The sequence below is a fragment of the Nannobrachium achirus genome (assembly GCF_963921795.1).
Source record: "Nannobrachium achirus genome assembly, chromosome: 17".
Classification (NCBI taxonomy): Eukaryota; Metazoa; Chordata; class Actinopteri; order Myctophiformes; family Myctophidae; genus Nannobrachium; species Nannobrachium achirus.
This window is the reverse complement of record NC_137824.1, coordinates 16,993,190-17,137,368: the sequence shown is the minus strand read 5'-3', so window position 1 is coordinate 17,137,368 and position 144,179 is coordinate 16,993,190. Positions and strand designations below refer to the sequence as shown.

Sequence of the window (144,179 nt, the reverse complement as noted above, 5' to 3'; positions counted from 1 at the left end):
GTGGTTTGGCAGCCAAGGAGTGTGTGTAAAAAGTTTGGCATGGATAGGGGCAACAGTGTGACTGACTGACAGTCTGACTGACAGACGATGGAGGTTTTGATAGTAACTGCAACCTTGACGGTCTCAATGATGTGACCCAGATATCTGACCTTGACCAGTTCTACACCTTTTAAGACTGACAGGGAGTTCATTCATATACAAATTAAAAAGCACAGGTGACAAAATTCCACCCTGTTTGACCCCATTAGTCACTTGAAATGGCCCTGATATAGTACCACCCCATCTTACTTGAATGGTTTGATGGGAGTACCAAAAATGTAAAACTCTTATTAACACCCACGGAGCCAAACTCGTTCAGTAACGGGATAAGGCCACTGGAGGTCGCTGTGCCAAAAATCAGTTATCCCATTGAGGAACGACATAAAGGGTTAACTGTGCAGCGTGCAGCTGCGCGCGTGCTATGTGCCCTGTGAAAGACCCTGGTCCATACCGTGGCTCGCACAGAAACAAAATGGAGGATCTAGGCTGCATACACTTCCATTCTATGCTGAAACATAAAAACAGCTTTATCTATGAATAAGGTGCAAAGAACGCCAGGGAAGCAGAGATCTGACTGTTTTCTAGGCGACACTTTACCGCGATGGTCGGCCCCGGTTTGTATTTTAGTTTCGCGAGCGTTTGTAAACAAATGGATTATCTTCCTCAATCGTCAGTGGACACTCACGTGCACACGCACGAAGCTTCCGAGGCTCTTCAAAATAAAGTGTAAGTGAACGACGGCAGCAGCAACAGCTAGAAATGTTAGAAACCTTGGCTTCCGTTGTGTTAAGTATGAAGGAACCCCTCGCTCAGCTTAGTTTTGCAAAAAGTTTATCAGGTTTAATACACACAGTGAAACGTAGGAGCGGTTTGCACCGCTCAAAAATAAATAAACTGGGTCTAATTATGGCGTGGCATCTACGTGGATCTCTTCCATCATTGTGGTGATGTCATATTGATGATGTCACTCTTGCCAAAATATAGAGGGGCGGCAGCCTGCGCACATCGGTGTTGTCAGGCATGCACGGCAACCGTTTGAGTTGTGAGTGAGGTCAGACCAGATGCATCGTATAAGATTTGAAAATATTTTTAAATTCCACTTCTTTCCACAGAGACCAGAAGATGAGCATGCATTGTTCTTACTCAGTGCCATGAGAGAAGAAGAGGACCAGCCTCGGACACATATTGTCCATAACCCAACGGAACCTAAAACTCTGTCCCTATCACATACCATGTATAGATGCAGATGTGAAGATGAACCACCACTCCAGGAAGGAGCGTGGTCGCAACCTTCCCAGACTAAGGTTTGCTATTCTGATTGTTCATACTCCAGATCTCAATCTAGCCATGACAACCTCTGCAGCCAAATGCCCATACATGGACAGATCCCCTCAGAATCCTTCCAGCAAATCACCAGAATTGTACCCAGCCAGGAACAAGGAGACACAGACAAACCAATATATTACAGTCATCAAACCTTTACCAAGACTTTAACTCAACCAGGAGAAGTAAAGACACATCGGCTGACTCACATCTGTAAACAGTGTGACAAGAGTTTCAGTCATTTAGGTCGCCTGATTAGTCACCAGCGTACACACACTGGAGAAAAACCTTATCACTGTAAAGAGTGTGACAAGAGTTTCAGTCAGTTAAGTGACCTGAAGATTCACCAGCGTACACACACTGGAGAAAAACCCTTTCACTGTAAAGAATGTGACAAGAGTTTCAGTAAGTCAAGTGACCTGAAGATTCACCAGCGTATCCACACTGGAGAAAAAACATTTCACTGTAAACAGTGTGACAAGAGCTTCAGTCAGTTAGGTAACCTGAGGAGTCACCAGCGTATACATACTGGAGAAAAACCTTTCATCTGTAAAGAGTGTGACAAGAGTTTTAGTCGGTTAGATGGACTGATGATTCATCAGCGTATCCACACAGGAGAAAAACCCTTTCACTGTAAAGAGTGTGACAAGAGTTTCAGTAAGTTAAGTAACCTGAACATACACCAGCGTATACACACTGGAGAAAAACCTTTTCACTGTAAAGAGTGTGACAAGAGTTTCAGTCAGTTAGGTAACCTGAAGAGTCACCAGCATATACACACTGGAGAAAAACCTTTCGTCTGTACAGAGTGAAAACAACCATCTGCACAATGGAGGAATAAACCCAACATGTTCACACCGAAATGTGTCTGTAGGCTTATACATTTTATGATTTAATTTCATTAAGCGTCCCGCAAAGCTTGGCCAATGGCAAGATTTGCGGCACATACATACGTACACAGACAAAGCCAGATGTAGGAGCGGTAGCACTGCTCGAACCAATTGAGACTTGTGCACTCGTAGCCAAATATGGCCTACTTGTGCGCCAGCAGAGCGCTCAAGTAGGTTGATGAGTGCTGTCTGCAAGTGCTAATTGGTGCCACATACATACAGGTTGAGTTCAAGGCCCTGCTCCCTCGTTGGCTAGATGTTGCCAAAGCTGCTCCCTCATTGGCTAATTAGTGCCACATAAAGACAGGTTGAGTTCAAAGGCCCTGCTCCCTCATTGACAAATTTTGCCAAAGTTGCTCCCTCATTGGCTAATTGGTGCTACATACACATCCCAAACACCCGACCTACATTCCTACTAAGGCTGCCAAATTAATATTCGAATATCGGATAGTCGTCGAATATGGCGAAAAAATGCATATTCGAACATAAAAATGTATATTTGAATTATTAAAAAAGAAAAAAAAATCCGGCCATGTACCGTTGTACTAAGGAATATAACTCTCGGCCACACATCGTTCTACTCTTGAAGTAATAGCTCTCAGTTATGCACCCTTGTACAGCACTCTCTCACCCTGCTCTCTCACACGCTGTTAGCATGAGAGCTTCACCCTCTGTCTCTGTGACTCTCTGTGAGGAACACACTGTTGCAGAAAAGATATATTTCTGCTAATTTGCCATCTTTCCCTTGCAATGAAGGAAGGAACTCACCATCATATCTTTGTCTCCACAGCATTTCCAGGCTAAGAAAATTTAAATCCATCTCAGGGAAAGTAAACATGCAGACTTTAGAGAATGTAGCGTTACATTGAAACAGGTGACCTATGGAATAGCGTTACCCCAGGAGGAGCTGTTGCCTAGTTCCTGTGTGATACAGTTGACATGCATCTTCTACTGCTCAATGAGTACACATTACACAATGCATGCTGCTTAGATGTAATAATATAAAATATGTATATGTATATATAAATATTGTATGTTTTTATAACTTTATAATATGTTTTGTATTGTTTTGTAAAATATATATAAAAAAATCACACCCAATGTGAAGTGAGCGGTGGTCGTGCTTGCATAACGTCTTCAATTGGTAATTGGTGATGTAATACAGGCTACACACACACACATTGCTATGGCAAAACGCTGAGGAAAAAGACTAGGATATAGGTCTAGGATGTAATTGGTGATGTAATATGCCTACACACACACATATTGCTATGGCAAAACGCTGAGGAAAACACATTGCTATGGCAAAATGCTGAGGAAAAGTGGCTACAGATAGGTCTAGGATGTAACTGGTGGCTACAGATAGGTCTAGGATGTAACTGGTGATGTAATGTGATGTAATATGGCTACACACACACACATATTGCTATGGCAAAGCGCTGAGGAAAACACATTGCTATGGCAAAACGCTGAGGAAAAGTGGCTACAGACACACGCACAGCCACTCTTAGGAGCGGTTTATCACCGCTCAAAAAAAGGAAAATAAATACTTAATATTAATCTATACTATAATTTTGCGAATGTCTGAGTGAGTGTCTGAGTGAGTGTCTGAGTGTCTGTCACAGCGTTTCTCCTCAGTGGCTGGAGCAATTGATCTGAAATCGCATCACCATAAGCATATGAACACACCTGACATAACTGTGAAGCCCGTTTGTCACTTTCACAAATCGTATGCTGTATATTAGCATTTTTATGGTGTATCTACTATCTATTCTGCATCTAGCATGAGGCACATCTATTCTGCATCTAGCTTGAGGCAAAATGTTTAACCAGCTCTGTGTGTGTGTGTGTGTGTGTGTGTGTGTGTGTGCAGGCAGGCGGGTGTGTGTGCAGGCGGGTGGGCGGGCGGGCTGGGGGGGGGGACAGTATCTCTGTAGCCATTAAACGAAACGGGTTTCTTACATTGATGCTCCTACATCATGCAAGCACCAGTTAAAGTTACTTTCCATCCCTCATATACTGTGTGCACAGTGCACATCCCATAACCCACACACTGCACATCATTTTGGAGCTCATATCTTTGAACGGGTAAGGGCTAGTATTAATAATAATACTATTCGAATATATTCGATATTCGGGCCAATTTCTAAGACCAATATTCAAATTTCATTTCTGAGGAATATTGGCAGCTCTAATTCCTACATGTTTTTAATTATTATTATATATATATTTCAAAAAACATAGATAGAAAAAAGAAAAAAGGAATCCCCAAAAAGCTAAGATTTTCATGAATAATAATAAAATAAAATAATAAAATAATATATATTTTTTAAACGTGTTCTGAAACTGACAAACCAAACCTAAGCCTCCATGGCCATAACGTCCATGGCGTTATGGTCAAATCGGCGTTCGATTGGTCTGTTCTGTTTGCCTAACACATGACATCATGATCAAAACAGCTTTTGATTGGTCTGTGCTAATGTTTTGGTTAACACGAAGTGAAACATAGGTTTGGGAACCACTGTGGTAGTCAATGCCTCCACAAGACATCCCAGTGAGAGATGTTGTGTGAACCCCCCAGCTCAAGGGTCTTCATCAGGGGGTCCCCCTACAGGGTCGTCAGAGTTACTACAGGGGGTCCTCCAAATCTTTGAGTGATTGAAACTGTTTTCTTCTTTTTTATATTAACCACTTGAACCCTAGTGTCCATATTCTGAGAACTCTAGCCAAAAATAGCAGATCTACAAGCTTTTGAGCTCGTAGATTGAATATTCTCGTCAAAAGGTTTTGGTGTAGAGGGGAAAAAGAGCAGACTAAGTACAGAGTGTAAGGTCAAGTTTATTAAGAATTGACGGTTCAAGTGGTTAAATATCTGAGTGAAAACACAAATTGGCATGAATCCAAAATACACTGATGATTGGAATCTATGATAAGGTTGTGGGGGTCCCTACGTCATCTCTCTCTCAACTAAGGGGTCCTTGGCCTGAAAACATTGAAGACCCCTTCCCCAGCTTATACAGTAGGCTCCTAGATTTCTGAAATGGGGTGGGCTGAGTGGTTAAACTCACCAGCGATGGCCTACATCAGGGGTCTTCAACGTTTTCAGGCATTCAATACTATGCTATTACCGAGTTTCCCGAGTTTGAAAAGGTACTACCGCTGTGCCAACCCCGAGTTTCCCGAGTTTGGGCCGTTTTTGAAAAAAAAAAATAATAATAATAAAAAATAAAAGAATTCTATTTTTTTTTTTGGACCTCCAGAAATGTATTAGGCATGATCGCGATCGCGAAATTGCATGTTTAACCCCCATACCAACCCATTCTTTCAAACATGGCAGCCATGTTTGTTTACATCTGAAGAAAACATAATGGCTGATAAATCATGAATGCCTGAACGGATTTCCAAGCGGATTTTTTTGTTTGAAAGCTGTGAATAGTCTGCACACACGTGGGGCATCATCTAGGCATGGGCGTGCACTTTTTACACAATTGCGCAATTACATGGAAGTCTATGGTAACCATAGCAACGTGGGACATTGAAGAGAACAAATCATAGCAACATAAGTGTTAAAATAATATATTAATATATTCATGCTATTATTTTAAACATGCATGTACAAGTGGCCGTTGTTTAATCTTTATAAATGATACGTAGCCTGCGAAGTTAGTTCAGGCAGGTATACTCGAGAGGGTACATTGCATTGCAGTTGTATAAGGACACTAATGCACACTATTCTGCCAGACCCTACGTCATTGGCCGAAGTGGCAGTCAGCTGATCATTTGCCAACTACTTAAGCCTGCCCAGTATGTCATTCTTCCTGCTGCTCTTGCCCGGACTGTTAGCTTGTGTTTGCTTGCCCCCACCGCCTCCCCAGCACCACCAGTAGGCTCTGCTAATTCTGTTCCCCATGGGGGGGTTGTTTATATATCTATATATCTCCCTGCTCATTATGGTTAATGATGTTCTTCTTCTGTGCTGCTTGCTGCTGAGCAGGGAGAAAATTTAGCAGAGCCAAACGCACAAATTTAGCAGAGCCAAACGCACAAACACAAAATTAAATGTGACATACACACTTGTATACTCATTAATAATAACATAAATAAACATAAACATTGTTCAATATATCGTGAGTTACCTGACTGAAATTTCGGGGACCCCCTAGTTGAAGACCCCTGGCCAACATCGACCCCTGGGAAATATGCAAACTGGAAGATGAACAACCGTACTCTGCATATTTACGCACTTCTTTTTCTTTTTTTTTGTCATAGCTTTTTTACACTCGACTGAAGTAGAGCCGTCCAAAACTAGCGTATCTAATAAAAGTAGGTTGGGAGTGGCTTATCGTCAGTGATGTTGACACACAGGGTAAGGCGGATTGTCTGTGCACTGAAACCTGAAATGGACCTAGAAGTGTTTTAGTTGTTGTTGTTTTCTGTCGATGACACCAATAACACCAAATTAGTGAAATGTTGAATACCAGACCTCGTCCAGTTTGGGCATTATGCATATACAATAAGGTAATAAATGTGTTATCGCGTACGAGTTTCGAGCTCCATCCCTACGTGAGTCATATGTCTATATATTCCAACCTACTGTATATGTTCGGTAGCAGATCGTAGATTGTAGATAGATTTTCAAATGCCCGAAATGTATAAAGGGCTGAAGTGGTTAACGCATGTTTTGTAATAATAATCAAAATCTACAAAGTACATGACTAGTAACAAGTAGGTCGGGAGTGGCTTATTGTCGGTATCAGCCGGTAACACGCGGGAGTCTGTCCCAGTTACAATGCGCTAGACCCCTGGGAGATGGACTGCTGAGGTGGAGCGCCACACCTACCATCAGCTCCCAGTACTTGCCGCACGACTTGCCAAGCCGTTCTACTCATACGCCGAGTTGGCGGTGCCCGGAATCGAACCCCGGAAATACTCAAGTAAAGTAAAAAAGAAAAACCTCAAATGTAATACAGCATTTGAGTAAATGCACGTTACACCACTGCTTCCATGACAAATGAATAAAACTCATTCTCGTTCCCCAAATCATCAAATATGTCCCGTTGCTCAAGTGCCCCGGGCGTTGTTCCTGGCTGACGCCACGAATGCGTGCGTTTACAGTAGATGTGCACTCACTGCAACAGCGTTGATAATTAGACAACAAAGACATTACAAATTAGTTTGATCCCTACATTAGCTGTTGACGCACTGGACTAGATTGTTGGTCGGGCATTCACATGACCGAGGGGAATGAAGTCAACGATGCCTTCTCTTAGATCTGCAACTATCGATAATTTTCATAGCAATCATTAATCGTTAAACAATCGAGAAGCGCATTTTTAAAATATGTTTTACATTTCTTATACATGTATAGAAATGAATCAATGATGAATAATCACAATATGTTGCGTTGCGTCACAAAAAGGTTTTTGAAATCTTTGGAAATGTTCACCCACATTGTTCACATGCCCAAAATAGTGCGCAATTATTAATTGATCATTTTATATAATTATAGATTTATTTGATATAATCGATTAATGAATCAAGTATCAGTGGCACCCCTAATGAAGTTGACATTACGCCCCACCTGTAACACTGACAGTATCACCCGTGCCATCGTGACGGAGGTAGTGACTATGGTGGGCATCCAGCTCACCCCTCCCATGATGTCCCATCCAGCCGTGGCCGATGAGTCACCTTCAGGAGGAAGCTTATAGCCTTATACCGACCTACGAGCACCGGCAGATGCGTCTTTGTTGCTCTAGAGCAGTGGTTCTCAACCTTTTCAGGCCGCGACCCACAAAATAATCATACTTTAACTGTGGACCCCGCCACCATGACAAGCACTAAGAGTTGAGTTGAGGCATTACATTTTGTATAACGTGAAAAATAGCAGATCTACAACTCACAACGCCTCGCGTTGCAAGGCGTTGTGAGCATGTGGATTGGCTCTTTTCAAAATGTCTGCCTCTAATATTTGACAATTTGGCCAATGTCATTTTAGAGGTATTAATGAAAAGTCCTTAAATGATCACTTTAGAAATGTGCAGATACCCTCTCTATACACTTAATCTTTATGTTGTTGTTTTTTTGTTTTTGAGTGAGAAAACAATGCTGCACATTAAGTTAATCATCTGGGGGTCCCCACACACAAGTTGAGAACCACTGCTCTAGAGCTGGATGAAGCATGTTTTGACTGTCTTCCTAATCCTAAGCCTCTTCATCTAAGAGATTTTATATACTATATATTTTTCCTGTCGTGATGTGCAAACACACACAGGGCTAAAGCCGCTGTTAGCACATAACATATCGTCACTGCCAGGCAGAAAACTCCTATCTCTAAATCTTTCTCTTATCTTTCAAATGTGTATGTTTTTTCATAAAGTAAAGCCCTGGCTTCATCATACAAGACTGTCGCACAAAACTAGTGAAAATAGCAAATCTAAAGTGTGCTTGTAGATCTATTTTCACTATTTTAAATAATTTTTAAATGATAAATACAAAACAAACGCTTTTGGACATAACAAGGTTTCCACCCGACGACTATGAAGTCCTCCCCGCATCTGGCCTGTGTTCCGACCCAAGGCATTTTACTGGCAGGTCATCCAACCACTCTCTCGTCTACCCTCCCCATCTCTGTGCAAGCAGAAAAATACCTTTTAAAATCTAAACTACTACATTATATAAGGCATATAATGTCCCACCAAAATGGTTCTCACGTCACTGAAACACTGACATCCATCATTCATGTGATAAATACAAGGTGTTAGAAACACTTTTGGATATACAGGTAAATAATACAAAAGGTTAAAATTGTGTGCAATTGTTATTATTTTCTTTTTTTTTGGGGGGGGGGGGGGGGATTAGACAACAAGATTACCAGTCACATGCCAACTGATGACATTTTTGAGGGGCGGCATAGCTCAGGGGTAGAGAAACTGGTATTAGAGCACGAAGGGTATAAATCCCGAAGGGTTCCCAGTTCGAATCCGGGCTCCCCCTGAGTTAATGTCGAAGGGTCCTTGGGCAAGACTCTGAACCCCTAATTGCCTCCGGTGAGTAGGTTGGTGCCTTGCATGGCTTCCTCCGCCACCGGTGTATGAATGTGTGTGTGAATGGGTGAATGTAATGCACAATCTATGTAAAGCGCTTTGGATTAAAAGCGCTATATAAATGCACCATTTACCATTTACCATTTTGAGTAGCCTAGATGACAACAAACTGTAATGCCATGTCTTGATAACACTTGTAATTCATACATCATAAGCCTACAGATGAAATGGAGTGAGAAACAATGAAAGAATTGCGTAAGGTTCAAAGGGGCAATCACCATTACAATCCACATTTGTAACATTTTATTTGACTGGACACTGTTTGTTGAGCTTCAGATTTCAACATGCTACTCTGGTACCCTTAACTCATTCTGTGCCAATGACTGCTTATGACGGTTTTTTTCCAATAGCCCTGTGTGCCAATGACGGCTTATGACGGTTTTTGTGTTTTTTACATAGAAAAAAAAAAAAAAAAAAAACTTTTTTTTTTTTTTTTTCTAAAGATGTCAAAATGACCTGAGATCAGAGAGATGCTTTTCTCTGTTTGTGTGTTCGCTCCCTCGTTTAGCTGATTGAGAAAATGTGTGTTCATGTGTGTCCATTCTAGTGGATGGACACTTTTTTTCATTCAAACAGCTCTATCTCTGGAACCATTTGTCCGATTGCCAAAATTCTTTTTGCCACTGAATCACAACAACTGTCTGTTTCTGTGGGGAAAAAAATTATAAAAAAAAAATCTTTTTTTTTTCATTGCATAGTAAAGAAAAACATACAAGCCATTTTGGCATCTGGCACAGAATGAGTTAATATGCTATTTTCTTATTCTGCTGTATGGACATACAGTACATAAGATACAGACAACCCCCAGACAGCTTGACCTTCGGCCATGGCGTAATTTAGTTTTTAACGTCGACTATAAATCATCGGTTTACGGTTACAAAAGGAGCCTGTGTACGTTTCTGAAAATCTGAAAAAGATGTGATGTCCATTGTGGATATTTATTAACCACTTACAGTAAACCCTATATGGTTGCCCGGAGTCCCTCAGGGATCTATACCAGTGTATTTTCAGTTTTTCTTTTCAGTTTTTCAGCGGAAAGCTTCAGCTGAAAAAACACGCCACAACACGATGCGTTGTGAACTTGTCGATCAAGCTATTTTCAGCAAAAGCTTTCCCCACAATACAGATGCAGGGGTTTAAGTGGATATCCTCAAAATGTTTTGCATCAACAACATTTCCAGATGTGGACCTCGGTCCTATATTTCCAAGTCAAGTGCACTTTTAAAGTAGATTATAAGTGAGAAGGGATTATTTGGCATTCTGTGCCTACTATATCGGTATGCAACTCCAACGGCACTGAGTCAGCATCGACGGGCTTCGCGCCGCTCAGCGCTTCCGCCTTGAAACATTGAGATGCAACGTATCTGTGGGTTGCAGGATGTTTTCCAACTGGTGATTGTATTGTCACAAAGTCAACTATGTCTTTAAATAATATTAATATATAAAATCGTTACATGTGTGGCGCAACCACCAAGTGCACACAGACAACATCCTCCTTGAGTGAGTCTTAAGGATCGTGCGTTTAAATCCAGCTCCAATCATTTCTACCCTCTTTCTGTCTTCAGTTTGCCATCTCTCTACACTCTCCTCTCTAAATAAAGCAGAAGCTGGCAAAAAATAATCTTTTTTTCCCCCCTCAGCCTATCAGGACACAAAGTTATCCAACAATGCTTTTTGTATAGTAGCAGCACTTAAAAATGTTGGACAAACAGACAGACTGACTGAACGTGTGACAAGAGTTGCTGCTAAAAAAAGACATGATGGAAGTCAGCCATTGTAAGCCAGCCTGGTGATGTCATTCTCCTATTGTCCCATTTATTTGTAACTTTTCACGCCGGATTGTGCCACTTCTCAATAATGGAGACACCCCCTAATGGGAAAAACTCGCTTGACCTATTGAGCTGACAATTGCGTGGGTAGAAAATCCATAACAGAGATAACCCTGCCCACTATTGAACAGGGACGACTTAGCATCCCAGTCCCGTCAACAACAGCACTAAATATATAACTGGTTGTTCACAATCTTCACATGCTCATAATAATCGCCGATGATTGCTGGTGCAAGGTTAACCCGACTCAATCTCCTCCCCGTCCAATTTTGTTCTAAACACCGGGAAATATTCAGGAGGAATGTGTGATCTTCTGGTCTGCTCATTAGGGACAACGAGTCTTCAGACTGTTGCTCTGGGGAAATAACAGTGGTGGAAGAAGTACACCAATTTTCTTTTTAAGTAAAAGTAGCAATACCACAATTTAGAAAATACTCATGCTCATAATAATGAGTCGCGATGCGACACTTTGTGAGCTAGCTTATAGAAGAGTTATTTTCGAATATCCAAAGTATAAAATGGGGCTTAAATTGGTAAATGTCTGTTTAATCATAATAATGTAAATCTACAAAGTAACTACTGTTGTAAGCTGTCAAATAATTTATTGAAGTGGAGTAAAAATAATAAAAAAAGACAATATTTGCCTCTGACTCTGAGCTGTAGTGGAGTATACTTGTATTGAAAAATTAAAGTAAAGTAAAAGCCTATCTCAAAATTGTACTTTAGATTGTAACCACTTTAACCATTATTTTATACTTTAGCTGTGCCGCGCTATGAGCTTGTAGATCTGCTATTTTTTTTAATATCAAGAAGATTAGTGCAAATCTTTGAACGTATCCTTTTTTTAAAGCGAACATTTGTAACTCAAATCTTTCTTTCTCGGGGTCCCTGGAACAACATACTTTGCGATGGGGGTCCGCTGCCAAATACATATAATACTACTTGAGTAAAGGTAAAGTTACTTTCCACCACTGATCATCAGACTGTTGCTTTGTGGAGGATAATAGCCTGTTTTGTAATAAGGTAGTGTAGCATCATTTGGTTGCCGCCGTGCCGATGCGTTCCCCAGGAGATCAGCGGCAGCAGCTGGACATCCGAGCTAGCAGACACGCATTGTTGCGAGCGATTAAAAAACTCAATGTGGCCTCAATCTCTTCCCACAGACGCGGCTTCTCTCGCTTTTCACGCCTTCTCCCTCTTTTCTTCACTCGCTCTTATGCTCCGTTGCTTTCTTCCCTCGCTCCCTATCTCGCCGTTTCACATTTGTACTACTTGTATAGTGCCGGAATGTGTACGGTGTAGTCATTCAATAATCATACCCTGCCACAACCCGCGTGCTGATAAACCGCACGCGCGCACACACGATTTTCCATCATCCTACGACATTCACAAGCTTTTTATAGTGGATTAATCATTCAAAATCGGCACGAGGAACGACACAGAAGTGCCCGGCTTTGCCGGGGTTCAAGCCGCTAGGCGCCTGCCTGTATATGCAGACGTCGCGTGTGAGAGCCCCAGTATAAGTAAGAGTCCCCGGTGTATTGTGAGGCCTCATCTGCAGGTAACAATCAAGGCTGACAACGGCAATGAAAAGCAGGACAAGCCATCAAGCTGACGCCTCATTGCTGTGACAGGCGCACATCACAAGGCATCAGCGACGCAGTGGCTATCGCTCAGAAATACTCAGACGCTGCCTCCTCCTCCTCCTCCTCCCGTCGGGCTTCGTCAGGAGCAGGGGGGAGGGGGTGGGGTGGAGGCTGAAGAGGCATCGCATGGCGTGATGCTTTGATCCGTGTCCTCAGACAGACACATCAGAGACCCTCCGGCTGAATGTTATTTAGATAGACATGGTCCACAAATGCGTTAGAGAGCGTGTTGTTTAGACCAGCGGCCTCTCTTTTTACTTTCAAGGACCACCTATTTGATATGAAGTAGATCAGTGGTTCTCAACCTTTTCAGACCGCGACCCCCAAAATAATAATATTTTAACTGGGGACCCCCCCACCCTGACGAGAACTTAAGAGTTTAGGCATTACATTTTGTATAACACAGTTCTATTGTGAAAATAGCAGATCTACGTTGTGAGCATGTAGATCGGCTATTTTCACAATTTCTGCCTCTAATAATTGACAATTTGGCCAACGTTTAATTTGTCATTTTAGAAGTCCTTAAATTGTCACTTTAGTAATGTACAGAACCCTTCTATACACTAAAACTGTATGTTGCTTTGTTTACTGTTGAGTGAGAAAACAATGTTGCACATTAAGTTAATTGTCTGGGGGTCCTGACCCACAGGTTGAGAACCACTGAATTAGACCACGGACGCCCCATTTGTTATGTTTATTTTTTTTATTCTGGGACCCTAATCTGCACTGTAAAATCCTCAATGTTAATGCAATTCTGAGGGTGTAAAAATCAAACCAAATGGACCCAGTAAGTAAACCTTACCCTTGGTTCCACTTGTACAGACCCGTAAGGGTCCATTTGCTTCTTATCTATCTAGCTATCAGTAATTTCAATCAATCAATCAAACTTTATTTATAAAGCACATTATACCCCTTATAACCTTAGCTGACCAAAGTGCTATACAGGTAAAAAAATAAAAAACTATTAAAATTTTACATCAAGAAAAAGATTAAAAAAAACAAGCAAAGACATCAAAAAGCAACAGAGAAAGATAAAAACTGACAATTTAGCTGGGACCATCTGAAACCACCTCAAGGTCTCCTGGGGGGTCCCAGGACCATACGTTGAGAAGCGGGGGGGATGTAAGACAGATGCTACGTTTGAGGTTTAGCCGCCGGTGTCCTAGTTACTTTTCTTTGTAGCACATAATTGTTTTTTTCTTTCTTCCTTTGCACTCCATTTACGTGTCCATTTTAGCGAGACGTCTGCTGACAAGGGTTCGTGCCATTTAACTCTGGATCTTGGCACTTTGTAAGTCTCTCTGGATGAGAGCGTCTCCTAAATGCCCAAAATGGTAGAACCTAAATTGTAAACTGCATCCATCCATGTGAGATGCGCAGAGCATTCTCCTGTCAACACAATCCCCCGCTCTGGGGGGAGAGTGTGTCTTAATTCATTTAGACCGGGAACATGTGTGTCTTTAGATTTTAAGCACTTCTTTAACCATTATTTTTATAATTTAGCTATTCAAAAATAGCAGATATACAAGCTCATAGCGCAGCACCGAGTGCCGCACTACGAGCTTGTAGATCTGCTATTTTTTGAAAAATCAAGAAGATTTGTGCAAATCTTTGAACATATATATATTTTTCAAACAAACATTTGTAACTAAATCTTTCTTTCTCAGGGTCCCTGGAACAACAAACTTTGCGATGGGCACAGAGTGCCACGCTATGAGCTTGTAGATCTGCAATTTTTTGAAAAATCAAGAAGATTTGTGCAAATCTTGGAACAAATCTTTGCCCCCTATGTCAACCCCCATCTCAAAATATTATGTATCAGGAACAAATGTTCGCTCCAAAAAATGAGCGCAGCGCGGCACTCGGTGCCGCGCTGCAAGCTTGTATATCTGCTATTTTTCAATAGCTTAAGTATAAAATGTAAATGTAAAGTGACACATGCAGGCATGCTCCCGTTCTTGATAGGTTAAGGAGAGAGGTGGAGGAGGATGACAGAGGAGGGAGAGGAGGAGGCAGAGAGAGAGAGAGAGAGAGGCACAGGAGTCCAGGTCATTGTGCAGATCTGACAGCGCAGGGCCACGCCGAGCCTCATTTAGAATTCTTCCTCCCTGAGAAGCAGCTGCTACATCTTTTATTGGTGGGGGAACAAAAGAAATGCCGTGTCATTTTCACATGAGAGCCGTTTTCTTTAACGCATTTAGAACGGGTACACTATATTGTGTATCATTATTTTATGCTGTTGAAAAATAGCAGATATACAAGCTCACAGCGCGGCACCGAGTGCCGCGCTGCGAGCTTGTAGATCTGCTATTTTTGGAAAAAGTCGTGAAAATGTGTGCAAATCTTTGAATGTATGTATTTTCAAAGCGAACGTTTGTAACTAAAATTTTGCTTCTGGGGGGTCCCTGGAACTAAATATTTTGAGATGGGGGTCCGTGGCCAAATACATATAATTTTGGGGGTCCTTCACATGAAAAGGTTTAGAACCACTCACATAGTAGTCTCTCAAGAACAGACTAACTGAGCTCCAGTTAAGTGAAAAGGACCTTTTCTTTGACGATGGCTAGCCAGATTGCTGACATAGAAACATAGGTTTTTCAAAAAAATCTTAGAAGGATTCAAAAGACACTTAAAGAATCGGGTCAAAATTCCAATTTTCAAGATTTTTCAAAAATAGCAGATCTACAAGCTCGCAGCGCGGCATTCGGTGCCGCGCTGTGAGCTTGTATATCTGCTATTTTTCAATAGTTAAAGCATAAAATAACGATACACAATAATGTCTACCCGTTCTGAATGGGTTTAAGGGCGTCGTCTAAAAAGAAAAACAACGAGAGGGATATGCGGCTTCTTCTTGTTGTTATCGGGGGGTGGAGAAAGAAAAAGAAGAAAAAAAAAAAAAAAACACAAAGTTCTTTTCACGGGCACAAAGACAGACAGCCAACGTGCTGGTTCATAATTCATGGGCCCCCCGTGTGAGCGCACATCGTTCCTGCTATGGTTCGCTTTCTCACCCTGTCATTGTTAGGGTGAAAAGCCACTTCAGACGGATGGTCAGGAGACTTCTGTTCAGCACTTCGCAGACATATCAATTGCTGACTCGAGTGCTCTTGCTAGACCAGACTTTTCTTATTTTCGCCAAAATAAAATATACAGAACCCTGATTCCCATTTATGATCAGGCTAGAGAGCAAACAACATTGCGGGGTAATATCAAATCGTATTACGTGTTTAGGAGTACTTGACAGGTCTGACTATTGTTTGGATGGAAAATTGGCAAATCAATGTGGCTAGAGGACAAGTACGCACACACAAGCACACGCAAGTCGCGCGCGCGCACACACGCACACACGCACACGCGCGCGCACACACACACACTCCACAAGTGAGCCTAAGGATAAGAGGTCTAAGTCATTTCTGTATCTAAAATCAACCATGTGACAGCGTAATGCCTCTTTCTCTCACTGCAACAGACCGCTCTCCCACAGAATTCGAGATCCACAAAAGCCTGGTGGGCATCCAGAGCCTGTTAACTCACTGCAAACATTCCTCACAGAAGCTGTCACGCAAGAGCTGCAAGTGAAACGCTTCCCTGTTGCCATCTCAGACACCCTATATATGTGAAATAAAGTTGGCTAGGATGTAATTTCTTGGTGTAGCGCTGTTTTCTTGTATTTTTGTTTTTTTGCAGTGAAATTACTAGAGCAGGTTCTGGCTATTATGCAGGCTAAGTCAATGCAGTTGCATAGGACCCCCGAAGCCAGCAGGGGGACTCCCAAACACCCTCATGTCATCAATACTCCATGAAGACCTGAGGCCGATTCTATAAATGCCTCCTAAATCATCTGCTATAAATAAATAGCAGATACACAAGCTCACAGCACGGCATGAAGTGACGCACTGTGAGCTTGTATATCTGAACAGCCAACACTAGAAGCTAAAATGACACAGATGCTTTCCCAGTTTTAATGGGTTAATTTAAACCAGCATGACTGAGCAGGTCATTTTGACTGATTTTGAGATTTAGAAATGGAATAAGTTTGCTCAGGAAACTCTCAGAAATATTTATTTCATATTTACAAAACGTTTCAGATGGTGAAAAAAAAACAAGACTTGGCTTGTATGTTTAGGAAAAGTCATGAAAGGGTAAATTTCTGAGAGTTTCCTGAGCAAACTTATAAATCTCAAAATGCAGGTTCAGTCATGCGAGTGTTAAACCCTCTATTCTTTGTAAACTGGAGGCAATCAAACGATATACGGAAATGAACAGGGAAGTGAAAATGGGTATGCCACCATCTGGAAACCCCGGGCACAGAGCCTATTGTCACCCGATGGCACCCGATTGTCAGGGCGCCAGAATCAACGTGTGGTCGGACGACAGTGGAATGCTTGTGACGTTATGGTTGCGTTTCATCGCCTTCATGCAATGATGATGCAGATGATGTACAGACTAGAATAAAGTACGTTAAGAATTTTGTGGAATATGTAGCATTTGGTCTCATCTATGCAGATGTGGAAGAAACCCGGCTTAGGGGCCCCAAACAGGGCCCCTAAAATGCTAGAAATGGCCCTATATGTATACTAAACACCAAAACATGTGGAAAGAGCGCATCTGTTTGGCTAGAGTAAAAATCTCCAACAAGGTGCTTTTTGGTACAACTAGGCAACAGAATTAATGCAAAAAAAAAAAGGTGAGACCAAAGTACTCTTGTGGAAAAACATTAAAGTGCCTTTAATTGTTTGGCTAATGCATGGTGGTAAGAATAAAAACAGCACCTACGCATTGCGGCAACACCGCCTTCATCGGGGTGACTAAACATGTGTTTGTTACCACAGGTTCAAAGACAAGTCAAGTTAGCCTTTCCCGCACAGCTCTCACTGTTGTGTTGGATGGACAAAATCAATCACACGCACTTTGAGAAATGTCAACCTTCCATTTGGCTTTGCCCCAGCAAAAGGCTAAACAGGGGAGAGGAATCATTACTGTTAATTATAAAGCCCATTCATTTTTTGATGGCTGTCAAAAGTCCTGTCAATAGAAAATGTGCCATTATCACCCCTAGCTTGTTTGCCAGGAACGAATTTGTGGGAATCTGTTGTCGGATGTCTCTGCACACCGTGAATAATGACAATTATTATTTCCTCTGTGCCGTGACTTTTAGAGTACTGGGCACATATGATGGACAAATAAGCCAATATCAGAAGCCATTCGGCAGAGAGTTTGGGTCATTATCATTGTTGATGGTGACTGGTAATAGAAATAGAAAAAGTCACTTGTCAGGTTGGATTGGTACAGTGGACTGTTGCAAGGAGTTATTCTAGATGGCATATTTCAGAGATGTATTTCATTTGCGCAGTAAATCATAGCGTAGCAGCACATGGCTGGGATTAGGCTGCTGCCTCACAATTTGCCTCGATTGCACAGAAGAAAGACGAATGTGCCAGAAAATAGAATGGAAGAGAAATTATTGAGAGAAAATGGAAATCAAGTGTTAATGTGGTGATATTTCGCTGCCCCTCACAACCAAAAGACACAACTATGCATCATCCACATCTATGCTGCACCTTGCGTCTGGGAAAATGGAGTGAATGCAGATTTTCCTTTGTTTGTATGGAACGGCGGGGAGATTCCACATTCATCACCCACCCAACATAACAACGTTAGGCTTTATGATTAGATTTCACTGAAGTGAGGGTAAAAGACTCAGTAATAATGATGAGTAGAGAGGGGATTAGTACGGTGGGAACGGAGAAAGGCAGTACACAGTTGTATTGTGAAAGTCAGAACTAAACAACCCCCAAAACAACCTGGATAAGAGTCACGTTTTGGCCTTACATACAATGTTCTTTTCTCCCCATGAAATAAACAGATTAGGGCTCAGCAGGTAGCGTTTATCTTGAACATAATTAACACAGGACAATGTTTGTGACCGACCGTCCATTGGACATATAAATTATATATATATACGTATATTATGCAGCAGATTAACAGGACAGGCTGCAGGCAACGAATATAATTGGAATTAATGATTCACATCCCAAAACAAAGTCAATAACTCACTCACATCTCTCGGCTGAATGAGGCTGTCATATTATTTTTGAAAACGCCCTCAGGGAAGGAGTACTGTTAATCAAAAACAAAAAGCGCCAAAAACAACAGCCGTGTCCTTAGCTGCTGTGTGCAACTGCAGCGTTTGGTTTTCTGTTAACTGTTCATGACACAAAACACAATGCACATCTACAGCAGGACAACCGGAAACACATGCTTTGTTTTTCTACTTGAGGCGAGAGTTTAGAGCGAGTGTCCTTGCTGTGTCAACTGCCAAGGTTAAAGGGATAGTTCACCCGCAAAATGACTTTTTTTCTATCGATAACATTATCAAGACATTGGAACCCTGAATTCACAGAGATCTATTAGTTTTCACATTCAATAATAATTTTATGAGCCCTATAGCATCCCTATTCTCAGTAGAACCAGATGTTTTTTTAACAGTGTCAGAGAGGAATGCCATGTCTGAAGCAACGAGAGTGCCAACGCACTGTAGATAAGATGTTTGTAACAATGCACTGTGGTAAAATATGAACTTCAACTGTGGTCGACAATGTGTTCTGTATACCTGCGTTCAGCCTAAGTTTCAAGGTGCATCAGTGGGTTTTGAAGGCTTGTTGGAGCCGGCGAAATATGCATTACATCATTTAAACACATGTGTATGAATCATTTAAACACATGTTTATGAATCATTTAAACAGATGTTTATGAATCATTTCCAGGTCATGACCTTTGCCTGCTCCCCTGCAACAGCAGGATACTCCGATGGTCAGCAGTTTTCAGCAACTGTTCTATTGACTATTTTTGCCAAATGTTCACCCATTATGACATGCCCAGCATAGGGACGTCAGGGTTCAAGCGAATAAACAAAGTTACAAAATTGAAAACACGTTTGTTTTTACGTTTGAATTGCATGAGTGAGTGAGTGTCCATTGTCGTGTCATCTGCCACGGTTAAATCATGCACAAATTAACTGAACTTGACACTTGTTTTTTGTATTATTTTTTAGTTCAGCTGCCCAGGAGAGCACACAGCGGGCAATGTATACGGCCACTGCACATCTAAAGCTACAAGGTTAGAACTCTGTAGGCGAGGCGCGTCTCACTCCGAGACGCTCTTACACTCCGGAGCACAGAACAACAACACATAACGACACACGGTCAAGCCCTCATTTCCATCCCCGGTATCCCGCTGTTCCATGATCCCTCACACCTGACTGCCCCGCCTCAGCCCAGACGAGCATGTGACAACATCTGCAGCCTTACACGGACAAGACTCTGAGGACTATGATAGGCAGAGCAAACACACACGTGTGCGTCTATGTGTGTGTGTGTGCGTGTGTGGAGAGAGAGAGAAACACCTGGGGTCGTGAAGAGGTAAGCCGCTCTTCCCCTGAGCGGCGGTACATCCATATTGCACACAAATAACCGTCGCTCTCTTTCTTCAAGAGGATTTTGTGTAAACAGAATCATTTTTCCCCCAGACGCACACTTCAACTCTGATGAGCGCTGTTCACAAACTACACACATGTGGCTGAAATCCTTTCCTACTTTTTTCCAACATGTGAATGTATTGACATTTTGATTTGGAGTTCTGCAAACTCACAATGCATCAGAACATTTTGTTAACTTGCAGATCTGCTATGTTGAGCAACAGCGCTATAAGTCCCGAGTATAAAACAGGGATTAAGTGGTTAAATAATCATAACCTCTTTCAAGGATTCTAAGATTGAATTTGTCATAAGCTCCTACCTATATATTATGTACAGTGAAATATTGGTGTGACAGACTATGTTCCAAATCAAACAAAATATGTATTATGTAATAAGTATGGAGAATGTAAATAAATTGGGTAGATGTGCAAAGAATTGCATCAATATACATACACAGATAACGGTGCAGTGGATGATAATCGCTGCCTGGCAGAAAGCTTGTATCTCCAATTCGAATAAAGTAGGCACATAATGTATGGAGAATATACTGCATTCATGCAACATAAGAATGAATAAGTTAGCAACTAAACTATATGAATAATGCAGTCAATATAATGATGTGAACTATGACAACTCTCAGCTAGAGACACAATCCAAATATAAAATGTATGCAAAGACAACGTCCAAAACAACGTCATCAGTCATCTATGACATAACTATGATGTCCAGAGGGCCACATTGCATATAATGTCGGGCAGAAACCTCTAATCTTCGTATTTTGCATTTAAAAATTAGTGCCCTACTTCGCCTTTCTATGTCACACAAAAGTAGCAAAAATAGCCGGTCTACAAGCTCAAAACGCGCCGCACTGCAACACGTTTTGAGCTTATAGATAATAGATATGCTATTTTTGCTATTTTTTTAATGGAATCCTAAAATCTACTTATATTAACGTTATGAACTCAAACACAAATACACCAGTAAGACACCCTAAGGGCAGGAAGCGGCCGTCACGCACATGGGCGTGTGCACGCATCCGTCTGGGTGACAGCAGACTGCTGGCATGGGATCAACTTTGACCAAAAACATGCACAGACCTGGTAAAACATAATCATGTTTAAGTTGGACAAAATGTGGCCAAAATGTTGCCATATTTTCCCAAATATGGAGATGACTGACGTCTGACATCGTAGATGTTTGACGTCATAGACCACATGAGATTGACACAATATGTCCATTCAGATATGAGATTACTATTGATGACATCAGGGATCTCCATATAAAGCATAAAAGGGACAAGGAGCGAATCATGCTTGCCTGTTTGGAATTGTAACAGCTGAAATCAATAATATATCAGTATAATAACCTGCAGGCCGCATTAAGTGAAGGTGGTTTTCGTGTAGAATGGGAAAAGGGGGAATGAGGGGAGGGGTACCAGAATCGTCCACCCTGACTTCAGCTCTTCAGGTTCTGGGGGCTTGGGAACGACAGATAATGTACACTGAATGACTACTCACCCAGCATTATGCAAACTCCCAGGTCTTCTTCAGAATCACTTTCCATTATTCTTTTGGTCTGAAGGGGGAAAAAAAAGAAAAAAAAGTTTAAGGAACTCTTGAAAAGCAAGAATGTTGTGCATGGTTCAAAGCACAGGCAAATATATACATGAAAAGAGAGCGAGAGATAGTACTTTTTTTTTACTTTTGTGTGTTTTTCACTGTTTGGAATGCAGGGCTTTGGAGTCTGAATGCAAACGTACCTCCTCATTGTGTTGCGTACAAAAGAGCAATGCATAACAATTTAAAGAACTGTCACTGTAGCTTCTCAAAGGCTCGTGTAAGGGAAAGACAGTACACTGAAAGGCTGTCCAACTGCCTAACCATCCATCCATCCATCCATCCAGTGTGAAAGACCACAATAAACCATTTTAAAAGCTGCAATCCAGAATTAATTTTAAAGCCGCAATGAATCCAGAAAGTATTTGAATGAATGAAATGTTATTTTATCCAGTCTGTGTGGTAGAGTATGTCAAATTGTCAATACAATATACCTAGTACATACAGACGGTATGGTAGAGTGTGTTATTACGACCAAAGGTCGCAGTTTACCATGAGAAACGTCACAGCTTGTCCATGTGTAGACGTCCATGTACAGGTTTTTACGGTCTATGGGTTTGCCCGTAAACATTTGTCATCATGATGTCATCATGCTCTGATGTCACTGTGATCTTAGGGGAACCACTCTACCAGAATGGAATTGCCGCTCTGACATCCCGCTCTGGCTTCACTGTGATGTCACACTAACAGAATCCATTTAATGCCCATATATGTAGTTCCCTGATGTCATCGATATTAACGATGCCCTGTTAGAGAGATCCCTTTTATGCCCATATATGGAGACATGGAGATCCCTGTGATGCCAGGGGAACGAATCCCTTTCATGCCCATATATGGAGTGCCCTGATGTCCACACCCTGATGTCCACATCACTGTGGCGCAACCTCGCCCTTGAGGGCTTGTCGCCCTTAGGCGTCTTACTAGTTACAATATAGTACATCTGTATGGTTATGGTAGAGTATGTTAATAGAATAACTATAACTTAAACTACTATGTACTGCTCACCTGTGGTCCTCTTGTAAGAAATCTAGTATGCAATGCATATAGGTTGCGAGTTGCATACAGTATAATGATGCTATGAGAATACTCCTTAAAAACCCATAGGGAGCAGTGCTAGTCAGATGTTTGTCACTGCTGGAGTGAGGACTTTTAAAGCACTTAAGAAACGTAATGTTCAAATGCATACAACGGCTGGATGTATCAACTAACAACATCATTGTGGCGCTTTAAAGCCCCATTATGAGCGGTTAAGCTATACATCCAGACTAAGGGTGCAGTGGCTAAAATGCCTGTGTGTTTTTCCTGTGTTGGTTAAGTTATGTGCTATCTATTTTACATTTTCTTAATGATTTGTATTGCCTGTCGTGTTTCTTTTATGTCTACTCCTCGTACCCTGTCTATGGAGTTGAGTCCGATAATAAAGATTGAATATGTGCAGAGGTTGGAGTGGTCTGCCTACGTACTCTTCCATTGAGATACTTAGATTTTGATTATTTAGTTTCTCCCGTGGCCTAGCGGGGATTCCGTCTTGGAAGAACAGTATAGGAGTTTGATCTCCCACGCAGGAGGAATGTGAAACGTATAGGTTTGCAGCTTTAATAGCCCCAACCCTTTTAACTGCAACCATTTTGCCAGGTGAACACAGCTGAAGGCAATAACATTAGTTGTGGGTGTGTTTCATTTGGGTGTTGTTGTGCGCTCGCATGGACAGCTCCTGTACAGTTCATGTGGGTTAAATGTATCATTATGATCAGGAAGTCCTCTGTGGGTGGGCTTAGAAATTACCGAGCGAACCAGATAGTCAATCACACACACATACACACTTTGATAAGTTGTTTATAATGGGCGTAATGTCCATTAGCTTTTATTATAGGCCGAGAGACCACATCAATGAAAATAGCCTATATTATGTCACACAGAGTGGCCAGTGTAACACAGCTTGGCATACACCATTAGCAACAAAAACATTAAAACATAATATGCTGTTATACAACCACGCACACATTATCTGCTTACATAACCTGGTGGCACCGGAAGCGTATCAAACAGATGATATTGGCAGTAAAAACTCACATCCCCACTAGACAAAGCAAAATAAAAGGCGATGCTTTAAGATTATCCTCTATGGACCCATTCGTGTACGCGTCTAATGTTACCTTTGGTGATTGGCGGCAGGGTTTGATGTTGAAGATTGTACATCATGTTCTGATGTTGCAGTTTATAATGGTTTTCTTCACAATGCCTCTTTTTAATAACCGACTCATTTCATTTTGTCCACACGAAGGACACCGTCTACATCAGTGGTTGCTTTTTAGCTCAAGACCCAAAAGAGAGGGAAATCAGATGTTTGCCCACGACCCAAACTAGTGAAAATATCAGATCTACAAGCTCACACCACCGATCGGATATTTTCACCACTTCTTTAAACATTTTATTTGTTATCCAATTTAGGGAAGTTCTTTGATTCTTTTTTTTTTTATTCATGAAATATTTTTCGAATTTCAAATCTTTAGAAACTCTAGTTAATTACAAACTTTTGGAAACAAAATTAAGGGACATTCACCCGCAACCCACGGGAATAGATCCACAAGCCACAAATGGGTCCTGACCCACTGTTTGGAAATCAGTGGGCTAAATACAGTAAGTAGCTGCATATCGTTGATGGATATACAGTATAAAGTAACCAGCTGGTATCTAATCTTGCTACAAACTGGAGGTCAGCAGTCAAAAGGGTTTGTACAAGGTTATTGGAAGGTTAATGTATGCAGTTGTGGTAGAAGTACTAATTTCTTTCATCTAATTAAAAGTAAAAATGTTGCAAAGAAATACTCTCTTACGAGTCCAGGTCCTACATTCCAAAAGGTGAGGATGGTTTAAATTATAGCATCATTTATCAGTTACTGTATTGTTGGTATTAATATAAATCTGGAAAATAACAACGGTATGTGTGTGTGTGTAGATACATTGCAGATTCGCTGCTATACTATTACTTAATCAAAATGTCTTTGCTGGACAGGAGTGCGGCTACGATTCACTGTTGGGAGGGAAAGACAGGGAAGTTACGCATCTCACTTACGCCATCGTTCTTGCTAGATCGCTGCTATACTTTATTAAAATGAACCTTGTGGACCTTTGCTGTGCACGGGTACGGCTCCAATCTACTGCTGTTGAATATAAAATACAGTTTATTGCACACCTTCCGGCTCTATCGGTTTGTGAGCCCTGTTCCATTTTCCTCAAGAGGACCTAGAGCATTGGCTCTCAAAGTGGGGTCCGGGGACCCCCTAGGGGTCCTTAGGGGGTTCCAGTGGGTCCCCAGTGAAATGTGTTAATATAGCATCCTCCACAGCATTCTCTGAGAAAGTCAGGATAGTCTCCCCAGAAGTGCCCACAGCCCAGATATTATTCTTTTCTCTGATGCAAGTTGTCCCTTGAGCCCTTACACCTTCTGCTGGCTGAAGCGAGCAGGACTTCTCTTCAGTGGTGGAAAAAGTACTTAAATGTTTTACTTATGTAAAAGTATCACTACTGCAATATATAAATCCTCTGTGAATGTACGGTCACACCAAAGTATGGCTGGCCGCTGATAAACTCTTTTTTGTGCTCAGCTGACAGTTTTTCGCAGCCAGCGTATTCTCCCAATAACCAATGACAACCACCGTCCACCTTCGACTCACCCGATTGGACAGAGGGGAAAAACAGTGCTTCAAGCATAAACGCGAGGTCTGCACGGCACGCTGAAAGCTGTGCAAGACCACAAATCCACGCCATTCCCATTGAAATGCATTGGTGGAATCCGCTTTCAGGGGCTGAAGTGGTTACTGTATGTTTTGTAATAATCAAAATCTACAAAGTAACTAAACTAAAGTTTTCAAATAATTGTAGTGGAGTAAAAGAATGATATTTGCCTCTGAGATGTAGTGGAGTAGAAGTAAAAGTACTGAGAATTGGAAATACTCAAGTAAAGTAAAATAAATACCTAAAGATTTTACTTAATTACAGTAAATGTGCTTACCGGTAGTTACATTACACCACTGCTTCTCTTATATGGGAGTACCTAGCACAAACTATGTTCAGGAGAAAGTCAGTGGTAAAATTCATGTATTTTACCACAGACATATTACATTGCCTTTTTACATTGCATGTTCTCCCTGTGTCTCCTGGGGTAGGTACCCTCACAAAAACATGCAGTAATCCTGGTCTCTATAATGCCTCCTCCTGGCCAGCCTGATGGAGGGGAAAGGAACTGGTTGGAATAACGCGTTCCTTCCACATGCTACGTCTAACCGGGGAAGCTTCCCCCTGTCAGGTTTGAGGATTCCTCATGCACTGAAGGAAGCATGAGCTCATTTCGGGGCTCTCCCCAGGTTTGCAGAGGGAGAGCAGAGCCCAGGATTACAGCTTAGGCATTTGGCACTGGGTTGCAAAATCGTGGGATAAACATTTTGAGGATAAATACATATTACATTGAATTTAATCTTCCCATTTACATAGCCTACCTTGTGACTACTTCCAAGATCTACAGCAGAAAGTATATAATAGTTGCGTGGGTTTACGTTTGGCATTTATTTATAGCTACTATAAGATGTACCATATCTATTTTTAAAACGGTCTTAAAGTGTAGGGATCATTTAGTCAATTAACATAGCCTTTAAGTATCCGGTGTTGATGAGAGGAAAGGGCCTGTCAACAGCATAGTAGCCTAGTCAGTGTGGCTGGCATGTCACCTGGGGAGGCTAATGACTCCAAATATACAGCGGAATATGTAGTCTTCATAATTAGCTACAACGAGGACACCGTTGAATAAATAAGGTCAAAATGAAAGACTCACACGTTCAGGTGTCGGGATACAAGTCTCAGATGTGTCTGGTGTTTGGCTGAGCTGCTTAAAGAGACGATGGGAAAAGAAAATGGGAAACATTTGACATGTGATAAAAATGCAAAAACATTGTACATTTTGTAAGTGCTTGTGTTCCCTGGTGAAGTAGGAGCTGTCTGAGGTGCTGATGTAGGATTTGTATTTGGCCCATATGTAGATCCCCATCTGAAAAGAATGTGTCTAAGCCAGGGACCACCATAATAAAACATGTGTTTTCAAAAATGCTCATAACACCTAGTTTGTAGTTTGTAGAATAGCAAAACTGTAAAATAGGGTTAAAGTGGTGACCAGTGGTGACCGTGACATAGATTTTGGTGCTATAGGCCTAATTCTGCCCATTCACATCAATTACTAATATGTAAGCCTATCTGTATTTCTGAATTCCTTTAAGAAATCCCTCTCTTTTAAGTCCCCAGATAAGTATTTAACTAATCACATTTTAGGAGGCAGGCTAGCCTGTTTCCAACCTAAACACCTGTCCTTCCTTGTCAATAGCCTACTGCTACAATAAAACTACAAACAATGCAAAACATAGTGCAGCTCTAAGCTTAGCAGGATAAATGTATCACATAAATTGACATAATGCCAAATATTTAGACTTCATGCCATTCAAGCAGCCTACCCTACAAAAAAGTGTAATGATTGAGCAGAAACACAACCAAAAGCAGTGGTCAAAGTAACTACTGTAAGTACATTTCCTGTACTTACTGTAGGCCTACTTACTACTTAAGTACAATTTGAGTATTTCTACTTTCCTTGAGTATTTTCAATTTCCAATACTTTTACTTCTACTCCACTACATCTCAGATCCAAATATTGTACTTTTACTCCACTACATTTATTTAGAAACTTTAGTTACTAGTTACTTTGCAGATATACATTATAATAGTATAAAACATACATAAACCACTTTATACATTGGCAATTTGAAAATTGTGAGCTTGTAGTCTATATCTGCTATTTTCGAACATTTTGTACTTTTAATTTTGGTAGGCTACTTTAAGTAGCCCTACATTTTGATACCAACACTTTCATACTTTTACTCAAATAGCATTTTGAATTCCGGACTTTTTTTTGATACTTTTACTTGAGTACAAAATTTGAGTAGGCCTACTTTTTTCCACCACACGACCAAAAGAAATAAATGTTACCAGTCGCCATAAACCTTTCGCCTCCTCCATGTTAACTTGTCTCGCGCTGCTTAACCTTGTCAAAAACAACAAGTAACTTTAGCATATTTGCTAAAGTTATTTGTCATGCTAGCTACATTATGACGTTTGGTGGAGAGTGGGCCTTATTTCCTGAATATTTATCGTGCAAAGGTGTGATTATGTACACTACAAACCTGTTTTTAAGAGCTGTAATGAAGAGAAGAGACAGCAATCAGTTGTTGACGTTCAAGTTCCATCAGCTGTTTGTCATTATTTTGAAGACAAAAGCTGCTGCGTCACGGTCACTCTCTCCAACGTCTTCTGCGCTATACTTCGACGTACGATGGTGCTGCGCAACAACATGATTGTGTAGTGTGCATGTGGTTCTCAAACCTTTCGCCAATGTATTTTGCAATGGACGTGGTCCATATGGGATGATACATAAATACACAACCCTAACCCTAACCCTATTAGTTAGTATTAATATTTAGTGTAGCTATTATGTGAAAAGGAGGCCCATTAAAATATTTGGAAATATTTGGATGGAAATACGCAATTAAAATAAAAGCATTTCAAATGACTATAGTCATACATATGCTGTGTATTTGTGTTGTTAACATCTGTAAAAAATAGCCTACCCAAAAATATTTCCAAGAATTTTCAAAAATAGCAGATCTTCATGCTCACAATGTGTAAAGTTTTAAACTGACTTTATTTGTGCTGGGGACCCCCAGGAACCCCCTCCCCTCAAGGACCCCTTGACTTTGAGAACCACTTCTGTAGCCTAGTGTACCACTAAATGTTTGCCTTTTGTGATTTGCTAAGTTATCAATCCATCATTTAATTTTTTATTTATGTGTTGTCTTTTTATATATTATTTTATATTGATATAATATGCACGTTTTAAAACCTGTAAAGCACTTTGTGACTGTCAAGTCTGTGGAAGCAGCTCCATAAATCAAATAGACTACTTACTTTACTGACTTACATAATGTTGCAATTATATGCCAATCTGCTGTACAATGGCCACACCAGGGGCAGGCCTCAGGTCTTGACCTGTCAGTCTTTGATTGAGGGCATTTCATTGACTGACTGGGAATATTATACCGCTCTAATTTAATATGTGATCATTCTTTCAAACATTTTGCAGCGAGAATTGTTTTGCTTCCAGCAGAATAAAAAAAGAAGTCATTCATCCATCGATCCCTGCAACTTCTGAAAGGCAGGTTGTAGCGAGAGAGGCTTTTCGTTTAACCCCAAACTGCCTCACTGCCTCTTTCCCTGTGTGTGGGTGTTATGCAGTCTGCTTCCGAAAATGTTTCAATTCACCAGTCAGAATGTTGTACATCTGTATCCAAGATTCAAGATCCTTTATTGTTACATCCCATTTTGCATAGTATTTAACAACTTAAACACTCTAGACTTTATAAACTAGACCTAAGTTCGCTCTGTAGCCTACTTTTTCTGTCTACTCCTCTCTCTTCGACAAGAATAGCTCACAACGAATCCCGTTTCGATATGTGTTGGTGGTTAACCTCTTGAAGTTTGGCATCCCTATTCTGGGACAAAAATAGCCGATCTACAAGCTCACAATTCCTCGCAATACTAGGCATTGTGAGCTTGTGTTTCTGCCAGTAGTGATCTAGCATTTGTGATCTACCAGTAGATCACAAATGCTGTGCAGGTAGACCACATGACATGCCCCTAAAAGGTATATAATTAAAATATCCTATATAAAATATATGTACTGTATATTTATAAACAAACATCACAAACCCCTTCTTTTTGGCATCTGTCACTTGAATTATTGTGACTTGATTGATTAACATCAAGAAGGGCCTGTCAACTCCCTTCACGGCTTCTAAAATTGGCAACCTCCCATTGCAATGCTTTGTTTTCAAGATTCAGTAGAATTAGGCCTACAAAGAACCCGAAAACCTATCGCTTCCATACAGAATGGGATAAAGACTTTCTTCCCACCATTTTCCATTCCATGTGTGTTTGTTTTAAATGTAACAGCAGTGCCGCTATTCCAAAGCTCCCTCATTCTTTTGGGGGGGTGGGTAGATCACATTGAGCTGGTCAGTTTAAAAGTAGCTCTCAAGTCAAATAAGTGTGGGTGTGTTATATCATTTTCTCACTCCCCTTCTTCATACTGGGAGTTCGGACTTTGAGTGAGAAAATGATACGACATGGGAACCTTAGGAACCCTAGGAACTCACCCGTTTCAAATGTTATCAAATGTTATCATGAGATAGAATGGCAGATTATCACTTCTTATCAGCCCATTGTATGGAGCCAGGTGCGTAACTAGGATAGAGCCCGGGGAGGACTCCGACCAACAAAGTATATCGTGTTAAATTGCTTAAACAGTGTACAATTATTGGGTTTAGACTCCTCGACAGTTGCGGCAACATGAACAGCAAATCCGGTTGCATTTCTAAATGAAGCCTCCGTACAGTACACATGAAGAGGTTTACGACGACTCTGTGACCTTCTCATTTCATATTCCACGACATACGTGTACATGAATTATGACCTGTCTGCCGTGACTTATTGTTGACTTTCCATCGGTGTAACTGTGCTCTGTCCCCAAGGTGGTCCATCTCTGTTTGATAGGAGACCCAGATAAAGAGCCAGTCAGTCACCGAATGCTGAACCAAGTGTTTACGGTCGCCTGTCACTTAAATGCCATGTTGACTTGTTTTATTTATAACTTGATTATTCTGTGTGTGTGTGTGTGTGTGTGTGTGTGTGTGTGTGTGTGTGTGTGTGTGTGTGTGTGTGTGAGAGAGAGAGAGAGAGAGAGAGAGAGACTGATAGAGCTTCCATTATGACAGCCAATTAATTCAGCTCTCGGGGACTGTGTGAGGAGAGACAGCGACTCGCGGGCTGCATTAGTCATGCCGCATGGCAGAGCAGCAGCATCACGAGACGCTCTCTCTCTCTCTCTCTCTCTCTCTCTCTCTCTCTCTCTCTCTCTCTCTCTCTCTCTCTCTCTCTCACACACATATACATACACTTTAAAGGTGACTCAGTGTGTCATCTCAGTCTGTGTGTGCGTGTGTGCGTGTGTGTGTGTGTGTGTGTGTGTGTGTGTGTGTGTGTGTGTGTGTGTGTGCAGTCATGGTTGTGTGTGTACTGTAGCTGTTCCCCTCCAAAGCAATGCTGCCTGGCTGTCAACCCCGCCCGCCCCAAGCCACAGGGGCTCAGAATGTATGCGTGGGCCCCACCTGGACTTAGGGATGCTGTCTGCACGCGGGTTCAGGACGGAGAATGCAGAAGGGCAGAACTTCACGCCGAAAACACTTAGCAAGCATTACACCGCTCCACTTAACCGCTTAAACCCCCTTTATGGTTGAGCGGAGTTCCTCAGGGCTCTATGCTAGTGTGTGTCTCTTCTGTTTTCTTTTAGCGAGGGGGAGATATTTTCTGTGAAAGCTTTCTCCACAATACGGTTGCTGGGGATGCTAAGTGGTTAAATCGTCCTGGACAACTAATTCATATTTAATTCTGTCAACGACCCCCAGTTTGATATGAATTAGGCCCAGGACTCCCATTTGATGCTTAATTTGTTTCTCTGCCCTTTAAAATCCTAAGTGTTCATTTAAATCTGAGAGTGTATGAATGGAGCCGTACCGTATGGCTTCGTACAGGTCCATCAGGGGCGGCTGTAGCTGAGTGGTTGTGAGCCTGCCTGGGGAGCCAGAGCCCCTAGTTGTCCCAGGTACGACTCACGGCCAGGCCAGCTATGTGTGGATGTGTCCCTGAGCAAGACTCTTAACCCCTAATTGCTCCCAGAGCGTCACATATGGCTGCTCACAGCTCCTATAGATGTTAGAGGATGGGTAAAATGCAGAGGACAAATTTCACGTAAGTGCAAATGTACTGTGATAAAAAACACCCCAAGGAGTGGGGCCTATATCATCATCATATCATTTCTACATGGACCCACAAGGATCCATTTGGACCCATGGTGGTCCCCGGACCCCACATTGGGAACCATGGATTTAGTCATCCGACCACCAACTAACTCTCTCTCACACTCACACACACGCACGCACGCGCGCGCGCACACACACACACACAAAGAGAGTAGGCAATACACTCGCTCAGTTTTATTATGTCCCGATATGGGATCCATGGAGATTGGAGATACTTAGCAGCAGTGGCTCAGGTGGTAGAGCGTCCGGTCTTGGATCCCGGTCTGATCCCGGTCGGTTCCTCCTGGCTTCATGTGGAAGTGTCCTTGAGCAGATGAACCCCTAACCACACTAGATGAGCAGCGTTGCCAAGTCGGCTCATTATAAGCAAACTTTGGCTTGTTTATTCTGTAAAGTTGCTTGTAAATATTGGTAGTTGCAGTTTTTTGGGCTTGTTTCTAAAGTGTGGTTGCTTATTTGGGCTGGCTTAATGTTTTTATTATTATTTAAACCGTGATTCTCAAATATTTTTGAGAATAGCCAATCTACATTTTTCAAAATAGCTGATGCAAAAATGTGGCCTAGTAGTTGCTTCTTTTGTGCTTGTTTTCCTAGACCCGGTTGCTTGTTTCTTACACAGAATCTGGCAACACTGCCGATGAGCAGGCAGGGGCCTTGCATGGCTGACTCCACTGTGTGTGTATGTGTGAATGGGTGCACGTGAAGTACAAATTGTCAAGAGCTTTGAATGGTCTACGGTAGTTGACTGGAACAGCTTGTGCGCACAAGCAATGTGCACACACACTCACATAACAAATAATCATCTCATTGTCTGTTTTGTTCAGCTATAAGGCCTCAGTGTTGGCAAAACAGAATGTAGCAACTTCTGAAGTTCTATTCCCGGGAAATATCTTCACACCTCGGCAGTCATACGTTCCTTAGTCTCGCGTGGCCAGACTGTTGCCTCCGCGATTTGGTCAAATGCTCCCAGCATACAGTCTGGCAGACGGAAATAGAAACGGTGAGTGCGAGATGAAGCGGAAGTGAAGCCCCCACGTCACTTCCATTTCATTCTCACATCACACATATTTATCATTATATAAATAAAAATCATATAAGCATGTTTAGCTTGCTGCTTAGCAGAAATGACATTTTAAAATATATATTTTTGAACGTTAATGCCCGTTTTCGATACTCGCCGTTAGGGAGCTGCTGTTCCAGACTCTATATAGCATTCAGAGATTGTGGAATAGTTGTCTGGCTACGCGAGACTATACGTTCCTTATTAGGCAGTGAATGGATTCTGATGAGGCTATCAGGTCAGGAGAAGAACAATATTGACTTGGTAGATTGAGCTTTATGTTCAGACAAAAGCAATAAACTTTCAAGAAATATGAAATGCAAACTAAATCTAAAATAAGACAGAATATAGAGAAAAGATAATCTAAGAAAGTGAGTGATATTATATAAGGGGGCTTTGCCTTGCTATAGGCAGGCATGGGGGAGTATTTACAGAATCAAAACAGTATATGAGCAGAATATTGCAGAGGCTATACTTGTCTCACAGTGACAGCAGACTTGCGCTGCTTGCTCATAAAGTTCTGTGTAACCTTTGCAGCCAAGGAACGAGTGAGGACGTACAGGATCTGTACTGATGCATACATATACCCTACCCTACCCTCACTGTCCCGCTGTTCAAAGATGAGTCTAGACGGAGACGCAGCTCCATTACCTCACAACCAGACAGTGACTCACACATTTTGACTTGCAAGTTTCTGTGCCTGTGTGCACAGAAACTGTGCGTGCGAGCGTGTGCATGTGGGAAGTATAGTGTATGCAAGCATACAGTATCGTCATTGTCGGGTGGAAACCATGTAAGCCTGCCATGTCCAAAACCGTTAGTTTTGTATTTATCATTTTAAAGATGATTTAAACTAGTAAAAATAGACGATCTACAAGCACACAACGCCTCGCACCGCGAGGCGTTGTGTGCTTGTAGATCTGCTATTTTCACCTGTTTTGTGCTACAGTCTTGTATGATGAAGCAGGGCTTTACTTTACGAAGAAAACGTACACATTTTGAAAACTTGACAGTGACGATACTGTATACTGTATATGCATGCGTATGTGTGCGAGTATGCTCGCTTGTTCGCGGACGTTGTCAGTCAAGCTGCTGTGTTCATGCACACGTTCTCCTCGAACCGGTGGCAGCGGGGGCGAGGATAAGGGTCGATCTCCGTGCGAGGAGTGAAACAGTGGGGTGTTGCTAGGAAAGGAAGCCCTTCGCAACGCTCTCTCCCCCCCCATCTTTACAAAGCACCATTAGCCAAGGTCTGCGGCTGACAGATGAAGGCTCCCTAATGGTGCAGAATCACGCTGTGATTTACAGTCTTCATATCTAACCAGAGAGAGATTAATTATTGCCGGCAAATTGACAGGGCCGAGGAGGGGCACGTCCGTCCCACTGACGGACGGCGCCATTCCTCACGCTGCTTCCCCTGCCAGAGGGCATCGCTCTTGACCTTGGAGCGTAACGTCCACCGCCGTGCCGGGCTTCCCCTGCCCTTCAGCCTGATCTTCACAGCATCAGCACTAATGCCGCCCCTCCCCCTCCCTCTCTCGCTCACTCACTGTGGGGCTCGATGCTCCTGCTCTTTACAGCACTGGTTCTCAGACATGTGCATGTCAAGAACCCCACCAAATTCATATGTATTTTAGTAGGGGTGTAACAATATAGTAACTGAATCGAAAAATCTTTTTGTAATGATCTACTATATCGATATGCAAAAGCAAACATCGCACCGTTTGGCTCTGTATAGCGTATCGTATAGTTTTACAATGCAAATAATCGGTATCGAATCGTTTAGCAATGCAAATAATCGATTGTATGGAAACTAAGTATCTGTGCCTTGTATTTAGCAATTTTAAGAGGGAAAATGAAAAAGAGGGTTCTAATTACTTTTCTATTCCATATAGGCACTCTTGGTCTATCGATAAATGTGTGTAATCTCTGTGTTCAAGTCAAGGTGCGGGTTTGTCCATTTTGTTGTAATATAATGTCCATTTGCTAAAGAATCACAGTTCAAAAGAATCGTTGTTCAAATGTATCGTTACACCCTTAGTATTTAGCTGCGTACCCCCATTTGAAAAGATTTATTGCCAGTAGGGACCCCGATAAGAGAGAACGTATCAACATTTGCAAGATCCCAACGCGTTGCCTCGTGACACGTTGTGATCTTGTAGATCGTCTATTTTCAAATAGCTTTACAATTTACAATTTAGCCATTACCGCTCCAATACCTTGCTATTTACAATACCAATGCATAAATACATAAACACTTCCGTGTCCAGGCTAGTCTGTGATGTCATCTCCAAATGTGGGCACTGTAGTGATGTCAGTTGCGCTTTGTTGATGTCAGTTGGGCATTGTTACCGTGGTGGCGACACTGTTTAGTATCAGTGATGTCAGCCGGCGGACAGACATTTGGTAAATTAATAGTTAGATGTTAATCCAAGTGTAATAGGTTCATTAAACTTCATTGGCCTTTCAAAAGTCAAGGCTAATTTTACTAGCTATTTAACTAGCTATAACTCGTGTTGACAAAAGAATCCATAACAGACTTCAAACGCATATATTCACAATATAACTGATTCAAATCTAAGCTAAATCTAAAGATGAAACGCGGAACAGGGTTTAAGTGCTTTAAACTGTTCCCGAGGGGACCCCCCGGAATCCCCTCGAGGACCCCTGGATGTCCCCGGGCCCCACTCTGAGGGCCGGTGCTTCACGGCATCTGCACTGCCCCTCCTCCTCCTCCTCCCTGACTGTCGCTCCGCTCACATTTCTCTTCATATGAAATCTCTGCATGTGATGTATTCCTCCCACCCGTGCCTGTGACCTATGACAAGGTGAGGAAAGCAATCGATGGCCAATTAAAGAGAGGGTTCTCTGTCAGGTGTCATCTACATGTTTAAATCATGCCTGTGTCTTTGGGCACGTTTTGCTATAGATCTGTGCTCGTCGTGTCTGCGTATCGAATGGAACAGAACGGAATAAATGGCACAGATTAGAGTAGAGACGTCGGCGTCCAAATGTTGAAATTTGCAGAGGAGAGACGTGATACAATCATCGCAAAATGAATTGATGGCAAGTCGAAAAGTCACAAGGGAATTGAAAATGTGAGCGTGTGTGCGTGTGCATGTGTTCGTGTGTGCGTGTGTGCGTGTGTGCGTGTGTGCGTGTGTGCGTGTGTGCGTGTGTGCGTGTGTGTGTGTGTGTGTGTGTGTGTGTGTGTGTGTGTGTGTGTGCGTGCGTGCATGAGTGTGTGCATGAGTGCGTGCGCGTGCGTGTGTGTGTGTGAGAGAGAGAGAGAGAGAGAGAGAGAGAGAGAGAGAGAGAGAAAGGTTGCCCAAAGAAAGGAAACACAAGTTTCAAGATTCTAGTTTGTTCTGTTCACCCTGTTTGCCCTGTGCAGTGTGTGGACATCCTACACTAGCTCTGATAACTTATGTAGCGTATCCTATGTGTGAGGTTTCTTCGGAACGCCATGTGGGTAACCTCGTTGCTATCTATTGAGTGTTCATCCTTTGTGTGCCACATTTCTATAGGAGGTAAAAAAATAAGCAATTTCTTTCTCTGAGGACAAACATGCATTCATAAAAGAAATGTTCTTGAATAGCCCTACATGCGTCTGCCTTGAACAATGCCGTTGGACCGTTGATAATGGAGAACCGATCGACGTTGTAGTGCTCGCATTGATATGACGAGTATATGCTGTAGGTGGTGGTATATAACATTCCCATTCAGGGCCTATTGTGAAATAAATCTTTATTCAAGGTTGCATGTTTTGTTTTCACGCGTTCGTGAGAGACAGGTGCTCCGGAGGAATGACTCACTCAGCTATCATAGAAAAACATAATACATATAGTATGGAAAGAAAAATAATCTTTCTTTTGCCTGCACCTTTAACACCTCTCTTTGCAGCACACCCCCCCCACACACACACACACACACACACACACACACAAACACACACACCTGCATACACACCTCCCCAGGGACGTGCAGAGAATGTTGGAGAGGCAGGGGCTGACATTTCTAAAAGGGCCTTTTGTTGAAAACATCGAAAATAGCAATTTTATTTTGGGCACCGATTCTTTCAGCATAAGATGCTGCCTTCAAGTTCAGGAGAGTTTGGTATGAGGCAATTCTCTTGAATGCTGCCTTCGGGTATGGCATGGAAAGGGGCGTTTGTATTTCTTTCACCATAGTAAAAATCAAACCTCGGTTCGAAGTGAAACGGTGAACTTTTATTCTATGTGTTCTAGAGCTATGAACTCTGTATATACATTCGGTTCGAAGTGAAGCGGTATGTGTTCTAGAGCTTCAGAATTCTGAATTCTGAATGAATTAATGATTTTATCTGGAGGTCATGTGAAACTTGAGCAATCCTCAAAGTATTGGACATTTTTAATCATCCAATCATCAGACCGAGACGGACACTACATATTCTGGACGTACGGGACAGATAAAACCTGTTCATTCTGGACTGAAATGACCATATATGGACGTGGGGGACACACATGGGACACACATTTACGAACAGATAAAACCTGTTCATTCTGGACTGAAATTACCATATATGGACGTTGGGGACACACATGGGACACACAAAGCCACTCCTTGGAAGCGGCTTTCACCGCTTCAAAAACAGCATTCATGGTTTTTAGAGGGCACTTTTTTACAGACGGGTAAAAGGGCAGGGGCTCAAGCCACTATTGATGTCTATGTGTGCACGTGTCTGCACCTCCCCACTCCCTACACGTTCTCTCTCTCTCTCTCCCTTTCTCTTTCTTGGTCTCTCTCTCTCTCACCCTTCACCCTAACCTCCATCTATCTCCATTCACTAGCTATACCCCATAGCTAAGCACCTCTCGCCCCACACCCCGTTGCACTCTCCCCTGGCACCCGCACTTAACACCTTCACAAGACAGAGGATCACCGGGAAAAGGATATAAGGTGCCGCTGAGAGAGCCGGGCATGTGGCTTAATTCACTTTGGCTCTCCAGGGGCTGAGCAATATATATTATATACGTCTTTGGATAAATCCTGAGATTTATGACATCACCATCACATGTTTTTCTTTTTTTCTTTTTTTTTTTACTTTACGTCCAGTTGTAGGGGAGATGCCAGAATGCAAGGCTTGGTCCCCCCTTCCTCCCCCGTCTCATCGGCCCTGCTGCAGGGAATTGTGGGAAAGGACCGGTTAAGCCACATAACGCACCTTTACTGATCCTTTAGCCACGCTTTGCTTTAACGCCCCGCTACCCCCCACCCACACACACACACACACACACACACACACACACACACACACACACACACACACACACACACACACACACACACACACACACACACACACACCCCCATTACCAAGCCCAAATCAGCGTTGGAAATCGCTTAAGGATCATAACATTGAATCAACTCGATTCCAGGTCACGTTTCCTTCCTCTCTCTCTCTCTCTCTGTCTCTGTCTCTCACTCTCTGTATCTCCCTACTTTAGCCACTTGAACCCTTGCATCCCTGTTCTCGAGGGGACATTCTGTGAAAATAACTGATCTACAAGCTACACACATTGGGGACATCGTTGTGAGCTTGTGGATCGGATATTGTCAGCAAAGAGATTTGCTGTAAAGGGAAAAAAGAGCGGACCAAGTAGGCTAGAGCTGAGCTGACTCAGGTCAGGTCTAAGTGGTTAATTTAATTTAGTTTAGGTTATAGTTTGATAATTTTTTTAGTTTATTTGCACAATAATGAGGGTATAGGCTAAGCAGGCTACATTCAATAGAAAAGTCAATAATTACAGTGCTATAATTATGTAAAGAGTAAGGCTAACTCAGATTGATATGAAGAAAAAAAACACCTACTCAATTAGGCTACTCATCTAAAAACAAAACAAATTAAAACAGACGAACTAGCAATCATATTGGTGCAAGCATTATCTAAAAACGCACGAAAATTAAATAAGAACAAATATGGAATAAGTGGATATATAAAACCATCAGAGATTGTCTAGTGCTGTCCCCTCTTCCCCTCTCTCTCTCTCTCTCTCTCTCTCTCTCTCTCTCTCTCTCTCTCTCTCTGAGGTTGGTGCTTTAAAAAGGAGAGATCACGTCAATCCCAAGTGTCAGCAATTAGCAGACAGGAGAAGAGAATTGCTCTTTTCATAATGAATGTTATTTATACATGCCCCCCTTAGGGCATACAGTGACTGGACATGCTGCTTCACTGACAGACTGCACACTGTGCTCTCTCTCTCTCTCTCTTTCTCTCTCTCTCTCTCTCTCTCTCTCTCTCTCTCTCTCTCTCTCTCATCTGTCTGTCTCTCTCTCTCTCTGTGTCTTTCTCTGACACACTGACACCAGTATGACCCTGCACATATTCTTATGATTGAACGTCCACAATAAGCCTGTATTGCAGCAGGTTGTCAAATGCTCCTAGCTGTCCAATCAGACATGGCTTAGTATGTTAATAACGGCCTAATGAGAAGTAATAGAGGTCAGCTCTGTCAGGAGGAGCCCACCCTTCCCCAATCAAACGGTCTGGTTGAAGACACAGCATGAATCAGGCACGTGCACAGACTGCACACATAGACATCAAAGGGGGCTTGAGCCCCTGCCCTTGTATCCGTCTGTAAAAAAGTGCCCTCTCCAGACCATGAATGCAGTTTTTACTATGGTGCAAACGCCCTCTTTCCATGCCATACCTGAAGCCGGCAGAAAAGAGAATTGCCTTGTCCAAACGCTCCTGAACTTGAATGCAGCATCTTATGTTGAAAGAATTGCCCTCTCTGTGTAGAAATCCATGCTGTACGCCACATCTCCAGTATTGACTTGATTATGCCTAGTTTAGTGCGGTATCACGCACTGAAAATAGCCGACCTCACAAGCTCACAACGTGTCGCAGCGCGACGCGTTGTGAGCTTGGAGGTCGGCTATATTTCCACCAAAAGGTCCTTTTCGAAATTTCAGCCCCTGCCTCTCTAACATTCACTGCACGTCCCTGGCATGAATGATCATAACAACACAGAAACCACGATGAATAACATTCTCCTGAAGCAGCAGCGGTGCTCCTCCAAGTATTCCTAATATGTTTCTTCTTTTAGGATGCTTCTTTGTCTTCAGTTGATGGTGGATAAGCACTTGAAGTCTGACTGAAGGACAGGGGAAGCCGCTCACCATTAGTTCTTGTTTTTTTTTTTTTAGAGCAAGCAAACCACAGACAATGAAGACATTCAAGGTCACGCATTTTCCAAAAGGCCACTTAGCAGAAACAACGTCATAAGAACATCAACATGTGTGATGAACAAAATGCTTTCCTTTATAAATGCTCTCTCTCTCTCTCTCTTCTTTCTCTCTCTCTCTCTCTCTCTCTCTCTCTCTCTCCCCCCACCACACTCATTTCAGTCTCTAAAGGTCAAAGAGGTCACGTGTACAAAGAGCTGTACAGTCTCTCATGGCTTGCGTCAGAACACGGAGCGCTACTGCCCTCTGCTGCTGGTTTACACTGAAAGTCTCCCTCATGCACACACGCAACGCATGCAGACACACACACACACACACACACACACACACACACACACACACACACACACACACACACACACACACACACACACACACACACACAGTCACTCACACACACACACACACACACACACACACACACACACACACACACACACACACACACACATGCACACGCACATGCACACACAGGCAGGCTATGAGTCTCCCTTGCCTTGAAAGGATCAGGATCTGATCCTGGCTTTTCTTTTTCTTTTCAATACATATCATGAATATGAAAGTGCAGATTTATACACATTTTCAGAAGATGTGATTGAAATCTGATTGTTGAAAATGTGTTTGTGAATGTTATTCAAAAATTGCTGATCTACATCCTAAAGGACTACACAACGTGTCCTGGTGCATGTGTTGTGAGTGATCTTGCAGATCAGCTTTTTATTTTTATTTGTATTATTTTTTAAAAGCTGAAACTTAAATAAGTGTTTAAACAGTTCCTCGTTTTGCAGGGGACCCCTGGAAACTCCTCAGGGACATCTCTGGGGTCCCCGGAGTCCGGGGCCCGGACGGACCTTACTTTGAGAACCAGTGCTTCACAGCATCAGCAGCACCGCCCATCAAAATATCTGTGTCATTATCATTCACAGCAATCAGCGTGGCCTACTAGTTAAGGACAGGTTATTTTGATCTGCGATGTTTCATTCTGGAGGCTCATTTGTATCAGACCCTGCAGTAAACTGATGCTGCCTCTAGCATGTCAAAGGAGGTTCATCATCTTATCACAAGTAACACATGCTCAAGATGGGCCCCAGTCCAGACCAGACCAGACCAGACCAGTGGTGTAAAGTAACTATAAGTAGGCTACATTTACTCAAGTGCATAGGGCCCTAGGCCAAAAAGGTTGTTGAGGTATTTGTACTTTACTCGAGTATTTCCTGTGTTCAATACTTTTACTTATACTTCACTACATCTCAGAGGAAAATACTGTATAGGCCTAGGCCTTTTACTCCCCTACAATAATATGAAAGCTTTAGTTACTTGTTCACTTTGATTATTATTACAAAACATTAACCAGTTCAGCCCTTTCGGACATTTGAAAATAGCAGATCTACAAGCTTAGCTCACAATGCTACACAATGTGAGCTTGCAGATCTGCTATTTTCAAAAGATCTTTTATACATTTTGAACATGTAAAATGGGATATTTCTGCAAAATGAGTAAACTATAGGCTACTTTTGTATTTTAAGGCTATATTTTGATATCAATACTTTTGAACTTTTACTCAAGCTAATTTTAAATCCCGGACTTTTACTTGTAACAGAGTAGGCTATTTCAACTGCAAATGCACTATTGATACCTTTTTACAAGTAAAACATTTGAGTAGCCTAGGCCTAGGCCTACTACTTTTTCCAGCACTGCACGCTGGTGGCAGGTGAAACTTGACAGTCAGTCAGGGGTGTCATTTTTCAACGGTTGGTTCTTTTGTCAAGCCAGAGATGAGATCTGGACTCGCCCCGGCACATGGAGAGTGGGATGTAATCCCCAGTGAACTGAGCAGGCTTCATTATGTCGAGAGAGACATCTTCACCCGCCCAACAAATAGCTGTCTGTTTGTTGACTGTACATTACAGCAAGGCTCTGGTCTGGAGGGACGGGGTTATCTCAGGCGATTGTCTGTCAATTTCCTGCAGGCTTTATGTGTGAGGGAACGCCTTTTTCAAATAACCCTGTCAGCGTGGCGTCGCGGCATCATTTGGCATTTCTGTATTCCAGGACCAAATGACAGAAGTATTGCATCCTTAAAACTGTGTTCTTTTGTCTCCATCTAGTGGTGGTCAGTGGCATTTCTGCATTTTGACAACTTGCTTAGCTTTTATATGTATTAGGCCTATTTAAGTTGGCTGGCTGACTACCATGGGCCATGAAATTAAGTTACAGTCTTTTATTTGTGTATTTATTTATTTTTTAGTATATTAGTTATGTGAGTAACCCTCAAAGCTCTTAAAAGGTCACAGACACAGTCAGATTAGGCCTACTGATTATGGTCACCATCTATACTATAATTTTGCGAATGTCTGAGTGAGTGAGTGAGTGTCTGTCTGTCTGTCTGTCTGTCTGTCTGTCTGTCTGTCTGTCTGTCTGTCTCAGCGTTTCTCCTCGGTGGCTGGAGCAATTGATCTGAAATCGCATCACCATCAGCATATGAACACACCTGACATAACTGTGAAGCCCGTTTGTCACTTTCACAAATCGTATGCTGTATATTAGCATTTTTATGCTGTATCTATATCTATTTAGCCTACAGTACCTTTTGTGACCACACATGTTAAGGGAGGGGCGCTGTTGTTCAGGCCATTAGCACAATCACACACAAACCCCCCCACACACACACACACACACACACGGGGGGGGGGGGGGGGGGGGGGGGGGGGTTCTGGCCCTGTTACAGATGTTGTCCAAAAATCATGCAGATCGGTACACAGTATCTCTGTAGCCGTTAAATGGAACGGGTATTTCTAACATTGATGCTCCTACATATTAGCATGCAAGCACCAGTTAAAGTTACTTTCCATCCCTCATATACTGTGTGCACAGTGCACATCCCATAACCCACACACTGCACATCATTTCGGAGCTCATATCTTTGAACGGGTAAGGGCTAGTCTATACTATAATTTTGCGAATGTCTGAGTGAGTGTCTGTCTGTCTGTCTGTCTGTCTGTCTGTCTGTCTGTCTGTCTGTCACAGCGTTTCTCCTCAGTGGCTGGAGCAATTGATCTGAAATCGCATCACCATTAGCATATGAACACACCTGACATAACTGTGAAGCCCGTTTGTCACTTTCACAAATCATATGCTGTATATTAGCATTTTTATGGTGTAACTACTATCTATTCTGCATCTAGCATGAGGCATATCTATTCTGCACATGTTTAACCAGCTCTGTGTGTGTGTGTGTGTGTGTGCGTGTGTGTGTGCGTGTGTGTGTGTGTGTGTGTGGGGGGGGGGGGGGGGGGGGGGGTGTTGGCTGGCCCTCTTTCAGATGTTGTCATGTAGATCGGTACACAGTATCTCTGTAGCCTTTAAACGAAACGGGTATTTCTTACATTGATGCTCCTACATATTATCATGCAAGCACCAGAAAGTTACTTTCCATCCCTCATATACTGTGTGCACAGTGCACACCTCATAACCCACACACTGCACATCATTTCGGAGCTCATATCTTTGAACGGGTAAGGACTAGTTTACTCTAAATGAATGCCCTTAATAACCCACTGTTTATAGGCTGTATAAATGTAAGCAGATCCCATTTACAGCTTTTTTGTTTGAGTTTGACTTAAAAATACTTCCAACCCATCCACTGCCTCAGCTATAACATTTAGATTGAAATGTTTGTATCCAAATAAAACATGACATATCATTTATGATTCCAAGTGAAGTTTTGCCAAAACTTCCGTTCTTTATGTTTTCATTATTTATTTATTTATTTAGCGGTAAATTGCTTCTCTGGTGGCACTTTGTCAATGCTGCTCTCAGAGCAGCATGAATGATATGCATTGACCGCTTATCTGGCTTTGTCTGTTTGTACGTACTAGACTGCAGGGCCGCTGCAACCCATTTTGGTGCCCGACGCACAACTGGCTGTTGGGTGCCCCCCGCAAGTCCACGACAACGACGCTGGCGCAAGTAATGACCAGACACTTAGGCAGCATCTTCATTTTCATCTTCACCTCCATCTTCAACATCCACAGGAACTGATTGGGCAGTCATGGCTGCCAGTTCCCACCTGACATCACAAGTGAGTCCTGATTGATCCAGACCATACTGAATAACTGCCAGCTTGCATAATGTCTTCAGACAAGGGCTTAAGTCTAAGATGTACAATTCATCTTCTCCCAGTTCAAAACCTTCAAAGAGGATGATACGGTCGCCCACCATGCAACAGCACATCATATCATTCCGATATGGGCCTTTCCCCTTAGGCTCAATCTTCTTCCAGGAGAAGGTCTCTGGATTGTATTTCCACAGATCCTCATAGGACATCCAATAGGTGTGGCCACCCAGTATGTAAAGCTCTCCATTGTAGGAAAAGGCACAGTGACTCAAGCGTTGCTCTGGAAGAAGCTGTTCAGAAGGCCTGCTCAGCCAGCAGTTGGTCTCTGTGTCAAACACTCTGACGTTGTTGTAGTAGACACCATTTGCACCCCCAAACACATACATCTTTGTCCCGATGATGGTGGCAGTGTGCCGTGTTGAAGCTGGTGGTGCAAAGCTTCTGGTGTTAATGAAAGACCAGACCATTGTGGTGGTGTCCAGTCTGTAGATGTCATCAAGGTATCCAGTATTCCATATGTTCCATCCTCCATATATGTACATAAACCTCCCCAAGACACAGGCTGAATGGCCCTGCCTCCCCTCTGGAACGGTCTCGGAAGTCTTGGGTTTAAACCATCTATGGGAGTCGGCATCAAATGCATAAAGCACGTTGCAAAATGTCCATGGCCATCTGTCAGAAACTCCCCCCCAGATGTAGATGATATGTTCTATGAGCACAGTTGTGTGGAAGTCGCGTACGGTAGGAACCTCAAGGGGGCATTCCCCTCTCTCAGCTGTCACTGGTGGCAACGTCCTCCAGCGCAAAGACACTGTGTTGAAGACATGCACCTCAATCTGATCCGCAAGGGTCTCCAACCCACCAAAGGAGTACACCTTGTCCCCAACTGTCACAGCAGAATGAGGTCTTCTTCTTGTTTCTCCTTTCAGGTGCACCGTCCAGTGGAACATTTCTCACACCAAAAAGTACTCCGGTTAAGGCAAGGTTTTACACTGACACGTCACAGAAATGTTCTCAGGAAAGATCCCAGGGTAAGAGCAGCAGCGTGTCTCAGCTAATAGTTAAAGTGAATCGAGAACCTGTGATTTGCACCTCAATTAAACCGAACTGTAGCTGTCTTGCTGTATAAAGAATGGAGTACTGTTGCACACGTTAACGCATTTTATAGATACAACGTCACAAATGTCACGTGAAGCTTGGACAATGTGCGAAGCAGCTCAGAACGGAAGCGATGTCACAGTCACAGACTTTCCTCTGATTGATTGTAGTGACAGGGTCTTGTATTTCTATATCTGTTCCTTGATCTAGGGTTTTATTATTACTTGCACGAGCAGAGCGCGCAAGTACTGCGATCGTCTGGGTATGTACTGTATGTCGGTGTCCTTCTTTGTTTAATCTCGTAGCCCAATCCGGGACCAGCATTTCTGGCAAGTGGCAACGTCATCATTAACAGCCAATGAGGGACCAGCATTCCTGGCATCGCCAGTGGTGATGCCAGTGGTGAGCATTATACATGAGGCCATGTAAGCTCACCACTGGCATCACCCCTGGTGACTACTTGTGCACAAAGCACAAGTTGGCACCTCGACAGAGTGCAGTTCTAGTTTCATTAAGCGTCCAGGGCTGTAGGCCAAGCTTTTAATCTTGCGAAGCTTGGCCAATGTGACCCTGGGTGTACAACAAACTTTGGGCGCTTTGTGCAAGGATGTAGGCCATGTGTAGGCCGAGCTTTGCATCACAGCGTGATGCGTTGTGAGCTTGTAGATCTGCATTTTTGGGGGAAAAATAAAACTCATGAAACAATATTTTTTTACTATAAATCCTCTATTATGGGGGTCCCTGGTACAAAATCATGTATAGGGGTTCTTTGTTTGAGGAACACTGGTAGAGCCCCTCCTTACACAATGTAAAATGTTCTTCCACTTCTGACAGCTTCAAGGGGCCCTGGCTGGGCTTGACATGTCTGCGTGGGGGTGTTTATTCTTCTCTTGATGGCATCATGGGTCCCACCACTGCACTGCCTATCTGCCATATGGTGTGCTAGCACAAAAACAAACTCATTTCCACACGTAGAATGCTCTCTCAGCCTGTCATGCACATAGCAATAATAATGCTAATAATGACTTTATTTATCAAGCACTTTTCAAAAGCAAGTCCTTTACAAATGCTGTGCTCTGCTGACAGTTACATGCAGCCTATAGGCTGAACGACTGAAAAGGAACATGCTACAAAAAAATAAAAGGCCTATCAAATGAAAACAACAAACTGTTAAATAGCTGTAGGCCTATTATTATACTGTTATAATTCATAATCATATTGTCTTTAGACCACCGTATTTGGACATCAGATAACTTTCCATAACCTTCAAGGCCTATTTTTTTCATTAATATTTTAGGCACACAATCAGTCACAAAACAAGCTTATTTAGCAACATATGGAGTGACAGCCTTAATTCATGTAAATATATAGGATACACCTTTCATGCCTACTTCCTTAGATGATTGTTGGGCCTCATTCTTAAACATTTAGTATTTTTTAGCACAATTCTCTCCTTGTAATAAGCAAGATGACATGGGCCATGGTAGTACAAGTAAAATAATCAGTTTTAATTGATCAATTTCTTACTTTGAGAGTGTAAAGACACTCTCAAAGTAAGAAATGTACATTTTAAATAAAAAGACACCAAATTTAGTTAAATGAACACTGAGGGTTTTACTCAGGAGCGTCACACCAAATTCTGGGCCCTGGGTACAAGGATTCACTGTGGGCCCCCCATGAATGTTAACTATTGAAAAATAGCAGATATACAAGCTCACAGCGCGGCACCGAGTGCCGCGCTGCGAGCTTGTAGATCTGCTATTTTTGAATTTTTTTGAAAATGTGTGCAAGAAACCTATGTTTCCATGTCAGTGATGCTCAAACCTTTTCATGTGAAGGACCCCCAAAAGTATATGTATTTAGCCACGGACCCCCATCTCAAAATATTTAGTTCCAGGGACAACCCAGAAGCAAAATTTGAGTTACAAATGTTCGCTTAAAAAATACATATATTCAAAGATTTGCACACATTTTCACGACTTTTCAAAAATAGCAGATCTACAAGCTCACAGCGCGCGCTGTGAGCTTGTATATCTGCTATTTTTCAATAGCTAAAGTCACTAGGGACCCTCCAACTTGGGCCCTAGTAACTCAGTCCCACTTTCCTACCCCTTGTGACGCCCCTGGTTTTACTAGTGACCTTTTTGCTTCCAAAGGGTCCCCCCACCCCATCCTGTGACCCCAGTCACCCCACCACCCGTATCCCACAGAGCATAACAGGTCGCACACGAGTCCCTCAGACCCTCTGGGGAATATAAAGATGACCCATGACGACTAGCATTGATTCCTCAAAGTGTAAAAAGAAAGAAAGGAACACATACAAAATACACCTGACAGATCGAGATAGGCGTAGCTATACTACCAGGCCTAGGCTACTCGACTCTACTAACTTTCGTTCATTTTGAGTCAAGCACAATAATAGCCGTTCCCTCATCCTTTAATGATAAGGGGTCATGACTCGTTGGTTCTTTCACGGGGCGGACCATTGTGATCTTGTCTTGGGCGTTGCTAAACGCATTCAATCGTTTAATGAAGGCTAACTATACTCTGTGTGCATGTCTAAAACTTTAGGAGTTAAGGCTATATAAGCATTCTTTTATGTTGCCCAAAAGGGGCTATAATGCCCTTTCCACTTAGATCGTCAGAGCAATGCAATAGGCCTAGTCGGATGATTGGATCTCATTAGGGCAGGGCTCCTCTTTAACAGTTCATCAATTAGCCTTAGTTTCCGCGGCACATAGGCCCTATAACCACGACTTACTGATCCGTTATTTTAACAAGAATATTACTTCCCTTGCCCGAATTAACGAGGCCACTAATTTCCCCTTAATTTGAGTGTGAAACCCCAGCATTAAGCGACCCAAGACGTCTCCCAGCCACGGCAAGGAGAAGCACCTCCGTATAGCTCGGAGTGGGTGTCGGGTGAGGATAATTACAGGCTGCCGGCTATAGAATGCCAACATCAAGGGGTTCCCTGTTCCTCCTACTGCATCAGTGTGCTGTCTATTGTGTGGGGGGAAATGGAATCGGGACTATTGTTTAAAAATGAACATGTCTTTAATTAAAAAGAGCACCATGCACTGAGGCACGCTGCACGCACAAGGTAAGCGTTGATGAAGCAAGGAAAACCAATACATTAGGCTTTTATTAAGTCTCTCAGCATGCAGACCTTATATTAAATAATCAGAACCTTTGTGAAATAATCGGTTTAGATTAGTGAGATGCAGGTATAGGTCTATAAAGAATGCAGTTTTAAATAAGTGTTACTGTTAAATAGCTCTATAAGCTGGGTCTCCCCAGCACTTTTATAAAATACATTTTCAGGTCGGGAAAACTATTTCATCCAATCAGGAGAGAAAGTGGACTGGGTTGTCTCTTCTCATTGGATATCCCGTCAGATATCCAGAGATCCATCAGGTGTCCAACCTGAAAGTGCATTCTCTATATATTTATTAAAGAGGTGGGGAGGCCAACAGAACAAACTATTGGGCCTTGAGAATGTATAGGCTAAATTGGTTCTCAAACGAGGCCAGGCCGTCCGGGGACCCCCAGGGGTCCTTGAGGAGATTCCAGGGGGTCCCTAGCTAAAAGATATAGCATCACGATAATTTTTCCATTCCACTTTATCCATTTATATCTGGCTATTAAAAAAATAGTAGATCTACATGCTCACAGCTCTGTCATTATTTTTTTTAAATCTTGATTTTTTTTTGCAACATAAAATCTTCCCTTCTGGGGCTCTGTGGCACAAAGCATCTGCAGATGTGAGGTGAGGTGCATGGCAGCCAAATACATATCAATTTGGGGGTCCTTCTCCTTCCTTGGCCATGAAAAAGTTTGAGAACCACTGTGCACAGGCTACAGTAGGTCTATAGGCTAGTATAGCCTACACATTTTGACATTATCCATCCACAACGAGCTGCCCCCAAAATGATATGTATTTGGCCTCGCAGACCCCCATCTCAAAATATTTTGTTCCAGGGCAGAGGCGTCAATTGGGTATGGCAAGCTATGGCAGCTGCCATACCTTGGCTACAGGGGGAAATAATAAAATGTACTTTTCATTGTGCCTGTTGCTAAGGTATGGCAACATGACTGGTGTCTTAGACACCAGTCATGTTGCCATACCTTAGCTTTTGCTGAACTGACGCCACTGTTCCAGGGACCCCCAAAAGCAACAAAAAAAAAGTTCACTCTGAATTTGGGAGGAGTGGGGAGGTTGACCTTTGAAATGTTCCTCACACCTCCTCGGCCCCGCACCGCCCCGCCCCCCAGCCTCCCCTACAGCAGATGGGGAGTGTGTCCCCGCTCTCTCCCCGGCACCGGGCTGTTGCTGCTGCCTGGCATCGCCGATGAAATATTCATGCTTCCACGACCAAATGAATGGACGCCCCGCCACGAGGAGCGCGTGCCGATTTATATTCAACTAAAGACTAGGAGGAGGCCTCATTAAACTGCTGACGGTGACGAGAGGGGTCACGGTTGGTTGGCTCCACCACCACCGTGCCATCCATGCAGTCAGTGGCTTTTTGACGCGCGCGTGTGCGCACAGGCACGCACACACGCAGAGAGAGAGAGAGAGAGGGAGGGAGGGAGGGAGAGCGAGAGAGCGAGAGAGAGAGAGAGAGAGAGAGAGAGAGAGAGAGAGTGAGTTGCAAAGCGACATAGGCCTATAAGGCCTATAGCTCTCTGTTTACACATTGTTGTAACTTATAAGGCTACCTTCAATATTTTGTAGGTTATCCTTTTTCTTTTTTCTGCTTTTGAAATTGATGTTATCCTAGATAAAGTACTATGTCCTATCCGTCTGTCCTTCAATGTTATATGAGATAGACTACATAAAGTGGTTCCTGTGTAATAAGCCGTATAAGGCTTTCTAGGATCTCCTTTTAGTTGGCCTTGTACCAGTGATTTCTATTGCAAACTGCTAATAAACTCTTCAATCAATCAAATAGGCCTATATAGTACACATTTTTTCCGTGAGAAAGAGAAAGAGAAAGAGAAAGAGAAAGAGAAAGAGAAAGAGAGAGAGAGAGAGAGAGAGAGAGAGAGAGAGAAACAAACTTAGGCCTACCTGCTGAATTAAAAACTATTATAGGCCTAGGATGCCAGTTTGTTCATGTCTTGCAAGTGGTTTGTGTTTGGAAAGTCTTTCTCATAAGCCTCATATACAGGATGATATAGTAGCCTATAAGTGGCTAATGAGTGATTAGTTCTCTTGTCACTTTATGCAGCGTGAAAGTTGAATAGTCCCAGAGAGGGAGACATATGGGAGACGAGGAGGGCGACACCAGCCTCTGAGAAGCTGCCAACACCAGACTCAAGCTGAGAGACACTAAAGTTTGACTTGCTCACGGTCAAAGTAATCATTTTAACATAATAGGCCTATAGGATATAGCCTAGATTTCATCACTTTTTATTGGGTTAAATTGCAACTTATTTTTTTATTTTTGAATATGGTAATTGATATAGGCCAATTGAATAATTGTAATAATTGATTATATGATTATTGTATTGGCTTATAGCTGTTATTTTTGTAATTATAGATGGGGCCATATTGTTTTTCAATTTCAAGGAAAATTGGAAATGGTTCTCAAACTCAAGATTTTTTGAAAGTATAGCAGATACAAGCTCTCAGCATCTCATTGCAACCCACTATTTGACACTTGCATTGGCACTGTAACTATAGGCTGTTTTCTCATGCCAATAAATAACATTTTAATCGAATTGACAGCTTGTAGATCTGATATTTTATAATAGATGATGTTTAAAGGTTAAACTAATTTTGAGGCTTATACCTTTGGTCTTGGGACCCCCTGAACCACCCTCAAGGACCCCTGAGGGGTCCCCGGTCCTCACTTTGAGAACCATAGCTACTGCTAGCCTATATAGATGTTTTCTCATTGTGGAGGCTGGCTTGGCTTCATCGCTAAATGATTCATAGATTGCCTGCAGACAACTTATCAGTTATCCGGGTTCTCCCAGACAGAGACAGGTGGATCCCATGCCTGGCCTCACACCTGTTCCTTTTATTATTCAGCAAATAATCCGCAATAGGTTTACTGCTCCAGAGCAAACTTGAACTTGCATTTCCTTGCCAGGTCCGCAAACTGCGATTAAAACCATAGTCATTTAATTGGCTCTATAGCCTACAGCCTATTGGAATTGGAACTCAGTTTCCACCCGCAGTTGGAGGTCTTAGAAAAAGATAGCTATAACTTTACATTATTTTATGATTTTCTTTCTCCCAATATTAACAGCCTATATTTCTAATAGTAGCCAAAGTCGTTGAAACTTTTTTTTTTGTTCTTATTTGTATTTTATTTTCTATATAAATAAATCAAAAGTCTGATTTTACGATAGGCCTATGCTGTTTTATTGCCTATACAGACATCTTCTGGTTAGATTATATAGGCTACATAGTATTCCGTTTTCTCTAAATTTAGAGAAAAGTGAACACTATAAGCCTATTTAATCACCTAATGAAACGTTCATTAGGCTAGTGTTTTCCCTCAAACAAAGCTTCGAGACGCTTTGGAAACGATGGACACCTGCACTGCAGCACACGTTAGATGTGTAACAATATTGTGATTGAGTTACACAATGAATGCACAATGAATGGACACAAAGCGTTGTGTCCAATTGTCTTGTGATGCTTTGGGATCAAAGAGAAGATCAGTGATTGGCTTCCGTGCTAAACAACCTGTGACGGTGCACTGAGACATGGCAGGGCCGCCCACACCATGGCCCACACCCGCTGCACTGGAGGATGCAAGAAATACTCTGATCTTTTACTTTATAAGTAAAAGTATGCATGTAGAACATAGAAATAGCCTCACAACTTAAGTAAAGGTCCGGCAGCCCATTCAAAGTGTAAAGTATTGGAATGATCACATCTAAAATCATAGCCCTTAGCGACTTAGCCTATAGTAGTCGAAAAGGTTACCCATTATGAAGATGAATGTCCCATTTACATCACACGTTTTCAAAATCAAAATGGACAAAAATATTTAGAAAACAGCTGGTCTTGTCAGCTTGTAGATTGGTTTTAAATTGAAACCAATCTACAATATATTATTAAAACTTGTCGCTGAAGTAGGCCTGAAGAGGTTATGTTTTGTAATAATAATCTAAATACAATAACTAAAGGCTAAAGCTGTTAAATTGCCAAACTGTAGGGCTGTATTTGCCTCTGAGATGAGAACTGGAGTTGAAGTAAAAACTGTTGAAATTTGGAAAAAGTCTACTAAAGTTACAAAAGAAACAAAACAAAAAAACAACCAAACTCAACATTTTTACTCAAGTAAAGCACTTGAGTACACGTACTTAGTTCCTTTCCACAGCTGCATGGCCCATGAGTCCCACTATAAAGGATGGACACCCTCGCACAACAGGCCAGTTGGCAAACAGGACACAACTTGGTGAGGAAGAGAAGTGCTTGATAAAAGAGGAACCAGCGGAGCCTTCACTTCTCTCTCATCTCACACTTAATTGTTTCTTTTCTTCTCTTGGCTGCGGACAACTGGCTTCTAACCAACCGTGATGATGACAGCCAAAACTCAACTCTCGTGCTGGCCAGATTACCCGGAGGACTTCAGGCCAAGGTTATTAGAGTTTTACTTTATTTATGTATTTACTTACACCTTTTTCATTCGTTTTTAAAGTGAGGTTGCTAGTTTAGTTTAATTAATTTTGAGAAAATACACATTCTTGTTCATTTTATTTTTGTAAATGTTATTTTTTTAAATTGTAATGTGGGTTAGTCAACAAGGCCAGACATGCAGCAAAAATAGCAGCTCTACAAGCTCTCTTGATGCAGTTGTGTCTTATTATTTTAGGTGGTTTCAGTTAGTTTTGTATGAACACAAAACAGATTCAAATAGCCTATCTATCGTTTTTTTCTCTGAGGCCTTTAAGTTTTGAACTGAATTAAATTCAAATGTTTTTCCAATTCTAGTTTCAATTCATCTCAAAGGAGCTTAATTGGCATCAATGGCATGAGAAAACATACACTGACATTGCCAAAGCAAGTGTCAAAATAAAATAAAAACGTAAAGACATAATAGGCCTATACAGTTTCAGTGACTGCTGTTACTTTATAGTTAACAATAAACTTTGTTTCAGGCTTTTGGATCACGCGCAGAGCCTGGCGCACCATCACCACCACGGAGACTCCAAGGCTTGGATAAGCTCTCCAACGACGGCGCGCTCCATCAACGCGATCCGTGCGTATTCCTCCAGGAGAGACATTACGCACGGCTCCGCGGCGGACCTGCAGTTTGACAAGTGCGTGTCCCTGAGCAAGACGCCCTCCGGCGGCCTCCTGCTGACGCCTGAGTCCAGCATGGAAGACATGATGGAAGATGAGGACGCGGAGGAGGATCACCATCACCATCTTCACCACGGTGCCAAGACGCACCACGGCCACGGCGCGCCTCCCAAGAGACACCGGCGCGTCGCGGCGAACGCCCGCGAGAGACGCCGGATGCACGGCCTCAACAAGGCCTTCGACGAGCTCCGGAGCGTCATCCCGGCCATGGAGAACGAGAAGAAGCTCTCCAAGTACGACACGCTGCAGATGGCGCAGATCTACATCAATGAGTTGTCGGAGATCCTGACCGGCGTGGTGCAGGTGCAGCACCATCACCAGGCGTCTTCTCCCCGGGCAGGGAGCGACTCCTCCGCGGACAAAACCATAGCATCGTCCGCGAGGAGTTTGATCCAGAGCTTGTGTCCCACTGGGGGCGCTGACATTTCCTTCTCTCCTCAGCAGCAGCAGCATGAGATGATCCCCAGGTCCATGCTCTCCTCCTCCGGCTCTGTGGAACATCATCACCTCATCATCCTCACACAGTCTCCCGCATCCTCATCAGACCTGCATCACGGCTCCTCGGCTCGTAACAACACTACCTCGTTCTCTAACGGCAGTGACTCGGAGTCGTCGCATCTCAGCGACACGGAGGACTGTCTGAGTGGAAGACAATGACACTGCAGTGAACTTTACTAACTGGCCTGTTTATGATTAACAGTGGTGGACAAAGTTAACAATTGGCTCTCACTAACGCTCTGGACCAGAGCTAGTTTATACTCCCCATCCCATCCCCATGTTGGCCTACTTGAGTCAAAGATAGACTAGGCCTACTCCGAGTCCTCACATTACTCAACTACAAGTAAAAGTTACTGTCAAATTTGGAGTCAATAGATTTATTGCTTTTATATCCAAAAGTACAAATTACAATGTAAATATTGTTTTTAATGTGCATTGCTATAATGAAATGTAGGACCCCCCCCCCCCCCCGACCAAAAATTGTCGATAAATAGGGCTTACAGTAAGTGTTTAATTCATAAAGTACCCTTTCCCTCCCTAGAAATGTAGTGAGTCAAAAGTACAACATTTGTCTTGAAATGTGTATCCAAAAATAACTCAACTTAAGAACATACATACCTAATTAAAAGTACTTAACAGTATTCTCAAGTAAATGTACTTCGTTACTGTCCACCACTGGTAGGCCTATATATAATTAATGATGCCTTTTCAACATCATTGTCTGTATAGATGTAGGCTAATCAGGGAAAAACCAAACTGTAGGCCCTATGCGTAGCCAATGCGTAGCAGGATAGTAGTACAGTTGACCCATTGATTATGGCACTGGTTCTCAACATGGGGTCCGGGGACCACCAGGGGTCCAACTTGACCCTTACTGGTCTGTAACTGTGGGGATTTAGCCTGGCACGGCCATCCCGAGCTACGTCATCACAAATGTGCTTCCTTTCTCGGGAGAGTCTGGCTGTTGTGAGGCTATAGTGTAGATTGGGGGTCCCCAGAGTTGTTTTGTTTGTTTGTTTGTTTAAATCAAATGGGGGGTCCATGGCCTCAAACTGGGACCCCTCGAAATGAAAAAGGTTGAGAACCCCTGGGTTATGGGACTGTCACGATATAAGCAGGACTAGTTTTGATAGAAATGATAAACCTGCAACAAAAGAAAAAAAAAGGTCATTTCGAAAGCCTTCATTTCCTGATGTACAGGCTACAGCATAAAGACATGAACCTTCAGAGCCCTCATTGCACTTTAAACCTTTTAATTATTACATGATTAAGTAATTATTGTTATTATTATAGTAGCTTGCTATGGCCCGAGGAGCCATCATCGTGCTAATTGAAGTCAGTGAGAAAAACAAACTATTTTGATATTTATGTATATTTTATAATTTTATATGGACTGTTTTTGCTACAATAAAAGATACACTTTTTTGATTGTAGACATGGTTTCCGTTTCTTTGTGTGTTCAAATGAGTACAGTATTTCAGCGGACACTGCACATACAACATCTTGTCTTGATACTTTCACACTTGCAAGAGCACATATGAAACCGCAGCAAGTTTGTATTTTAAACAGCATCGTGAAGCTACACATCAACCTTCAGTTTACAATAAAAAAATAAAACGTGTTCATGCTCCTTTTGAGTATAATGTGATATAATATGGCTATTAGCTAAAGAGAGTAGACCTATTAGCCTTTTTAACACATGAATTTAGTACAATATAACAAAGTGGGGATAGCTTTTTTCAGATTTGTATAGAGGGTATGCGCATGACATCATCATTATACCCGGAAGTTATGCGGGAATGCCTACTGAGTGGCAAAAAACTGCTTTCTAGCCTTGAAAGCCCATACATCCAAAAAGAAAAGTCCTATCTGATTGCATTAAACACTATTAAATCACGTTAAACTCAGTTTGCCACTCACTTTGCCACTCGATTTGCCACTCGATATGCCATTGATTTTATGCATGCGCATACCCTCTATTGGTTTCCTGCAGTTTTGGAGGTTTGTTTAAGGCTGCATTTCGAAAGCAACGTCCATCTTATTTAACTACGTATATACAATTAGAGATGGATATACATTTTTCTCTCTGATTAATCACAGACATGACATTTCATGCCATAGAAATGCAAATAACATTTATAAATAGCATTCATTTCGTTTGGTCCTTTTTTACCTTTTTAAGATTCAAATGGCGATCAGTAGTGAACGATCACCAGCAAGTGCTAAGATGATAGGCGATAAAGAAAAAGAAAACATGGAAGAAACAGGAAAAAAAATGATAATACTAATAATGCATCAAATGTACCATTTGGGTAGTATATAGTATTTCTTGCTGTGTAGTCATTATAATGACCATTCTTTTTACATTTACACTACGTCTAGACAGTGAACCATCCTGGTTTTAATAGGGAGGCGGAGGCCACATCGGAGGGTCATCATCCCCCCCGGAGGTCAGAGGTGGCTGGAGTTTCGCCAGGTCCTTAGAAATGATCTGTGACAGCTTCTGTTTAAAACTGACAGAGATCACAGAGATCTCCGCAGGGGTCACAGCCTCCTCGTCCTCCTCCTTTGTGTGATCTTCTTCCCCCAGAGGAGGCTGCGTCTGTTGGATCGCGTTCAGCGCGGCGTACTGATCCCAGTGGTGCTGCTGTTGTTGCTGATGCCGTGACGGCTGCTGGGCCTGGCTCTTCACCAGGGCCAGGCGCTGGGGCTTGGCAGGCCCGGGACCCGACGACGAGAAAGCCTGGACTCTGGGTTGTTGAGACGAGAGGCTGGAGGAGGCGGGAAGCTGTGAGAAGGGCTCAGGGAAAGTGGCGAAGGAATAGATGTCCCTCTCGGACTGGGCGGGGTCCTGTTGCATGCCGGCCTGCGCCCCTCCATAGTTGCAGTACTCACTGGCCTCATCGATGCTGTCCAGGTTGAGGGAGTTTATAGAATTCATGGAGTCGCAGCGCTCCTCGTCATCACCGTTGTCTCCTTCCCATTCTTCCGAGGGAGCTGTCACCATCAATGAAATGAAAGTTTACGTGGCGATTATTTTTCATATTGTGATCGATGATTTTTTAATTAAACATTGGAATGTGACATAAATATATATATATATATATATATATATATATATATATAAATGTTAATCTTTCTTTTTTTAGGCTTTGCAAACAAAAGCTGCCCTCTGTGGACAAACAACTTTGAATACTCCTGTATCCAATATACAAATACAACTATACAAAGAAATTACTGACAATGGTCAATACCAATAATCAAAATAGATACTATGGCTGAAACAGACCATATATATATACTTAATTTGATAAATAAATCTCCAGAAATAGCTAGTCTATCTAAAAGTTCCCTAAATGTCACATGTCGTGAGTGAAAAAATAAAAATACTTGTGACGATCTGAAATAACTGCAATCAGAAGATTTATGTAATAATCGCGCCAGGCCTACCGGTGAAATGAGGTGTTCTCTGCAGACGGGTGGGGAGGGGTGATTTTCTGCGGTCCAGCGCAGAATGCGGATGCGGGCCAATCTCCTCTATGGTAGAATAATGGTCAGTCAGTGGCTCAGTGGCCCGGGGCTTGGCGCCCGCAGGGGGGTCAGGTCGGCTGTTGTGTGTCTTGTTGGGCGGAAGGACAGTAGTGGATCTAGTGTCTGGAACATTCTCATAAAACAAGCGTTTATGGATGTTGCTGGGGGAGCCGCCGGCCGCCTTGTCCTTCACTAAGCAGTGCTTGGTTATAGCCTGATAGATCTGCACAGCGCTGGGAGACAGGAAGGTGAACAGGCCTTCCCCTGAATCACAGCGGTGGCCGGCTTCAAAGCTGAATCCCCCCTGCAAGCAAGCACACACAATACTACATCATACACAGTGTATTTATTTTTGAACAGCGCTGTTGCCAAAGCCGCCGCCCCCCCCTGCTGCCCTAAAGGTTGAGAATCACTGCAGTAGACTATCATATCTCCTTTAGGGATGGGACGATATGAAAATTTCATATCACGATAATTGTGACCAAAGAAACGGCAATTTACGATATTATCGTGATAATCAAAATCCATTATCCTGGGGCGGAACATTTGCCAAAAATAGCAGATCTACAAGCTCACAGCGTGTCGCACAGCGTGTCGCACAGCGTGTCGCACAGTTGTGAGCTTGTAGATCGGCTATTTTTTAGCAAAGACATCAAGAGAGAAAAAAGGATGTATCAAGTACCTATATTATAAGATAAGTTATAGAGGGTTTAAATGGTACCGGATATGCAGCTCGGCAAAGAAAAGGTGAATTGATCCCAGTGCATGACGGAGGGCGATATCACGCTAATTAAATCTCCATGATACGATTATCGTGAGTGTTTTTTATCACGATAAACTATAATATCGCGTATCGTCCCATCCCTAATCTCCTTCCATACAAACAGAAATAAAGTCACCAACCACTTCTCTTCAGCTGACAGCGAGGAGTTTCACTAGCCTTGCATAGCCAGACGAATCTGCCAATTCAAAGAAAATCTGTCTGATAGTGTCTGGCTAACTATGCAAGGCTCGAGTTTCACAGAAAGAGTTATTTCTTAATATATATATTACTTTTCCCCAATACAGAGCCAAATTCCATACCCAAATTCCATACCCAACTTCCATTTACAAACTGGCGTTATTAATATATTTAAAAAATTATTCTTCACAGACTTTGCCCATTGGTATAGCCTGGGCCTGGACACAAAAAGTTTGAAAAGCTCTACCCTAACCAACCAGTAGGAGTCACTAGTTCAGCATCAATATACACAATGCCATGGCAGCCTCCTACCCACCACAGAAACTAGCAATATAAGTTCACCAGAGCGCAGAGAGCCCCGAGCCCAGCCAAGCCGGAGAGAGTCCATGCCATAAAGAGGACACTGGCACCCAGGACAAATCTCGCAAACTGCTGGACTGATCTCAGTGCCAAATGTCTTGTGCACAATGCCTGTAGACCACAGAAGTGTCTGCACACCTTTTCTTTTTACATATTGTCGCTGTTGGGTGATAACGTTCTATGTCAATATGCTTTAAGTCAATATGGACACAGCCTATGTTGAGGTTGAGGGCATTGGAGACCTTTACCTTCACTGGTCCAAATCGGCGTAGGTACTTGTAGGGCCAGTGGTAGAGGACGTGGCCAGTGTCCGGCTTCAGTAACATGGCAGTGTTTTCGTCCGTGGCGAACACGTACTCCCCAGATAACTTACACCTCCTGGCCGACTCCGTGGGATGGACCATCACTTGGTACTGGCCTGGAGCAAGGGTCACATCTACAGCACACCAGAGGACCAGTGTTCATTTCATAGACTAAAACCTTGATGAAAAATGATCGCTGACTACCTTTTTTCACTGACTAAAACTAACAAAGACTAAATACTAACTGAGCTATGACGACTAAAACTACGACTAAATATATTGTAGTATATATTGAGACAATTTCATCGACAAATAGAACTAGACTAAAATGTTAGGGAGGGATTGGTTAAGAGATAGAACTAAGACAAGTCATTTGTTTTACGTTTGGTTGCGTGTGGGCTCGTGGCCCGGAAACAGCTATATCTGACTGTACCTTGTGGTGTTTACCTCACAGCTCAGGTTTCATGACATGCTTTGAGCTTGCAGATCTGCAAACGTTTTCACTATTCTATGCAAATAATAACAATAATAAAAAATGTAATCTTGTTTCTGAAAATATACGCAAAATAGAGACGCCAGGGTCAAAGAGGTTAACGCAGCCCCACAATAGTGAAGAAAAGAAAACTGCTAAAAGCGCATTGAATATACAGAAATACAACAAGAGAGATTTAAAAATGTGTTGCATTAAGATATTTCCTCAAACTGCTTGGGCTGTCTGGATTAACTTTTTGGAATTGTAAATCGGTGTGCCGAATATTAAAGAGAAACAAATTTGGATAAGCCAGAGCTTGCTGACTAATACTTTGTGGCCTTTATATGTTCGAATGAATCAATGGCTATTATAGCCACGGCCAGAAGCCGCTCACATTTTTCTGCTGAAGTCACAATCGCTTGATGCCACGGCTGTTAATCCTTTATGCCAAACATTTCGCTGCTCATTCTCCCGAAACGGGGTATTTATATGAAGCAACCGACGATAGATTATTACCTTCTTCTAAAAGCCAGTAAAAAAAAGAAATCTCAGGCAAACAAATCAGTCTAGTTCATAAAAGCATATTGGGACACAAACGTGTCCCAATCCTGTTGTGAAAGTGCACTTTCATTGAGCAAAATACCTTCTTTCCAAGGGGAGTACAGGGCATTGTCCTCCATGGACAGCCCATCTCCTTTGCCCCGAGTCCTTTTGTCTGTTTCCCTAGGATCCTACAGCAAACACAGCACAGGGCATTGTAAACAAGACACGTCACGCAGTATATTGCAGCCTTATCACTGATTTATGGCATCGCTGTGGTTAGGAGCAAGCAAAATGGGGAGCTTGTGCAAGCAGAACAATTGGAGAAGTTAAAAGTAGATATGGTCTATCATAACTTCCTCATGGACAGCTACCAACTTCTTGATGATCCTGTTCATATACTGCCACCCACGCACACCTACAAATATGCAGGCAAACACACACACACACACACACACACACACACACACACACACACACACACACACACACACACACACACACACACACACACACACACACACACACACACACACACACACACACACACACACACACACACACACACACACACACACACACACACACACACACACACACACACACACACACACACACACAGTGGGCATCGGAGAAGTCTGGGGCCTGGGCATGTGGTGGAATTGTCAATTCTTTCCAAAATGTGAAAACAAATGTATACTTTGGAGAATGGTCTGAATTAATGTAAAGTAGGCCCCTATACATATACACACACATACGTATACATTGAACAGGCATGGTACATCATTATCAGACCTTAATTTACTTTCCAACTTTCCATAATGACAGGCTAACCCTGGGTTTTGTAACAATTGTTGAACTATTAGGCCTTTACAATGTTCAAGCATGGTAAAATATTCTACCTTATTTCAGACCAGTATAAATGTTCTTTATTTTGGTTAGAAAAAGAAATAGACAATGAATTCAACATTGAGATCCCCAGACTTGTCAGGTGTCCACTCCTTCAGTTAACAGCACAAACGCACGCACCGTCCGTACAGCGCAGAGGCTGCACTACCTGTAGAATATACAAGAGTGTTTGGTAACAGCAAACATAATGAGAAATGGAGTAGCGTTTCAGGAGCTTTACTGCTCTTCCTGCTCTTCTCGTTCAAAAGCCTGACTGTCTGGGGGAAACAGCCATTTCACAGCCCACTGCCTGTGGTCTTGTGACAAAACTGTGCTTTAGTCAAGTGGATCTCAACCTGTGCAGAGAATGTTACAGAGGCAGGAGCTGACATTTCTAAAATGGCCTTTTGGTGGAAATATTGAAAATAGCAGACATCCAAGCTCACAACATGTTGCGCTGCGATGCGTTGTGAGCTTGGTACTTGATACCACACTAAACTAAGCATAATCAAGTGAATACTGGAGATATGGTTTATGGCATGGATTTCTACACAGAGAGGTCAATTCTTTCAACATAAGATGCTGCATTCAAGATCAGAGTTTGGACAAGGCAATTCTCTTGAACGCTGCCTTCAGGTATGACATGGAAAGAGGGCATTTGCGTTTCTTTCACCATAGTAAAGACTGCATTCATGGTCTGCAGAGGGCACTTTTTACAGATGGGTAAAAGGGCAGCTCAAGCCCCCTTTGATGTCTATGTGTGCACGCGCCTGGTCGGGATTTTGGGTTGAATCCCCATATGACAGTGAAGTGACAATTTAAGGACTTTTAATCCTTAAAAAAAGAAAAGACCATTACTGCATCAAAAGTAAAACACTGGCCAAATTGTCAAATATAAAAGAAAGAAGCAAGCTACAATCTACAAGCTCACAACGCCTCGCAACAGACCTGATATTTTCACAATAATCGGTGTCTGTCAACCAAGTCAAAACAAAATGTAATGCCTCAACTCCTACATTCCAAGTGCTTGTCAGGGTAGGGGGTCCCCAGTTCAAATATGATTGTAGGGGGGTTGTCACGGACTGAAAAGGTTGAGAACCACTGCGTTAGTCAAACAAATGCGTAGTACCTTGAAGGCGACCTGACAGAGTGCAGAGAGCCATTCCTGGCATGACTCGGAGGCCAGGGTGTAGGTCCTCAGGGTGGTGCTCAGGTAGAGGGCGGTGCACCCTCGCGGACAGGCCTCCTCGGGGGCCGGGGCGACGCTGGTGCAGTCGCACAGGCGCACCACCTTCCTCTCCGCCCGCTTCTGCTGGGCGGTCATCACCTGGTGGGAGATGATGTCACCGGCGCACGCGCTGAGGTCGTACATCTCCAGGCGGCCGATGCCCATGTTGCTGGGCTGGAAGAGCACCATCCAGGTCTTCTTCCACGTTTTCTTCAGCGGACAAAGAGCAGGTACAAACAGGTAAAAACATAGAAGCATAACCTCTCTGGGAGGTAGCCAGTTACTGTATGTCTGATAGGTTTACATTAAACCTATGATTATTGATCCAAAATTGAAAACATAATATTGTGTAAAAGTTCATTTTATTCTGTAATATAATAATAATAATACAATTATGACATACAGCTCATGAATATCAAACCTCAAAATATTACAATATTACACAAGACCACTCAAAACAAGGATTTAGAATACAGAAATGTCAACTTTCTGAAGACTTTGAAGTCCAGTGTGAAGTTTCCGCAGTCAGTGATGATTTTGGGTGCCATGGGCATCTGCATGCTTTTTTAGAGCAATATTCGTTATTTTTAGATCGATCTGTACATGCCTAAATGTATCGACACATTTTCTTGTTCATACTCGGTACATATCTACTATGTTCCCACAACATGTTCATCTGACCATAACAGGTGCAGAGGGCTAGATATAATTAGACCTTCCTTTATACAATCTGTTATCTGTGCTCCTCTTATAATTAGTGTTACTCTCCTACTTATTCTGTATTTATTCTCATACTACCAATATGTTTTATCCTTACTGCTGTGCTGCTATGACAACTGAATGTCCCATGAGTCTGGATCAATAAAGGTAGGTTTGTCTGTCTATCGATCTACCAGGCACTTGGCAATGGTGAGTCCAGGTGTGTGTATTCATACAGAATGGATGGGAAGTGGTTAAACGTATATCATTTTACAATAATGCGAAGACCAGTGGCCTCGGGCAGCGGCCTACTCGGGGACCCAGCAAGTCGGGATTGATCCGAGGTTACGCAATACCTCTCCCCCTGTTGCTGTCAGTGAACTGTACAGCTGTACCCGTCGACGTTAGATATTACAATCAATGGGTTCGTTTCGTTATAAATGGGCACCGTCCTACTCAGGAAAGACACAAGTTAGGAATGCAGACCTCACTCCTTTATGCATTAATTACCCAGGGTATTTGTTTTCAGAGTATCAGTTATACCCATTCTGAGTATCCAGTGCGGTACCAACTACTATATGACTGATCGACTACATATGCAGAAGTAGGGATCCTTGCTGACATCTTCAGAAACGGCTGTTGATGATGTACAGTACAAGGATATTGTGTGGATGGAGATCCATTGTAGATGATACCAGCCCTGATATTGGTGCAGGAGCACAAACCTAGTGCACTTTTGATGTCGATTGCCCTGATGGCACCTGAGTTATGACCGGGACAGACAGACAGACAGACAGACAGACACAATTTAAAGATAGATCATTTTACAGATCTAATGTCGTGGATCTTGGGATACACATGGGAACAGTGTGGCTCCATGATGCGGATCTGGACTTCATGTGGCCAACCCTGATTTTTTTTTGTATGGGTGTTGCTGACTTCCTGGCACAAAATATTTTCAGATGGGGATCCCTGGTCAAATACATATTAATTTGGGGGTCCTTGAGATGAAAAGGGTTGAGAACCATTGATGTAAATCATAGTTAATCTCCATAGAGTCCCAGTCATTCTAGACTAGAAAGTGGAACCGAATATAACATGGTGCCACTACTTTCCATTGAACTCAATGGACACAGTGCAGCCGCCATGCTCTATTCAGTCGCCCTATACTGTAACTTTGAATGGTGTGCTGCGCTCGTTCTTGATGGCACCAGTAGCAACCGAATGAGAGTTACTTTACTTCTCTATAAAAGTGCTATGGTAAAACAATAAAACCAGTAAGACTCTCCCTAATCGCGAGATAAGCGACCGTCAGTTCGCAGCGTGATTTTAGGGCAAAATGTGTAGGAGCAGTGTACAAAAATGTGTTTGAAAAAATCAGCCTGATGATGGCGCTATATGGGACAGATCCATGTTGATGACATGAGTGTAGACATACTGTGTACCGATTTGCGTGATTTTAGGGCAAAATCTGTTGGGGCAGTGTCCAAAAATGTGTTTGAAAAAATCGGCCTGATGGTGGAGCTATATGGGACAGATCAATGTTGATGGCACGAGTGTAGACATACTGTGTACTGATTTGCGTGATTTTAGGGCAAAATCTGTAGGAGCAGTGTCCAAAAATGTGTTTGAAAAAATCGGCCAAACGGTGGCGCTATATGGGACAGATCCATGTTGAAGACATGAGTGTAGACATACTGTGTACCGATTTGCGTGATTTTTGGGCAAAATCTGTTGGAGCAGTGTCCAAAAATGTGTTTGAAAAAATGGGACTGATGGTGGCGCTATATGGGACAGATTCAGATTCATGATAGCTCTCTTGGCGCCGCCTAGGCGGACACGTGGGTACCGGCCCCGGCTCTCCCGGTCGCTCCTAGCCCGAGTTACGGCATTTTATGTGCGTGTGTGTGTGCAAGGTTTGGCATGGATTGGGGCAACAGTGGCGGAGATATGATTTGGGGAAAAGTGTGACGTAACGGACAGACTGACAGACAGCCGGTGGAGGTTTTGGTAGTAACTGCGACCTGACGGTCGCAATAAAAGGTCACATCAAATGCTCCAGAATTACAAACTTGACATGGGTCTGGACACCGTAGCCACATGAGCTTGTCGATCCATTTTAGAATTCGAACAAATAAAAAAACGGACATGCCCAAAATAGGGACACCACATGGTTACTTGACACAATTGTGGCCAACGTGAAAACAAAAGTAAAATTAAACATAATATTTACCTGAGGACCTTTACTTAAAATAGGAAGCGTGAACATGTACTGTAGCTAATTCTCAGGATGTTAGAAATGTTGACCAAAGAATGTTGTGTAATAAGTTTTACAGTAGTTAGCAAAAGAGAATACATGTGGCTTTTCGGAACATTGCCCTTCGTGAATTATTCAAAGATGTGAAGTTATGGAAGGTGATTTAACTTTCTCTCTTTTCAATAAATCCCCAAGTAGTATTTTCAGTATCCTATTAAAACTCTGATGTGGATATACTGGCCTGTCAGAGCTACGACGTTCTGTGAAGAATTATTATGGATCACTACCAACATTTATAGCCCTTGTCAGAGGCCTTTAAAAAAGAATAAATGATATAATGTATTCCATCAATCTCCCTTTTTTTCCCCCCTTCAAAGCAAAATCATATTAAATTAAATAAGCATTAATCCATACATACCAACTGACTATGCTGTCTCATACACATACTGAAGTGTAAGCCACAAAAAAAAACACAATTCTTCAGTAACATTCTAACAATCGTTAAAAAGTACAGTATTTGAACGGCTCACCTTTCCAAACTTGACCCCTTGAAGGTACAACATTCCCTCCTTGAAAATGACATCCATGACGGCTGTTCAGACTCCCTCCCTCCAGCAGGTAGACTGCAAGAGGTTTGTTTCTCTGTCCACCCCGACAGGTAGACTGCACAATGTTTCTGAATCTGTTAAATGTTCAGTAACGACACTAGCCGGGAGATGAAATGCGTCGCTTGATCTAAAGATATCTGCCACAAAAGAAAAAGACGTTTCGTTTTCGTCATAAAGAACCGTTGGTCCTATTTCTGAATGTCCTACTGAAAAAAAAAGGTACACGGCAAGATGTCAGCAACCTGACAGCTTACCGCCACAAAAGGAAGATGAAACTAATTTCAGTTTTACGACTACTTCCTCACGCTCGGACACACTTCCCTTTGCATTGCTGTGGTCGACGCTACAGCAACACCCTTTAGCAAAAGGATACCGTGGGTGTCGTTTTATTTACGGTCACATCATCATGACAAATGTATTTTACAAAAGCAACATGTATTCAGAATGAAAGTATGGTGAAACAGCAAAATAAAAGAATGGTGTTCTGCAAGTTGTTCCTCCTAGGAAGAGTTCTTTATCTTGCAGAGCAGACCTGTGTTCTCTGCTAAGCAATCATTCAAAAAATATACACTTCCTTTGCCGGTGATGCAGATGACTATACAAATTCCTCAGAGTTGTCGTTTTCTCGAGTATGGTATCAGTATCAGTAAAAAGTCCTTGTAAAGAAATTACCTCATAGGGGTATGCCTGAGTTCTACTTCGTTGTACAACGGTGTACCACTCCAAACATAGCCTATAGAAGAATCCACAGAGCGCATAGACATTACAGAATTCAAGCATTTGCCAGTTAAACGTTTTGGCTAATTTGAACAAACGGAGCTGCTTGGATCCCAGTGAAACAAAGGCGAACAATAGTAAAGAAAGAAATGTATAAAAGCATTGGAATTAAACATGGTCCTTCCTGCATACTCAGTCCATGTCCGTGCATGCACAAAGAAACAACATAGGCAGTCATAACTGAGGTGTTTTGCGGTGTTCAAAACTTCGCGCCGCGAAACCTCATTTATGCTTGCCTACACGGCAGTACTCTGTGGATTCGTCTACTGTATATAAAAGCTCACAACACATCACACTGTGAAGTGTTGTGAGCTTGTAGATTGGCTACTTCGGTATCACTACCAGAGAATTATCCAGGGAAAGAAAATCCCTCAAAAGAAAAGTCTCTGTTGTCGAGTGTCAGTGAATCATCCATGTTAACAAAATCCCTCAAAAGAAAAAGCCTCTGTTTTTCCTCATCGAGTGTCAGTGAATCGTTAACAAAATCCCTCAGAAGTCTTAGAAGTCCATGGAACTGTGAGCCAGATAGTCCTTGCGTCCGATGTTGGTCACCTGTTTGGTCTGCATGGCCTCCAGCTTGGGACAGTCTGTGATACGATGACCCAGACCACCACAGAACGTACAGCCCCTCTCCCCTGTGAAAGCAGAGACAAACAGCAAGTTAGGACAGGAACCAAGGGCTCTTCACACACTGAATTTGGCAGGGTTGCACAGAACTGGACTAGATGGACTTCTACTAATTTGTGAAACTCTGCAATCAATCTCCCAGGGGTCTAGCGCAGTGCGTCTCAAAGGGCGGTACAGGTACCCTCCTCAGGGTTGCTTGAGGGCGTTCTAAATGGACCCTTGCAGGTCTGTAACTCAAGAGTTATTGGGGTTCTTGAAATGTAAACTGTTCGAGGACTGCAAGTCTAGCACATCGTAACAGAGATATAAGTCCTGGTTACTCAAGCTGATGCCACTTCAACCTAGGTACATATAAGTGTGGTTTTGTCTGGGGGTTTTACTTGCATGTGGTTTACTTGATGTACGTGTTTGTTAAGAAATTGTTGGTTATGACTTATGAGTGACTTAGTGGGAGGAGGATGTGCGTGCAACGTATAGACATTGTTACATGTGTCCTACGCTTTTAGATCACGATGGCATTTATGATGCAATGTATATTTCCACACATCGCAGTTGCTACACTCATTTGCAGGACTGCAACTATCAATTATTCTTTTTGCGATTATTCTATAGATTATGTTCTTTTCCTTTGTTGCACACAAACTGTTTGCACTGCCCAGCATTCTCATGTATGTGCAACCCTGGCACAGTAATGCCAGTAGTGCTCAGGAAAGCCACAGTCTGCCACACACCCACACACACACGCAGAGCACTAAAACCCCTCCTACACACGTGTGCGTCTGTCTCATCCTGTTGAAATACTTCACGCTGTCAAGCCGAACTGGCCAATGGACTCACATTTGTCTGCATATTAACCACGTAAGCACTTTACCCTAGTCTATCACTTGTCAGCGTCACCATCTGCATTCTGGGCATGTCACTATAGGCGCTCACAAATGTGTTGTGACACAAAAGCAAAATGTAATGCCGGTGAAATTCTAAGTCTTCGTTTCGCAACGTCAACGCTTTGTGGAATAAAAGTGTTTGTCTTTTTTTGCCCAACATCAGAAAAAATAGGATTGAGTTTTTTTAAACAACATCAGCAATGGCACAGGAGTACAAGCCTTGTTTTTTTCCCCCCATTAGTAGTAACTTTAACATTCCTTGTCGTATACCAATGTTCCTAAAGTAAATAATAATATGCAAGTCATTGTCCAAAAGTTATTGATGATGTCTGAAGTCAAGGACAGACGTTTTTTCCACAACAAGTGGCCAACAAGGTCTTCTATTTTGCTTGATTTCTTGAGTTTGTTGGAATCGTTAACCTGCTCACTGCACAGTTCTACGTCATTGTATTTTCATTTGGTTGATGTGTGTTCATTATTTCTTGTGTGAACATAGTTCTCACATGGCATGACTGAGGGACGAGGAGCCTGAAGAAAGTAAACACTGGTTCACAAAGAACCGTTTTGTGTGGTAAATGTGAGAGGAGCTCCAAGTTATATGGAGGGGAAGAGAGACGTTGAGAGTACTAGCAGGGATGGGACGATATGAAAATGTCATATCACGATAATTGTGACCAAAGACATCGCGATTTATGATCGCGATAATCAAAATATCCCCAACATCCATTATCCTGGAGAACATTTGCCAAAAAATAGCCGATCTACAAGCTCCCAATGGGTCACAACTCGACGCGTTGTGAGCTTGTAGATCGGCTATTTTTTGGCAAAGAGATTTGGTAAAGAGTGAAAAAAGACTCTTAAGTGCGTTATCTCCAGGTTGGAAGAGAGATGAACTACAAGTTAGACGGAGAGGAAGAGAGATGAACTACAAGTTAGACGGAGAGGAAGAGAGACATTATGGAGAAAAAGGAAGAGAAGAGAGACATCAGCGAGGGACTGTGGAGAAAGAGGCTCACCTCCGATGTCCAGCATGGTCTCGTCTCCGGTCTGCAGCACCTGGAGGACAGGAGGAACCTTCTGCTTGGCTTCGATCAGCAGGGCCTTCAGGTCCATCAACACTGACTCATCTGGTGGTGGCAGAACAACGTACAACACGTGTTCAGAGACCAACAATGAGCAATACCAACTAAGAGAGATGCAATTCTGGGTAACTGCAAGTGTGTTTGCCGTGACGCGAGTCACACTTGAATGAATTCCGTCCTAGTCCCTTTTATGCCCATATATGGATCCCTGATGTCATCAATTTTAATCCCATATCTTGGAATGCCCATATATGGACATACTGTGTCAGTCTCAGATACTTCATGATGTTCAACACGGTTCCTTTGTATTATTGTTTACATTAAAATAATAAAAAAAATAATGAAAATAGCAAGCTTTGTAGCTTGTAGATCTGCTCTTTTCAATGCTTTTATGTGACACTCTTGTATGATAAGGTAGGAGGGGCATTCATTCACGGGGGGAGGGGAGGGGGGGGACTTTTCTTTCCGGTTTCTGCCAGACAGTAACGATTTGTATGTTTATTTTGTGTTTTGTCGTGTCTCACCGCAGCCTTTGTTGATGAATGTGGTAGCGATACCAGTTTTCCCCGAACGGCCCGTTCGTCCAATTCTGTGGACTGAAAACGAAAATACCAACTTATTTAGTTTTATATCATAATCATATTAGGGGAAACTCAGTTTTTCACACATTTTAAGCATTTCCTGGCATCACACAGACATTATTCCCTCACCGTAGTTCTCTATCTCCTCGGGCATGTCATAATTCACCACGTGTTGGATAGCCGGGAAATCCAGACCCTTGGAAGCCACGTCTGTGGCCACTAGAACGTCCTTCTGGCCCCCCTTGAATGCTTCAATGGCCTTCGTTCTCTCCTCCTGATCTGAAGACATCAGTGAACATCACATTGTCATTCAGGGTCATTTACAGTGACAGTGTCTGATTAGAATGAATACAGCACTTTGCCTTTGGGACACATCTATGAGGCAGGACAGGATGTGACAGACATGCTTTGATGACCTCTGGTGGTAATGCTTAGCAACTACAGGGAGAAATATTGAGGCCCTCTCCAAAATCTGGTGATTCTGAAGTCACCACTCACTAGCATGACCCCAAATTAAAACATCAAATAGAGCATGCGTTTCCAGTTCCACTCTCAAATTAATTCAAGATAGATATCACTCTAGAGACTGAACACACTAAAATATATTTAAAATTGTGAGAAAACATGCAGATTACAGTCGTTGACAAACACATGTCATAAAGGTCCATGCACTTGCCATCGAGCAAGGATAGGACGTCAAAATGTAAAAAGAAACACGTTCAAATTTGTCCAGATTACAATAGTTAAAAATCAAATGTTTTATATAAATGACGCCAACGACCAGTCCGAGTTTCAACTGGGAGGCAACAGATTTGAATCAAGCACTTTTTTTGCACACCAATGCAGAACTGGAATATCAGCCGCTATGGCACAAATCAAGGTTGTAAAGCTCAAAACATGCTCCTTCCAATGTCGGAAAATATCAGCTTCGGGCGGGATTTATGAACTAGTTTCTGGGAGTCAGTTAGTGCAGCAGGAAAACAATAATAATCAAAAGTTCTGAATGACGTCGAAATGTAGTTATATCACCTCCCTTTCCGGAAGAAGAAAAGAAAAGAAAAAAGTTTCAAAATTGGAAGGAGCATGTAGTGCGAGCTTTAAATCTTCATTTGTGTTCACGTCATTGGTCGCTTGGGGGGAGTAAAGGACTAATTTAAAGGAAAGTGTAAGGATAGCCCGACTGCCTTGAATAGTGAGAGACATTATCATCAAACTAATAGTGTCTGGCCATCGTATTGTTGCTGTCTGGCCGTCGTATTGTTGCTGGGTATAGACCATTAAAATGTCTACCAACTACTCCCAGAGTTCAAACTAAACATGCTGATGCAGTGGTTAGTTATCATGACACACACACTGTAGTTGGAACAAACTTCCCAAGAATCTGAGCCTGAATACTTTTAGATTAAGGCTGAAAACTTTTATGGTCTACACTGCATTTGTTGTTTTGTAAAGCTGTACCTTGAATTGCCTTTGTGTCACCTTTTATTTAAATAATATATTTAGAACCGTTTCTTTTGTAAATCCACGTTATTAATCAAGTCTGTATTTAATTTTTATGCTTTTAATTGCCTCTCGTAACACTGGCATGCCTATATTGGGAATGTCATAGATGAAAATTGCCAAAAACAATAGCACCAAAGGAAAAAAAGCACTGATCTACAAGCTCAAGACACATTGTGATGCATTATGAGCTTGTAGATTCATTGTCTATAAAAAAACAGAAGCTTGTTCTTACCCTTCCCTCCGTGGATGGCCACAGCCTCAACTCCTTTTAGAAGCAGGTACTCGTGGATGGCGTCCACATCTGCTTTCTTCTCAGCAAACATCAGCACCTGCCATTATGAAAGAGGAACCGTCCCAGTTTCACACAGAAGGACCTTTAACGTTGTACTTTTAGGTCTGTCACAATTGTCATCTGTATACATTTATCGTCTTCTAAATCACGACCTACATTTTCTGACAAACTTCAAATAGTTATTCAAAAATTACAAAAACATTATATTGCTATATGCTGTACATAGCAACAAGAACCCAAATGGGGTTCTATCGCAATTATTTGCTTGACTGTTAAATCACCACGTATAATGTCATGATGATCGTGACAGCCCTAAGTACAGTCAGGGATCCCACACATTTTTACCAATTAATTTCCAAAACTTTTCCAGAATATTTAACCCAATTTCCAGGACTATATAACAATAATTCAGCTCAATAACAAGTCGCTTACCCCTATGCACAATGCCCAAAGACAGGTAGTGTATGCCAGTGGTTCTCAACCTTTTCAGGCTGTGACCCCCGAAATAATCATATTTTAACTGGGGACCCGGCACCCTGATGAGCACTAAGAGTTGACACATTTTGTATAACGTGTTTCTATTGTGAAAATAGCAGATCTACATGCTCACAGCGCCTCGCGTTGTGAGGCGTTGTGAGCATGTAGATCTGCTATTTTCATAATTTCTGCCTCTAATATTTGACAATTTGGCCCATATTTAATTTGTCATTCATTTCAGAGGTATTAACAAAATCAATAACCAAAGACAATGCATAACTATTTTTCCAGGACCTTCCAGGACCCTTGATACATTCCAAAACCTTTCCAGTACTGGAAAAATATTTTTCTAATTTCAAAATATTTCCAGGAATTTCATGACCGTGGGAACCCTGCTTTCATTACATATGAGGACAGTATACTGACTGGTGGTGGTGTTTTCTGAAGACACTCGAGCAGGTAGACCATCTTGGCTTCCTCTTTGACGTATTCTACTTCCTGCACACACAAGGAATAGTTTTAAGTCCAGCGGAGACATCAATTTCACACAAAATCCTGCTGTTGGTTTATAAAGCGATGAATGGCTTTCAGGGATAAAATACATTTGTGATCTCGTTTTGTATCGTGAACCATTCAGACCCATCAAGTCATCTGGGACTAGGGATGGGACGATATGAAAATTTCATATCACGATTATTGTGACAAAAGAAATCGCGATTTCTCGTCTACATCTGTGCAAAAGTAGGAGTGAGGGTGGATTTGGTCTCCCTCAATTCAGACTATATTACTTGGCAGCTAACTTAAATTTTATTACTCAATGGTTTGACTGTTACCCAGGCTATAACCTTGAAAGTATGCCCTCCTGGCTAAGAATGGAACACTTGTCGTGCACAGGCACGTGCCTACCCGCACTGCTAAATAGTCCTGTTAAGTTTAAGAAGGATATCTATAGTCATAACCCTATAATTCAGCATTCTCTTAAAATCTGGTCTCAAATCTCAAAATTGATAAAAGCTCCCAAATTGTATATGTACACTCCCATTTGTGGCAATCATGCCTTTAAACCAGGCCTGACCGACCCAGTTTTTCGTCTCTGGAGGGAAAAAGGAATCGAATCCTTAAGTAACTTGTATAGGGATGACCATTTTGTTTCTTTTCAACAACTCAAGCAGTTGTGTCAACTTCCGGCATCACACTTTTTTAGATACTTACAGATTAGAAACTTTTTCAGAACTCATGTCCCACAATTTGAACAAAAGACTCGTCATCCGACACTAGAGAGCATAATGAGAGTCGATTCCTTTGGTAAAGGTGCAGTCTCGCAATACTATGCAACTTTGCAAGATTTGTCTAGTCTACCCTCTCTCCCATTCAAAGAGAACTGGCAAAGAGAGCTAGGTATTGATATCTCGGACGAAACGTGGGAGGAGTGTATTGACAATATTCATCACAGCTCTATTAATGTCAGGCATGGCCTCATCCAATTTAAGATCATTCACAGATTACACTTCTCCCCGACTAAAGTGCATAAATTATTTAAGGATTCTTCTCCCCTGTGTGGCAAATGCTTTATTGAGCAAGGTACCTTAGCACATCAATTTGTTCAATGTCATAAGTTGCAAAACTTTTGGAACCAAATTTTTGACTTTCTTGGGAAAGCTTATGAGAGGGAACTCCCTCCTGCTCCGTTAACTGCGCTCTTCGGGGTGCTGGAGCCAGGGTGGGCCCAAAACAACCGGGAGAATCAAGTTGTTAGGCTCTCTACATTGCTCGCCAGGAAATTAATCCTTCAAGCCTGGAAATCAGTTAAACCCCCATCCATTGACATGTGGATAAAGGAACTAGGCGGAGTCCTGCACCTGGAGAGAGTAAGATTTGTCCTCACAGATAGGGAGCCCCAGTTCCAAAAAATATGGTCACCTATCCTGCGCCTTTTAGAGTCCCTGAAAAGAGTAGACAGTGCTTAGTCGCCCCCTAGGGTCACCTGCTAACTTTTACTGATCAAGTACAACGTGTGATTACTCTGTATGCTGTTCGCCTATCTCCGGGGACGCGTGCCGCCATCAGCCATTTGTTTGTTTGTTTGTTTGATTGTTGTTTGTCTTGTTTATTTTTTCCTTTCTTGTTTGTTTTGTCATTATTGCTGTAGTATTATTTATGTTTTAACTGTCAATTTTGTTTTATTGTTTATATATGTATATTCGACTTTTGTATTGGTATAAGGTTTTTTTCTACTCTGTCATATGGTCCAACCTGGTTTTGTCATGATGTTTTCTCTCCATAGTTGCTATGGACGATATGTCTTTAAAAATGAAAAATACTAATAAACAGATGTTAAAAAAAAAAAGAAATCGCGATTTACGATATCACGATAATCAAAATCCGTTATCCTGGGGAGGAACATTTGCCAAAAAATAGCCGATCTACAAGCTCACAACGCGTCACAATGCCATTGACATAGACATTTGATAGAGAGTGAAAAAAATCAATCTGTATCAAGTATGTATATTATAATTATGTTTTACCAATTATAGAGGGTTTAAGTGGTACTGGATATGCAGCTCGGCAAATAAAAGGTGAATTGATCCCAGTGCATGACGGAGGGTGATATCACGATATATTAAATCTCCACGATACGATTATCTTGAGTGTTTTTTATCACGATAAACGATAGTATCGCTTATCGTCTCATCCCTATCTGGGACAGGTCTGCCTTGTGTCCACTTAGAATTAAACTGGGAGAAACAGCATTTATGAACTCACACTTGTTTTGAATCAAAGCGTAGTTCTTTCTGTTTGTTGCTACCCCTTTACTTTCCTTACTCACTGTAATTCAATTATCTTCTCTTTCCAGTTTATATGAACCTATTCTTATTTGTAAAATATGTCTCTTAATGCCTAATGTTTTGTGTGAAGCACTTTGACATAAATGAGAATGCAAGGCATTTGTATCTGTATTGCACATTCAAACGTCTAGTCTTCTTCCAGTGAAAAAATGAACCTACCTGGATGACATCCAAACTGGCAGCACCTGCTCTGCCAACATTTATAGTGATGGGTTTGACCAGGGCACTCTTGGCAAAGTTCTGGATCTTCTTAGGCATGGTAGCGCTGAAGAGCAGGGTTTGCCTCTGACCCTAAAACAACAAGAACAACAAATACAATGTTACAAACTCACACGTCAATTCTGAAAGGGTAGCTTTGGCTCAGGGCAACCCTGTAAATAACTTTTTCATCCACGCCACCCCTAAATTACATTGTTAACTCTCCTACTGCCAGATTATTTATTTATTTATTGGGTCTGGTGCCATCAAAAAGCGGCTTACCTTTGCGACGTTATAGTAGATAGATAGACATTTATTTATTTATTTATTTATTTATTTTGATTGTGCAATAGTGCACTTTGGTCTGCCAGGCAGCAGAGGGCGGCGTCATGCGAGAATGAATGTGAATTTGCCTGTTATGTGTTGCCGTGCATTCAGACCAGTCACTGGCCACAGAGCCGCACAGCCAGAGAAATCAACAAGGAAGTGAATTGGTCTCCGTTGATGTTAACGCATAACGGATTTTTTACACCATCACCGCGGAAAATGTGTTTACAGTACACGGCGGCGCGACCCCTCATCAGCTTCAACAAGGTAAACGAACGAACGCGAACGAGCGCCGTATTGGCGCGGAGGTCTCTTGAGAATTGGGGCGAACAGGAACGTCCAAAGCAGTATAAGAGTTAATTTACAGTAGCTTAGATTTATGACAAAGTTAGGTATTTCCCCCAAAGACACATTATGTCACAAGGAAAACGTGAGAATATCTGTTTCCAATAGGACAGCCTGAACGTAACTTTTATACTTGACCACTTAAACCCCAGCATCCCTATTCTGGGGGAACATTCACCAAAAAATAGCAGATCTAGTAGTAGATCTGCTATTTTAGGTGAAGAGACTTGGTGTACTGTAGGCTGAAATAGATCACAGCAAGTACAGTGCAACTCAGGTGTGTTTCACTAAGTATAGGTGGTTAAATTGAAGTGATATTGATAAACTCCAAATATTATCAAAGTATTCTGAGGCACCCCTGGACTTTTGAGAAACCTGGAAGCAGACCATCACAAAGCGTAATCTGACCTTGAAGTAGGAGAAGATGGTCCTGATGTCCTCCTCAAAGCCCATGTCAATCATCCTGTCAGCCTCGTCCAGAGCCAGGTAGCGACAGATGTCCAGACTGATCATCTTCTTCTGCAGCAGGTCCATCAGCCTGCCCGGAGTGGCCACCATCATGTGGACGCCACTGTAGGAGAGCAACGGTTAAAGCAGATATATGTAGTGTTCTGCTGATGCAAGCAGATTTTTGGTGATTGCTTATTTACATTGTTTTGTAATTTATTTTATTCGGACGGCTAACAATGCTCCCTAAAGAAATCTAGTCTCTTTGACACTTTTGGGGCTGCAATCTGCTCCACTTAGGGCTGTCACAATTATTACATAATCGTCTAATTGCAATTATTTGACATAATGTGATTATTTTTCATAATCGTCATAATAGTTTCCATGTTGAAAAATGTTCAGATATATATTTTTTTGTCAAAAATAGTGGAAATAGCAGATCTACAAGCTCACAACGCGTCGCATCAATGTTCTTTTTTTAAGTATAAAGTTGTCAAATATGTCAGTAATTTCTTTGTATATGTAGGTTATGTGTCATATCTACCATGTGCAACTTCAAAGCCTACAAGCCAAACAGAAGTGTAATTGACAAAAACACAATTAATCGCTAATCGCAATTATCTGAGTGACAATTAATCGTCATGTAAAATGTCATAATCGCGATAGCCCTAGCTCCACTATAAACATTCATCAAACAACGCTACAACTTCATCCAAGGGAAAACAGAGCACTCACTTTTTAACCACCTCCATCTGGTCCTTGACAGACATCCCTCCGATGCAGAGGGCCGTGCGGAGCTGTGGCGCTCCCTCCTCCTCCAGGAGCTTACAGTAGTACTCAATGATGCCGTGGGTCTGCCTCGCCAACTCTCGCTGGTGGGTGAAATAAACATCATTAGGTTCTTCGAATGCATGGGTCTTCAACAGGGGATCCGGGCGGGACCCCTAGGGGGTCCTCAGAGTTACTACAGGGGGTCCTCCAAAGGGGGTCCTCAGAGTTACTACAGGGGGTCCTCCAAATCTTTGACTGATATAATTTTTTTTTCTGCTTTTGTATATAATATAATATATCCATATCTATATATTCATATTCCGTGAACTCTAGCCAAAAATAGCAGATTTACAAACTCACAACACCTCGCGCTGCGAGGCGTTGTGAGCTTGTAGATCGGCTATTTTTGGAAGAGCTTTGGTGAAGAGTATAGAGTATAGAGTATTGACGGTTCAAGTGGTTAAATATCTGAAAACACAAATTGACACGAATCCAAAATACACTGATGATCTTGCTGTCAAACTATATGGAATCTATGAACAGGTCGTGGGGGTCCCTGCTTCATCTCTCTCTCAACTAACTCATTCTTAGCCAAATCGCCTTTCATCGCCATTTTGGGGACGCCAAACCGTGCCAGATCGCCAAACGTCGCCTTGGGGATCATTTTCTGATGATTTTGGTATTTTTTTGAAATTTTTTGAGCTATAAATGACCATTCTAGCTTCATATAAGCTTCAGCAAGGATTCTGCGATGGAAGTGACGTCATCGCCGGAAACCGGAAATCGAGCGTGTCAATCATGTACCCGAGCATATATTTTACATTGGAAACCATTACAGCAACTCGGCTCTATCTCACGTTCTAAACGTCGGATCTTGATCCGGTTTGAAGGCTCTGTGCGTCAATTGGGCATCTAAGGCACATAGTCGATACTTTTTTTTTTTTTTAAGAGCGCGGATGGCGTGCACGGGTCCCGGGCCGTTCCATGCTAACGCTAATGCTAAGTGAATGGACTGGTTGCTAATTTGAGGCCTTCTAGCAATCGCCAGAGACCTTAATCGCTGGCGACATCTAGTGTACACTATATAGACTACAGCCTACCAATATGTCATGCATATAAGGGAGATCTACTGTGACTCTGAAAAATTAATAATTTCCTGGCAGTATAGGCGCAAACGCATATTGTAAATGGCTGTGTATGTGCTAAGGGGTCCTCTGAAAACGCTGAAGACCCCTGTTCTAATGTCATCGTGGCTGACATTCATCATGGGCCAAGGGAGCAAGCAGGATGAAGATGAGGGGGAAAGGTTTTAGTCAACAAGGTAAAGAACCAAAATATTCCTTTTGGAACACTCAGCAGTGCAACAAATCTTGCATGGGCGATTAGACTTGCCGTCAATTCTGAAGCAAACCATCATCCTGTTTTAGTTACAGTTTGCTCATTGGTTCAATACATCAATACCTCTTTCCATTTGGTGGCAGGTGTTTAGTAACAGTTCTCCTGTTCTACGATTAATCACATCACATCACAAAATGTTCGATCTAATACTTTGCTTGGAGACAATCGTAAAGATGGTTTATGGACATTTCTGTTGGTATGCAATGTTGATAAATGAGAGCCTTGCAGACTTAATTAATTGACTTTGAGACATTAAGCATGCTTTACATAATCAACCTATATATAAAGTGGACATCAGTCATCAGAGCCAGTATGTCTTACCGATGGACAGATGATGAGTCCATAAGGACCTTCTCTCTTACAGAACGGCAGTCTTTTCTCCTGCTCCAGAGAGAACATGATGATGGGCAGGGTGAAGACCAGCGTCTTTCCTGAACCGGTGAAGGCAATGCCGATCATGTCCCGACCTGACAGACTACAAACACACACACCAAACAAACAAACCAAGTTAGTCAATTCACAGCATGGACTGTGTCTGCCTTGACGGCAGTATGGCATCAATGTAGAATGCGGCCTGATGAGGTGCACTCACAAACAGCATGATTGTATTAATGAAAATCAACCCATTATTTAATTTGCTGCTTCAGTTGCTTGGTCGATCTACAAGCTCACAGCGCATCGCTTCGTGCAGCGTTGTGAGCTTGTAGATTTTCACTTCAATTCAAATATTCAAAATGAGATCGTACGGAAGTAGAGATATACTCACATTGTAGGAATTCCTTGTATCTGAATGGGTGTGGGGTGCACAATTCCCTTCTTTTTAAGCCCTTTCAGGACAGCTGCAAAAAAATAAAAAATAAAGTTGTATTTATAACGGTTATTCTTTCCTTAGAATCTTTAGTCTAGCACAAGTTGAATCGACACACAACCAGAGTGGGGTTCTGGTTTATTAATTAGTGGGAACAGTGAGTGGTAACAACCTGGTGGGAGTTTCATCTCCCTGAAGCTCTTGATGGGTGCAGGGACTCCCTCTCCATCCACCAGGATGTGGTACTTCTTCCTAACGCGGTCGTGTCTGGGGCCCGGCATGTTCAGGATGTAGCGCGGAGCCTTCCAGCTACATAGGACAGCAGGGGTCATTTTCTGAGACTAAAAACTATGACGAAGAATGTTCCACGGCTACCTTTTTTCACTAACAAAAACTAAATAAGAATGTAATAAAGACAAACATATTGACAATTTCTAGATTAAATTGTTAGTGAGGGACTAGTGGAGAAGAAATCACCTAAAAGACGAGTAATTTTATGCTTGGTTGCATTTGCGTTATGTGCTCTGAAAATAGCAGATCTACAAGCTCACAAGTGTAAAATCAGGCATTACGAAACCATCACTAAAGTCTTATGACATTTAGTTGACTAAAACTAGACTAAAACATTTCAGATGATTAAAATATGACTACAACTAAATGAAAATGTATTCAAAAGACTGACTAAAACCAAATCAAGGTTTGCTGTCAAAATTAACACTGCAGGACAGACAGTCAGGTTGGAGGACACGTTAGGTGTTGTTCTTGCGATTTTCTATTAATCAAAAGTTATTTGGGTGCGTAACTCACCTGGTTTTTATGGGATCATCGTAGATGATGCCTTTCGCCATTTCCTTTACCGACATCAGAGCTGAGGGAGAAATAGTTTCCGGTAACTCACTGTGCAAGCGCTCATGTTTAGCATGTTACATTCAGAGTAAATTGGATGATTAAATCAGCTTCATCAAGAATAAATACATTAAAAAAATAGAAACTTTGGGTTCGGGTTCGGGTCCCACACATGACGTAGTCATGCACCACAACAACAACACATATAGTCTATCCAAGGCTCTTTCATATTATCAGTCATCATTGTACCTCTGCCCTCCGCAACACTCTCAAGAATCTTTTCTTCTTCTTTCAGCTGCTTCTCCTTAGCCGACTCCTTACGTGCTGTAAACAGACACATAATATACATGAGACTGCTATTAAAAACGAAAAACCTTCAACGTCAAGTATAAAGTTATTTTCAGTCAGTTCTGATGGAAACCGATATTTCTCCAATATGATATACAGTAAGATTCTAAAAATCACACCCAATGTGAAGTGAGCGGTGGTCGTGCTTGCATAACATCTTCAGACTAGGATTTAAGTCTAGGATGTACAGGCTATGCTACACAGTACACACACACATTTTGCTATGGCAAAACGCTGAGGAAAAAGGCTACAGACATACGACATATGACATCACTACTTTCAATAGACAAACATGATGCTACGCACACACATTTTACTATGGCAAAACGCTGAGGAAAAAGGCTACAGACATATGACATATGACATCACTAGACAAACATGATGCTACGCACACACATTTTACTATGGCAAAACGCTGAGGAAAAAGGCTACGGACACACGCACAGCCACTTATAGGAGCGGTTTGCACCGCTCAAAAATGTACAGTGCAATTCAGGGGTGCCATGGATGAAAAGGTTATTTACAGGGGTGACCTGCCGAGTGAAAAAGGTTTGAAAGCCACTGCTCTACACACCCTCTGCCTTCTCCTTGAGGACCTGGTGCTGGTCCAGGAGGCTGACGTTGGAGCGAGGACCCAGGCCTTCGTCCTCATCCCTCTGCTCTCCTCCACTGTCCTTCTGCTCCTCGTCCACCGCTTTCCCCCGCAGGCGCAGCATTTTCTGATGCTGTGCAAGAAGAAGACGCAAGGATCACATTAAATACGTTAATATGACAGTGCCCCCCTTGTTGTGTCTAGGGCTGTCACGATTATGACATTTTACATGACGATTAATTGTCACTCAAATAATTGCGATTAACGATTTAATTGTGTTTGTGTCGTTGACAATTACATTCCTGTTTGGCTTGTAGGCTTTGAAGCTGCACATGGCAGATATGACACATGACCTAAATATACAAAGAAATGACTAACATATTTGACAACTTCATACTTAAAAAAGAACATTGATAGTGGAACTAGCGACGCGTTGTTGTGAGCTTGTAGATCTGCTATTACCAATATTTTTGAAAATGTTTGAAGATATATGAACATTTTTCAACATGGAAACGATGACAAAATAATTGCGATTATGTCAAATAATTGCGATTAGACGATTATGTAATAATTATGACAGGACTAGCTGTGTCCCATTGTCTGTACATTATAAACGTCACATTATTTTGTACTCACCATTTGATGTTTCCTGATCTTGACAGGGACGTATGGAACGTAGTCATCATCCTCAGATGCTCCAGACCTCCTCTCCTCATCCTCCTCCCCATTGGACCTCTGATGCGGATGAAACACAAACAGTGTGAAACAAACAGGTCAGGATGATGGGGTCGTCTGGCCCCTGATGAGAGGCATCTTGACAATGTATGCTTAGTATAAATCCCTACTCTCCTTCAAGTCTAAAAGAGCACTTAAGGTGGCTGCAATACAAAACTGGCCTGTTAAAAAATATATATGAATTGAGTACAAAGTACCCCAATGAAAATAAGGCGCCATAGGCTTTCTTCTTGGGTTTAAATACTCTTAGTAGACTTATTTTGAACTGTACTTTCCTGTGCTTTTTTTTCTGGAAACTGCTAATAAAGTATTCAACCAACCAAGAGTGGGCACCTCAATGTTAAATTGTCTATTTCTTTCCAAAATGTAAAACATTAAATGTATGCTTTAGAATATGGTCTGAAATAAGGTAAAGCATACATGACATGTTTTAACAGTTGACATTTAAAGGCCTGATATTTCAACAATATTGCTTCAAAATGTAATTATGGCACGCATACACAATAAGTAGTTGATCTGTCGGTTTTATCTCTGATAATGTACACAGTACAGTGCATGTTCAAATGCATTGTAGATCTATTTTCAAAAGATTTGAAAACTTATGAAATGGGAGCCACAATGAGTATTTTCTTCTACTTTTGGTACATTTTGATTACCTGGACTTGTAACAGTATTTCTAATATTGCAGTACTTTTTCCAGCACTGTAAACTTGTTTTTACATCATCAGGTCTCCCAAAACAAACACGACTATCAATGGATGTGTTAGACAAGGAGAAAGAAAACACGAGCCCGCTTTATTTTTTCACAATTCAGTTACAATTTAGTTAATTGAACTGAAATTAACCAGAATATATTTTAAAGCCAAAAAGGCCAAAGAGAAAACACAATAACATCCTGTGACGGCTAACCTAGTAGCTACATGCTAGCTGACTTGGCTACAGTTTCATACAATAAACAGCTTACCTTTCTGGGTCTGGTTTCATCCTCCATTATAGTTTCCATTCTGGATGACAATGAGCTGTTTATGTCGTTGTATCGAGTCTAAATGTAGTTAAATAAGCCTGTGTGTGTTTCTACTATGCACATGTTTACTAGAAGATTACGACGTTAGCATAGAGTTATCGTCTGACGTCTGTCTGACTCTGTACGGAAAGGCTGCAGGGACAATTTTGAGTTGGACGCGTTTCGCAGCCGAGCGCTTCCAGATTAACCTGACTCTGCCACACGGTGGCAGCATTGAGTTCAATTTTGAGGTATTTGAACTTTGCTTCAGCTTGAGTTGATTGCTTGTTGTTTTCATCATATGGGGTGCCAACTTCACAGAGGTGAACCCAACCCACGACCTCGAATGGTAAATTGCTTTTCTACCACTTTTACCATATAAATGAAAGAAAACACAGTTGTAACTTGCAAGGATCTTTAGTTACAATCATTAATTGTTTCAGTGGGCGGGGTCCATGAGCCAACTCAAGGTTGTTGACTGATTTACCACTGTTTTAAGCCAATCAGAATCCAGTATTTCACCACAAAAAGTGGTAGAAATTTGAATTTAGCTTCACAACAATTATTTGAAAACTTTAGCTTACTTTGTAGATTTTGATTATTATTACAAAACATAGGCCTACATTATCTACTTCAACCTTAGATATTTTGGTCATTTGAAAATAGACGATCTACAAGCTCACAATGTGTCACAATGCTATGTATTGTGAGCTTGTAAATCTGCAATTTTTTATACATTAGAGTACTTTCTACCCATTGTATGGGTGGGTCGCACGTAACCATCACCCTTTTCCCCAATTCCTAGGCCAATCCTTTTCAAAATATTATATATATCGATATATCTATATAGATATGAAAAAATTAGGTCAAACTGTTTTCAAAAATACATTTTAGAAACGAAATAAAAGAAACCTATAAAAAAATCTATTGCGAAAAAAGGAAAACCGCAGATCTACAAGCTCAGCTTATAGCAGCCTAGGTCAGCCTTCACTTTTAAAGGGGGGGCATACTGTAAGTCATTAATGCATAATGTATTTTTTTTATGTTTGGGTCCCGGGGTGACTCTAAATATTTTGGGTCTCGGCTTAAAAGGTTTGGGAACCAATGATGTAAAATGTAAATTTTGATTGTATTAAGCAGCCGGTTGTTTTGTATTCTGGTAAAGCTTGTTGTACAGATAGAAACCCACCATGTTTATGAATATTACAACTAAAAGGACAAGAACGCAGAAAAAGAAACACCAACACTGCAATGTTCAAAAAACTGTAATGTTTTTAATCTTTCTGAACGAAAGATTTTCACAGTATCAAAAGTGAATAATAAAAAAAACAAAAACAAGAAAAAGCCAACATACACTTGGCTATTAATAATGGTATAGTATAAATCTACATTCCAAACATTTAAGATAATGTTCTCTAGTTGAATATAACCTGGAAAGTATCAGATGTTATATGAAAACAAAAACAAAAAAAGCTCAGCAGATTGTTGTCTTGTTTTTTTTTTAGGAAAGAAATAACCCATCTTACTGGAAAAAAGCCTTCTACTAAAGCCTGTTTGAACATTTAAACCCCAGGACCTCGATTCCCCAACAGTATCAACATTGAGTCGTTTATTTTCTCCTTGTCCAATGAAGGATAATCAAGACTCAAGTCTTCAGACACGCTGTGAAATCAAGAGGGTGCAACCAATGTCCACAGCACTGTGAAAATAATAGCAATGGGTTAGAATAGCACAAAACACACAAAACCGCCCAGAAAACTCATGACGAAAAAGGCAGACGAGGCCCCTAAAAACAAAACTCACCGAGTATGTACAAACATTGAAATAATTAGGTGAAAACGTCATGTGATAGGTCCCAACATTAAATTAAATGTCGTGCACTCGACTGGTGTACCTTTGAGCTGCGTGTGTATCCGTGTTTGTGTATGTGTGTTTGTGTGTCACACACAGCTGGCATCTTTAAGTCACAATAACAGTTTAGGGTTGGGGTTTGCGAGGGGGTTTGGGTTGCAGAGATACAGTAGTCATGTAATCCAAAAAAACGGCCTTCTGCTGCACAGCAAAGAGCATTGAAGCGCATTTGAGAACATCAATCAGATTATAGCGTTATTATTCTAGGAGAAGTTGGAGCTTGAACACCAAGGGAAGACAGACTCTGAAGCTACAGATGCAGTGAGAGAGAGACTTGTCAAAAACGGGTGTTGGAAGAAGGGCAGTGTCAATTTCCAAAAAAAGCTACGTATCACTTTACATATCATGCACTGGGATTTTCTTTTTAACAAACTTCATCACATCTTTGTGCTGTAAGCAGTGTCGAGCACAGTAGATGTTTGTAGTCTCCCCCATCTCATTAGTATTATGTGTTGGTGTATTCATTGAGAACATTCATGTTTTAAAAGATGACATACAAAAAAGAACAGTGAAGCAGATTGTGCATCAACGCACAATTGTCATTTGTTTGTTATTCTCACACGACTCATTGATTACCGATTTAAAACAAAAAGATCTTGGCAAGCTGCTCCGATTAAATCTATGTTGATCAGCCACCAAACTGGAGTTAACAAGCAATTTAACTAAACGCAATCAACTCCGTCAACTTCATGAGAGCATAGCAGAACGACTGCCCACGTAGCCTAACAAGTGGAATATGCAGATGTACTTTTCTTAAGTTAAGCTTGCAAACTGTCTTGAGCACCTGCGTCACAGGACAATCTTCACTGTTAAATATTCGAAACTGGATCATCATCATCTATACTGTCTAAAGATACTGGTGTCAAGGGGAAGAGAGTTAAAAAACTACAATGCACAATGGAATGGGTGAACAATACATAAGAGCATTTTTTAGAGCACCAAATTGAACCGACGGGAATTCAGAGGTTTTAACAACGTTAAAATGTCTCAGATTTTGTGATAAAAACATATTTATTTAATGTAAGGTAACTGTTTACATACTACATAATGAAGTACACATGGATGCAGTGGATTCAACAGATTTGATTTTTTTTTCTTCTCCATTTTGCACCGGTCATTTAGTGAACATTGCAACGACATCACAGAGGGAGAGTTGGCCTTGTTTGTCAAACGATCCCTGGGCTCTGTTGGCCTCAAGTCTTTCTGCATGGAAACAGGGTTGTGCACCAGGGTCCCTTGGCTTGGTGGGGAACAGAAGAACGTAGGGAATGAGAGAAGGCCCCTCTATGGAGTCAGTTCATGGTGGGACGCTGTGAACTTGTAATCCGGGCATTCATCCAAGTTATTGAGCTGAATTTGAGGGGACCTTTTTCAGGCTGAAGTTGGACCAGTTCACTGCGACCTTCTGGCGGGTTTGTTTTGCAGAGTCCAGGCAAAACCTACAGAGAAGAGAAAGATACGGTGGATTAACTGAGAAAGGGGAATCAATATTATACTACTGCTACTTATAATTCATGTTATAATAATTATCGGCCGAAGCAGGACTAAGTTTGGAAGTTCTTCGTATATAACCCAAAAAAAGAAAAGGCAAAACAATAATTGACCAGTAAGTACAGTTGCTTGAAGGACAACTTAGTTTTTTACAACAAGGGTTCATATTTTAGTAATTAAAGAAAATAAATGATTAAAAAGTTTTCATTTACGGCTTTCTATCGTTTTAGCGATTTTGATTTCAGTGGGTAATTCTTTGAAGTATGTGAGCGGGCGGCTTAAAAGAGCCATTGTGGCTGTGGGTGTTTTTGTTGCTCAGAGAGCGAGCTACATAATATACAAGGAGTCCATGGGACCATTAGTTCCATCCATCTGTACCCTTGCGGCTCATGGAGTTAAATTACAGATCGCGAACAAACTTTAACAAGCGAGAGGGGAGACCATTCTCACACAGATAACCAGACAGTTACTAACAGTTGTGTCAAAGACTCATAATTGAAAAAAATGTCAGGTGATGGGGTCACCAAAAAAGTTTGTTAACACTTTCCCAGCCTGGCCAGAATGGCTTGTCTGTAGACTAGCCGGGAATTTCTATTATTGTATTATGATCTGAGACAGCATTCATTTTACAAGAGCACCAGTCCGTCCTTCTTGGATGGCACCGTTCTTTTTTTTTTTTTTTTTTTCTTTTCAATCGCCTATTGTTTACTCAGCAGCGAAGTGTCTCGATCTGCATTGGCATATAGTGGGGATTTTGGCCGAGGCATCTTCCCCCCGTGCGCATCGAAGTAAGCGAATGTAATCCACTCCGTATGAAGCGCCCATGTCAACTTTTTTCTGATCAAAAACATCACGGACAGATGCTATGCTAACGCCTCCTCCTACAATGAAAGTGGACGGGACTGTGGCTATGCTGTCTGAAAGCTACCAGAAGCACTTCCGGTTCAGAGGGTTGAGAGAATGATCCTTTTAGATCAGTCGAAGAAGAGGCGGAGGACAGCTGCCGATCGTTTAAAAAAAAAAATCATTATCATTTATTTTGTTTTTAATGACCTAGTACGGAAAATTCCGGTCGGCTAATTTAAGTACAGAAGAAGTACGGTTTAATCCGGTTTTAATATTAAGTGGCTTCCCGTGGCTGAGAAAGAGTTAATAAGATGGGGTTGTGAGATCAAAAAGTTTGAGAACCTCTGTCCTTAACAGTTAGTAACACACACTCCGGTTAAACGGTTAACTGTCCCATCACTAAGTCCTGTAAGTAAATATGCAAGTACCTTTTAAAGTATTCCACCTCACGATCAATCTCATCCATTTCTGTTGGGTCCCCGTCTTTCGGGAGAAATACATCATCTAGGAAACAATGTTAATGAGACAACGTGAATATACAGTACATACTACAGTATAGGCATAAATAAAATAAAAAAATCACACCCGTGTGAACTGAGCGGTGGTTTACCCACCAACCCCCCCCCCCCCCTTCCCCCCTGTGTGTGTGTGTGTGTGTGCATGTGTGTGTGTGCCTGGCCTGGCCTGGCCTGAAAACAGCGCCCCTCCCTTAACATGTGTGGTCATAAAAGGTACTACACCACAGGCTACACCACAGGCTACATACAGACAGACCCACCCACCCACCCACAAACATACCTACACACACGGCCACGCTATGGAGACGGTGTGACCACCGCTCAACAAAACAAGCATAGCGTGGTGTCATTAAACAGATGGAGTCTCATATTTACCAATAGCAGTCGAGGATTTCTCTCCCTTGTTCTTGTTCTTCTTGTTCTTTCCCTTGGATTGCTGTTGGCTGTTGGCTGGAGCGTTGGGGTTGGCCCTGCCATCTGAATCCGGCTCAGATCGACCCCCCCGCGTCGTCTCCGCGTCGCCCTTCCCCCGGTGTGCGTTGGAGAGCCCGCCGTTGGTCCCGTTGTTGTTGGCCACCTGTTTGGAGGATGATCTGCCCTCGTCCGATTTCTTGGGCCCGGTTCTCTGGTTGTCCGGCGTGGAGTGTTGAGCTGCTTGCTTGTTGTTGTTGTGTCCAGTTTTTGAACCGTTCGAGGCCGCCTCGGTCACCCGAGACTCGTGCGTCGTCTTCTGTGCGTCGCTCCCCGGGGCTGCTTTGGCGGGTTTGGCGGGATTCTGCTCCGACAGCGGCGGCTGCTGCTGCTGCTCCTGTCTTTGTTGCTGTTTTTTACTTTTCTTTGATTTAGCAGCGTTGGCCCCAGCAGCAGCGGAGGAGGAGGAGTTTTTGGGGTCAGAAGGGGTGGCGTCCTCCTTGGGTTTGGCGGGCGCTTGGGCCGGGGTCGACGGCGGGACGCTCTCCGGTCCAGTGGAAGAAGTGCATCGATCTGGGGATCGAACCCGGATGAGCTTGGAGAGGCTGGGCGTGGTCTGCAGCCTCTGGACCTCCTTGGAGCCTGCAGTGACGCCCCCTACTGTGGTGGTGGTGGTAGTGCTGTTGGAAGAGGAGAGGGTTTATTTTAGTTTACCAAAATGAACAAAATAATGAAGATTTGATTGAAAGGGCATTTTAGTCAACTGAAATAACCCTCCTCCCCCCAAAAAAAGAAAGAACTGTATTGTGTGTTTACAAAAAAAAGAAATCTATTCATAATTCCTTTGTTTTAGTCAAATTTCACGAATAAGCCTCTCTTTTTCTGCCTTTATTGATAGAATGCAGTAGACTGAAAGGAAATGAGAGAGGGATGGGGACTCGCAGCAAAGGTGATTATGCTACACATTATGCATTAGCAGCCTAGGTGCCCGGACTGCTACGCTAGCCATCCGAGCTTGATAAGCCTAGCATTTTGGGAGGATATGAAATCTTATCTTCAAATATCTTGAGCTGTGACAGTTTTACACACTGTTGTCAAAACATTTTCAAAATGTAAGAAATAATAAAAATCGGTTATTTGTGCCGTTTTTCCGAGCAGTTTACCCCATGTTACAATAAAAGCAAAAACTAAACTATAAAACAAAGCTCACAAAAATAAAAACTGAACTTAACCAAAAAGTGTGGTTGCCGTGACGCGAGTCACGACGAATCCGCTGGGAAATGAATTCCGTCTTACCATTTACGTGTATATTATATATTGCAATAAAAAGCTTCACCCACCCCCCGGATAACATTACACAGAAACTTTACAAAACACAGGTTCACTTTGCTGGGAAAAACTTCTCAGACCGAATACAATAGTGTGTTGCCATAACTAGGCAAACACGTATTCAAAACCAATCAAAACGAAAACTGAAATTGAAAATAAATAATAAAGAGAAATCAAACCTCGGTTCGAAGTGAAGCGGTGAATTTTTATTCTATATGTTCTAGAGCTATAAAATCTGTGTTCTAGATCTATACATTCTGTGTTCTAGATCTATACTTTCTATGTGCTTCAGTTCTATATTTTTATGAATGTATGATTTTATCTGGAGGGCCAAATTGTCATGTGAAGCTTGACCAATCCTCAATCCTTGATGCACGTTACACACAAAGCCACTCCTTGGAAGCGGCTTTCACCGTTTCAAAAATAAAACAAAAATGTAATGAAAACATCAAGGAAACCACACTGATACCTTGATGAGGAGGAGATGGAGGTGGCGTTGCTCTCCCAGCCGTTGACCAGGTCCAGGTGGCTCTTGAAGGTGGAGAGCGGGGCCAGGTCCAGGTCGATCTGCTGCAGGTCCGAGGAGCCGTTGAGGTGGGACAGCAGGTGGTTGCCCTCCAGCGTGGCCGCCTTCTTGGGGAAGTCGTTGACGTCCAGGTTGAGGTCGTACATGCTGAACGAGGCGCGGATGGAGTCCTTGATGTAGGTAGGGGTGGGCGATAATGGAGAAATACAATATCACGTTATTTTTCCAAGCGGTATCACGATACACGATTCTTTTTCATGTTGTTTTTTATGGTTATTTTTCAAGTTACTTAACCACCAACAAGGTAACAATTAAGTGGGGAGTGGGACTGAGTTGCTAGGGCCCAAGGTCGAGGGGCCCCTAATTATTTTATACTTTAGCTATTGAAAAATAGCAGATATACAAGCTCACAGTTTGAGCTTGTAGATCTGCTATTTTTGAAAAGTCTTTGAATACATGTATTTTTTAAGCGAACATTTGTAACTTCTGGGGGGTCCCTGGAACTAAATATTTTGAGATGGGGGTCCGTACCCAAATACATATCATTTTGGGGGTTTGAGCACCACTGACATAGAAACATAGGTTTTTAAAAAAAAAAAATCATGATTTTTCAAAAATAGCAGATCTACAAGCTCGCATCGCGGCACTCTGTGCCGCGATGTGAGCTTGTAGATCTGCTATTTTCCAATAGTTAAATTACCCAGGGCCCAGAATTTGGTGCGACACTCCCTGTTTCTCATCATATGGCCCAGCCCTACCTTGATGGTGTTCTTGATCTCCTCCAGGCGGCTGGTGAGGAAGCTGTTGACCCGCTCCAGCTCCAGCTGGGGCCAGTCCAGCAGCCGGCTGGCCTCCGAGCCGTCCGGGACCGCCTCGTCGTCCAGCGCTTCGGACTCGGGGGAGAGGAGGGGGTCGCCGCCTAGTGTGGCCTCCGTGCCCAGCTGGGCCTTTTCCTGGGTGGGAAGAACACACATCATTTTTGTGATTTTTTTGTTATGTCCAACTACTGTACACAGTGTTATTAGCGTTATTAAACAACTTCCACGTAACGTTGAAGCCGTGTTCTAGCTTCCAACAGCTGATGAGCACCTTGCTTTGGGCGGAAGCTGCAGCGTAACATCGCGCAGACAGGCTTAAAGCTGCAGCGGTGCAGTGGTACTAGACATAAAATGTTTTTACCATGTGATGGAGGGGTCAAAGTTGAACGTAGCTCACGCTATATAGTAGAAATATGTCAACAATACAAATGACAGCAGTTTTGTGGAATAAGTTTATTATAAAAAATTGGCCCAGCTAGAACTTTCTGCTGAATAAGAAATTCAGCAGAAAATGACCAGAAGTATGACCACCGGACTCGGGCAATCAATTAATGGGCCCGCGACCGACTCTGGATAATCGGTATAAGATGGATGGATGGATGGCTCTCTCGTTACCTTCTTTTTCTGTTTGTGTCGGGCCCTCTTGGCAGCCTTGGCGCTGTTGACGGGCTTGGCTTCGGAGCTGTTGATGAAGTCCAGCAGCTCGTCCACGTCGCGGTTGTCGATGGCGCTGCTGCTGGCCACGGCCATGAGGTCCGGGTCCTGCCGCTGAGGCAGCTCCTCCTTGCGTCTGGTCAGACGCGAGCGAAGCTTCTCTCGGATCTCGGCGTAGTTGCGGCTCGTCGGTGCCGCCGGAGGCTGACAGAAGGAAGGAGAAGAAACGCCATCCGTTAGTTTCAGTTTCATATCAAAACGTAAAAGACCATAGCAGTGTTTCCCAAACAGTGGGCAATATCTTTATGGGTTGTGAGTTTTTTCTTTTTTTTGAGCGGTGGTCACAACGCTCCTATACGTGGCTGTGTGTGTGGGTATGTCTGTCTGTCTGCGTCCGTGTCTGTCTGTCTGTCTGTCTGTCTGTATGTAGCCTACAGTACCTTTTTTGACCACACATGTTAAGGGAGGGGCGCTGTTGTTCAGGCCAGACCAGACACACACACACACAAACACACACACACACACACACACACACTGGATGGATACCAGTGGCGGCCTGAGTGACATGCATTTTATTATTAATATTTTGTTTTTTTACATAATTCTCACGAAAAAAATTTATTTCATAAATAACAAAAATTGAATAATTTGTCTAACTACGTACAAGAAGCAAAATAAAAGCAAAAGTACTATGCAAGTACTGTAAGTATATCTCACACCCTTCTATGGGGACACAGTCGATCGTACAATACAATACTACTGAGGTTTTTCAATTATTTAACTCTTCTCTCCTCCCAGCTGCTAATGGTGAGAAGGATCATCATCATCAGTTAATTCTGCTGAGGCTAAAGTTAATTCCAGAATGCAAGGGTAATCTGTATCAGAACTGCCTCTTCCTCCCCCTCTGCTGGCTGCGGTGCAGTATTACTCTGCTCTTTCCCAAAGGGCTGCTTAAATTTGGGTGGCTGGCTGTTTTCAGCGGTAGGCTCATCTTTTGTGTTTGTTTCTTTGCTTTTTCTTTATCACAGGTGCTTGAGCTGGAGGTCTTTCTACAAAGACCTTCTAGAAAGCACCTTCTTGCATCCTCTACATAAGACATCTGTTTGTTATTTTCATTTGACTTGCTCGCGTTTGGGTTAGCGTTAAGGATGAGACCACTATGCGAGGTTCACAGACTCTTAAAAGATGTTGCCGCATGGAAAACGGCTTCGCAGTCTCAAAGCTACCGACATTAGACTGTAAAAAAGCTTCTTTCCCTGTACAATCAGGTGCATGAAAAAAAACAAAAAAAAAAACAGGATCCAGGACAAAGGGTAATGCAACGTCTAAAAAAAACTTAGACCAATTTTAGACAGACTATAGACGACTATTGCTCAGTGGGATGGGTCAATAACATTCAATCTGGCATCCCTATTTTAGACATGGCATTACAGGCACTATGACTCTACACTCTACAGTGCATTACCGCGTTGTGTCCGAAGAACTCGCAGTAGCAGCAGTCGCAGTATTTCCCGTCCTTCTGGTTGGTGGAGGAGGAGGCGCAGGAGCTCCTCTCCGAACTGCTGTCCTCGTCCTCGCCCTCCTCCAGCTCCGACGGGGCGTGGCACAACGTCCCGTTGGACAGCTTGTGGCCCTTACACGCCTGGTCCCTGCAAACACCACACATTCACATTACGGGAGGTGTTAAGTTAACACCTGACGAAAGCCAACATGGCTTGTTTTCCACTCTGACATTGGGAATAGGACATTATGACATTAATTTAATCCTTTGTATATTTGTTGATTTCTTTGTATTATTTGGCATGACTATTTTCTTTATTTGCCTTTGTATTGTTGTAATTTGTTATTTTCATACTAGAGGACATCAGAAGGCACTGTGTGTACTTTTAAAGTCACATGACCATGTCAACACAGCTGTCTGAAACGAGTGATCCACATTGATTGTTTCTGATTGGTTGTCTGTACCAGTGGAAATGTATTTAGTGAGTCTGTCAGCCATATGTGAAATTAGCTTGAGGAAGGTCTCACGACCGAAACGTTGCTATTTTAATAAATTACCCTCTGGAACCTGCAAGTGGCAGTGTGAGGGTGTATCTTTTCAAGATCACTTCCTTTGAAAGCCAACACGGCGAAATGCAGAACATTTTAAAATGTTGCATTAAGTGAGTCCTGTGACTTTCCATCGTCATTGGAGTGTGCCGGCGAATTCCCTAGAGAAGCAGTGGGAGGTAACAATGTAACTTTCCCGTTTCTACCTTGGATTTGAACCCGGGTCACCCACGCAAGGGCTTTTATTGTATTTGTTTTACCACTGAGCTAATAAGAGCCAGCCTGCTTTGCTCAGGGTTTCGAGCGTCAGGTAAACATTTGTGTCAAAACAGAAACAGGATGGTGTCAAACCAGACACAGGCTCTAAATGTCTCAATAGAAGAGCAAAGACCAAACTTACAACCACCCCAATTGGATAGGTTATACTGAATGAACATGCTCTACCATACAGATTGGACAAAATAAGATTTTACTCAAGAACAAAAGTTACCCAATACAGCTTTAAAGTTCTATATTCTGATAGTAATCCTCGTTATGGAGTGTTTGCTCAATAACAAGGGTATACCCATCTCTCCAGCTCCAGTAAACAGAAAATATTTTTTTAGGTTGGCATACCAATTTTACCCAGTTAGGGGAGAGAGAGAACTCCACAAAGATCATTTAACAGCTTACATTACTATAGTGTTCCAGTTCTAAATGTGTCTGCTCTTTTTGTCACTTCCAATTACACTTGTTTACCCTGTATGATTTCTCGCTCTTTTTGGATAACAACAATGAAATTGAAAGCTCAAGAATAAATGATCTCCCTCAGACAGGCGCCCCCCGCCCCTTTTTTCTACTTTGTACATAGTGTTTTATATTTGTGATAATATAGAATTTTTTGGTGATATTCTTTTTATATGTCAACGAATTGAATACCAAGGACCCCAATGGAAACAAGACCGCAAGGACTATTTTGGAGATATCCTTTTAGACCAAGTGTTTGACTGTACTTGTGCCGTTTTACATTGTCTAATAAAATATTCAATCAATCCCCCCCACCAAACGTCTTGGACTTTTGAAAGTTCCTCAACAATGTGAAAGTAAAAGCTGAACTTCAATCATGAAGGTCAGGAGAATTAAGACAAAGATCAAATAAGTCTAACGCAAAATATTTACCCTCCACAGTTAATTCTGCAGCTTCACATAGTCCCAAAAGAAAACCCCATTCATCTCAACACCGGCTCCTTACCTGCAGGCTCCTGCGGGTGGTAGATGGCCTACATTGGAAGAAGCTACCGACGTCGCCCCATTATTATTGTGTCCATTACAGGGGTGATTGCAGCCCATGAGAGAGGCGCCCAGTTTGCTGTGCTGCGTGTTGACAGCCGGAATGTGGGAGTTCTTGCACGGGCTGGGCTTTTGGAGCGACGTGGGGCTGTCCACTAGTTTGGTTGTGGAAGAGGGGGGGCCGTGGAGGTTGGGTGCCGCCAGCGGGGGGAAGGGAGCGTGGGCCGCCGCCACCGCCGCCACGCCACTGGCGCTCGTGGGAGAAGAGGGGACGTGGCCGTGCTGCTGCCCCGCCCCCGAGCTCAGCTTAGGGGGTAAGAGCGAGGAGGAATGCTGGGACGACAGACCGGTGGGACTGTTGGGGGGCACGGATAGGTCCGAGTGTTGGTGGTGGTCACTGGGGTGGAAGGCTTCGCCTGGGCAAAAGGGGGAGAGAACAGCGTGAATTAAGGATGATAAAAAAAAACACTTGCGATAATTGTCCTCCGTCATGCACCGGGATCAATTCACCTTTTATTTGCAGAGCTGCATATCCGGTACATTTCAACACTCTATTAATAAAACTTACTTATAGTATACGTACTTGAAACGGTGAAACAGTCTTTTTGTTTCACTCTACCAAATCTCTTTGCCAAAAAATAGCCGATCTACAAGCTCACAACGCACTGCGTAGCGACGCGCTGCGAGCTTGTAGACGACGCGCTGTGAGCTTGTAGATTAGCTATTTTTTGGCAAATGTTCCGCGCCGGGATAATGGATGTTGGGGATATTTTGATTATCGTGATAATATTGGATTTCTTTGGTCACAATAATCGTGATATGAAATGTTCATATCGTCCCATCTCTAGTGTGAATCAGGGGTGAGCGATAGGACTTCAAATCAATATCAGGGCCATGTTCAAACTTTTGCCTCAATTACCATTACTGATTATATAATTTTTTTTAATGAAAAGAGCTATATGTCTACTTATGTTTTACATTTGTTATGTAATGGAAGTCAAAATACACAGCCATGCATCGTCACAGATGACAGCGAGTCCATAATAATTATGGCTCAATTATTGAGCTATTTAACAGTCGAAACCAATCATGCCGCGACATGTTTCATCTTAAAAAAGCACAAGTGCAGAGTTATTGTAGGCTGTCAACCTTAATAGCATTAGAAACATAGGAGTAGGGGTGCAGCTGGTCAAACTAATCCATGTAATCAATATTATTTTAAACAGTTTATTTTTTTTTTTAAGATTTGGGGGGAGACATTTCAGTTTTCTTGCTGTTCCTTTTAAAAATTGCAAAAATAGAACATCTACTGTACCAACTCAATGCGTCTTGAACTTCTATTTTCACTTTTTTTTTAGTTTTGACAACAAGGTTTGATTTAGTTAAGTCATATTTTTTGTCATACCGGGATATTAGTTATCTGAAATACTTTCGTCTAGGTTTAATCGACTAAATCTACAGTTGGTTTTGTCGACAAAAGGCTGATGGACGATTTTCCACTTGGCTGCATGCCTAGTCGATCTACTGTACATGCTCTGCTCACAATGCGTGGCAGCTTTGTGAGCTTGTAGATCTGCCATTTTCAGAGCGCAACACCTGAGCACAACCAAACATAAAATCACTTAGGTTCTACTGGATCTCTTCTCCTCCCTAACATTTTAGTCTAGTTTTAATTTGTTGACAAAATTGTCAATATATTTAGTCTTAGTTTTAAGTCATCAGAGCTTCTTTTTGACAGTGAAAAAAAGGTAGTGGACGAACATTCTTCATCACAGTTTTGGTCGGCGAAGCGAACACTGCTCCTCACCTGGCGGGGTGGGTCGACGGCACATGGTCTTGAAGTGCTTGGGCGTGGTCTTACAGAGGTCCGCTGAGGTAGACAGGGGGTTCCCCGCTGACGATGAGCCACTGGTAGTGTTCTGGGACGAGGGGTGACTGTAGGGACACACTTTGGCCCCCGAGGTCTTAGCAGATTTCCCAGGGGCCTCGTGAGAGCCTCTTTTTTCGTGACAGGCCGATGATCCCCCCGTTACACCTAGAGAATAACAAACAACGGCATCCTTAACAGAATTCAAGGAACGGTCTAATAATCAATGTTATAAGCCATGGTCATGTTTTAAAGTAATCATGCTGATTGTTGATATGCAAGGCAGTTGAAAGAAATGCAATAACTTGATGCAGGGATCTTGGCTGACTGTTTTTTTGTGTAAAATAACATTTGCAAGCTGAAATATGTTCTTAGTAAAAGGCCTGGAAAGGGCTGCATGATAATGATATGGAAATAATATAATCTGATTTTTTCTGCTAAATATTGTAATTATTATGAATCACAATTATTTGGTTATGGTGATTTTTGGTGGAAAGCCTGTGTTGCTCAATGTGAATATCAGTGTTCCTTTTCCTCTTTGTTCCTCATTTCTAAGTTTCACGATTACATAATTGTGAAACATAAAATAACTATTATAATTGTGCTGCTTTCCATCATGACCTCACCATGTGTTGTTTTGATTCTATTCTGGGAACCACAAGTCTCAAGGGTTCATAATGTAAAAGCAAGTCAAGAGATATATTTTGGCACTTAACCTTTGAGCGATTTAACGACAAATCGACAATATTTTGAAATCAATTCTACGACTCACTGGAAGCTAGTGCAGAGATCTGAGAATTGGTGTAATGTCTTTCAGCTTTCTCCATTCAGAATGAGCTGCTTCTGTCTGACATAAGCCCCATATCTCTACATTTCAACTTTTTAAGTTTTTTTGTGAATGAATGCTCTACTTTGTCTTACAACAGTGTTGCTCAAAAGTAGTGAATATAGCCAATCTACAAACCAGAACAGCCGATCAAAAAACAAAATTTGAAAGTGGTTTGTGGAAAGACCTTATATTTAACCAATGAAAAGTACTAACACTCACTGACTGCCGATTAAAAATTGTCTTTTCCGCTTCACTGCCGAGGTTTTCGACTTTTTACGCGGCGTGCGTGCGTGTAGATCTTGCACGCTGGTCCACGGATCGTGTATCACGCGTGTGTAGTGTACGGCATTCGCCGTTATAATACAAAAACGGAACGAAATCTATGCAGCCGTCTTGGAGCTACAAGCCTCCATGTTTTCTCTGTAAACAAATGAAAACCGGATGCGGTCATTGAGAACGGGTTATGTCCTGCCTCCTGGATCCGGAAATGGAACAGTTTCCAGGAAGTGCTTTTTATATGGGGAAATCGGAACCGCGGAGCGGCAATCAAAGTTGGATTGTTTTAGAGTTAATCTAATTAATTAAGTGGTCGTCAAACTCGTCACTGGCGTGTTGGACAACCTCCAAAACTTGTTAAACTTGTCATATAATGGCAGCGGGTGAGTTAAGAGCTTGTGACTAAATAATAGACTACATTGTTTCCACTGGAACACAGGTTATGTTTTGCACATACAGTACAAGGTTTCCACCCTGACAGCATCACCAATATAAGATCAGAGTTATTAACATTACAGTAGTCTAACCTGCTGAAGACCAAGGTGTGGAAATGTTTTTTCCAAGTCTTGTTTGGACATGAATCCTCCGATTCATTTAGGATCATAACAGCCTGACTTTGTTGTTGACTTGATATGGCTATTAAAAGGTTTGATCTGTATCAGTGACAGCATAACAAGATTTCAGGCTTTGATTAGGGAGAGTCAAAGTGGGCACTAACTTTCTTCCTTCCTTGGCATTTATCCTAGTTACAATTCCAATGGCGCACGCTTTGGAAGCACCAACATTTCAGTCTAGACAACAACCTTTTTACACACAGTAATGAATGACACCAATAAGATATTGTGACAAATATATCATAATTATAATAGGCTTCTAAGTTCATTATCATTACCCCTCTTGTCTCTACTAGGCCTGTCACGATTATGACATTTTACATGACAATTAATTGTCAGTCAAATAACTGCGATTAACGATTTAATTGTGTTTTTTGTTGTTGACGATCACATTTCTGTTTGGCATGTAGACTTGAAGTTGCACGTGGCAGATACGACACATAACCTGAATATACCAAGAAATTACTGACATATTTGACAGCTTTATACTTACTTAAAAATCTATCTACAAGCTCACAATCCGTCGCATTGCGACCCACTGTGAGCTTGTAGATCTGCTATTTACACTATTTTTGAAAATGTTTGAAAATATGAACATTTTTCAACATGGACACGCTTATGACGATTATGACTAAATAATTGCGATCATGTCAAATAATTGCAATTAGACGATTATGTAATCATTGTGACAGGCCTAGTATCTACCTCCCAAACCAGTGCTGCATATTACTTGCCTTCAAGGGATTTAGAAATATTCGAGTTCCTCAACACAATCACGGTCTTTACCACAGTTTTTCTTGTTTTGTTTTTTGCACCTGACATTTCAAACTGGGACTGTGGTGATATATCACTGATGTGTGTGTGTGTGCATCTATCCCTGTCTGACTACAGTCACATATACTGCCTACAATCTGCAGCTGTTCTTTCTAGGTGGGTCAAGTGGCAAATGAAAGCAATTAAGCTGGAACTCTCACTAATAATGGTATTAATAATAAATTAAAAAAAAAGCTGTTGTCTAGGAGGCAAAATCCTAGCCTAAACAGCTCCAAACAATCACAAATGCAATTAAATGACATTAAAAACACAGTCAAAACATAAGCTTCGTATTTCAATGAAAATTGCATTCATTGTGCTTTGCCAGGAAACCCATTGGAAACGAGCGCTCCCATCTACACAATTATAAAACCTCCTCCAGCCAAGTCTGGGCTGCCAAGCAGAAATGCTAGCTAATTAGCGCCAGTCGTCTCTTCTTTGCCAATACAATCCCACGATGTTATGATGACTCCAGCTCTCACAGAGACAGCCTTTCCTAATATCTATCAAACATTTACAGAAAATGTAGGTAAATGTATAGGGTTTGCTTTCTCCCGACTTCACCATAGTTGTAAAATTCAAGGTACTTGTGTCTCATTCTTGCACAACTGATGTTGTTCCAAAAATTAATTTTTCTCAATCAATTGTGCTGAAAGGCAGAGGTGGTGATTCAATGTTTGGGGGGTCATACAAAGCTAACAAAACATCAGCAATGTTTCCTATCTTATGGTCTCATTATTGCAAGGAAGTTGCTTCTTACGCATTGGAAGAAAAAAGATGTGCCAACCACAAAGATGTGGCTCAGTGACCTTACCAACACGTTACATCTTGAAAGGATTAGATATACTCTTGGGGACAAACTATCATATTTTGATAAAGTATGGTCGCCTCTCACAACATACCTCGCATCAGTATCATAGGCTATACTTGGATGGTCGGGTGTCAATGACGGTGGAGTAGGGACGGGTGGGAAGGGGATGGGACTTTCAGAGATACTTGTTGTAGCATGCTGAAATACTAAAATATCTAAAAACACAGATTGAACACAAAAAAGTACTTAGGATTGTGTTGATCGTGTCCCAAACAACAATAAAATAAGATCTGGTTGTCCCAGAGGTGACCTGGTCCTTTAATGTAATTTGCTCGAATTAAAAACATTTGAAACACAATGTTTGGGGGGTCGCTTATCTAGAGACGTCACGCGCACGTCGCTCAACACCTACTATACAGGTCTACTGATATGCATACAGGCTTGTTTATTTGTTAACCCATTTAGGCCTAGAATTATTGAATGCTTTAACCAGTGAAAAATAGCAGATATACAAGCTCACAGCGCGGCACCGAGTGCCGCACTGCGAGCTTGTAGATCTGCTATTTTTGAAAAAGTCGTGAAAATGTGTGCAAATCTTTGAATATATGTATTTTCAAAGTGAAGGTTTGTAACTCAAATTTTGCTTCTGAGGGGTCCCTGGAACTAAATATTTTGAGATGGGGGTCCGTGGCCAAATAAATATCATTTTGGGGGTCCTTCACATGAAAATGTTTGAGAACCACTGACATAGTAGTCTCTCAAGAACAGACTAACTGAGCTCCATTTAAGTGAAAAGGACCTTTTCTTTGACGATGGCTGGCCAGATTGCTGACACAGAAACATAGGGTTTTAAAAAAAACTTAGAAGGATTCAAAAGACACTTATAGAATCGGGTCAAAATTCTAACTTTCACGATTTTTCAAAAATAGCAGATCTACAAGCTCGCAGCGCGGCACTCGGTGCCGCGCTGTGAGCTTGTATATCTGCTATTTTTCAATAGTTAAAGCATAAAATAATGAAACACAAAATGTGTACCCGTTCTAAATGGGTTAAAACACCCTGTTGTGACACTAAAGAGTTGGCGAGGTGTGAACTTGGGGGTGTTTGGGATCAATGCATGTCCGTTTGCGTGAGAGGCGAGACCCCTGCTCAGAAAGTATATGGGGCGGCGGGGGCGCGCGACCCAAGACTAATTCAATACTGCTGAAAGGATTCCAACTGCCTTGCTGTTCTCCTCTCATTCAGTAGTCTCAGACAATATCAATATCTTTGGTCAATGTTATTTATCAGCTTCTCTAGCAACCCAAAGAAATGCCAGAATTAAAACCTGTCACTGATATCCTTATTTGTCACTGTTGCTCATTTGCAGTCAATGAGCAACAATGTAGCAAGTGTCTGAAATATATAGTATATTTGTGAGTTTGCCTTCCTGTCACAAATGATGTCAGAATAAGCCAAAATGGCATTTGGTCAAGGCTTGCATTGCACTGTTCCACCCAGGTGGGGAATGGGGATCAGCATGAAGTTACACTATTGCAAACCTTTCTCTAAGATAGTCGTTCTACAGGCTCACAACGCGTCACATTGAGCGTCTATTCTCAAAGAAATTGAGAAGATTTTTTTAAATGATGCCCTAAATAGAGAAACCAGAGTTGAAGTGGTTCAAAAACAACTACTTGGTAATAACAATTCTGAGATGCATGACAAAACATACGGTGGGCAAAGGGAAAAAAAGTACAGTAAGTACTGTAGAAGGCTTAATTTCTGAAAAGGTCATTGGGTAAACAAGAGAAAAGTTATTTTTAGTTATATTTTAATTGGATTATTACAGACTACATGTACCCTGTTTAATGAATATCACTTAAGAAATGTCACTGAGAAATAATCTTACCACGAGGTGAGGCGGGAGACTTTCTATTCAGAATATGGACCAAAAGCGATTTATGTGGCCAACCGTGTAGTATGGACCAAAAGCGATTTATGTGGCCAACCGTGTAGGCGTCTTAGGGCCTTCCAGTAACAACTTCTGATTTTATTAATGAAAAGGGAAGTATCTATTTAGGAAATTCAAACTTTGGCTGGCTGCTCTGCCAGTCTGAGCCCTATTTCAGAGCTCAACGTTAGCAGACAGGTTTCAGCAATGCACGTTACTGGGCATTAGACCATGTGCAGAATTACTGCCTGCAGGCACCCGAGTCTCCACAGGCCAGGCATGATAAAAGAACGCACCGTCACCTTACTATGGCCAGTGTAGCGTTCCAAAATGCATGAATACTATGCATAGTTTTAGTGACTAAATCTGAATTATGACACTGTTGTTTGTGACTAGATTATGAGGGTTAGCAGAACATAAACAATGTCTCCAGACATACTTCAATTTGAGTACCAATAAGCTAGAACACCACTAATGCCAAATCAATCACAATAGTACAATAACCAAAATCACAGACAATATCCAGTCTAATATGACCGTCTGGAGACTCTGGACTAGGCAGGAGGAAAGCAGGTGACGCATGCTTTTTTTTCCCTTTCTTTTTGGAGACGACATTGACACAGGATTATGGAATATATCCTTACATTGCAAAGGTAATCAGCACCATCTGTATTCTGTAGGCTGCCACTAAGTAGACTGGCTGCAACTTGCTAATGTTTACTTCAGTCACAGGACCAGAGCATCATGCTGTGCAGTGCCATAGACACAATTGGCATAAAACCGGTATTTATGTCAGTGACCTGCCGGTCACCGATTCGGCCGGTTTGATATCATACCTGCCGATTTTTGATATTGGCCGATACCGATGTCCATCCCTAATGTATACTATGCATAGTTTTAGTGACTAAATCTGAATTATGACACTGTTGTTTGTGACTAGATTATGAGGGTTAGCAGATCATGCACCCAGAAATCCGTTTCATTGGATGCAACGGTACACCTTGCGTGTGCGTGCGTGCATCTAACATATAAGCTGGACACTAACTTAATTCTCGTTATAGTTATCATGCTCAGTGTGAATGCCACTTTTGTCATCTGGAGTCCTGTAAATTAATAAACAAACAAGGCAAATATTACGAGCAAACGGCGGTGCCATGGAACGGCGTGGCAGACCTTGTTGCGAGTGCGTGGCAGCCGTGTGGTTACAGTGCACCCCTCCGTTGGTGTGGGCAGAGTTCCAGAGGCCGGACAGTTTGTGGGCCGACAGGAAGGAGCTGGGATCCCAGTCCACAGAGCTCTGCTCCGGGTAACCGTTCCCACAGGTCTGGGACTTACAGGACGACGAGTGGGACAGAGGTACCTGAGGACGGAAAACAAAACAAAACGACATTTGTTTAAACCAGCGGTTCTCAAACGTTTTTGATTGATTGATTGAAGACTTTATTAGAAGGTTGCATAGGAAAAGGTCCAGTTATGACAACTAAAAGGAGATCCTAGTAAGCTTTACGGCTTATTTACACAGGAACCCTTTTTGTATCTCTTATAACATTGAAAGACAGATGGATAGAACACAGTACTAGAGCCCTGCATCGGGAGCGCACTCCCGCGGGACCTGCAGGACCCGTCACCATATATTGCGGCGCGGGCGGTAGTTTAATCCCTGCGGGAGGGGACGGGCGGTCAAAATAAACTCGGCGGCGCCGCAAAATCCCGCACTCTCCCGCAATAAGCTTTTATCTATACTTTAGCAAGATGTGAATATGTAGAGAATCAATGTAACTTCCCCTGCTGAGCGCCTGAGGAGAACGCATGGACCTACAGCACGTGGACTTTCTCTCTCTCTCGCTCTAACCCCCCCTCCCTCCCTCTCTCGTCTGTTAACGGCTAACCGGTGGGCAGATATTTGCGGTGGCATTGTCGCTCACTATTTAGCCTAAATAACAACTATTTATTATAATATAGTCCCATCGCCTATGTCCAATCGCAATATAAACACTTTACCTCTGTTAACAACCTCACAAATGCTCCTCTCTCGCGCACGTAGGCCTTCACTAGTCCTGTTGGTTTTGGATCTCAATGGATTATACAAACGTCAACGTGCCTTCTTTAGCAAGTCAAGATGTGAATCGAGAACGCAATTCTCCCTGCTGAGTGAGGACAACGCACCCACATTGATACAGTACGTGGACTGCGTCTCTCTTTCTCTCCGCCAAGTTCTCTCTCTCTCTCTCTCTCGCCTCTTGCTCTCTCACTCCGTGCCGTGGCTCCCTCGGTCGCTCGCCCTCTCCCTCTCTCTCTCTCTTTCTTGTTCTCACCAACTGTCAGTCCGTCACAAATATGCTCCTCGCATGGCGCACACGGCACACTTTTTTGTTTGGTAATGGTTTTGGATCTCATTTCAATGTGCCTTCTTGGGAGGGAGGCTGTTGGACGTTCTGCGGTAATGTGCGCCGCGGGAGTCCGCGGGTCAAAATTCACATCATTTGTTTGTCGCGGGTGGGAGCGGCGGAGAGGAATTGTCTGCGGGCGGTCAAAAATAAAATCATTGCGGCGGCGGGCGGGAGTGGTCAGAAATGATGCGGGAGCGGGATCAAAAAATCAGTCCCGCGCAGACCTCTACACAGTACTATGCATTAGGATATCAACAATATATATAAAATAAAAAAATAAAATAAAAAATAAAAGAAATAAAACATATTTACAGTGGAAAAGGGTAGGTAAAAAAAAAGAAAGATTTTTTTTTTTTTTTTTGTGAATCGAATCGCAATTAATTGGTGAATCGATTATTTTTTCCATTAGTGGTATAGCACGTCCGAGGGACCCTCAGGATTCCTTGAGGGGGTTCTAAATGGACCTGGACCCATTGAATATGGTCTGTGAAATGTAAATAAAGGTTTGAGAACAATTGGTTTAACTGTTGCCGACATCTAGGATGGTCTACATTATGATGTGCCCAAGGACCTTTAAACATCGACTTGTAATGATGGAATTAACCAGATTTATGTAGTGTTATAGAACAAGAAACAGATCTTAGATTTATGTATTGTAATAAAAAACAAGAAATAGATCACAGATTTATGTAGTGTAATACAAAACCAGGGTTAGATAACATATCACAGAGACTAGGGCTGAACAATTATCTGAAAATATAACAACAAATAAACGATCTACAAACTCAAACTCACAGCGCATCACGTCTTGAGTCTTGACACATTGTGAGCTTGTAGATCTGCCATTTTAACTTTTTGAAATAATCTTTCATTCACTGTAAAGTTGGAAATTATCGTGATATGGATTTGAAGTCATTATCGCCAATCACTAAAAGAGACGTTAGAAAACCACACAAGTGGTCCAGTAACCTTGTCTATACGACTAGTATTATTACTGTTATTTTGTCATGTGTAATATGGCAAGAAAACACTTGTGAATGCTCACACTCACACTTATGTCAGGCAAAGGAGACACTGGGCAAAGACAACATGTAGGATGTCATATTTTTAAGTAAATAATCTAAGATGAAGGGACAACAAGAGAGAGAGAGAGAGAGAGTCAGACTCAGATAGTCAATCCAACAAGACAGATCAGATCTATTTTCCTACAGTGTTTTTTCTTGACAAGCACAGGGCACCACCCTCAGCTGTGAATGATGATTACAATTCAGTCTATTCAATTTATCGTTTACCTCCTAACAGCAAGTTGACATGTTGTCTAGTTTACAAAGGCTGAAAGGAGAGCTTGCAACTCTTGTTTGAAATTGAATACTTCAGGCAATTATTTTTTTTACTTGTTCATATTTCAACATAACATTTTGATCCTTTCTGGATCTTCATCAGGTTTGTGTGTCAGAAGTTCCGGAAAGTATTGAAATGATCCTCCTTTTTTCAAAGATTGAAGATTTTAATGGTTTGGTTTTCATTGCTCAACATTGCAGCAGCAATAACAGCAATGACAAAGAAATCCTGATTTAAGAATAGCAACAACAGTGAGTAGAAGGGAAAGAAAATCAGCCAAGTATATACATCAGAACTTGAGGGGCTTTAAAGTGCTGTATGCAATGAGACCCACTTCGAAGGTATGTGTGTATAACTGTCTATTTACATGTGTATGTGTACAGTGCATATTATGTTTGTGTGAGCAGGCTTAATATGCAAAGTCTCATGTGACAGTGTTCATGCTGTGGTTATTTAAACTGAACTTCTGCGTTTTGCAGCTGGGCTCGAGATGTGTGTAAAATGTATCACAAATGTATTAGTCTCTTAGCAGAAACAGCTTTCAAATGCTTTCTCCCTAAACAGTCGAAGCAACGGCCGAGCAAATGGAATGCACTGAAAATTAGAAGGGAGTTCAGCAGATGCCCCGGCTTCGCCCCGCTTGCAGGAATGGAAATACAAAAAATTATATTGTAAGATATAATTTTGTGGATGGAACTGATGAACAGATGACAGCTTCCGTGCTCTGCTTTCAGGAGTTACAGACTATTTGTAGCATTCAGAGATTGTGGGATAGTCATCCAACTTAAGAGACAACAAATGTATGAACAGTCAAGCAATATGACCCAGATCATCAGTCCCATCCAGGGTTCGTCGCCATGACGGCTTTTGGTGGACTTTTTTTGTCAACAAATGTTTTTTTTGCCATGGACATACAAATATTACCAGAAACAGAGATATCCCTAAATGTATACTGCTGGTGCTGTGGTCCTCAAAGTGGGTTGAGGCCGGGATCTTCAGGGTTCAAATGGACCATTAGAGGCCTGTAACTCTGAGAGTGTGCAAATAGAATTAAACAGACCCGGTTCCATTTGTACACACACTCAAGAGTTATGGGGGTACTTGTAATAAAACGTTTAATAACCACTGTACTGGCACACTCCTAAAATGCCATAGCGTCATAGTAAATCAGTGTCACACATATTCTGAAGAACACCTGGAGACTGACATTCAGTAATTTGGTCTTGTGACAAATTAAGAACATAATGTTACGTAAAAACTAAATCTAAAACTTGTCACAGACACGGACAAGTATTTGCCACGGACACATCTGTCCGAGTACGGACATATTGATGACCCATGTAGGGATGAGACAATATGAAAATGTCATATCACGATTATTGTGACGAAAGAAATTGCGATTTACGATATTATCGCGATAATCAAAATATCAAGCAATATCGTTGTGAGCTTGTAGATCGGCAATTTGTTGTCAAAGAGATTTGGTAGAGTGTGAAAAAAGACTGTATCAAGTACATTATTTCCAGGTCCCTTTTACCAATTATAGAGGGTTTAAGTGGTATCAGATGCAGCTCAGCAAATAAAAGGTGAATTGATCCCAGTGCATAACAAAGGATAATTTCATGATAAACTTAAATCTCCACGATACGATTATTATTGTGAATGTTTTTTAATCACGATAAACGATAATAGCGATTATCGTCCCACCCCTAGTCCCATGGTTGTGTGTATTTACCGGTGTAGGCTGCTCCTGCGTGCTCCGTCTCTCCTCCTCCTCCACGCTCTTGCGACAGCTCTGGCAGATCCACAGCGGCACCTCTCCCAGCAGGGACTGGGACAGCGAGGGCACCGCGTCGGCCAGCTTGCGCCCCGGCACCTCCCGCAGCAGCGCCTGCGACAGCGCCGGCACAGCGTCCGCCAGCTTGGTCCCGTGGCCCCCGGGGAGGCCGTTGGGAGAGCCCTGGCCCCAGTCCTTGAACTCACGGTGGCACAGGAGGCAGCAGGTGTGCATAGGCTACAAAAAAGAAGATGAAAGGGAGGTTACAGAGATCAATGGATGCTCCTCCTATGATCATCACTCTCATGCCTCTTTAGAGACGGGTTTTATGTTCAGCCGTGCACCGAAAACAGCTGCGGCGCGTGGTGAGCTTGTAGATCGGCTATTTTCGGGGGCACAATTCCGTGCGCAACGAAGTCTATCAAGCCCTTGAAAGACAGATGCAAGATCATCTGCGAAAGAAGGAGGGCAATGCACCCCGACACCTGCAACTTATTATGCTCCAATAAAGAGGCAGTTTCTTGTCATTGTAAATTATGATAGATGTGTTCTATGAAACTATAATGTATGACACATAATCAGCTATAACTATAAAACTATATAATGCCAGCAGTGTAAAGGTACCAGTGAACCAGTCACATGAAGCAGTCCGTTAGCTACAGTTCACACAGGCTGCAAACATACCAAGATTTTGCCTACAGTGCTTGGTTTGCCTGAGCCAATCTAACATTTTTACACCAATGACTGTTACACAAACAAGAAATAGAGCATGGTCAGACAGTATAAACAACTAAAAGTTTGTAAGCAGGCCATGCAAGAACAAGCTGATTAATTAACAGTATACCACTGTTGTTGGTTTACAGTGTCTGATAAGACATCTTGCTGTAGCTAGTAGTACACACAGTCCCAAGTGTAAAAGCAATATAAGACTGAACATGTGCTGGTGTTAGCCTATAACTAGCCTACAAACAAGCTGACATCTGGCTAAATGAAGGGTTAGAAGAAATGCTGGGAAAAAAGGAGACAACTTGTCCGAGACACACAGGGGACAATGTCACCTGGGCTGGCTGGAGAGTGTCTGCAATGCTAACGACTGATCGGTGCATAGTGCATACTTTTACATTTGTAAATACAAAACAAAGTAACAATAAATGGTTTGTTATTAGCATAATTTGTATTTTCGTTATTATTTCTGTGTGTTTATTTATTTATTTAATGATGTAATGTAGCAATAATAATGACGTGAATCATCTCCAGATTAAACAAATAATTAGACACACGGACGGGGACGCGTGTACGAGAATAATGAAAGTTAACAATAATCCTTGGTTGCAGGAGCGATGTAAATAAATAAACACAAAGCTTTAATGGAGGATGCTTGGATTAGCAGAGCAGTGCTAGCCCAGAGGGCTACTAGCAGCAGCAGCAATGCTAGCAGCTATTTTGCAGCGATTTGCTGCTGCTGCTGTCTGGATGGATGGATGAGGTGAAAGACGCCAAGGATGAGAGGAGTTACGTCACAGAAGTGTGCGGAAGTGCTTGTGTGCATAAGTTTCATTATGATGGAGCTCGCGCTACCCTTTTCGGTTTGTATCATTCTATCGGGGGGATTTTTTTTTTGTTTTGTTAAACAACATATATATCTAAATATTTCTTTAAAATGTTTTGTATAGGGCACGGTAAAAAAAAATTGCCCTTACAAAAAAATTAAAATATATCTCCCCCCCAGTAGAATGATACGAATAGAAACTTAAAGGTCACGCAAGCTCCATCATAATAATGAAACTGTCAAAATACTGTAATTTTTGTCCAGCCTGAAGGTTCTATCAACACGGCGTGAAGCGTGGATATGTATTCAGTCGTACTGTCTGTCACGAGCCAATAAAAATGCGAGCGACACCGACGGAGCAGCATAAATAAATCAAGGTCTAGCACTACTACTTCCAGCTCCAACCGCTCGACCTCTAGTCCAGTGTTTCTCAAAACGTTCACATTTCAAGGTCTCCCCTTGACTCTGACAGTGTACAAATGGAACCAAATATTTGGTTCCATTTGTACTTCAGAGTTACAGACTTGTATTGGTCAATTTAGACCCCCATAAAGGAACCCACAGAGTCCCTAACCTCAGAGTCCCTGGAATCCACTTTTAAGAACCACTGCTCTGGTAGTGAGTGACGCCACGGACGTATCCTTGGCAATAATCCTCATCCCATTCCCGTCCCCAGCCATAGCCATCCAGCCAGGGCTAACGTAACGTGCTAACGGTTAATGCTGCTGGCTGCTAACGGTTGTTGCAATGCTAACCTGGTTGTTGTTAGCCCGGGTGGTCGCCGCCGTGGCCGGTCTCTCCAGCGATAGCCCCAGCGCCGCTGCGTCCCCAGCCCCGCCGCCAGTGCCCGTGCCCGGCGGCCCCGCTGCGTCGCCGCCGGCGGGGCCACCGCCGGGAGACACGGGGCCGTTGTTAGGCTGCTGCTGTCCGGCTGCTGCTGCCATCATCAGCTCCTTGTGGAGCTGCAGCCCTCCGGATGATGATGATGATCCTCCTCCTCCTGCTGCTGCTGCTGCTGCTTGCTGCTTGCTTTTCTTCCTCGCCATTATCGCGCGTGTAGCGTCCTTGTCGCCCAGTTTGCACCAGTTTCCTTTGGGATGGTGGGGTTGGGTAGCCTTACTGGTGGGAGCGCACAGTTTGGTTGGGGAGTGGGGGTTTGTTTTCTGTTGGGACAGTTAATGTTTTCTCTCCTCTGTCTGTCTGTGTTGTATCTCTCTCTACTCTCTCTCCACAGTCAAGACAACAGTCAATATGGCGGAGCACTGGCACACTCTGGAGTTCAAAGGTTAAAGATACTCTAGTGCTGCTGGGCTGGCTGGCTCAGGCTGGCAGAGCCATGCATGCATGCAGGGGAGGGAGACACTGGAGATGGATGGAGAGATCATCATTAATACTGGAACATTTAATACATCCATGATCATGATCATATATGTTTAATACATTCATTCTGAAACATGACTGAAGCCTATGAATCTATGATAGTCAAACATAACAGACATCCATGACTATGTATATATATATATATATATATAACGATATAGTAACTGTATCGACATTTTTAACTTAAAAAATCGAAGTATATCGAAATGAAAACAGCTAAAATCGAATCGTATCGTTTTATTTTGTATCGTATCGAATCGGCAGTGCAAAGAATCGATTGTATCGATACTACCTACTTGTGCAGTGTATTTAGCATTTTTAAGAAGAAAAAATGAAAAGGAGGGGTTCAATTACTTTTCCTTTCCATATAGTTACACTGGTCTATCGATAAATGTGTGTAATCTCTGGGTTTGTCAATATACAATGTTGATGTATTTGGCAGAAAATCACTGTGTTTACTTATTTACATCCATAATAATACATGTTTCCCTTAAAAACCTGCACTGTCCACACCTTTCACACAGATTTAATTTCTTTGCTAAATAGTTACTATATCGATTTTAAATCATTGAATCGAATCGTATCGTATCGCCATGAATTAATCAATATCGTCCATGTATCGTATCGTCAACCATGTATCGTGATATGTATCGAATCGCTATTAAAATGTATCGTTACACCCCTAATATACATACATACATACACACACACACACACACACACACACACACACACACAGACAGACAGTGGTAAAGCACTCTAATCTTTTAAGAAGTAAAGGTATTAATACTGCAATGTATAAATACTCTTTAAATAAAAGACAGATTTCAAAATGTAGGCTACTTGAGTAAAAGTACAAAAGTATTTGCATCAAAATACACTTAAGGGCATGGTCACATCAAAGTATGCCAGGTTGCCAGCTGATATTAAGCGGATTCTGCCAATGCATTTCAATGGGAATGGAGCGGATTTTTGGAGGAATCCGCGAATGGACGCAAAAGATCCACTCCACATCCCATTGAAATGCATTGGCAGAATCCACTTATTAGCTGGAAACCATACTTTGGTGTGACGGTAGGCTACCTAAGGGCCTAAGGGTACAATCCTTAATCACCAAAAGTACAAGATCTACAAGCTCACACCATGTTGCATTGCTATGCGTTGTGAGCTTGTATAAAATAGGGCTAAAGTGGTTTTACTTTTATAATATTATAATTTATATCTGCAAAGTAACTAGTAACTAAAGTAAATAATAATTGTATAGTGCAGTAAAAGTACAGATGCACTGGATAAGAAGTAAAAGAATGGGAAATTGGAAATACTCCAGTAAAGTGCAAATACCTAAAAATTGTACTTGAGCACAGTATTTAAGTAAATGTACTTAGTTACTTTACACCACTGTAGATAGATATGTATAGTGTGTGTGTGTGTGTGTGTGTGTGTGTGTGTGTGTGTGTGTGTGTGTGTGTGTGTGTGTGTGTGTGTGTGTGTGTGTGTGTGTGTGTGTGTGTGTGTGTGTGTTTGTGTGTAAACTGTATATTTACACACTTACACAGTTATAAGTTATGTGTGCAGTGTGCTATATGTATTATTTTCTATTTCTTGAATCCTCTCTGTAGACCTATCATCTGTGTTTAATGTCACCTACATTTCTCCACTTGTCTGTCTGTCTGTCTGTCTGTCTGTCTATCTATCTGTCAGAAGCCTATATAGGCTACACACATTTTCATGTCAAGGGCCCCAAAATATCATGTCAAGGACCCCGAAAATATTGCAGGGACCGCTATACAAGATTTGCTTTTCTTCTTTTTATATATAATATAAAAAAAAGAAGATCTGGTAGTGAATTGTGAGCTTGTAGATCAACTTTTTGTTTTAAAATGTATATCTATACTATAATTTTGCGAATGTCTGTCTGAGTGAGTGTCTGTCTGTCTGTCTGTCTGTCTGTCTGTCTGAGTGTCTGTCTGTCACAGCGTTTCTCCTCAGTGGCTGGAGCAATTGATCTGAAATCGCATCACCATTAGCATATGAACACACCTGACATAACTGTGAAGCCCGTTTGTCACTTTCACAAATCATATGCTGTATATTAGCATTTTTATGGTGTAACTACTATCTATTCTGCATCTAGCATGAGGCATATCTATTCTGCATCTAGCATGGGGCAACATGTTTAACCAGCTCTGTGTGTGTGTGTGTGTGTGTGTGTGTGTGTGTGTGTGTGTGTGGGTGGGGGGGGGGGGGTGTTGGCTGGCCCTCTTTCAGATGTTGTCATGTAGATCGGTACACAGTATCTCTGTAGCCTTTAAACGAAACGGGTATTTCTTACATTGATGCTCCTACATATTATCATGCAAGCACCAGAAAGTTACTTTCCATCCCTCATATACTGTGTGCACAGTGCACACCCCATAACCCACACACTGCACATCATTTCGGAGCTCATATCTTTGAACGGGTAAGGACTAGTAGGGTTAAAGTTGATAAACATGGGTTTTGATGCTATTTGCTGAGACCCCCTGGAACCCCTCAAGGACGGTCTCACACACACACACACACACACACACACACACACACACACACACACACACACACACACACACACAAGAAAGAGAGAAGGACACGCAGACAGACAGATACAAACATACGTAGGCTATGGTGGGACGATTCACTTACCTCACGATTCGATATGATCTCAATACCTTGGGTGCCGATTCGATTTATATTGTGATATTTGAGTGAATCGATGTTTTTTCCCATGCACCCCTAGTAGGCTACATGAATATTTCTTAGATCAACTAAACTAAAAAGATACAATTCTGGGAAATTGCAAGTGTGGTTGTGAATGTATAGTCTGGATAGGCAAAATGTCATGTGAAGCTTGACGAATCCTCAAGCTGCACCACTCCTCCATTGAACTCAATGGACTTTTGGGGTTTTGGCCTGGGGTTCACTCTATAACACAGGGTTCCCCAATAGGCGGCCCGCGGGCCATTTGCTGCCCGCGGGGGGCTACTGTCTGGCCCCCACCAACCCCAGTAATAATGGTGGTATAAGAGCAGCAACAACACTAGTATATCGCCATTGTCGGGTGGAAATCTCGTATCTCCAAATTTGTACGTTCTTTCGCAAATCATAAAAGGCTGTCGCACAAAAGTAGTGAAAACAGCAGATCTACAAGCACACAACGCCGTAGATCGGCTGTTTTCACTAGTTTAAATCATTTTTAAAAAGATAAATTCAAAGCAAACGGTTTTGGACCTACACGATTTTCACCCGACAACGACTAAAACTGTCGCTGGAGTAGCGGGAACGCCGTCGCCCCCTGCAATGTTGTGGCCCTCGGCTTGGTACCCTAGACATAATTCGGCCCTTGGGGAAAACTAATTGGGGAACCCTGCTATAACACCACTTCTCCATTGAACTCAAAGGACTTCGGGGCCTTTGGGGTTTACTCTATAACAGTACTTCTCCATTGAACTCAACGGACTTTTGGGGTTTTCTCTATAAAGTCTTACTGGAACGGAACAACAGTGTGTTTAACTAAGTAATGCACTAAATATAAAAATGAAAATGTATGGAAAAGAAGCACAGTTCGAGGGGTGACATTTCAACTCTTGGACAGAACATAGGTTATAATAGCTATGTTATAACGTGTGTTTGTGAGTGCTGGGTGTTATCATTGTTTTGATTGATTTATTTAAGTATTTATTAAGTAACATAATAAACTCCTTTCTGCTTGGAGTTTGCATGTTCTCCCCGTATCTCCTAGGGTATATACCCTCACAAAAACATGCAGTAATCCTGGTCTCTATAATGCCTCCCCCTGGCCAGCCGGGGCGTCTGATGGAGGGGAAAGGAACTGGTTGGAATAACTTGTTCCTTCCACGTGCTACGTCCAAACCGGGGAAATCCCCACTGTCAGGTGAAAAGAAGCAACTTGGGACTCCTAATGCATAGAAGGAAGCACGAGGTCAGTCCGTTGTCTCCCCATGCAGGCGCGGCAGAGAGCAGAGCCCAGGATTACATAGGCATTTGGCACTGAGTGAAAATGGGTTACAAAATCGTGGGATAAAAATTATAAAAAGAAAGTTTACATAGGAAAAGAAAAGGTACAGTTTCATGACAGTAGCTACAGTTCACTGGTACAAGGTCAACTAAAAGGATAAGCTGTCTTGTTTCCACTGAGATCATTTTTTTAACTCATAACATTGAAAGACAGACAGATAGAACACAGATATAACTATCATCAGAAAAACAGTTGTAGACACAAAAAAAAACACAATGCAAAAAAAGGTATTTACAATAGAAGAGTCAGGAGGAGGGTAAGGGTTAGGGCTATAGGTTAATTCCAGTTTCAAGTGGCAGCTGCCTGTAAGTGTTTTTTCAGAGCGGTTTTAAGGGATTTTAGGGATTTGTGGGGTGCTATAATGTCTTGGAGGAGTTTAAAAACAATGATGTAGAAAGAGGCGCGCTGAGCAGTCTTTTGAAAAACAAGTCGAGGGAGTGGCACGCCTTACACGGCTTGCTGATGACGTTTTATACGTCATCACCGCAAGTTCAATATCCCATAGATCTGAGGGACGGAGGGTGTGTGTGTGTGTGTGTGTGTGTGTGTGTGTGTGTGTGTGTGTGTGTGTGTGTGTGTGTGTGTGTGTGTGTGTGTGTGTGTGTGTGTGTGTGTGTGTGTGTGTGTGTGTGTGTTTTGTTGTGCATAAAATCACCCCATAATCAGTGGTGGAAAAAGTAGGCCTACTCAAATGTATTAATACTGCAATGTAGAAATACTAATTTTACTTGAGTAAAAGTACAAAAGTATTGGCACCGAAAGTAAAGTATTCATTATTCTGAATGTACCATTTCACAATTTTTCAATAATAATCTAAAAGTCTTTTGAAAATAGCAGATCTACAAGATGTGATGCATTGTGAGCTTGTAGATCTGCTATTTTCAAATGGTCAATTACATGCCAGGGCTGAAGCGGTATATGTTTTGTAATAATAATCAGAAATCTACAAATTAACTATAGATTAGCAACTAAAGTTTTCAAATAATTGTAGTGGAGTAAAAGTAGGAATATTTGGATCTGAGATGTAGTGGAGTAGAAGTAAAAAGTATTGGACATTTGGAAATACACAAGTAAATGACAAATACCTCAAATGTTTTAAGTAAATATACTTCGTTACTTTTGTCTTTATCCTTTTACACCAATGCCCATAATAATGCACATGCCTGCCTATCATCCAATCACAGCCCTGCCGTCCCTCCGGGCCATGGGAGGTGACGCCTACCTATGGGGTTTTATGGGGTTGAGTTGCAGACGTAGACATTAGTCCTTTAGCAGGCAGGTCTGTCTCTCCTTCCACTGGTGCTATTAGTTTATAACCTCCAGCTTCTCTTTCCTTTATTATTTTTATAAAATAATATAATTTGTAATAGAAAATGGAAGCAATCTGCAACATCCAGGTCCTCCTCCAAGCCGCGGAGTTTCTGGAGAGACGAGAACGAGGTAAAAACATGTATTGATTCATATATTTATAGCTCTACCCCCGTCAACAACAACACCAGCAGCACCGGTGTCATTCGAAAAAAGGGGAAATTCGTGTTGTTTATGTGTCAATTCGGCCCTGTAAAATAAGTGTTTTTGGAAAGCGAGCGTGCAAAAGTCTGCAGACGTTGGATGTGTTGGAAGATAAAGATATGTCTAGAGAAAAGTGGGTTGTTTCAGGTTGATTGTGTAAGAAGTAGGATCTGAACCACTGACCTACATTCTGGGTTCTGTCATTGTACTCATAAGGCGCCAATTCCACTCCCGGTTTGAAAAATCTTGCGGCAGAATGAATGAAGCTGCAGCAGGAATTGTCAAATCTATTGTTAATAACTTAACATGACTCAAAGAGAGCATAACAAATGTAACCAAATTACCAAAATGTTCATTTATAAGCGGCCATTTGGTTGCATTTGTTTTACAATCTCAGAGTTGGAAATGTATAAGATGAACACAGACAGGATGTGATATTTACTACTGTGTAATAACGCATAGAGTGCCCTGTTTGTTTGATTGTGTAGTCCATTTGTAAACTAACTAAGGACATTTACTTAAATGCTGATCTTAAGTACAGTTTTGTGGTACTTTTACTTCACTAAAGTATTTCCAATTTTCAATACTTTTACTTCTACTCCAGCACCACATCTCAGAGGGAAATATTGTTGCCTACTTTTACTCCACTAGAATTATTTCAAATTATTTGAGTTACTAGTTACTATGTTGATTTCTTCATATTATAAAACGACATTCTGCACAATGAGTACTTTCTACTTTTGGTACTTTAAGTACATTTTGATGCCAATACTTTTGTGCTTTTTTACTCAAGTACATATTGAATTCAGGTCTTTTACTTATAGAGTATTTCTACGTTGCAGAACCTGCAGTATTGATCATTTTACTAAAGTAAGACATGTGCATACTTTTTCCACCACTATAGTCCTCCCTCCTTGTAAAGTTTGTTTTACAAACAATTTGTAGGCCTATGATGGCTGGCGCCCCAAACTTGAATACAAAGTATTATGATATATTATTAGGCCTATATAGCTTCAATGTTATGGTAATGCTTAATTGCGGCACAGGCGGGCCCTATATGTGCTTTATTGTCTGTGTGATTAAACCAGTGGATTCTCAAACTTTTAATGACAGCAACCCTGATATCATATCATGTCGCCTGCACTGTAGTCTTTAACTGGCTTTGAAGGCTGCATTGCAGATTTGCAGTACAATGATGCTAAACTTACATCGCTGTTGTTGCTGTTCAGTTTGACTCTTTAGATAGGCTTTGATCAAAACATCTCATTGCGTCAATATTTTTGTGGAAGCACCAATAGTTATCCCCACAATATCCTCACATATTCATTGAAAGAAAATGATGAAGTTTGATTTGATATCAAGCGGGGAGATTGTGGAGAGTGTGAATTATGGAAAGAATAGTCATTCTTATAGGGTAAATACTGTCCTTGTGATAACATCTAGTTGGTTAGTATGGTCCGGGGACCTTAAAGGGTCCCCTGGCCTGGACCATACTTTGAGAAAGGCTAATGTAATGCTGTTGAACACAGCATTACCTAACACAAATCTTGTATGGGGGTCCCTGGCACAACCTATTTTCAGATGAGGGTACATGGTCAGAAACATATACAGTGGGGCTATATATATTTGGGGGTCCTTGACATGACGTTCATGTTTGAGAAGCATGGGTAAATGGTACAGTGATGTCATTACGTGCGCATCCCACATCAAAAACCCATTCAAGTCACCCAGGGACTCATTCATGTCATGGTCCTGGGGTCCCGGGGATGCGCCTCTATTGGAGTCCATGTTAAAATAATTTACCGCGTTGCGGTAAAAGAAAAAAAATGTCCACAGACACCACCATTGTTCATGGGTGAAAGCATCCTACTTTACCCTACGTTAATACAAATAAAATCAACATAGAAAGTCTTAAACAGGCGATAGAAACGTCAATGTTTTGATTCCACCGACGTCCGAGGCCATTTTGCGGGCGTAAACTTTATATTGAGGACTCATAAAACTTTTCTGGGACCCATTTGAATGATCACCTGTGGGTCCCGGGACCCATTACATTGAAAACCTAGTAACATCACTGATGGTACATGTTGGTCTTCCCATCCACAGAAGCAGAACACGGCTACGCCTCCGTGCCTCCCCTGAGCCCCGACGACACTGACAAGAGGAACAAACATAGGAGCCGGAAGCTGTCTTCTGGTGGCAATAGGTGAGTAAGAGATGACACCCTGTAAAAACACAGCACTTGACATCAGGGTGTGGACAGAGAACGGTTACTATCCATATAATATTCAACCCATTTAGGCCTAGAATTATTGAATGCTTTATCCAGTGATAGGTTTTTCAAAACATCTTAGAAGGATTCAAAAGACACTTATAGAATCAGGTCAAAATTCTAATTTTCACGATTCTTCAAAAATAGCAGATCTATAAGCTCGTATGAGCTTGTATATCTGCTATTTTTCAATAGTTAAAGCATAAAATAATGATACACAATATTGTGTACCCGTTCTGAATAGGTTAAGTAAGATAATAAGCAATAAATATAACATGTGCTGCTGCATAATCTCAACTCAACTGTGTCTCTGAATTACAGGTCAGTTCACAACGAGCTGGAGAAAAACAGGTAATGAATTTAAATCATTTTGTCTGACATGTAGGTTACCTACATTAAATGGCTTTGTGTGGATATTATATCAAGAAACCTTATCCATAGTAGCCTAGTAAACTACCGGTAGACTCCTCCTCCTGCCTTCTGATTCGAATTCAAGGAGAGAGTCTGGTTTACGAGGCTATATCCATAGTATAGTTAGGGTAAAAAAAAGAGAAACAGCCCGTAGGACACTACTGTAATAATACCATTGTAATAAAGCTCTTTCTCCTGCAGCAATTTTAAATGTCCTGTTTTCACTTAGTTGCATTGATCAAATGATTTACTTCTGGTTAACCCTGGGATGTCTGACCTACACAGAGAGTAAGAGCAGCAGACAATAGAGACAATATATAAAACATAACATTTTAATAACACAGTTGTTTTGTCACCGTGTGCGTAGACGAGCTCAGCTGAGACACTGCCTGGAGCAGCTAAAGCAAGAGGTCCCTCTGTCGTCCGACTCCATGAGGAACACCACTCTCAACCTGCTGAGGCGCGCACAGCTGCACATAAAGGTAAAACACACGTACACAGCTGTACGTAAAAGGGCTTGCACACCAAAGACTGAACGATGACAGAATCCTAAAACTGTGGGGTTTGCAGCTGGACAGTCCTAGCCTGGCATTGCCAGACTGATCATGTAGGATTCGTTCACAACTTGTCACAACAAGTTCCTCGGAAGCTGGCAGAATAATGTGAGCAACGTCGTGTTTGTGATCACGAATGCACATTTTTGTTTGTGATGGCAAGTTGAATCACACTAGTGATGCAAGGCAAGGCCACTGCAACCTTTCCCTGTAATGTTTTGCAATGGTTTAGTCGCATCCCAAATCTTTGTTGTGGACTGTGCTTGACATTATATAGATCCTGATATCCTGTAGACCTCAAGCTCAGTGAGTCCACAACTAAATACTCAGAACGCAACCCGCTGCGACTTGCAAACAGTTGCAGTGTCGGCACAGACACAGTTTGGGGATTCTGTTGCAAGTGGTTGCAAGTTGCAACGAGTCGTGTTGCCTATCTGTGGTATGGACTTGGCTTACACACTGCTGTTTTGAGTCGTGTGAGAAGTGAGCTTTTTCTACTCAAACCTTTGCGTTGGTTGCCAGGAACATATTGTTTAGTGAATTAAGTCTAATCTGGCGACTTCACTTGTCCTGCAAACAGACAAAATATTTGATCTGCTAATTTTGAGGTAAAGACAAAAATCATTTAATTGGGAGTTCCCTGGGAAGACAACAAAATGCCAGTAAACAGCCTTCAAATATAACGTAAAAATAGGAATGTTGGCATTACAGGTATGCAGAAAGCTACCTTTTAAAATAAATACTCCAAACCCACTGACAATGAATGTACACATTGATGGATTGATTTATTGATTGACCTCTTTGTTTACAAAATGCATATTTATAAACCTATCTTTGTCAAAAGGATAAAACACAATAAAGAGAGTATTTCCGTTGTGGTCCCTAGAAACAATTGTCAGGCTTCACTGCTGCAAAACACAAGTATCTTAATTTAAACTATTATCAGCATTGGTGCACCCATTTAGAGTTATCGACCGTGTAATGATTGTGCCTGATAATCAGATCCTTCTGTCTTTTATGGAGCTTTTTATGTCCACGTTTATGTGCCCTTCTTATGCATCTTGGCTGCAGAATTCCCCCCTGCCCTGGCAGAGGCAATAAAGTCCAGTCTGTCTGTGTTAATAATTGGCTTGTGTCACCACTTTAACCATTATTTCAAGCTTTAACTATTAAAAAATAGCAGATATACAAGCTCACATGCTGTGCTGCGAGCTTGTAGATCTGCTATTTTTGAAAAATCTTGAAATTGTGTGCAAATCTTTGAATGTATATATATTTTTATAGCATACATTTGTAACGCAAATCCTTGTTTCTCTTGGTCCCTGGAACTCAATATTTTTCAGATTGGGGTCCATGGTCAAATACATATAATTCTAGACATGAAAAAGTTTGAGAACCACTGACAGAGAAACATAGGTTTTTCAGAAAACTGTTAGGATCTAGAAGAAGACCTTTTTTCAGGTCTAAATGGCTTAAGGCTCAAACGTCCCTCTGTCTGTCTCACTCATTTCCTTTCCATCTTTCTCTCTCTCTCTTCACAGAAGTTGCAGGATCAGGATGAGCGTGCGGAGCAGCTGAAGCTGCGGCTGCGCTGGGAGCAGCGGGAGCTGCGTGTTCGTCTGGAGCAGCTCCAGAGAGCCTCGGAGAGGATGAGGAACGACAGCCTGGGCTCCACCGTGTCCTCCGAGAGGTCCGACTCCGACAGAGGTAAGAAAAAGAGCCTCACGCCCCTGCCCTTTTACCCGTCTGTAGAAAAGTGCCCTCTCCAGACCACAAATGCAGTTTTTACTATGGGTGAAAGAAATGCAAATGCCCTCTTTCCATGCCATACCTGAAGCAGGGGTTGACACTAAGGTCTCAGAGGCACTTGTGACTTTTGGGCAAGTACAGGTCATGTACTTCTACTTGCCCAAAGGTCATGCCCACTTGCCCGAAAATGTATTGTCCATTATAAAATTATAGGTAAGATTTTAAATACAGCTCAATTTAACACTTATTTATTTACTTTCTGGGGCTGTGCGAAAAAAGTTCATACCTCAATACCTCCAAATCCAAATACCTACATAGCTATGATTGAATATGTCTAAGGTTTCACACTTGTTATATATATAGTCTCTATATTTTTAAGTGTAGCAACAGTAAAAACAGCACATTATAGGTTAACAGTGCTCTTATTTTACATTCCACAGACCAGAAGACAGAGTGCACTGGCCATGTTCAGGCGTTTAGACAGATATCTCGTGTTGTGTTTTAAACGGTTGCGTCCCCTCTCAAATATGCTCTTGCCCGGTCGGGCAACCTGAAAGCAAACTTCACCTGCCCGACAGTTTTATTCACCTGCCGGGGGCAGGTGAGCAAGCCTTAGTGTCAATGCCTGCCTGAAGGCAGCATTCAAAAGAATTGCCTTGTCCAAACTCCCCTGAACTTGAATGCAGCATCCTATGTTGAAAGAATTGCCCTCGCTGTGTAGCAATGAATCAAGCATCGAAAATAGCAGACCTCCAAGCTCACAACCCGTCGCGTTGTGAGCTTGGATGTCAGCTATTTTTTGGATATTTTCACTAGAAAGCCCTTTTAGAAATGTCAGCCCCTGCCTCTCTAACATTCTATGCACGTCCCTGGTGTCAAGTGACTAAGTACATTTACTCAAGTATGGCAGCTAGTCTAGAGAGGCGTATACCGACGGGTGATGAAAGTCAAGTCCAAAAAATATAACACCATTCATTCCAGTGAAGTAGAGTAGTCTACAGCTGCGCGTGTCACTTGCACAAATGCGAGCCAAGTAGCAAGCAGTGACAAAGGTTAGTGTTACATCTCTGGAATTTAAGCCATATAGAATGTCCTGCTATTAAGATCTTTTACTTAACCACGCCAAACCTATGGACAAACGTAACTAAATATAATGAATTAATTATCAATCTTTATTTCAGACTCAGGTCTATATCACGTATAAATGACAAGATGCAATAAATAAAACACAGGAAAAAAATAAAAAAAATAAGGTACAAAAGTCAGATAAAAGAGAATATATACAAATATATGCTCACAGTCTGTAGAGGCTGTTACGCCAATGTCTCCTGATCGAGGACGAGAACCGAATAGAACTTAGCACAGGGTTGGTCAAAATCACAATAACACTATTGTCAGACTCATCTAGACGACACATACATTTGTACATTAAGTTTCTTAATAGGGCTTGACAGGTAGGCAGCCCCAAGTTCACAAACAGCTGGCTGGCACTGTGCCATCTCGGTACCCTCACCAGTAACCTCAATGCATCATTGTATGCCACCTTTAATTTTTGCATAATGCTAGCCGTGTAATTGCTCCACAAGTGAGCAGTATACAATGGTTTACAGAATGCTTTAAAAAGTGATACCCAAAATTAAACCCATGCCCAAGCTTAACTAGATTTAAAACATAATTGTGTACCACTCTTCTTGGGATCTAGCCCTGACCATTGACAAACATTGCTAATATTCATTTCATTAGCTAATAGCTGCAGCTGTGTTTACCTTGCCCCGTCCTACTCCTCTTGTTCAACATCCCCAGCTGCTGACAGGCGCCACCGAGGCTCGTACGAGTCACTAGTTCAATCACGGCATGTTGTGAGCTTGTAGATCAGCTATTTCTTTTTTAAATGCTTTGATCATGTTAGTGTACTCCTTTGTATTTATTTTCATTTGTTTGCCTCGTCATGCCCCAAAACAGGGGCAACGGGTTGAAAGCGGTAAAATCATCATCAATGGGTTTAAAACCCATTTAGACCGGGAACGCATTATGACTTTAACCATTATTTTATTCTTAAACTATTAAAAGAATAGCAGATATACAAGCTCGCAGCGCGGCACCGAGCTTGTAGATCTGCTATTTTTGAAAAGTCGTGAAAATTTGTGCAAGTCTTTGAATATTTTTGACCTGATTCTATAAATGTCTTCTAACTCAGTGGTTCTTTAACTCTTTCATGTCAGTGGACCCTCAAAATTACATGTATATGGCAGCAGACTCCCATCTCAAAATATGTTCTTCCAGGGACGCCCCCAGAAGCAGAGATTTGAGTTACAAAAGTTGCTTTGAAAAATATATATTCAATTCGCAAAAAAAAATCACGATTTTTCAAAAAGCTTTCGTTGTGTTTCCCATTACAGAAGACGTGGAGGTGGACGTGGAGAGCATCGTGTTTGACTGCGTGGACACCGACGGACTGAGTGTCCCGCAGGCGGGCGTGGATCACTGCTACTCCAGCCTGGACGCCAGAGGCTGGCTATGACTCGCCTAGAAAACACGGAGGGGGACGCCAGAGGAGAAAACATTCCAAAAAGAAACTTAAAAACTAAAAGCAAAAAAAACAAACAAAAAAAAAAACATAAAATGGAGGACAAGAAAGAACGAAGAAAAATGTTACTGTACAGCTGAACTCTACTACTGTACTCTATCTTTGACAGAAGGTGAGGACGTTTTCAAGAAAAAAGACGTGACATAAAAACACACATACAGTCTGAATACAAGCTAAAATGGTAATGTTTGGCTCAAATGAGCCATGTCCATTGTTTTTGCACTGAACAAGCAGTTAAAGTCACTGGGCCGAGATGGAAGAAACATTACACCCGTGTATTTTGAAACACACCAGCATCCAGTGAGGCCATTGTCTTTCCAAAGTCATGAGGTTATATTTGTTACGGCTTATACTGCAAGCAATCAAATAATCCCATTTCTGATTGTTTCATCATCGTCTACCTGTCGAGGGCTGTTTTATTTTTCCTTTTTAACTTATTTTTTATTCAGTATTTCTATATTGGATTATGCCTTAAAATGGGTTTGGTCTACTATATACAACCTTTTCTTCAGCACTAAAGAAGCTTCTGCTTATCAGGAAAACAAGTCATGATGTAAAGCATGCACTTATACAGTAACCCGTTTTTATGTTTTGTATTCATGTTACAATGTTTAATTGTAATGTCTTTTTATGTTATTATTTTCCTTCTTTTATTTTCACTGTTGCACAAACATCCACACATTGCACTTGTTTTGTCTCAGAAGGGTTGTGGGTATATGTCTCTTAACAGCGAACAGAAATGAACTGGTTAAATTTGCACATTTAACATCCAGCAATTAAATAATTTTACCATGTTGTGTACACACAGGTATTAGCGCTTATATACGTGTGTTAAAGGACAACTTTGTTTTTTTTACAACAAGGGTTGATATTTTAGATTGTAATTAGAGAAAAGAAGAGTGTTGAAATGTTTTCATTTGCTGCTTTCCATTGTTTTAGCCATTTTAGCGGTTTAGATTTCTGTGGATGGGGGCATGCGTACAAGTGGCTAGATATGTATTTTCAGACACAATAAGCCAGCGATTTCTTTATTACTATTTACAGTAACACTACTAGCCAGCATAAGTCACATCTGCCCATGAAAGATTGCAGTATATCTTGGGAATGGGCTTATTGTGTCTAAAAATACATATCTAGCCACTTGAACACATGCCCCTATGCACTGAAACATCATTAAAATCGCTAAAACTATAGAAAGCAGTAAATGAAAACATTTTAACACTCATCTTTTCTTTTCTCTAATTGCAATCTAAAATATCAACCCAAAGTTGTCCTTTTAAAGGGCAAATGACAAAAGAAATGCAGTTCCACACATAGGACTAAGAGGGTGCAACATTAATTGCCAACATGAACTTGGAATGTTTGCCTCCATCTGAAAAGTTCAAACGTTGCAATCGTGCACTTCTCATTACATTGTAATTATGCATGCAGTAGCTTCATCATCTTGCATAGAAACGTCTCCTTGTAATCGTGCAACTTTTGTTGCATAATTGCAAGTATTTTGTATCCTTTTAATTACTGTGCATTTAATACGCTGAGGTGGATTGTTTTTGCCTTCAGGATTGTATATGCAAAATGCCTTATTACTTTGTAAAAGTGTACTGTATGTATGCATTAATCTGGCTCTTCTCCGAGTAATATTATGTAGCATTTTTGTACTAGTGTATACTTTTTTTAATAAATAAATATTTTATATATTTAATGACACGTCTTGTTTTACTCAAGTGCAGTGCAACTTGATGTATCTTCGTTAAATTGCTTATTTAGAACTGTAACAATAATGCAACGACATTGTTGCGATCCCTTGAAAAAATGAACCTCCACCACACAATGTTACAAAGATAAATTGTATTTATTGACAAGCTGACATCACTGCAGGAGTAAAAGCACATTCTCCTGACATTTTCATTTATATATTTGTGATAAACTGTAACGGCTGTATAAAACAAGATAATTCAGCCTTTTTAAACCTTTGATTTAAATTTCAACCCTGGGCGCAGATGCTGATATCCACTGCAAACATTGTCTTTAATCAACTGCAGTGACAGTGACAGCCCCACGCTCTCCAGTCAAGTTCCTAACCTCCTTTCCAGTTAACTTTCTAGAGATGACCGCAAACAATGTGGACCCATCGTTGCACAATCAACTTCAATTTGAAGCAATGAAACATTTTGATTAGAAAAGAAAAACTTAAAATTCATGTGTGACAATTAACAACAGTGAGTAAACTGGTTTGAGGTCTCTTAAGGGAGAGATACGAGTATAACTATGTGAAATTAAACATAAATACAAGTGCGGTACCCATTGTCAGAGTACTAGGAAGTCAGTCCATGACACCAGCCATCCATTTCATCGGTACTATGACAGCAGCACAAATGTCACATGTAGCTTAGCCAATCCGCAAAGCAGACTGAGAAACACACACAGACAGACAGACCTCTTGGAATATATTGATTGATTTACAATCAAAACGATATACTCAGATACAAAATTTGGATAAATCAAAAGGAATTGAAAATATGGGTATGAAAAGATGTTAAGAACATTGATCAAGTACAAAGGTATAAAGTAAACAAATGAAAATACTTTTAAGTGTACTTTTAATATAAAGAGAGTAGATAGCACATGTAATGTATGGACACAGAGGTGGAGAAAAGATAAGAGGGAAAGTTTCATAAAGATATTGAAGAGCTATTATTTTATGGCACGCCATAGCTGGTGTTCAATCACCCTTAACTTTTAACCACATACAGTAAGTGCTTGCGTACCGTATCAATACATGCCAGGTTTGTCTTGTTTTGGAGAAGTTAGAAATGACTGCATTGCAGAAAACAATGCATAGAATTCGAGCAGACCTTCATAACGGGATGGTGATATGATTCCAAAGCGGTTGGCCAGCGGACATTCTCGCCATTCTAGTTCTAGTGACTAAGTTACATTTCAGTGTCACCAGATGTAGAGGTAGGCGGAGATCTCCGACTGGTCTGGCAACACGAGACACGCTCGGACTTCATTTACCAGTTTTAAGGTTCTGGTGTCAACAATCTGAAGAATGCAAAGGACAGGAGAGCTGGCTGTTTGAACCCAGCTCGGGCCTTTGATGGTCCACCTACCATAAGAGAGATTCTCACAAGACCTACAGCAGTGGTTCTCAAACTTTCTAAAGGATCCCCATCACATCCTTTTTTTAATCTCTGGGACCCCAATCTACACTGTAAAATCCTCAGTGTTAATTTGACTCTTGTCTTGAGAGTGTAGTAATGGAACCAAATGGACCCCGTTTTCTTTCATCATCCACTTCAATTAGCAGCCAGTGGCCGGGAATGAAATGTTCAGTTTCATCTTGAAACATCAACAGCAAAATCTCTTAACGCACTGAAAAGAGAGAAGGATATTATCTGGAAAGGGATGCAGTGCCAAATGGTTCCATTTCTACACCATCAAGAGTTAATAGACCTGTTAAAGGGCCCATTTGGATCCCTGGTCGCCCCCCGGGATCCAACGTCGAGAACCACTGACCTACAATATATGATCTACCACAGATCTGGGAGCAGTTTGATCTCATCCGATCTCAGTAGAAGGTGAAGATAAATCTGTTCCAGGGCCTGTGCTTTGGTTATAAACATGTCATACATATTGTTTCTTCTGGGCCTGTGAGGCGAGGTCTTTGGCCTTCTCTTTAGCTGCCAGCGCCGTCTCTCTCGCTCTCTCTGTGGCCGCTTCTGCCAAGGTCCTGGAGGGAGTCTCACCTGCACCAGAGGCAACAGACATTACTGACTGTCTACATTAATATTATTATTAACCCATTTAGGCCTAGAATTATTGAACGCTTTAACCAGTGAAAAATAGCAGATATACAAGCTCACAGCGCGGCACCGAGTGCCGCGCTGTGAGCTTGTAGATCTGCTATTTTTGAAAAAGTCGTGAAAATGTGTGCAAATCTTTGAATATATGTATTTTCAAAGCGAACTTTTGTAACTCTAAAATTTTGCTTCTGGGTGGTCCTTGGAACTAGATATTTTGAAATGGGCGTCTGTGGCCAAATAAATATCATTTTGGGGGTCCTTCACATGAAAAGGTTTGAGCACCACTGACATAGTAGTCTCTCAAGAACAGACTAACTGAGCTCCAGTCAAGTGAAAAGGACCCTTTCTTTGATGATGGCTGGCCAGATTGCTGACATAGAAACATAGTTTTTTTCCAAAAATCTTAGGATTCAAAAGACACTTATAGAATCGGGTCAAAATTCAAATTTTGACGATTTTTCAAAAATAGCAGATCTACAAGCTCGCAGCGCGGCACTCGGTGCCACGCTGTGAGCTTGTATATCTGCTATTTTTTTAATATTTAAAGCATAAAATATTGCGTCATAATGTGTTCAGGCCTAAATGGGTTAATATTATTATTAAGTGATTTATAACAAAGTTAGCTTGTGCCCATGCAACACATTTATCACAGCACATTGCGTTGATTTGGCTTTCAACACAAACATCATGGAATGTTCAGGTATGGTAAAAAGCATTTTGTTCTAGACTACATATTCCATTTCTGTAAGAAACGTATTATGCCAAATGTAGCTATTATGCCAAATGTAGCTACTGAGTATCAAAGTTATAAAATGTGATGAGGAACAACGATTGCCCCAAAGAAATGCATAAACATACCTTGCATTTTGGCGAGGACAAATTCAAAGCCTTTCATGGTCTTTGTAACACTGGTCTTGAATCTCGCAAGACCAAATTCCTGAAAAGGAAGCAGCAGACGGGCTTCATCAAACAAATCGTCATATAATTCATATCGTTCCACTTTTGTTGTCATAGTTTCTTTAAAGCTGTGATCTGTACGTTTTATGTCCTCTCCCGACAGAGGGAGGTAATTGTATCACAACTGTATCATTCACAAGGGATTCCAACCTGGGTAATATTTTTAGATGGGAGTGCGCAGCTAAATACATATCATTTTGGGGGATCCTGGATATGAAAACGTTTGAGAACCACCACACCGATATAGGCTACTGTGGCAACATAAGTTTATCACATAACTGTGTAGGATTTAGAAGACCTTTGTAGAATTAGGCTTAGGTCAGTGGGTTAGGCATTCAACTGTGGCAAGTCTGTCAACTGCACAGCTGTTATGTTGTTAAATGCAATGTGAGAGTGGGGACTAGCTGACACTGGACTAAATGCAAATACAACAGGAAAGTATACAATTTCTGCATTTAGCAGACATTCTTTACCAGAGCGACTTACAAAAATCAAAATAAAACCCACGTGTCCAATGCAGAGACAAAGTGTAGTGCCACAGTAAACGGGGTAAATCAAGAATCTATCATCAGTTTAAACAACATAGTATCACAAATAATAAACTGACTGTACAGTGAAACTATAGGACACCAGGTAAACAATTAACCTAGATAACATGCAATTTTGGTCACAAGAAAGCAAGCTTTAAGTAAGACTAGGGTAAGTATGCATTGTCGTCAAAACTAGGTTAAGTGCTACAGGCTAAGGTGGAGTAAAAAATGCATTTATGCAGTACAACACACAGAGAGGGGGCCTTATGTAACTTTCTGCGTGTCACTATTATCAGCAAACACAGGACGTCCCTATGACCCTCCCGTCCATATGAATGAATCCCTGGCCACTAATCCAAGTGACCTACAGTACAGTAGGACTCTTCTCCCTCCTGGCTTCCGAGCTCCCCAAGCGCTGGAATGACCTCTACAAGCTCACAGCGTGTCGCACTGCGTAGAGTTTTGCACCATTTACTCTACCGCTTCCCCTGTTAATGTTTGACTAGTGTGCATGTCACTTTATACCCATCCTGAACTATGTAAATCACTCTGAATGAGAACATGTACTATATTAAATGCCTGGATTGTCACATTATTAGGGAGTCCCGTGTGCACCTTTGCTCTACTGACCTGAATAGCTCTGGAAAGACCATAGACATTGGAGGAGATCCAAGCCTCCCTCTGTATCTCGGTCCAGCTGCCGTTCTCAGGGTTAATGTGGTATTCACAGCGTTCCTTCACAGACTGGAGGGGGGGGGGGGGTGGGGGGGTCAGAGGGTGAAATCAAACAGAACACTACATGAGAGTCGCTCTAGAACCGGAAGAAACACAGGCACTTCCAATCTGGTGTCCATATCTGTGTCATGTCGTTGTGGGCAAAACGTTCAAAAGAAAACACGTAAATTAATACATTTAAAAACAAGAGAAAATGGAGGAAATATCAGATCTACAAGCTCACTACTGCTGTTGTGCGGATGATGCCACACTAATTTGTGAACATGTTCCAATGCCAAAAACACATTATTGGTTGCAAATGCACAATTATTTTGTATGACAATTAATCATCAGCTAGAATTCATGGACTTTTCATCAGGGTGATGTCACGATTATGAAATTTAAATTAAATCGCTCAAATAATAGCGATTAACGATTTATTTGCCTTTCTGTCGTTGGAACATTGATGAATAAAATGTACATTTCTGTGGTTATTAGGCTTTGTAAACAAAAGGTGCATGGGGCAGATACAACAAAGTACTTACATATTTGATAACTTTACACTTTAAAAAAAGAAAAAGGGATGAATAGTGGAAATAGCCGACTTACAAGCTCGAAACGTGCCGTGAGCTTCTAAATCTTCCATTTCCACTTTTTCTTTAATGTTTGCAAATATCTGTCATAATTGTGATTATGTAGTCACTGTGACAGGCCTAACCATGAGTCGAGCGTGGGTGACGTTCCAGGACAGCGTGGTCATGGTCCTGGTCTGAGGGTCGACGACGGAGTCCTCGATGACGTAGGCCTTGCTGGCCATGTGCGCGGGAAGGTAGCGCTCCATCCAGCGAGGCGCGCGGCTCGTTTTGGTCAACAGACGTCTGGAAATCAGACAGTTGCTCGGAGTAATCTCCCGGAAAATGATGTCCTCTGTCAAAACATGATTACTGGGAAGGAGAGGAGAGAGGGATTCCATATGAATAAATCATCAGAATTACAGAGTTTCTTTGACATTTAAGGTTTTCACTCAAGTGTATTGTTTTTGTCTAGGTGGCTGAGAGATTACAGACTGGTTTAACGACCCATTTAAACCTTTTAGGATGGACACTCTGTGTAGGCGTTGCTATCCCAACATTTGTATTTATAAAAATGATATAGAAAACCTGGGTGGCTGGGTGAGAAGTTCTCACCCAGCCAGGTTTTCTATATCATTTTTATAAATACAAATGTAGTGAGAAGTGAGGATTTAGATTTTGGCCTCTGGTCAAAAATGGGTTAACTGTCTGAATTTAAGACTGGCCTCATATGATCCCACCTATTTATAGTGTGTAAGTTCAACTAAATTAAAGCTATATAGTAGAGGTCTTCGGACCTGCCCGAGATCCGAAATTACCCGCGATCCGAACCGAACCGAGCCGGGTAACGGGGCCGTTTTCGAGCTTTTACCGCGGGGCGGGCCGGGGCCGGGGCCGTCTGCCCCGGTTCCCCGGGTATCTCCTGTTACCCGAGTGGAGCCGAGACAGACAGGCCGAGATTGAAGTGAAAGTGAACGCAACAACTGCACCAAATAGATAACGCCACACGATGGCACTAAAGATGCAGCATGTAATCTGTTGCATTGGTTGTGAGAACTGAGAAGTAGAACTCTCTCAGTCACAACACTGACTGTATCAGTTGGATTGTTATTATTATCAAAGATATTAACGTAACGTTTTGGTTAACGGTTTACAATGGAGTTGTCATTGCGTGTTGTCATGCTCTGCAGAGCAAAATGGACACTCAAAGCAGAAAGATATAATGAACAACACATGCGACAGAAAACGATAGCATTAGCATTGGCTAGCCAAATAAGAAGAAGGAATAAAAACATGGATTTATTTGTATTTACAAACTGTCCGCATTGACTTACTGGTCTGGGAAAAGATCATCTTTTGGCGAGAGCGAGAGGCACAGCGCCGCTGACAGCAACAGCAGCACCGTGGCGACGTTAGGTAAGAAATATGTCTGATACAACTCTTAATATAATAACGTTGGCATTCTTTCATTTCGGGGCGACAGGTTCGGGTCTCGGATCTCTCGTTCTGCTCGGGTATCGGATCCAATTTTTCTAATAACAGGCGGGGCCGTTCGGATCGGATCCATCACGTCTCGGGGCTGATCGGGTAACGGTTCTCAAATTCCAAATGATAGACGGGGCCATATGGGTCCGGGTCCATTTCCCCCGGGTCCTTTTGGGTTCGGGTAGTTCAAATTGGACCCGTGAAGACCTCTACTATATAGTATATACTCTATGACATTTTCATGTCCAGGTGTCCTGTGTGCGGGGGAGAGAAACCTCTACTGCTCTGCCAATAGGGAATCCCCTCTTGGCCAGGGGAAATATTATATAATATAAACCACCCGGTTGCGGAATTCAATTTCATTTTCATTCTGCGAAATGAAATTGAATTCCACGACTGGGTGGCTTACCAGGCCAGGGAAATATAACATTTACCCAGTATGACTCTGACCCCAGAGTAAATGTCTCAATGGAAATAGTAGGGGGACGACCTCCAACGACTGCACATGTACTGGTTATATACAAACATAGTCTACCATACAGATGTACTGGTAATATTGTATTAACATTTACATAAAGATTGTACTAGTTAGAATAAACTGGTTCATGAGTTCCATCTTGTACGTTTTCCTGCACAAGACTCTAATAAAGACTTCAATCAATTACATTGTATTAAAATGAGTTCCGGATTGCAGCTTTTTAAGCAAAGATCAGAAGCTAAAGTTTCACCACAGTTCAGTTCCATTGTGTGTGTGTGTGTGTGTGTGTGCGTGCGTGCGTGCGTGCGTGCGTGCGTGCGTGCGTGCTCTGACCTGTAAGGGTTGGGATATCGTTGCCAGAATGCAACACATACTTGGTCCCAGGAACTCTTTAGGAAACCTGCACAGCAGTAATACTTCACCATTGTTCCGTCTTGACAATGACCCCGGCAAAACCCTGTCAAACAAAATGATCAATTACAAATAAGTACTCAACCATTTCTGTGTGACCATTATCCTGTGCACATAATGGTCGAGGTCAGTGGATGGTTCTCAGCGTGGGAACCAAATGGACCCTTGCATATCTGTAATTTGGTCCATTTGGTTCCACTTTGGTACACTCGTAACGCAATAGTTACACTCAAGGAGATTTAATTGTCACTTGGTAGAAGCAGAGAAATGCGAGTGTGGTAAGGCAGTGTTTCTCAACCTTTTTTCTGCATGGGCACACTTTTCATGTCCCAAGAATCCATGGGCACACCAACATAATACGGGGGTGTAAATATCGTCACTGTCGGGAAGAAACCTTGTATCTCCAAGTTTCAAATGTGTACGTTTCTTCGCAAAGTAAAGCCCTGCTTCATCATGCAAGGCTGTCGCACAACAGTAGTGAAAACAGCAGATCTACAAGCACACAACGCCTCGCACCGCCAAAGGTCCCCAGGCACAGTGGTTGAAAAACACTGTGGTAAGGTCATCAATACTGTCAACCCGTGGGGGTCGAAAGGGCTCAACATAATCAGTAGCTTAAGCTTAAGGCCAAGCGTCTCTGTCGGGATGATCCTGGGTGGTGTCACTCAAGAAAGAGCTTGATGATAAAGTCGAAGATCATTGTTGGAGCGTTTGAAAGTGTTGAATATACCCTCTGAGGACTGCGGCTCCTTTTAAACCGTTTCATACCGTTATATTTAGAATGCTTGTGACAATCTGAGTGGATAACACAAAAAAGTCTTGTTTCCATTATGTGGTCTAACAGAGTTTCCATTACAATCATGACTCACTGAACTGTGGTGGTGACCTAACAAACACTGTCCAAAAGAAACAAGAAAGGTGGTTGCACTGACGTGAGTCACAAGGAATCCACTGAGAAATACATTTTTCGTCTTACCATTTATAATATATATAATATATATACTGTATATTGTCAAGTGAAGCATGATCAAAAGCTTAACCTTTCTGTTGTGCAAAAGGTTAACAAAAAGCAGGTTCACTTGGCGGGCAAACAACTCTCAGACCTAGAACAATACAGCAACCAGTAAAACTGCAAAAGGCATATTACCATAACTGATAACTGTATACACCAATAGCCTTGGATCAAGACTACTTATTGACACGACACATCAATAGCATAAATACTGTGTAGACTGGGTCCAAGAGATAAAACAAGATCCATTGTCTATACATAATATCGATATTGGTGTCTGGGTAACACTGTCCTAAGCTAGTCTATAAAAACGACACTGAATGACAGCTGTCAATCAGTGCCAGCTCAGCTGTTTGACAGCTTTCATTCAGTGTCAGCTGTCAAAACTAACGAAACGAAAAATGTATTCGGCCTATGAGCATTTACATTGAAATAATATGTATATACGCTAATACGCATAATAGACTGCACTAAAATCAAAGAAACAAATTAAATAAAAGTGATCTCTGCTATCTATGGTCTATTAGCATTTAAAAGGCACTAAATGAAATACATGAATGAGATGAACATGACATGCTCTATATTTAGACTGAACTAAAGTACTATAAGCCAGTGGTTCTTAGTATAGTGGATTCCAGGGACTCTGTGGGTTCCTTTATGGGGGGTTTAAATTGACCCATACAAGTCTGTAATTCTGACAAGTGTACAAATGGTACCAAATGGATTTGGTTCCTTTTAAACACTGTCAGAGTTAAGGGAGACGTTGAAATGTTAAAAGTTTGTAGAAACACTGCTATAAGCTTATAGTAAGCCACCCACAGCCATGGCGACGTGTGGAACGTGGTCACGTCCGCACTCTCACTCCACTCCTTGTACAGTAGCATTTATACACTGCTCTGTTTACACAGTGGTGCTGTACCCGTGCCAACTGTAATATACGTTCCCCATTTACAACCGTTTTTATCATATTTTGACACCTGCTTTGGCACTGCAAACGTGTGTTTTCTCACGCCAATAAAGATCCTTTCTTTAATTGAAATGTATTGAATTTTTATGAGGTCACGTCAGGATGGAGTGTAGTGAACTGAACGTTACTCCACTTTCCTCGCTAGCGTTAGCATTTTTAGCCCCGGCTGCGGCGCGTCGCAATGAATGAAATATTACATCATTTGACCCAATTCCACGCTGTGACGTCTAAAAATAAATAAAGAGCCATTTGGAGAGGTTGTTTTTTAAATAAAATAAGACCACTCACCACCTGGACGGCCGAAGAAGAACAGCTCAGGAACACGCAGGTATGTTCATTTTTAAGCTTCTCTCCTCTCTCTTGCAGCAGCAGCTTGTCAGACTGTCAGCTCGAGCCAAGTAGGAGGAAGGTCAAAGCCGACGACATATCCGGCGCTGTTGCACCGACATTGGTGACCCTGTCGAATTCTGTCTCATTCCTCCTCTTTGGGGTTCAAGTCCATATACCTGTGTTCAAGTCTATGGTTCAAGTACTCAAATGTTTTAGCCTAGATATTTCACAGAGACTGAAGGAAGACCTTATCACCTCACCTCCTGCATGACCTGGTCGTGTTTTTTCAATTGCTTTTATTGTATTTAATTATTTTCATTTTCCAAAATAATTATTCAAAATACAGGCGGCTGCCACTCGAAACAGGTAACAATACACCTAGTAGTAGCCTAACCTTATCCTCCCCCTGACCCTCTTTGAAAATACCTTTTATTTTTCATTGTTGCTTTTTTTGTTTATTTAGTTTTTAGTTTTTTTTATGATGCATAGCCTACTGTGTGTCATTCAATGTTGATATGAGTTAAAAAGAAGGATCTCAATGGAAATACGCTGCAAGACATACCTGGTTTCCTTTTAGTTGTCCTTGTACGAGTGAAATGTCATGAAACTGTACCTTTCCCTATGCAATATTCTATTAAAAACTTCAATCAATCAATCAATCAATCAATCAATCAATCAAAAAAAAAACACTGCTGTAAGCTTGTGTTGCATTTGTGTTACTTTACTGCCACCTTCTGGAGTTAGTTAATAACTGCTGCCTACCAGACACTGTCCAGCTTGTCAGATACTGAGATTTACCATTTTTACCAGTGGGTTCTCAAACGTTTTTTCATGACAAGGACCCCCAAATTGATGTATTTGCCCACAGGCCCCTGTCTGAAATGACTTTGTGCCTATGATATGGGACTGACTTTAAACCTGGCTGTTCCCTGACCTTGACTCTGAAATGTCAGTAGTAGCCTATCATTATGAATAAACCACATAAGCCAATTCAGGAACATATTTGAATTCTGCAGTGAAAATGTCCAATACTGCAATTTATTGATACTAAAAAGAAAATATATCATTTGTAATTTGTACTTGAAAAGTATTTTTGAAAAGCAGAGGTCAGACCTAGATAGGTTAGTAGGATGTGTCAGGTATCTCCATATATGGAGTACTGGAGTAGCGATATTCAGTGGGTAACTATGACAACCTATCAACGACGGAAAGATGAGTGAGGGCTTCATTACAAAATGAATCGTCCTTGTCCCTTTTATGCCCATATATGGAGAACACTGATGTCATCAATATTAAGCCCATATCTTGGAATGCCCATATATGGACGTATTGTGTCAATCTCATGTGGTCTATGACAAAACATCTATGGCAGATGTCAGTCATCTCCATATTTGGGAGAATATGGTCACATTTTGTCCAACTTAAACAACCAACCAGGTCTGTGCATTTTTTGGGGTCAAAGTTGATCCCATGCCAAAGCACCAGCGTGCGCCCAGCGGTCTGCACGCGCCCGGCGGTCTGCGCGTGCCCGGCGGTCTGCGCGCGCCCAGCGGTCTGCGCGTGCCCAGCAGTCTGCGTGCGCCTGTGTGCCCGAATATTTTTTTACACGTTTTTTTTTCCCACCAGTTTCGGAACTGGACAAAGCCAGATGTTGGAGCTTAGCTCCTTACAGGAGCACCGCTCAGAAAGGGGGACTAGAGGGTCTCTGTGACAGCCAACTACAGAGGAATCACATTACTCCGGCTTCCTGGGAAACGTCTACACCAAGGTTCTCACTGCAAATCATCTTCACGGATTGGTCAAGTTTGCGTGACGTCACAACGTACAATATAAGGCAGGTCGACTGATCTCTATGTGTATTTGTCTGCACTAATAGCTTATCCAGAAACATCTTTCTGGATAAGCTATCCAGAAAGATGTTATCCAGAAACATCTTTGACGAGAGAGGACGCAAAGAATCCGCTTTGTGACGATGTTTCGCTGGTCGAAGCCTTTTGGCCGAGGGGCGCTGGACAGAGAGTTCCCAGCCTGCGTGGCGGTGGGGCGGGACAAGCTCTACTCTTTCGGAGGGATCCAGGTCTACACTCTAGAGATGGAAGACAGAGAGGAGGAAAGGCAGATACCGGCTCAGATGGACGTTCACATCTTCAACACAGTGCTTTTGCGCTGGATCAAGCTGCCCGCGGTGACAACTGAAACAGGACAGCGCCCCCCTGAGGTTCCCTCTGCGCGCAAGTATCACACAGCTGTGCTCGTAGACAATATTGTCTACGTCTGGGGGGGGTTAGTGTTCAAAAGGAAGCCGGGCTCACGCAATGAGCTTCATGGATTCAACGTGGACACCCACAGATGGTCCAGGCCTGAGGTTTACGGGACCGTCCCACCGTGGATGAGCTCCCATTCAGCCTGTGTGGTGGGCAAGGTTATGTATGTCTATGGAACCTGGTTTGAGATGCGTGAATATCATGACTTCATTCCATACATTGACATGTACAAGTTGGACACCGTCACCATGCTATGGTCTTTAATCACCACCGGAGGCCCTGCACAGCCCGTCTCAGTGTTTCACTCTGCCACCGCCATCGGTACAAAGATGTTTGTGTTTGGGGGACGACCGAGCCAGTATTGCAGAGGTAGCTTTCAATTCTACAACATCAGAGTGTTTGACACGGAGACCAACAGCTGGCTGAGCAAAGGATCTTTAGCACAGCCTCATCCAGAGGGAAGGCAGCATCATGCAGCCTTCGCCCACCACGGAGAGCTGTACATATTTGCTGGCGAAGCAATCGATCCATTCCGGCACTTCGATGATCTGTGGAAGTTCAGTCCAGAGACCTTCTCTTGGAGGAAGGTTGAGCCCAAGGGGAAACTGCCGTCTGCGAGATACGGGATGGGCCGCTGCGTGGTGGGAGATGCTCTGGTCCTCTTTGGGGGGGTCGGCGGTGGCATGCCGTGTGATGTGATGCTTATCTTACATCTGAGTCGTAGTCTCAAGTCGTTATGTAAGCTAGCAGTTCTTCAGTACGGTCTGGAGTGCTCTGAACTCCCACATGACATCAGGTGGGAGCTGGCAACCAGGAGGTGTCCAGGAGGTGACACACCGGCGGCCTTGGAGGAGAGGCGAGAGGCAGCCTGCTAAGGAGACAAGTGGCAGGGGGGGAGCAAGCCTCGTCGGGAGACAACAAATGTTGCCGGTGCGGTACAGAAAAGCATAATGCCCAGGCCAAATGCCCAGCATTAGACACAGAATGTTGGAAATGTGGGAGAAAGGGGGGGAAAGACTTTTTTCTAAGTCAGTGAGAGAGGTTACTCAGAACAATAAAGAGGTGAGTAAAATAAACCAGGGCAGTGCAGACCACTGGTCAGAACAGATAAAAATAGGACACACACCAGTTAAGTTCAGGATTGACACTGGTGCCGCCGTTACTGTAATGAACCAAGAGACATTCAGAGCACTTAAACCTGAAGGACGGAGCTGTGCCTTATGCCGTACACACTTCCAGAAGGGTCCCCCTACCACTCCTACCTAAAGTACAGAAGGAACTACAGAGAATGGAGGAGCAGGGCGTGATAGTGAAAGTCACACAACGATCAACTACATGAGCAAATATATCCCAGACCTGGCATCAGCAGCAGGTCCTCTGTATGAACTGCTGAAAGAGAAACGTGTGGACATGGGACCCGCCACAACAGCAAGCGTTCCAGAGACTGAAGGAAGACCTTATCACCTCACCTGTCTTGGCCCACTATGACCCAGAAAGACAGACAGCCGTCTCAGCAGACGCGAGCAGCTATGGGATAGGGGTTGTCCTTCTACAGCTGCACAGCGGTGAAGGCTGGAAACCTTCGCGTACTGCTCCAGGAGACTATCGGATACAGAGATACGATACGCGCAGATTAAAAAGGAATGCTTAGCAGGAGTGTGGGCCTGTGAGAGGTTCCAAAAGTACCTGGTTGGCATGGACAGTTTCCGACTCATCACAGACCACAAGCCACTGGTGCCCCTGATAAACTGTAAGGATGAGGTGTCAGCGACTCCTTATGCGACTGATGCGGTTCAACGCCAGGAAAAACCCTGGTCATCGCAGATACCCTGTCACGCAGCCCTCTGGAGAGCAGGGACAACACCACAGAGAAGGACATCGAGTGTCATGTTAATGCTGTTACTCACAGTTGGCCAGTGTCACAGCACAAACTGGATGAGATCAGAGCTGCTACGCAGGAGGACGAGCAGCTACAAAGTGTATGGAAGCTGATCGCAGAGGGATGGCCTAACGCACACCACTCAATGTAAGAGACTATGATGCAGTGAAAGACTCGTCAATATGTGAGGGCCTTGTGACATTAGGATGTCGTATTGTGATTCCACAGTCCATGAGACAGGGGATGCTAGAGCGTGTGCATGACGGACACCAAAGCCTGTGGAAATGCAAGGAAAGGGCTCATGAGACTGTGTGGTGGCACAACATTTCAGCTGATATCAAACAGAGGGTGGAAACATGCCACTTTTGTTGGACAAACAAGCGTACACAGCACAAATAGCCACTGCACCCCACCCCTTTGCCGGAACGTCCGTGGCAAAAGTTAGCAAAAGACTTGTGTGAACATAATGGCAAGCACTACTGTGTTGTATCAGACTATTACTCACGGTACCTGGAGATATTACAGTTGACCTCGACTACTACAGAGCAGGTTGTGAAAGTACTTAAAGCCTCTTTTGCCAGATTTGGGGCCCTGGAACAAATCCAGAGTGATAATGGGCCATGTTACAGTAGTGAGGCTTGGAAGGACTTTTGCAAACAAAATGACATTGAGCACATCACATCCAGCCCACACAACCGACAGGGTAATGGCCATGCGGAGCGCGCTGTGCAGGCTGCGAAGCACATACTCAAGCAGGATGACCCAGCGTTGGCATTGATGTGCTACAGGGCAACACCATCGGCTTGGACAGGTGTGAGCCCAGCTGAGTTACTTATGGGACGTAAAATCAGAACCACACTCCCTACACTAAAGGGGAATCTGGTCCCCAAGTGGCCGGATACGGACCTCATCCGAAGCAGGGACACAGAGCAGCAGGCATTCTACTTCAACAGGAGACATGGAGTAAAAGAGTTACCACAGCTACAGGCAGGGGATAATGTCCTGCTGAAGCTTGACGGGGAAAAGACATGGAGAGGACCAGCATCTGTCATCGGTGACAGCTGTGAACGCTTTTCTATAATAATTTTACAATAAAAAGGTTTTTCTTTATAAATAACTTCATTTTGTCTTCAACATATTTTTTCCCAAAAATGATATTTGAAAAATAGGGGTTGTCTTATAATCAGAGTCGTCCTATATTCGGGCCATTACGGTAGGTAGGTAGGTAGGTAGGTAGGTAGGTAGTTTGATGTGACACCCCTGCTTATGTTTAATAGGCCTACAATTATTGGAATGCTTTAACTATTAAAAAATAGCAGATAAGCTCGAGCTTGTAGATCTGCTATTTTTTTAAAGTTGTGAAAATGTGTGCAAATCTTTGAATATATGTATTTTTAATCAAACATTTTGTAACTCAAATTTTGCCTCTGGGGGGTCCCTGGAACTAAACATTTTGAGATGGGGGTCCGTGGCCAAATACATATCATTTTGGGGGTCCTTCACATGAAAAAGGTTTGAGCACCACTGAAATAGAAACATATTTTTATTTATTTATTTTTTTTTTTAACTTAGAAGGCTAGGTTTGTATTTATTCCCAGTTGCGGACGGCCCCTGCCTGTAAGTGGTTTTTCAGGGTGATTTTAAAGGATGCTAGTGATCCACACTCCTTTAAGACCTTCGGTAAGGCATTCCACATTTTTGTGGTATAGCAGAAGAATGAGTTTGACCCTTTCTTTGATTTGACTCTGGGTTGAACGTGATCTGTGGTGCTGCCTCTGGTGTTGTAATTGTGGACATCCTTAACGTTTTTAAAGAGGTGGTGCCATGATTTTCCCCCCCTCTAAAACATGATTATCAGGTATTATGTTTATACTAGGAGGAAGATTTTTTCCAAAAAAGTATACAGAAAGAGTTAAAATTGGGGTTTTATGTGGCCACACCCCCACTTCATTAAGTATGCATGGATGTCATGGTGGGTGGTGACCCAGCTGAAGTTAGCCACACCCCACAGTGTTGGGTGAATGGTAATTAGGGGAGGAGTTGATTCTGTGATGTAATAAGTATGTGTGTTTTTTAACTGACACTTTTGACCACAAGGTGGCAGCCTCCAAGAGAAAACAAACAAATACCAAGAGAATACATAATTGCTCATAAAAACCACACCAGGGGGTCTAATGAAGTACTTTCAACCTCCTAGACACATGAAAAACCCAATGAAAACGATGGCACCACCTCTTTAAAGTATTTTGCCAGGTACATGGGTATCTTAGTGGTGTATTGTATCTTGTACACCAGGCCCATTGCAAGTTGCTGCACTCTGTCATCTACTCTGAGCCACCCCACTCTTAACTGGTGAGTAGCGGTGAGGTGAGTCTGATAAGGAAGGTTAAGCAGGACCCTAATTAGTTTGTTTTGGGCTGTTTGGAGCTTAGTTTTTAGGGCTTGTGGGGTGTCCCAATACGGTACCATACGTGGACTCCATAGTCAAAGAGGGGCTGGACTATCGCACCAGCTATGGTCTTCAGGGTGTTGAAATTGACCATCACAAAATAACACATAATAATGTGTTGCCAGTCTAAATGGGTTAACCGCCTCCCTCCCCCATGAAGAACATTCATGGGGGGCCCACAGTGAATCTTGTACCCAGGGCACAGAATTTGATGTGACGCCCCTGCTTATGTTTAAGACTGACCAGCAGTATTTTTGACAGTGAATTTTGATGTAGTTTCAGTCAGTCTTTTGAATAGAATTCCATTTAGTTTTGATCATATTTTAGTAATCTGAAACTTTTAGTCTAGTTTTAGTCAGATAAATATCATAATATTTTAGTCTTGTAAATCTACAGTCGATGTTGTCCATTAAAATGTATTTTAGCGGGCTTGATGGCGTTGAGTAATGCCTGATTTTACACTTGGTCGCATGCTGATAATAGCCGATCTACAAGCTCACACGACACATTGTGAGCTTATAGATCTGCTATTCTCAGAGCGCAACACCCTCTCTTCTCCACTAGTCCCTCTCTGACATTTTAGTCTAGTTGTGGGCTCGCCAGTACCTGGCGAGCACACTTTAGATATTGTCATTATTTATTTATTTATTTATTTATTTATCTAGTAAGTAGACGGGATTTTCGGTTCCTTTCTACTCCTACATACTTAGTGAGAAAATGAAAATAAAAATATCAATGTGTTCAGCTTACAGTGGGGAAGTGTGCTATTACTTTTTACAGCAATCGGCCAAATGGTGGCGCTGTAGGAAGCCTTCGAAAGTACGATCTTTGAACAGGTATAGCTCATGCTGTGTTATACATACAGCCATGAAACCTGTATACACGTATGCGTCTCCTCATGCCGAACAACTTTTACCCTCTGACTTTTGACCTCTGACCTTTAGGTCTCCCACAATTTTGAATTATATGAAATACAGTAAAAATCTATCTCCTCCTGGGATTTTTGAGTTAAGCGCACAAAACTTTTTTCACATGGACTTTGGACCAATACCTATACAGTCTATGTGGTGAGAAGTTTGTACGTTAAACCATTAATTTTTAATAATTCAATTCATATTGCGGTTTTATGCAAATTATTATTCTGCCTCTAAATCAAACATGCAAAGTGTTACTTTCATGGCATTTGGCAAACATGTAGAGGGTTAGTCCAAATATCCCTGAAACCAATCTTATTCCAATTGGCCAAAGGGGGGCGCTATACGAAGCGTTTGAAAATTCAAACTTCAAACGGACATAAGTCTTGACTCGTTTCGTTTGAAGACATGCAACTTGTTACACGCGTGCTTTGACTCAAGCGGAAGACATCTGTGTCGTTGTTAAGTAAGCTCCGCCCTTTAATTTTCCGCCATTTTGAGCAGTTTGTAAAACGCGTAAACCCGCTTTTATTCTGGAATTTTAGCGTCACGTGCACAAAACTTTTTTTACGTGAACTTTGGACCGATATCTAAAGATCTGTCAGATCGGATTTCTTTAACATTGAAACATGCTTTTTTAAATAATTCAAACAATATTGCATTTTTATGCAAATTATTCTTCTGCCTCTAAAACATACATGCAAAGTCACATTTTCATGACAAAATAGTGTAGAGGGTTAGTTCAAATATCACTGAAACCAATCTTACCCCAAATGGCCAAAGGGGGGCGCTATATAATTTTGAGCAGTTTGTAAAACGCTTAAACCCGTTTTTATTCTAGGATTTTTTTTGCAATTTGCATGAAACATTCTACACGCAATCTAAGGACCTTTATCTAACATGCCTATGAAGTGCACACAAAAAAATTATAAAATAATAATAATAAATATAGCTGCAAGCAGCGATAAAGTGTCCAAAGCCAAAAACACCTCAAATCATGAACACAGCCTGGGATGTGCGTGAAATCTTGCAAGCACATTCCCAATAGGTCAAGGAACAGATACCAACCTTCTCACATTGGCCTGTTATAGCGCCACCAGCGGGTCAACCTTTGCACAACACATTTTTGGAACAAAATGGACCAATCTTTGACGTCAGTAACGTCAAAGAGAGCAATGCCTGCGATCTTGACATTTTGTGCTTTTATAGCCATTGTTTTCTGGCTTGAAGCGAGCCCACAATTGTTTCGAAGGAACAATATTTTTCTAGTTTTTATTTGTTGACAGCATTGTCAGTATATCTAGTCTTGGTTTTAGTCATCATGACTTTGTTTTAGCTTTTATTTAGTTTTCTTCAGTGAAAAAAGTCAACAAAACTTTTTCGCCATAGTTTTAGTCGACAAAATCAACACTAGTGACCAGTGAGTCTCCATGTAGATGGGTTTGCCAGCCGCTCTGACATCACTGTGATGTCAGGGGAACCACACAAACAGAATCCCTTTTATGCCCAGAGATCCCTGATGTCATCAATATTAAGCCCATATCTAACAGGACTTCATATGGGAATGCCCATATATGGAGGCCACATTGGCCACATACCACACTAACAGAATCCATATATGGTCAAGACAGCCTATATCTTCTTTTGTGAATCATCTGTGTGACTGGTTCTACAGACAGGAAAATCCATATATGGGCATAAAAGGGATCGTATGTATGATGTCAGATGTCATAGGACCTTCACATAACGACTGAGTAAGCATGTTTGGGCTCTCAAAGCATATCTCCATATACAGTACATGGAACTCAATATATGGGTACCAGGGGTCTCCATATATGGGTAACTGGTCCGTCATATACATCACTGGCCAGATGGCCATGACATGGCGTG

General features: G+C 42.1%; 5 protein-coding genes across 5 annotated transcripts; 1 reads left to right on the top strand and 4 right to left on the bottom strand.

The window, feature by feature from the left end:
* Nucleotides 1-55,019: 55,019 nt before the first annotated feature.
* On the bottom strand, nt 55,020-66,319 carry dok3 (docking protein 3). The gene is made up of 6 exons (XM_080746557.1): nt 65,998-66,319; nt 62,413-62,721; nt 60,499-60,586; nt 59,330-59,517; nt 57,680-58,064; nt 55,020-57,226 (listed from the first exon to the last, which is right to left on the bottom strand). The coding sequence occupies exons 1-6, from the start codon at nt 66,052-66,054 to the stop codon at nt 56,631-56,633; spliced, it is 1,623 nt and encodes a 540-aa protein (XP_080602683.1). The 5' UTR covers nt 66,055-66,319; the 3' UTR covers nt 55,020-56,630.
* A 126-nt stretch (nt 66,320-66,445) lies between these two features.
* On the bottom strand, nt 66,446-83,078 carry ddx41 (DEAD (Asp-Glu-Ala-Asp) box polypeptide 41). Its single transcript, XM_080746310.1, has 17 exons — nt 82,924-83,078; nt 81,861-81,959; nt 81,207-81,357; nt 80,534-80,608; nt 80,246-80,306; nt 79,611-79,747; nt 79,397-79,469; nt 78,952-79,105; nt 77,197-77,333; nt 76,423-76,585; nt 75,304-75,435; nt 72,725-72,796; nt 71,762-71,858; nt 70,156-70,305; nt 69,970-70,041; nt 69,380-69,490; nt 66,446-67,487 (listed from the first exon to the last, which is right to left on the bottom strand). The coding sequence occupies exons 1-17, from the start codon at nt 82,960-82,962 to the stop codon at nt 67,351-67,353; spliced, it is 1,860 nt and encodes a 619-aa protein (XP_080602436.1). The 5' UTR covers nt 82,963-83,078; the 3' UTR covers nt 66,446-67,350.
* Nucleotides 83,079-84,216: 1,138 nt separating this feature from the next.
* fam193b (family with sequence similarity 193 member B) lies at nt 84,217-110,188 on the bottom strand. The gene is made up of 12 exons (XM_080746168.1): nt 109,740-110,188; nt 107,394-107,672; nt 103,101-103,287; nt 96,592-96,819; nt 94,747-95,200; nt 92,932-93,115; nt 91,428-91,670; nt 90,753-90,947; nt 89,938-90,164; nt 88,104-88,819; nt 87,639-87,714; nt 84,217-86,312 (listed from the first exon to the last, which is right to left on the bottom strand). The coding sequence occupies exons 1-12, from the start codon at nt 110,028-110,030 to the stop codon at nt 86,216-86,218; spliced, it is 3,177 nt and encodes a 1,058-aa protein (XP_080602294.1). The 5' UTR covers nt 110,031-110,188; the 3' UTR covers nt 84,217-86,215.
* Nucleotides 110,189-115,746: 5,558 nt separating this feature from the next.
* Nucleotides 115,747-125,039, top strand: mxd3 (MAX dimerization protein 3). Its single transcript, XM_080745794.1, has 6 exons — nt 115,747-115,876; nt 118,055-118,154; nt 118,542-118,571; nt 118,999-119,113; nt 120,727-120,892; nt 123,334-125,039. The coding sequence occupies exons 1-6, from the start codon at nt 115,810-115,812 to the stop codon at nt 123,453-123,455; spliced, it is 600 nt and encodes a 199-aa protein (XP_080601920.1). The 5' UTR covers nt 115,747-115,809; the 3' UTR covers nt 123,456-125,039.
* A 322-nt stretch (nt 125,040-125,361) lies between these two features.
* On the bottom strand, nt 125,362-134,862 carry prelid1a (PRELI domain containing 1a). Its single transcript, XM_080745576.1, has 6 exons — nt 134,742-134,862; nt 132,397-132,520; nt 130,247-130,472; nt 129,445-129,558; nt 128,186-128,264; nt 125,362-127,270 (listed from the first exon to the last, which is right to left on the bottom strand). The coding sequence occupies exons 2-6, from the start codon at nt 132,486-132,488 to the stop codon at nt 127,149-127,151; spliced, it is 633 nt and encodes a 210-aa protein (XP_080601702.1). The 5' UTR covers nt 132,489-132,520; nt 134,742-134,862; the 3' UTR covers nt 125,362-127,148.
* Between the last annotated feature and the right edge of the window lie 9,317 nt (nt 134,863-144,179).

What these genes read in the sequence shown, in the direction of transcription:
- dok3 (XM_080746557.1), bottom strand. Translation starts at nt 66,054, where the DNA reads ATGGATGTCATTTTCAAGGAGGGAATGTTGTACCTTCAAGGGGTCAAG. An exon ending in AAGGGGTCAAGTTTGGAAAG is followed by an intron (nt 62,722 to 65,997) that starts GTGAGCCGTTCA and finishes TGTCCGCTGAAG; the next exon opens with AAAACGTGGAAGAAGACCTG. An exon ending in GAGAACACCTCATTTCACCG is followed by an intron (nt 57,227 to 57,679) that starts GTAGGCCTGGCG and finishes TGATGGTGACAG; the next exon opens with CTCCCTCGGAAGAATGGGAA.
- ddx41 (XM_080746310.1), bottom strand. Translation starts at nt 82,962, where the DNA reads ATGGAAACTATAATGGAGGATGAAACCAGACCCAGAAAG. An exon ending in GATGATCCCATAAAAACCAG is followed by an intron (nt 79,748 to 80,245) that starts GTGAGTTACGCA and finishes TGTCCTATGTAG; the next exon opens with CTGGAAGGCTCCGCGCTACA. An exon ending in GACCATGCTGGACATCGGAG is followed by an intron (nt 67,488 to 69,379) that starts GTGAGCCTCTTT and finishes CTGCTTTCACAG; the next exon opens with GGGAGAGGGGCTGTACGTTC.
- fam193b (XM_080746168.1), bottom strand. Translation starts at nt 110,030, where the DNA reads ATGGCGAGGAAGAAAAGCAAGCAGCAAGCAGCAGCAGCAGCAGCAGGA. An exon ending in CCGTCGACCCACCCCGCCAG is followed by an intron (nt 95,201 to 96,591) that starts GTGAGGAGCAGT and finishes CCTTTTGCCCAG; the next exon opens with GCGAAGCCTTCCACCCCAGT. An exon ending in TCCATCTCCTCCTCATCAAG is followed by an intron (nt 88,820 to 89,937) that starts GTATCAGTGTGG and finishes CTCTTCCAACAG; the next exon opens with CACTACCACCACCACCACAG.
- mxd3 (XM_080745794.1), top strand. Translation starts at nt 115,810, where the DNA reads ATGGAAGCAATCTGCAACATCCAGGTCCTCCTCCAAGCCGCGGAGTTT. An exon ending in CTGTCTTCTGGTGGCAATAG is followed by an intron (nt 118,155 to 118,541) that starts GTGAGTAAGAGA and finishes TCTGAATTACAG; the next exon opens with GTCAGTTCACAACGAGCTGG. An exon ending in GCGCACAGCTGCACATAAAG is followed by an intron (nt 119,114 to 120,726) that starts GTAAAACACACG and finishes CTCTCTTCACAG; the next exon opens with AAGTTGCAGGATCAGGATGA.
- prelid1a (XM_080745576.1), bottom strand. Translation starts at nt 132,488, where the DNA reads ATGGTGAAGTATTACTGCTGTGCAGGTTTCCTAAAGAGTTCCTGGGAC. An exon ending in TCACCCACGCTCGACTCATG is followed by an intron (nt 129,559 to 130,246) that starts GTTAGGCCTGTC and finishes CCCCCCCTCCAG; the next exon opens with TCTGTGAAGGAACGCTGTGA. An exon ending in GTCTTTCCAGAGCTATTCAG is followed by an intron (nt 128,265 to 129,444) that starts GTCAGTAGAGCA and finishes CTTCCTTTTCAG; the next exon opens with GAATTTGGTCTTGCGAGATT.